The 144,179-nt window shown below is 34.0% G+C and overlaps 3 protein-coding genes and 1 non-coding gene across 8 annotated transcripts in view; 1 reads left to right on the top strand and 3 right to left on the bottom strand.

Annotated features, from left to right (window-relative positions):
* Positions 1–3,768, bottom strand: part of LOC118205361 (uncharacterized) — an 11,427-nt gene extending 7,659 nt beyond the window's left edge. Inside the window, exon 1 of the mRNA XM_035377650.2 lies at positions 3,350–3,768. Within this exon, the coding sequence (XP_035233541.1) occupies positions 3,350–3,536 (187 nt within the window). The 5' untranslated portion in view covers positions 3,537–3,768. The remainder of the gene's footprint in view (positions 1–3,349) is intronic.
* TRNAT-GGU (transfer RNA threonine (anticodon GGU)) lies at positions 990–1,061 on the top strand. The gene has a single exon. It is a non-coding gene; the product is annotated as a tRNA-Thr (tRNA).
* A 23,611-nt stretch (positions 3,769–27,379) lies between the features above and the next one.
* On the bottom strand, positions 27,380–53,775 carry LOC118185048 (uncharacterized). Of its 2 annotated transcripts, XM_085826376.1 has the most exons (5): positions 53,621–53,775; positions 53,078–53,310; positions 46,714–46,857; positions 36,155–37,732; positions 27,448–30,618 (listed from the first exon to the last, which is right to left on the bottom strand). In XM_085826376.1, the coding sequence occupies exons 2-5, from the start codon at positions 53,262–53,264 to the stop codon at positions 30,473–30,475; spliced, it is 2,055 nt and encodes a 684-aa protein (XP_085682502.1). In that variant the 5' UTR covers positions 53,265–53,310; positions 53,621–53,775; the 3' UTR covers positions 27,448–30,472. The 2 variants fall into 2 exon arrangements, with proteins under 2 accessions (XP_085682508.1, XP_085682502.1); XM_085826382.1 differs by lacking the exon at positions 53,621–53,775 and having other exon boundaries at positions 27,380–30,618; positions 53,089–53,225.
* Positions 53,776–72,053: 18,278 nt separating this feature from the next.
* LOC118185046 (monocarboxylate transporter 1-like) lies at positions 72,054–142,267 on the bottom strand. Of its 4 annotated transcripts, none has more exons than XM_035354832.2 (5): positions 142,026–142,267; positions 102,672–102,904; positions 82,722–82,865; positions 77,607–79,169; positions 72,054–73,464 (listed from the first exon to the last, which is right to left on the bottom strand). In XM_035354832.2, the coding sequence occupies exons 1-5, from the start codon at positions 142,061–142,063 to the stop codon at positions 73,310–73,312; spliced, it is 2,133 nt and encodes a 710-aa protein (XP_035210723.1). In that variant the 5' UTR covers positions 142,064–142,267; the 3' UTR covers positions 72,054–73,309. The 4 variants fall into 4 exon arrangements, with proteins under 4 accessions (XP_035210723.1, XP_035210726.1, XP_035210724.1 ...); XM_035354835.2 differs by having other exon boundaries at positions 78,435–79,169; XM_035354833.2 differs by lacking the exon at positions 142,026–142,267 and adding an exon at positions 103,084–103,213.
* Positions 142,268–144,179: the final 1,912 nt, after the last annotated feature.

The raw sequence follows: 144,179 nt of genomic DNA, 5'->3' as shown, positions 1-144,179 counted from the left end.
CCGTATCACTTTTGTGTGCGATTCGCTTTTCAAACTATAGGCACCAAATGCTATCGCCATGTATTATTAAAAGAAAGCTAAATAATGAAGAATATGTTTGTATATATATATATATATATATATATATATGTATATATATATATGTGTGTGTTCCTTCTATTGCGAAAACAATGGCCCACCAACAATGGAGCCACCAAATTTTTAATGCACGCAGTATTCCAACCGAACATGTGCACCTCTAAATCCGAGTTTTGAATTTCGAATTTGTTTTTTTTTTTATTTATTTCATATTTTGTACAAATTTAATGAATTTTCAATTTCGCAAACTCAGCGATTTGAAAACGAGAAGTGGCAACACTATTCGAAACACGATATTTTGATCAGCAATGTGTCAGACTGCTGTAATTCGCCAAAGTGTAAGATATAAATATCGTCGCGTTTTTCTTTTCTGACACCAGTTGTTACGTTATTTTCTTCCTTCACTTCACGTTCGTACGGGGTTCGTGCAGATTTGGAGTGAATAATGACAGTACTCCTTGATGAAGTATCGAAACACACTTTATTTACCAATATTTATCAGGACAGCTCCAAAACACTTTACAGTCGTCGAAAATCTACTATAAACTCGCTGGAACAATCAGCGACACAGCCTTCAGGTTATCAGGCTATAACGGTGGAGACAGCTTAACTGCAAAGCACCAGAGTACAGCTCCCGACTCTGCTCGGTCGCTCTTGGAACTCCACGTACTCTCGAGATTCTCCACGCTACAACTCGCGATGCACTCGACGACACACAGAGCACAGCTCCCGACTCTTCTGTTCAGTCATTCCCGGAGGCATATTTCACAAGTGCACATAAGCGCAGCCACTGAGGGAGGGGTTCAAAATTGGACCAATTCAAAAATGGACCAATGAGCTGCTATTGCTCTTGTGACGCTAAATCTTCGTGCATGTGAACGTATAAGGCATTTCTCCCAATTCCCTAGCGTGCCTTCGTGGTGTAACGGTAGCACGCTGGGCTGGTATTCCAGAGGTCCGTGGTTCGATTCCCGGCGAAGGCGGTTGCTAATTTTTCATCTTGCCTGCTTCCAAAAAATCCTGATGTCTCTACAAACGTATGTTGTTTATGTTTTAATTTGCGTTTGTTTCGAAGTTATAAATATATGGCGTAATAGTAGAAATCTTGTAGTGCTTTCGTTTTCTGAGTTTAATTAATCGCTGACATTTCACTTTCAAAATTTTTATCACGCATTAATATTTGATGTTCACGGCATATTATGTGGATTAAGATAATTCAAGTGTATATTTTTTTAAATTGAGATGAGAATGACTGAAAGTGTTACAATGAATCTAGTGTTTTCTTATTTCAGTGCTTGCATTCTTTTGATTTTTAAAGTGTAAGATTCAGAATACATATGATCTGAATATATTCATTGTAAAAATTAAAAGTTATGTGAATAAGTTGAATATATTCGTTGTGAATAAGATAAATTCATTCTGTTTGATGAGTATTTCTTGTGTAAACAGAATATTTAAGAGTGATCAGTTATTAAATGTGAAATTTAACACACTAAATGAATACGAATGCAAATTAGTGAAGTTCACTTCGAATAAAATTCTGCATTGGCTATTATTATGGATCATCTTTTTCATACAGACTGCAAAAAAAGTGCTGACTTCTATTTACATATATAATTGGTGTAAATATTTTTCTGATACGCATAGTTTTATGTAAAGATTGCATTTGCGATCATATGTTTATCACATATTTCTTTCTTTATCTTATTTACCACTTATTAAGTAATATTTCACATCGATATTTTTGCAAAGTATCCAACATGTGTTCGTATTTATTTCAACCAAGTAGTGAAATCTTCATACTTGCCTATATTTGATCTAACTTCGCAATGAAAAGTTTCAGAAACAATCGACGATGCTTTAATCATTTTTTACAGAAAATTGCGTGGCAGAGTATTTTCAACCATCTTGCTTAAATCTTAAAGCACGGGAAAGGTCAGGTGACATGAAGAAATATTACTGGATGCTCATTGATCCATCCTAGAAGCCACTCCCTCGGTGGCTACACAGATGTGCACTTGTGAAATATGCTTCCCGGAGCTTAACACACTCTCTCGACGATGCGCTAACCGCGATACACTAAGAGAATCCTTCGATGGACTCGACGACGCACTCGGCACTCACTGCCCGGCTGTCAATTCGATCGACTCCGCACGGACTGACTAGATGAGACACACTCACTCTATACTAACCAACTCGCAGTCCAGACGAGGCACTCTGACTCTTCCTCTCGATGAAGCACACTCTGACTGCGGACCAGCAGGGTTTATATAGCTTTCGGCTTGTGTTCGAGAACATTCTGGGCTAAACCGGTAAGAATTCGTTCCAGAAGGTTCCAGAAGGTTTTGGCGCCAAATATCGCCAAATGGGCGATTTTTCGTCAAATGTGGCAACCATGCCTTCTTTTGTCATTTTATGGCAACCCTAAAACTGCTTTGCGGGGAAGCCATCTTACCGCGCCTGTACATTTTGTAACAATATATTTCAGGTTTAATCAACAAACTTGGTTATTTGAAAGCAATGTGTTGACCACTGCCGTAAATAAAATACTTTTATTTTCCGCTCCCCAGCGTGTTGTTATTCAGTAGAGCCTAAAATATTTATTTAACTTTCAGATTTATTCTGGAAGGTTACTTAGTAACAAAGGAAGTGATTTCAAAGCAATAAACACAGTCCTTAAGAATACTTTTCTGCTTTATAATATGACTTATTCAGATAAAAGACATTAAAATCATGAGATATTTAATCAGAAATATTAAATAGTTTTATGAAATGATACTAGCTGGAATAATTATAATCATTATACACTTTTTTTCTTTATGAAAATTATTTTAAGCGACTAATTGTGGCTAGTTATTAAAGAAATAATGTAGCTATATTAAGAAAAGGCATGATAACTCCTAACAATCTATCGGGAATTCTAAAGATAATCTGTTTTTAAATATTTCGTGATTTTACTGTTAAATATTATGTGACATACACGCGAAGAAGGCGACGTTAAATACAAAAAATTAATAATAAAAAGCCAAAAAACAGTTTTGTAGGTCATCTTGCTAAGAAAACTGAACACTGATATGACGAAATGAGAAAAGATAAAACACAGAACAAAATAGAAAAATTGTGTGCTAAAATTTAATGCTGTGTCCGCATTGTACACACCGCATTAACTGCTCATCATGATGTCGCCAAATCCCGTGTGTGGAGCGCATACTAGGATTAAGCACAACTTTCTGCCGTTTATAAATATCATAATGAAATAAAATTTACTCACCTAATAAATACCTGGTCCCAGCCCGAATGCTGAAGGGAGCGGAAGCTGTTTTCCTGTCCACATGGAAAGTGTCGATGAAAGCGACATACAGAATGCCACCCATTCTTCCTAGTCCTGCCATGATTAAATTGATGAGACAGGCAGCAAAAACTACTAACCATGCCCAGCTTCTGTTTGACTTCTTCATGCCGTTTCTGTTTAGTGACGCTACTCAGTTTATGAACAAAATTATTACGGATTAAATTCCAGTGCTAACAGCCGCTGGGAATATTCAAATAGATAGCTGCTGTTTGTATTTATTCATGACAACAGGCATACCCAGTCGAAAACCGATTAGGCGCATTTTAACTACACTTTCTGTTTCAGAAGGAGGCAACGCACTCATAGCATTATCAATGAATGAGCGTTATGTTTCACTGTAAAAAGAACATATGAAACTGAAGGAGTAACAAGAAAAAAATATAATTTTTATCGGTTGATGTTCTTATTCAACTTCGTATTTTGATAACGAACTACATTTCGAAGAAATAGGAGCTGACAGTTAAAGGTCACGAAAGACGCGGAAGAGAGGACGAAGGTCTCAGTATTTCCCCATCATTAGCATAGCTCTCTGATCAAGCACATTGAAACAGACTGCATCAAATATAACCTTAATATTATTTGAATGTATTGGATTTCGTTAGAGAAAAATAAATCTTTGAGGATGACTTTTAGAAGAATCTCGATTCTTTTTCTCAATGATCGAAGAAGGATCAGACATTATGAGGATTTCGAAATTTTCTAAATTACAGATATTAACGCAAATTACAATTGCACAGAATTCTCATATATTTCTATTTACATTTCAATAGTATGTTTAAATTGGCAGTTTCGAAAGAGAGCATTTCGAAAATGGGGAGATGCATGATTTGGATTTTTAAATGGTGGCAAAGTGTTCTTGGTTATGAATTTTACTGCTGAGGGAAAAGCACTGAGTAATTACGCCAAAGCTTACTGAGTAATAAATGTAAATATTTACGAACTAAATATCTATAACGAGCTCAAACATATTTAGCAAACCGAAGGTGTCAACACGCAAAAAAATTTAATATATGAAAGACTCTTTTACGAAGCCCATTTTCAGAGAATTTTTCCGTCACACATGGTCAATTTTTTATGTGTGTGAATGTTAAATTTAAATTGGGTGATTTAAAGCTGAAATAATTGCCTGATGACATTGCATAGACAAAAAGAAATTCGGAAACTGTCCGGTCATGAATAAGAACAATTTTAGGGTATTTACTTCTAATTAATGACAAACCAGCGATATGCATTTCTGAAAACTGAAACTATGATAAATATTACCTTGCTCATGTAGTTATTAAAACTTTCAAACATAATGGCAAAGATATGGGTGATCTTTGATGCGTCTCTCAACGCTCACTCTGTGATTTGGAACCAATTTTAAGGAACGAATCTGATATCCTTAAATTCGTTTTTAGAATTAGATCCTACATTGTAAAGAAGAATTAAAAAGTGTTAATTAATTTTTTGATTCCCTGATATAGCTTTACATTTGATGTAGAAGAAAAAGTAGTTCCTAAAGGTCAGAGTTATCTGCTGATATTGCCGAGATAAACTCAAGTGATGAATTAGGAGAATTGGGAAGGCAATTTGCAGACAACTAAGAGTGCTACACGTTTACCAAAGGCGCATCATTTTATCATTCTCATTTAAAATTCGCAGTGCCATCTTTTCTCACAAGAAACTATCCTCGCTTGTTTACAATTTTTAAAACTTCCTTTAAACTATTAAATTATAATTATTAAATATTTTCAGATAGAGGGTTAATAATTACTGCAAGAACTACCAAACCCATTTATTGAATCACTGTATGCACAAAATTTAAAATACTTGCACTGAAAGAGAAATAATAAGTATGAAACATTAATATCGAACTACGTTAACGAGCTTTGTTTGATACATTGAATAAATGCTTTCTATGCTTGAATATTGAATAAATTTTGAAGTTCGTTTCTAATTTACTGGGGCCGACGTTCTCGGTTAGCGCAAAATTGTTGTTAATCTGAGAGCAATCAAAATACTGGAAAAGGAGAAAATCCGTATTACGATTAACAGAAAAGTACTAATAACAGTTTAACTATGCTTAACGTATTTTAGGCCCTTGATAGCTTCGCCGTTTTGTTAGCATTTAAGTGGCCAAATCTTGTAGAATTTCCATAGCTTCGGTTATATCTTTTTAGTTAAGCATTAGTTAAGTTCTATATCTTAGTATTCTTGAGTTCAAGCCCAAGTAGAGGCTTTCTGTACCTCCTGAGGAAGGACCATCTGTAAAACCTTATTTTGAGCTATAAAGGGTAATTAACCCTTCGTGAGTTTACGTTTCTATTTTCTAAACTAACAGTTCTCAAGGTTACACACACAATGCTGTAGATTCTAGGTTGGAACCTTATAAGGTCTTCAAAACTGCATCGCGGCCGAGACAGAAAGGTGACCAAAATGTCGCCTTTTAGACGACAATACGAGTTTGCTCAGCTGGGTACTTGATACCAGAATCTGTTTCTTTACCTTAAAACTTCTCAAATATATTTTCAGTTGGTTAGTAATACATTGTTCAGTCTATGCTTCAAAAATTAATATATGCTTGCAAACATCGATGCCTTCTGCGAGAATCTAATCCGGGCCGAAAAATTTGGCGGTGCTACTTTGGTAGATGGTTGCACGAATTTTGCTGATTTTTTTGGCGAGCGATACGACTTACGGTAAACCCATTGCTTGACAAGTTATTTATGGTAACCGATACTTTGTTGTCATTTTATTTAAAAAATAATGCGTTTTATTTATTGCATAAATTGAGTGTTTTAAATATGATTTATGTCTTCTAAATATTAAAAATATATTTAATTTTGCATTTTTATTTGAAATAAAAATTTTGTTGTTTATGATATTTTATATAAATTTATGTTGTGGATGATGTGATCAATGACGATATCTTACTTAATATTATGAATGATTATTTAAATAATTTTAACTCCATGCGTGATGTCATTAACTCTCTGATTGGTTACTGAATATTTATGCATTACCGCGCCATTTTAAAATTTTATTATTCATCTCTTCGAATTCCTCAGATTTCAAATGGAATGGATATGTCCGTTTCGAAGATGAATGTTGTTATTGGTAATTACCAAGAATTATTGGTATCGAAATTTTAAAAAAACAAAATTGAACTTTGAGACCTTGTTTCGGCCAACCTGGCTTTTCTAATCAAAGATTTATTTATAAATTGTTACCAGCGTCAGAAAAAATTTATTTTAAATTTTTGGAGGAAATGTCGCTAATTGCTTCTTCAATGAAGTGCGAGAGGTGTGGATCACAGATAAAGATCGTTAGAAGATCGTTTTTTTTTTTTTTTTTGTTTTTTTTGTGTGTGTGTGTGTGTGTGTTATTTATAAATATGCGACAGGAAAATACTTAAAAAAATGTAAGTACATTATTTTCTTTTACTTTATAATTGGATACTTAAATTTTTATTAAAACATTAATACAATGTTTTCAAAAATTCCTGAGATATTTATTGCCACGTATGTTTTAATGTTAAATAATTAAATCCTATAAAACTTATTTTAAAGTATTTGAATTTAAATAATATTTTAATTCTTTTAAACGTTGGTATGATGTTTTTAATTCGATATTCAATTTAAGTAATATTTTAATCCAATTAAATGTTGGCGCAATGTTTTTATAGAAGTGTTTTTATTCTATTATATGAAAGTAATAATTTAACCTTACTTTAGCATTTTATCCTCTTAGTAAATGTATTTATTTACATTTGCCAGCCATCTTAATAAACAACGTTTTCAACAAAAAATTAATCCATTATTTTTAACGGTATTTATTTTTTTAAAGTTTCGAATACTTTACTATATGCGTAAAATACGTAAAAACAGCATTTTTCAAGATGGCTGCCGACTGTAAAAACCCCGCCAACAATTGCGCCAATGTAAATCGCCAAACATCCGTGCAACCATGTACCAAAGTAGCACCAATTTGGCAGCGGCTATCGTTAGGCACCATTCTGAACAGTACACCACAAGAATAGCTAGTTTAAACATTAAGCATCTTTACTCTAAATTGAGGACTTCTGCGTATAAAAATGACTTGGTTAACAAATTTGCTTGTAATCTCGTTTTATATAAAATTAGGAAGAAAATTAGAAGGAAGCTGACCATTGCCCGTCGCTGGCATACATGTCTTATGCCATTTGCCATGCATGTGATCTAATAAATGTTGCTTCTGCATATAAACAATATACTATTGTTGCGTGCGTACGGGTTCGTTATGAATTAAATGCACAAGTCCGATGAAAAGTGAATAAAATTTATTATTATCACAACAAATAAAACAAAAATGCCAGCGACGGGCATTTTTGTTTTATTTGTCACAGTAGTTATCTTTTGAACTACTAAAAACATTCAACAGAACTAATTCAAAATAGAGGAACGTAGAGAAAGCTAATCCGATTTCACCGCGAATTCGCTACAGTAAACAACAGCAGTCTTCTAAACAAACCTTATAAAAACTGAGCTGAGGTGCTTTTATCTCTTTATAAATCTGCCGCGCGAGATTGTTCCAGCAATTTCTCGAAATCAAAAAGAGTTATTTATTTATTAAATATTAAATGCACGTGCTCTTGTATTCTTAATTTTGCGGCTTAGCTTTCTCTTAATATTCGTCACTGCATTGCACGGGGAATAAAACAATTTAATTTATAATTCTAATAACATTAGCTAATTCAGTACAAAAACCGTAACACTATTTAATTTTCATGCATTTTAAAGAGCGATTTTGCAGGATATTTGTCATTCTATAGGCCATTAAGATCATTAATTTATTATAACTTTAAATTATAAATTATAATTATAAATTATAATTTAAATTATAACTTTTTCAAAATTTAAGCAATTTGAAAGCTGCAAACTCACTTGTACTGAATTATTTATATTTCAAATTTTATTTTTCAGTAACTTTAAAATTTAGTAATTTTTAAATTTTAATAATTAAAATTCAGTAATTTTTAAATTTTATTTTTCAGTATTTAGCTTGTAAGGATCTTAAGTTTTACTAACGTTTATTTTATTTTAAATCTTTACTATCACTTTGTAAGGATCTTAAGTTTTACTAACGTTTATTTTATTTTAAATCTTTACTATCACTTCTTATTTTCTACTTCCGGCCAGAATTATAAGCGTGAAGGAGTTTATGCAAAGTTGTCTGGCGAACGCCAAGTATTTAAGTGTGGCCTTTTTGCCAAGCAGAAGAGAGGAAGCCGTGAGTTCGAAGCAGGCCGCTTACCTTAGAAGTTACGCAGTTGCTACTTTGCCTTCCAGGCCAGAGGTTTTAATCCTCTTGATAAATTAAACGTATTGTAGTGTTCACAGTCTCTGTGCTACATACGCTTCCTGTTATTATAAGGCCAATCTTATTCTAAAGTTAAATTAGAGTTTAGTTTTATTTTGATATCTTGTAAGTTAGACCCCGAGTGGAGGGTCATTGTATTCCGAAGTACGGAAGTCATTGTATATAAAGAAAAAAAAATAAAGGGTTTTGTATACCCTTCGTCTGTATCCTGTCTACTTACTACAATTAGTGAACATAGCTTTAGTAAGCTCTCTGTTCTAGTCAGGTCATTGTATGTTTCCGAAGAAGGTAAGAAGAAACATTGAACCTGATAGTGGCGCCCGACGAAGAATAACCATGGCCGAGTTTCAAGAAGAACCTGTGCTGCCTGCAGAAACAGCTCAGAATCCAGAAATGCCAGCTGCCGCCCTGGAAGGATTTGGGTATATTGTCCAGACCATGCGCGCTTCGATGAAACCAGAAGCAACGTTTAATGGAAACTCACAGGTAACCAGTTTTTTGGAAAAATTGGATGACCACTTCATGCTCTACCCCGTGCACGAGTTTCAAAAAGTTACCTTAGCTACCAGCGCTTTGAGGGGCCAAGCGCTTAACTGGTTCAAATGTATCGGCAGAAGTCTCTTGGGTCAAGCAGGAAGTCCCACCTATACCTACGAAAATTTCAAGACTGCCCTACTAAAAGCCTTCCCTGTTGTAAGGGATCGTGCGAAATTAGAAACAGAACTTTTCAGTATATATCAACAAAGAATCGAAAACCTCTCGAGCTTTATTTTAAGAAAAATTCACGTTTTCAAGCTCTTGTATGGAAACCGTCCGGATCCTGAAATAATTCAAGTGATTTTGCCGAGGTTACTACCCCAAGTGCAAGACTTTATTGAATTGAGAAATCCGACTACACTGGAAAAATTATTTGAGCTAGCAATCCAGTTTGAAAGTAGAAGAACGGCGGACGTCGAAAGAAGACGCCAATATCAACAGCGAAACCAATTTGGTACGCCAAGACTACAGCAAACTCAAGCACATGGCTACGGAGAAAAAGCGAATCAGTGGGCAAGGAAACCCGAGCATTCAAAAACAGCCGGCGAACGTCGACAGTTCAATAGCAACCCAGAAAAAAAGTCTCAAGGCCAGTGGAGAAAGAAGGAAAGCACCGAAAGAAAAAATAATTTAAACTAAAACGGATTTCTGCTGACGAGAGGGTGCGGAAATCCGAAGGCCACGAAAACCCCTCTTCCTACAAGTTAAATACAGTAATGGTGAAAAATTTAACTCTTCCGAAGATTGAAGTCTTGGTAAATAATATCCCGGCCACCGCACTCCTGGATACCGGCGCGCAGTGTTCCTGTGTGGCAGAAGTCTTTTTTAGAAAGTATTTTCGCAAATACCGCATATATAATGCGGATAATACAACAGTATTAGCGGCGCAAGGAGAACAATGTAAGTGCGTAGGTAAAGTACCTTTGTACATCCGTATCATGGACGAACAAGTAAAGGTGATGTTTTTTATAGTAAAGAATTTGCAAGCACACTTAATACTAGGAATAGACTTTCTTTCAGACGCACAAGCTACACTGGATTTTAATGAAGCGTCTCTTAAGCTGACGATGAAACCAGTGTGTGTAGAAAAGGTTGAACCGCCAAGGGTAAATCTCGACCACCTGCCTCATGACGAGCAAGATAGAATCCGACAAGTGGTAAGTGAATTTGCTTCCTTATTTAGTGATATTCCAGGATTTACCCAGGTTACTAACCATAGTATTGACACCGGAGATGCATTGCCGGTTCGTCAAAAACCATACCGGTATGATAAGAATAAGGAAAAAATTATAGAATGGCATATTACCGATATGCTACGTAAAAAGATCGTAACGCCTATCTCAAGTAGTTATGCTAGTCCGGTGGTTTTATGTAAGAAAAATAATGATTATTCTTTGGAGCATCCAAAAAGGTGGAGATTCGCTATTGATTACCGTAAATTAAATTCCATAACGAAATATCCGGTATATCCGTTACCGATTATAGAAGAAATTTTAAGGAACATAAAATCAACCAAATTTATGACAACTTTAGACTTAACGAATGGTTATTTTCAAATAGGGATCAGGCCTGAGGACGTGCCTAAGACTGCTTTTATAACCAAGTCTGGCACTTATGCATTTTTGCGAATGCCGTTTGGCCTTTCAGGCGCCCCAGCAACATTTCAGCGATGCATGGACATTGTGTTAAGACCTGCTCTCGGAAAGTCCACATTTATCTATTTAGACGATATCATTATTACTAGTGATAATCTAGACCAACATGTACAGGATTTAAGACAGGTGTTTTCTTTATTAAATGAGGCCGGTCTAAAAGTTAATGTCGAAAAATGCAAATTTGCAGCCCCTGAATTAAAATATTTAGGTTACAAAATATCGCAAAAAGGGATCGAGACAGATGAATCAAAAATAATCGCTGTACAAAAGTATCCGACTCCAAACACGGCAAAGAAGCTCTCTTCTTTTCTAGGACTTTGTTCATATTATAGGTCCTTTATAAAAGATTTTGCGGCTATTGCTGAGCCATTGTTAAAATTAAAAAGGAAAAAGGCAAGATTCTCGTGGACGGCCGAAGCCAATAGTGCTTTCGAAAAATTAAAACAAGCATTAACGCAAGCCCCTGTGTTGAAATTTCCTGAAAAGGATGAAAATTTAGAAATTTCAGCGGATGCTTCGGATTATGCGGTAGGAGCGGTACTTTCGCAAAATCAGCAGCCAGTAGCATTTTTTAGCCGAACTTTAAATCAAACACAAAGAAACTATTCCGCGACCGAGAGAGAGGCACTTGCAGTTCTGTTAGCAGTGCAAAAGTTCCGAGTCTATTTTGGAAAGGCGCCGATAACAGTATATTCTGATCATGCGGCGGTAACTAGATTGTACTCTGGAAAAAATTTATCCCCAAGGTTAATAAGATGGGCACTCAAGCTGCAAGAATATAATCTGGTAATCAAGCATACCCCCGGAAAGGAAAATATCGTAGCAGATGCCCTGTCACGAATTAAATTAGACGAACAGGGTAATACCGTAAAAGTTGCAATGCTGACAGCGTGTACAATAAATTCCCGAGAAACTGTAATAACCGAACTGGGTAAGGATCCTGAGTTTGGAAGTATTTATGAGTATTTGAAGGATCCTGAAAATTTTAGCCACCAAGATATTGTGGCGATAAGAAATAGGGCGGCCCATTACGAACTAATAGATGGTCTATTATTTTATACAAAAACTACGAATTCCAACAACGAATTTCGACCTGTTATCCCAGCTAGTCTTAGATTAAATATCCTGCAAGAGCTCCATGACAGCCCTTTAGCTTCTCATGCTGGTATTCGAAAAACTACTCAACGCGTACGCGAGGCAGTCTACTTTCCTGAACTGCAAAAGTTAACAAGGGCGTATGTCCAGTCCTGCCCAACATGTCAAGCCGTTAATTATATTAATTTCCGCCCGGCCGGGTTTCTAAATAGTATTAAATCCGAATTTCCAAATGAAATAATCGGTATCGATTTATTGGGCCCTTTCCCAAAAAGTCAGTTAAACAAAAGTCGCTATCTCCTTGTTATAGTTGATCATTTTAGTAAATGGACCGAAATTGTTCCCTTAAAACGAGCCTCCGCGAAATTAGTTACCGATTCTATTTTAAATAAATATATTTTAAAATACGGGGCGCCCCTAAAAGTTATATCGGATAATGGTCCTCAATTTGTAAGTAATATATTTGAAGACATGTGCCAAAAACTGGGCATACGTCATTTAAAAATGGTCCCGTATCGGCCGCAATCAAACATAGCGGAACGGGTCAACAGAAATATAGTGAAAATTATCCGTAGTTATGTTAAAAATTTTCATAAAAGCTGGGATAACTATGTCAATGAATTTGCTTTCGCCCTTAGGACCGCAAAACATGATACAACGGGAAAAACTCCTGCTGAGTTATTTCTAGGCAGAAAGATTATAACACCGTTAGATAAACTATTTTATGTGCAACAAAGAGCCCCAGAATTTAAAATGGGTGATATAGAAAAACTAATAAAAGAAGCAAAAAAGAATACAGAAGTAGCACAAAGAAAACAAAAATTGTATTATGACTTGAAACGACGGGGAGTAACTTATAAAGTAGGGGATGAAGTACTAAAAATTAAGCATTCACTTTCTTCAGCACCAGAAGATAAAACTGCCAAATTTTTCCCACGCTTTGAAGGACCATATGTTATAGAAAAAATAACTCACGCTGTTGTAGTATTAAAGGCAAGAAATGGTGAAACCTGTTCCGCAAACATTGACCAGATAAAACCATTCTATGACCGTAATAAAATGCAAATCTTTTCAGATCTTTTGCAGGATCCGGTACAGCAGACACCGCAGGTACAAGTTCCAGAGGTGGGAAAACGACAAGTACAAGGGCAAGCCAATGAGAGACAGAAGCAAGTGAAAAGAAAATTGCCCCGCGGAAAAATTGAAGGTACAAAGAAAAAGAAGCCGTTCTACCGTCCAAAAAACAGAGTTCACGAACACCCCCAGAATGAAGAAGGGAGAAGGACGACGTATGTGGAAAAGACCGGGAGAAAGGACGGCAACTATAACCCGGCTGTGAAACGGAAGATTGACTCATCCGACAGAACTCTCCGCAGCAAAAGTCGCCGAACTGCGGAAGGGCCATCAGCGGCGGAGGAAAAAGTACAAGAAAAATTTGAACGGCCAACAACGAGGTCCAAGCAGGATCACGACAGAAGTTTCCCGGTTCCACCAAGACCAGCTGCCTTCAAACGGCCAAGACCACAAGCAGAGGACAGAAGGAAGATGTTCAAGGGTGGCCGTAGTGGTGAAAAACGGAAGCTTCCAGAGGAAAGCACTGAAGGGCGAGCCCGTACAAGAAGGAGGATCAACCAAGCTACGGTCTGCAGCACCTTTAAAGACTGGGCCCAGAAAAGGATGTCTGAATATTACAAAGATAAGTAAAATTTTGTGTTACTTTACAAACTTAAGTTAATCTTTCATTCTTACTGCAAGTGGCAGATTTGAAGAAGTTTTACCTCATGCGAGGTCTACCTTTATCGCCAAAAGGGCGAGAAATGAGTTGTGACCGATTTTCTTATTATGTTTTTCAATTACTCGCGCGTAAAACTAAAGTTGATGTATAATAGCGTTGTATAAAGACTTAAATATTGTAAAAAGTTATTGTATAAATTTTATTTAAAACATTCTAACAAGAAAGAAGTTTTAGTCTGAAAGACTTTTTGAAATGTAGTATTATTTCAATGTAGAAAGAATTGGCACTTGCTTTGAAAAGAATAGAAGTTAACAATGTAATACTAATGTATGTTTTCAAATGTGTAAAATTAACGGCATCTTGATATGTTCTTGTATACATGTGAACTGTTATTTTGAATGTTTAGAAATAACGTGATATGGTAAAAGTGAAAGTAATGTTAAAAAATTTGTTATTCGTGTGACTGTAAAGATTAAATCATGGTGAATATGTGTTAAAGGTTGAATGATGTAGTTAGGCTCTCTGACGCTACACTTTAGAGTTAGCCACTTTCAGAATAGTACCTCAGGGTCTAGAGTTGAAATTAGGGTGTGTTAAGAGGTCTCGTATGTTGAATTTTAACACGTTAGTGTTTTGATTGTAGGAGGAAGTGTTGAACACATAGACAGAAACACATTCGTGTTTGGTGTTTTTACAACACATGTCAGAGAGCACGGGGAGAGATAATTAAAATAGTCATGAATGAAATAAGAATGTTAAGAAAAGTATATTCTATATGTTATTTGCAATGTCATTCTGTAACATTTCATTAAACTAGTTTTCCTTCCAGATCTCTGGAAGGAACCAGAATTGAATAAAGCTCCTGTTTTGATGCAGTACAGATGAAAAAGAAAAAAGATTGTTGTATATTCCGGGAGCTGCTATTGTAACAAATTTCTTTCTTTTAAAATTTTCTAGTTTCTAGCTAAGTTATGTTTGTAAAAGTTTGGCCTCGCGTTAGTTTCTAGAGCTAAAAGTTTTCAGCAAGGTCGTTTTAGACCTCAGTTTCAAACTAATTAACTCTGGCGGGAAGTATGTAAGGATCTTAAGTTTTACTAACGTTTATTTTATTTTAAATCTTTACTATCACTTCTTATTTTCTACTTCCGGCCAGAATTATAAGCGTGAAGGAGTTTATGCAAAGTTGTCTGGCGAACGCCAAGTATTTAAGTGTGGCCTTTTTGCCAAGCAGAAGAGAGGAAGCCGTGAGTTCGAAGCAGGCCGCTTACCTTAGAAGTTACGCAGTTGCTACTTTGCCTTCCAGGCCAGAGGTTTTAATCCTCTTGATAAATTAAACGTATTGTAGTGTTCACAGTCTCTGTGCTACATACGCTTCCTGTTATTATAAGGCCAATCTTATTCTAAAGTTAAATTAGAGTTTAGTTTTATTTTGATATCTTGTAAGTTAGACCCCGAGTGGAGGGTCATTGTATTCCGAAGTACGGAAGTCATTGTATATAAAGAAAAAAAAAATAAAGGGTTTTGTATACCCTTCGTCTGTATCCTGTCTACTTACTACAATTAGTGAACATAGCTTTAGTAAGCTCTCTGTTCTAGTCAGGTCATTGTATGTTTCCGAAGAAGGTAAGAAGAAACATTGAACCTGATAACTTCTTATTTTGTACTTCCGGCCAGAATTATAAGCGTGAAGGAGTTTATGCAAAGTTGTCTGGCGAACGCCAAGTATTTAAGTGTGGCCTTTTTGCCAAGCAGAAGAGAGGAAGCCGTGAGTTCGAAGCAGGCCGCTTACCTTAGAAGTTACGCAGTTGCTACTTTGCCTTCCAGGCCAGAGGTTTTAATCCTCTTGATAAATTAAACGTATTGTAGTGTTCACAGTCTCTGTGCTACATACGCTTTCTGTTATTATAAGGCCAATCTTATTCTAAAGTTTAATTAGAGTTTAGTTTTATTTTGATATCTTTTAAGTTAGACCCCGAGTGGAGGGTCATTGTATTCCGAAGTACGGAAGTCATTGTATATAAAGAAAAAAATAAAGGGTTTTGTATACCCTTCGTCTGTATCCTGTCTACTTACTACAATTAGTGAACATAGCTTTAGTAAGCTCTCTGTTCTAGTCAGGTCATTGTATGTTTCCGAAGAAGGTTAGAAGAAACATTGAACCTGATAGTGGCGCCCGACGAAGAATAACCATGGCCGAGTTTCAAGAAGAACCTGTGCTGCCTGCAGAAACAGCTCAGAATCCAGAAATGCCAGCTGCCGCCCTGGAAGGATTTGGGTATATTGTCCAGACCATGCGCGCTTCGATGAAACCAGAAGCAACGTTTAATGGAAACTCACAGGTAACCAGTTTTTTGGAAAAATTGGATGACCACTTCATGCTCTACCCCGTGCACGAGTTTCAAAAAGTTACCTTAGCTACCAGCGCTTTGAGGGGCCAAGCGCTTAACTGGTTCAAATGTATCGGCAGAAGTCTCTTGGGTCAAGCAGGAAGTCCCACCTATACCTACGAAAATTTCAAGACTGCCCTACTAAAAGCCTTCCCTGTTGTAAGGGATCGTGCGAAATTAGAAACAGAACTTTTCAGTATATATCAACAAAGAATGGAAAACCTCTCCTGTTTTATTTTAAGAAAAATTCACGTTTTCAAGCTCTTGTATGGAAACCGTCCGGATCCTGAAATAATTCAAGTGATTTTGCCGAGGTTACTACCCCAAGTGCAAGACTTTATTGAATTGAGAAATCCGACTACACTGGAAAAATTATTTGAGCTAGCAATCCAGTTTGAAAGTAGAAGAACGGCGGACGTCGAAAGAAGACGCCAATATCAACAGCGAAACCAATTTGGTACGCCAAGACTACAGCAAACTCAAGCACATGGCTACGGAGAAAAAGCGAATCAGTGGGCAAGGAAACCCGAGCATTCAAAAACAGCCGGCGAACGTCGACAGTTCAATAGCAACCCAGGAAAAAAGTCTCAAGGCCAGTGGAGAAAGAAGGAAAGCACCGAAAGAAAAAATAATTTAAACTAAAACGGATTTCTGCTGACGAGAGGGTGCGGAAATCCGAAGGCCACGAAAACCCCTCTTCCTACAAGTTAAATACAGTAATGGTGAAAAATTTAACTCTTCCGAAGATTGAAGTCTTGGTAAATAATATCCCGGCCACCGCACTCCTGGATACCGGCGCGCAGTGTTCCTGTGTGGCAGAAGTCTTTTTTAGAAAGTATTTTCGCAAATACCGCATATATAATGCGGATAATACAACAGTATTAGCGGCGCAAGGAGAACAATGTAAGTGCGTAGGTAAAGTACCTTTGTACATCCGTATCAAGGACGAACAAGTAAAGGTGATGTTTTTTATAGTAAAGAATTTGCAAGCACACTTAATACTAGGAATAGACTTTCTTTCAGACGCACAAGCTACACTGGATTTTAATGAAGCGTCTCTTAAGCTGACGATGAAACCAGTGCGTGTAGAAAAGGTTGATCCGCCAAGGTTAGATCTCGACCACCTGCCTGATGACGAGCAAGATAGAATCCGACAAGTGGTAAGTGAATTTGCTTCCTTATTTAGTGATATTCCAGGATTTACCCAGGTTACTAACCATAGTATTGACACCGGAGATGCATTGCCGGTTCGTCAAAAACCATACCGGTATGATAAGAATAAGGAAAAAATTATAGAATGGCATATTACCGATATGCTACGTAAAAAGATCGTAACGCCTATCTCAAGTAGTTATGCTAGTCCGGTGGTTTTATGTAAGAAAAATAATGATTATCCTTTGGAGCATCCAAAAAGGTGGAGATTCGCTATTGATTACCGTAAATTAAATTCCATAACGAAATATCCGGTATATCCGTTACCGATTATAGAAGAAATTTTAAGGAACATAAAATCAACCAAATTTATGACAACTTTAGACTTAACGAATGGTTATTTTCAAATAGGGATCAGGCCTGAGGACGTGCCTAAGACTGCTTTTATAACCAAGTCTGGCACTTATGCATTTTTGCGAATGCCGTTTGGCCTTTCAGGCGCCCCAGCAACATTTCAGCGATGCATGGACATTGTGTTAAGACCTGTTCTCGGAAAGTCCACATTTATCTTAAATAGATAAATGTGGACTTTCTCTTAAAATTTATCTTAAATAGATAAATGTGGTCTAGATTATCACTAGTAATAATGATATCGTCTAAATGACGATATCATTATTACTAGTGATAATCTAGACCAACATGTACAGGATTTAAGACAGGTGTTTTCTTTATTAAATGAGGCCGGTCTAAAAGTTAATGTCGAAAAATGCAAATTTGCAGCCCCTGAATTAAAATATTTAGGTTACAAAATATCGCAAAAAGGGATCGAGGCAGATGAATCAAAAATAATCGCTGTACAAAAGTATCCGACTCCAAACACGGCAAAGAAGCTCTCTTCTTTTCTAGGACTTTGTTCATATTATAGGTCCTTTATAAAAGATTTTGCGGCTATCGCTGAGCCGTTGTTAAAATTAAAAAGGAAAAAGGCAAGATTCTCGTGGACGGCCGAAGCCAATAGTGCTTTCGAAAAATTAAAACAAGCATTAACGCAAGCTCCTGTGTTGAAATTTCCTGAAAAGGATGAAAATTTAGAAATTTCAGCGGATGCTTCGGATTATGCGGTAGGAGCGGTACTTTCGCAAAATCAGCAGCCTGTGGCATTTTTTAGCCGAACTTTAAATCAAACACAAAGAAACTATTCCGCGACCGAGAGAGAGGCACTTGCAGTTCTGTTAGCAGTGCAAAAGTTCCGAGTCTATTTTGGAAAGGCGCCGATAACAGTATATTCTGATCATGCGGCGGTAACTAGATTGTACTCTGGAAAAAATTTATCCCCAAGGTTAATAAGATGGGCACTCAAGCTGCAAGAATATAATCTGGTAATCAAGCATACCCCCGGAAAGGAAAATATCGTAGCAGATGCCCTGTCACGAATTAAATTAGACGAACAGGGTAATACCGTAAAAGTTGCAATGCTGACAGCGTGTACAATAAATTCCCGAGAAACTGTAATAACCGAACTGGGTAAGGATCCTGAGTTTGGAAGTATTTATGAGTATTTGAAGGATCCTGAAAATTTTAGCCACCAAGATATTGTGGCGATAAGAAATAGGGCGGCCCATTACGAACTAATAGATGGTCTATTATTTTATACAAAAACTACGATTTCCAACAACGAATTTCGACCTGTTATCCCAGCTAGTCTTAGATTAAATATCCTGCAAGAGCTCCATGACAGCCCTTTAGCTTCTCATGCTGGTATTCGAAAAACTACTCAACGCGTACGCGAGGCAGTCTACTTTCCTGAACTGCAAAAGTTAACAAGGGCGTATGTCCAGTCCTGCCCAACATGTCAAGCCGTTAATTATATTAATTTCCGCCCGGCCGGGTTTCTAAATAGTATTAAATCCGAATTTCCAAATGAAATAATCGGCATCGATTTATTGGGCCCTTTCCCAAAAAGTCAGTTAAACAAAAGTCGCTATCTCCTTGTTATAGTTGATCATTTTAGTAAATGGACCGAAATTGTTCCCTTAAAACGAGCCTCCGCGAAATTAGTTACCGATTCTATTTTAAATAAATATATTTTAAAATACGGGGCGCCCCTAAAAGTTATATCGGATAATGGTCCTCAATTTGTAAGTAATATATTTGAAGACATGTGCCAAATACTGGGCATACGTCATTTAAAAATGGTCCCGTATCGGCCGCAATCAAATATAGCGGAACGGGTCAACAGAAATATAGTGAAAATTATCCGTAGTTATGTTAAAAATTTTCATAAAAGCTGGGATAACTATGTCAATGAATTTGCTTTCGGCCTTAGGACCGCAAAACATGATACAACGGGCAAAACTCCTGCTGAGTTATTTCTAGGCAGAAAGGTTATAACACCGTTAGATAAACTATTTTATGTGCAACAAAGAGCCCCAGAATTTAAAATGGGTGATATAGAAAAACTAATAAAAGAAGCAAAAAAGAATACGGAAGTAGCTCAAAGAAAACAAAAATTGTATTATGACTTGAAACGACGGGGAGTAACTTATAAAGTAGGGGATGAAGTACTAAAAATTAAGCATTCACTTTCTTCAGCACCAGAAGATAAAACTGCCAAATTTTTTCCACGCTTTGAAGGACCATATGTTATAGAAAAAATAACTCACGCTGTTGTAGTGTTAAAGGCAAGAAATGGTGAAACCTGTTCCGCAAACATTGACCAGATAAAACCATTCTATGACCGTAATAAAATGCAAATCTTTTCAGATCTTTTGCAGGATCCGGTACGGCAGACACCGCAGGTACAAGTTCCAGAGGTGGGAAAACGACAAGCACAAGGGCAAGCTAATGAGAGACAGAAGCAAGTGAAAAGAAAATTGCCCCGCGGAAAAATTGAAGGTACAAAGAAAAAGAAGCCGTTCCACCGTCCAAAAAACAGAGTTCACGAACACCCCCAGAATGAAGAAGGGAGAAGGACGACGTATGTGGAAAAGACCGGGAGAAAGGACGGCAACTATAACCCGGCTGTGAAACGGAAGATTGACTCATCCGACAGAACTCTCCGCAGCAAAAGTCGCCGAACTGCGGAAGGGCCATCAGCGGCGGAGGAAACAGTACAAGAAAAATTTGAACGGCCAACAACGAGGTCCAAGCAGGATCACGACAGAAGTTTCCCGGTTCCACCAAGACCAGCTGCCTTCAAACGGCCAAGACCACAAGCAGAGGACAGAAGGAAGATGTTCAAGGGTGGCCGTAGTGGTGAAAAACGGAAGCTTCCAGAGGAAAGCACTGAAGGGCGAGCCCGTACAAGAAGGAGGATCAACCAAGCTACGGTCTGCAGCACCTTTAAAGACTGGGCCCAGAAAAGGATGTCTGAATATTACAAAGATAAGTAAAATTTTATGTTACTTTACAAACTTCAGTTAATCTTTCATTCTTACTGCAAGTGGCAGATTTCAAGAAGTTTTACCTCATGCGAGGTCTACCTTTATCGCCAAAAGGGCGAGAAATGAGTTGTGACCGATTTTCTTATTATGTTTTTCAATTACTCGCGCGTAAAACTAAAGTTGATGTATAATAGCGTTGTATAAAGACTTAAATATTGTAAAAAGTTATTGTATAAATTTTATTTAAAACATTCTAACAAGAAAGAAGTTTTAGTCTGAAAGACTTTTTGAGATGTAGTATTATTTCAATGTAGAAAGAATTGGCACTTGCTTTGAAAAGAATAGAAGTTAACAATGTACTACTAATGTATGTTTTCAAATGTGTAAAATTAACGGCATCTTGATATGTTCTTGTATACATGTGAACTGTTATTTTGAATGTTTAGAAATAACGTGATATGGTAAAAGTGAAAGTAATGTTAAAAAATTTGTTATTCGTGTGACTGTAAAGATTAAATCATGGTGAATATGTGTTAAAGGTTGAATGATGTAGTTAGGCTCTCTGACGCTACACTTTAGAGTTAGCCACTTTCAGAATAGTACCTCAGGGTCTAGAGTTGAAATTAGGGTGTGTTAAGAGGTCTCGTATGTTGAATTTTAACACGTTAGTGTTTTGATTGTAGGAGGAAGTGTTGAACACATAGACAGAAACACATTCGTGTTTGGTGTTTTTACAACACATGTCAGAGAGCACGGGGAGAGATAATTAAAATAGTCATGAATGAAATAAGAATGTTAAGAAAAGTATATTCTATATGTTATTTGCAATGTCATTCTGTAACATTTCATTAAACTAGTTTTCCTTCCAGATCTCTGGAAGGAACCAGAATTGAATAAAGCTCCTGTTTTGATGCAGTACAGATGAAAAAGAAAAAAGATCGTTGTATATTCCGGGAGCTGCTATTGTAACAAATTTCTTTCTTTTAAAATTTTCTAGTTTCTAGCTAAGTTATGTTTGTAAAAGTTTGGCCTCGCGTTAGTTTCTAGAGCTAAAAGTTTTCAGCAAGGTCGTTTTAGACCTCAGTTTCAAACTAATTAACTCTGGCGGGAAGTATGTAAGGATCTTAAGTTTTACTAACGTTTATTTTATTTTAAATCTTTACTATCACTTCTTATTTTCTACTTCCGGCCAGAATTATAAGCTCTTGTCCGATCGCTGACAGTAAATACGCTAGCTAGTGTATTCTATTTGGCCTGCGAGCCGTTCTTCTCTTTAGAACGCTATTTTCTTTATCTGTCAACTTCTGTAGATACTTTATTCACTGGAGCAATCGGCATAGGTTTAAAATCCTGGCGGCTCCAAGAATATGATAATTTAGATGGTACGATGAGAGATGACCCCCCAATTAATAATTAAGCAGTCGCGAGTGGAATGATGATGGAGTTACAATGCACTTGTATAACGACGCAGATGTAATCAAATGCAACCATCCCTGAAGATTGGATTTCATTTTTATTTCTGAACGGGAACAATACTTTAGAAACTCATTTTTTAATGATTTAATGACACTAGGGATGTTAAACGCTTCATACAATTTTGTATAGGCAATTACATTTTAGAATAATGGATGTAAACTGCAGAAGGGCGAAACGATGCCAGGTAGACGATAGCAAAAGAAAAGTGACGCATATTAAGCATCAGGGAACTATAAATAAGCTCAGGTCCTTTATTTCAATCTTGTACAGTGATTGGGCAATGGCTTACGCAATGCATAATACTGCAGGGAAAGAATGATAGAGGCATCTGAATTGAAATTTCTAAATTGAAGTTAGGAATTTAACGAGCTATTACCAATTAAGTTAGTAATTTGTTCCAATTTAAATTAGCAACATCCCTTTAATTCTTTGTTTTAATATATGTATGTTCCTTTTCTGTTCTAAAAATGAAATTATTTGTAATAACTTTTACTCGACTATGTATTTTCAAAATTAATAAGCATCACGCCATTTTATGTAACGCGTAGCACTGAAGGCATCTTATCCTTAGTCAGATTAAAGAAACTTTTGACTCTCCCACACTTATTCTGAATGCGTACTTTACTTCCCTGCTTTGCTCGCTGCTGTTAAAACTTGCTGCTTTTTTCTCTGTGTTGTCTACTGTCTAAAGATGTGCTAAGGTATATAAAGTTGTGGGGTGCATATGGCACCCATAATGATGCGTGATTGAGAACATGTATCTCAAGAATATCCAGCAATAAATTATGCTTTGTCTTCCGCATCTTCTATAAATGTATAATATATCTATCTAATATAAAATATAAATCTATTTAATATATCTTCTTCTTCTTTCTTCTATAAATATCATCTTTGTATTTCTGCAGAAATGCCTTCGCCAATTTGTTATTCCGCAATCATCTCCAATCTATTGCAGCTATCGCACAACCATACATAGTTTGAAAGTAGGATGTAGTTTTTTTATTACTTCAGGTGTATTGAATATTTCCATATACTGCCGCTAGGTGGTGTCAGAAGCAAGATGCCGCTTTCTGGAGCTCAGAAAGTCTTTTATATGCAAGAATTTGACAAAATTTAGGATGAAGCACCGGAAATTAGCTCCAATCAGGAAGGCAGCCTACGATTGGTATGGAAAGTTCATTGAAACTGGGTGTTTGTGTGTAAAGCAGAAAAGTGGTTGTAAATTAAGTGAATCACTTAAGTGAAAGGAACATTGTATGAGTGATTCCATATTTCCACTGTTTTGTTAGGGCATATAAACGCAGAGCTCCCTTATCGTTGGTTTGGTTGAGAGGGCCACCGATCAATGGGCGCTAAAACGGCCTCCCGGGCCCCCTGATATCACCCCTTGTGACATTTTTATGTGGGATCCTGTAAAGAACCTTGTATACATCCTTCTTCTTCCACGGAACGGAGAATTACAGAAATAACAGCCACAGTCTCGGAGAACACGTTGCAAGGGCAAGGGTTTGGCAAGGGTCCGTGACACTTAGCTGACAACCACTTAGCCGACGGGACACTTAACCGACACCAGTTAGCCGACAGGACACTTAGCCGACACGGACAGTTAGCCGATAAGACATTTATCCGACAAGGACACTTAGCCGGGTTAGTAGGCAGGGTTTATTTAGCTTTTGGCCTGCCTTCGAGAACATTCTTGGGAGAACCGGTAACCTATAGCATATCGCCAGCTTGGTCACCAAAAGGGCGATTTCACGCAAAATCTGGCAACCCTGCCTTTCTTTGCCCATTTTCTGGCAGCCCTAAAACCCGCCTTACGAAGAAGTTAACTTACCGTAGCTGGGAATTTCGTAGCAATACATATATACAATACATAAGATAAAAAAATGTGAATGAAAATTATAATTTCAACTAACGGTAAACTCCTTAATTCTCCCTCTCGGTTCTAAAAATCGTAAATAACTTCTCTCGATTGCCTCATTTCTAGATCATTCTTTTTTGCATGGCCTGCGCAGCGGTGATGACGTAATAATTGAAAACTGAAACTTTTTAACTCGAATCAAAACTTTTCTCTTCGTCTGCTTCCATCTTGTATAACTACGCACTTCAGCTTCGCTCTCCGCCCTGCTAGGATGTAATTTCGCTGTCTTAATTGTTATCGCAATAATATGAAAGATGTAAATCTGTGAATGCACAACTAGAATGCCAAGTAAACTGTGACCACAAACGTTAACTGGAAAATAAAAATGGAATTAAAACCGCCTCGACTGCCAAGTTTCTTAGATATTACGAATTATATAGAACTCAACATATTACCTTACTACGCAATCAGAATTCCTTCCTCTTCAATATGGATCTAATAGCTATTGCACATCAACACTGCTCCGTCTTTCCTTGTGCTTTTATTTCATATATATTTTTCGCTCAAAAAATTGAAGTCATTTTTTTGAAAAAATGCATATTTTGCAATCGTCTTGTTGAGAAAAAGTGTAATGAATGAAGTAATGTAATCTTACAAACATCTGATAGTAGAAAAAGTGACCTAAAACTATTTTATTCAATTTAGGAAAAAACATACTATCTCAAAAGTGTGTCGATTTTCTTAATGTTTCAGTAATCAAAACTGAAAATCGTAAAAAATTGGTTTCTGAGGATTTCATGCAGTATTGATAAGCCATGTGTTCTTCGCCAACTGATAAAACGCCTGAACATCTGAGTGGCATCGAATTTAAAAAGGCGATCCAACAAACACTGAGGCAGTTTTTTTTACTCTTCTTATTAAAAGGGTAGTTAGTCTGTAGCTCTTGCAGTGTCCATGAAGACCGAGCAGCAAACCCACCATGAAAGCAGCAAAAGACCCCGAGCCCTTGAAAGACGTGTAAACTATGCTTTACTGTAATAAATAAAAGCAGAATGCAGTATATTCTTTGCTGAACTGGTGGGGCCCACCAGCGGCCGAGCGGTAAAGGCGACGCTGAACACTGGTAGTTCGGTCCGAGGTTCGAATCCCGGGAACGGGCCGGCTGCATGGGCGTTTTCGTGGTTTTCCCCATGTGTAACGTGTATACGAGCCAGTTTCCCTTAGAACGTCCTCCACGAAGGTATGCCTTCCCTTAGGCAGATAGCCCTTGTGTGCTTTGCCATAGTTAAATAATCCAATCCAATCTTTGCTGAACTGGAAGGAATACAGTGTAAATTATTTTTCTTTCTTATATTAATGTACACTTTCTGCGATGTAATTAAAAGTGTGCAGTTATATTTCTCAAGCCCAAATCTGTTCAAGTTTTCCAATACATGTCTGTTTCAAAATGGAGATTACACAGTTGCGATGTATTAAATATTTGACATTTTCAGTATTCAGGTTGGAAGAAAGCAAACTAAGCTATTAGAAATTGCAGTTTACTTTATCTACGGGATGATTTAAAAATATCTGGCAAAAGCAAAGGGACAGAAATAAACAGATTTTGTAATCAGTGCGCGGAAATGGTGTGTTAATGTTGTGGAGGGTGCCGCTGAGACTGGCAGATGATAGCGATCTGCTAGCGTAAGTCGTTATTCCCATTGCAAATTTCGAGCGGTATGCATTGCCACACGCAACATGAAGCTCATCGACATGCATTTTATCTATAAGGCTGCAAACGGAAACGGAAAACCTGTCCAGAGGATGTACAGAAAATGATTACAAAATAGAAACTGCTGAATTGCCATACATTCGAGAGTAATCACTATTAGTGCATAATTATTATCAATTATTGTATAGCAGTTAGTAGTAACACATTCAAGCACCTATTGCAAAACGTCGAATAATTGAAATGTTTGTTTATTTACTAACAAGTCCCATTTTAAAATAAATATTCCATTAGAATATCTGCTGATTTCATTCTTCTCTATCTCCCTTGAAATTTTTTCTAAGTATTTTAGAACCACCTTGTGTATGTTGAAATTCACCGTGAAAGAATTCCCAGTATTTCACTGACGTATCTTTATAGTTTCCTTGTTTTTAAATCTGAAAAAAAAAAAAAAAAAAAAAATCAGACGAATACAGACAGCGAACCGAAATTATGGGCTGTATTTGAATATTGCAGGAATCTTCGAATGATGGCCATGATTTCGTTTTGTTTTATTGAATAATTTATGAAAAGCAAAGTCATTATGCAGCAGCGCTTATCATATGGTCGAATAGATGAGATTTATTTGATTTTTACTGCCTTTTATCTCGGAAATTATATTTTCAACTAAGCATGCTCTCCATAAGGTATTTTATCAGAATATTATTAACGTGTAGTGGTGGATGCACATATTTTCAGGAAGCAGAAATACAAAGTTTTTGAGGTTTATTTAGTTTACATAACAGTTAGTTTATGTTTGGAATCTTTACTATCACTTCTATCTTTTCTTTTTCCCTCTAGAATGCAAATTAGTTCGCGTATATTAAAGTGACAGTCTGACATTGTCAAGTAAGAGCGCGTTCTGCTGTTTGATGGCCATGTTACTAAGTTTTGCTGTTCTAGATAAAGAGTTCCTGTCTTCGGTGTTGCTTCTTTTCACGTTGGTGTAGTCCATGCCAACTTCTCGACTAAATTGCTTTGCGTGATTTTGTCTATTAGATATTCTAATTTAGCTTTACATTTGAATTTCTACTTTGAGTTTGTCACCGTAAGTGCTGGCGGATATGTTACAAGGTATTTCTCCCGCCTTCCTAGCGTGCCTTCGTGTTGTAGTGGGTCCTGCACGCTGAGACGGTATTCCAGAGGTACGTGGTTCGATTCCCGGCGAAGGCGTTGCTAATTTTTCATCTTGCCTGCTTCCAATATATATATATATACATATATATATATACCTAATGTCTCTACAATGCAAGCTACAGGAGAGCCTTCAGTTCATTTTAGTAAGTTTAAACTAAAGACGCCTTTTACACCCTTCTCAAGTTACTATACTTTAATTTTAGGTTAAGAGATAAGTCGCGTTTACTTCTAAAAAAAGGTTAAGTAACATTTACAAATAGTAAAAGACGTTAAACCTGTTAAGTTTACTACGGTATGAAAGTTTGAGGTGAGTAAACTTCTTGCCTTCCAATTTATTAATAAGTATTTAATAGTAATTTTAATCCTTAGAAAGATCTTTCTATAATCGGGACCTTTTGTACAATAACATGAATTTATTGCACCCTCAGTTTATTTAGTAATATTTAGTATGATAATGGACTGAAATTCTGTGAGCCTTAGCTAAAATAATTTTTAAAAAGTAGGCGCAGGTATTGATAAGTTTCATTTAATATTTTACAGTATTTTATTCCTGTTTTTTACATACTGAATTAAATTATTATAAAATATTTTGCATATGTAACAAGTCTTGGTCAGAATTATAATGAAATTAGCTACATTACTATAAATTGTACAGTGCATTGAGTACTTTTATTTTGGATTGTTTCAACAAAATATAAACAATGAAGACGTGGCCATACAAATGAAACGTACTTTTGTATATATTTGCAAGATAATCATATCATAAAGATATTGCAATGTAGCTTGTTATTACTGTGCCTTATTCTAATTTCAGGCATATCATGAAGTTCAGTTTCTTTTCAAGAGTATTTTATCCGTTCAGTGAAATGAAACAATAAGAAGATCTGTTGAAAATCAAACTAAATTTAGTTAAAATTAAAGTCAACCAAAATATTTAATTCTACGTTTTAACTGTCGAAATGCTATTATGGTTGGGAAGTTTTCTAAAGCTTACCTACCAAACTATAAAGAAGTATATTTTAAAAGATTTAAAATACTAATTTATAATATCATTCTTTTTCTAGATTCTTTTTCTTATCAGTGCGGTAATATATAGCCCATCTATATCAGTACGGTAATATATAGCCCATAAATTACTTATTATTTGAAATTCTTTTATTCTTAAAACAGAAAAAGATGTAATAGTTCTGATCATTTTCAAAAAGAAGTTATTGTTATCTGAAAAAACAAGATAAAATTCACCTAATTTTGAAAATTCTCTACTACGTTGACATGATACAAGAAAATAAAAATATAAAAATTGATAATTTCAAAGATAATCTTGATAAGGATGTAATTATTGACTATTCTACACAATTACTCTTTGATTTTATTATTTTTTTAATTCTAGTGCTAAAATAAGAAAATCAGTCATTTATAAATTCACATTTATTTTAAATATTCTTCAAATTGTCAGCTTAAGTTTTCTCAGTATTTACTTTTGTTGTCGGAAAACTGAAAAAATTTCTCGAGGTACACTAAAGTTGTGTTCTAAAATAAAAAATTTCCCTTTTTATGTTATTCTCAAAGTGTCTACACCCTTTAACGTAACCTTAAATATGAAAAATATATACTGAAGTTTATTGTAATATTGTGGTGAATGTGGTGAATACAGTGATGAATGTGGTATTGTCAAATAAGGTGCATTCACCGCTGACATAGTAACTGACATTCTGACATTTACCACTGACATATCTGATAATGTATAATGTCAGATGTTTTGTTTATTATTTTAACTCTACGCCACAAATAATGCGAAAGTGCCAAGTATCGTAAAAATCTCCCGGGTAGTTTTAAAAAAAAAAATAGGTTTAAAAATTTTAGCTCCCCAGTCTTGATTGAATTTAGTATATATTTATTAATGTCACTTTTTGTATTAAACTGACTTAATTTCTTCTTTCAGAATTTGAAATTTAGATTCAGTCCAAATAAAATTCGCACTATTTTATGATTAATTTTACAATAAGTTTTGTAAAATTTTCGAAAAACGATTAAATTATATCCTATAAAATTTTGCTATGACCTTAAAGTAGATGTATTTCTAGGCATACCTGCAAATAATTTTTGCTTTTTATTCAAAATATTCCAAGATATACGTGAATTTATATATTGACGCGTTTTGAAATTTGGCATATTTGTTATAAGCTGATTTTGCATTTGTAATAAGCTAATTTGGCATATTGTTATAAGCTTTATAATAAGCTGGTTAAAAATATTAATAGCAAGACGCGATTGTCAGAAGCTCTCTCAACTAAAGATTCAAAACTCTCAGCTTAAATACACACAAAGCTAAGAATGTCACAGAAAACAAGCTGTTTTAAAATTGAGTATGGTATGCATCGGATAAAAAGGGAAGTATGTCACTTTGATGTCACTGCCACTTTGATATATCGGCAAATTGCCTCAAGAAAATCATTAAGGTATTAAGGTTTTCTTAAGCCATTAAGAAAAAAGGTTTGAGGCATTAAGAAGATATTTATTTATTTATTTTTATTCAATTATTTGTATTTATTTATTTGCATAAAATTTAGTCTTTATGTTAAGCTACTTGATTTTTGAGATGTAAAAAATTAAAAATTTGAACTTATTTTTAAATATGGATAATATTTTAACAAACATGATGTAGGATAATAAAATTATGTAAAGCAATCATGATAAAACCGGGGAAAATTGTTTGTATGCATATTAAAAGCAAAATTCTAAATTAAAATGTAGATAATACAGCTTTTTTATTTTTTTGAATGACATATTAATTGGGCTTTACGCTATTTTCTCTTTTAATGGCAATGCAGTTTTCAAAGACATCGTCAGGAATACTGGGCGAAAAAGTATTCTTTTGAAAGAAATGCTATTCAGATAATTAAAAATTAAATTAAAAAAAAAACACTTACATGAATATACATGTTTAAAGTACTCAGTGCGAATAAAGGAATATAAATTTTGAAAATAACTCTTAAAAGACCCGTAATTGTAACATGCAACTCAAATAATAAAATGAAATTCTAAAAGGGAAAAAGTCTAAAAATAACAACTATAATTAAAAACTGTAATATGAAGTAAAAATATTTAAGAAAGATAAAAGATTCTTTTTCCCCCCGCTCGAGCAGAATGAAAGGGAAATTGAAATATGTTGCCGTAAACTGAGAAGTTCACTCAGCGAATTATTCTTGACTCTAAGAAAATAAAAGTGCGCCAAGGTAAATTTCTGAATTACTGATTAAATTTCACGCCATATTTTACAAAGATACAGTTTGAGCAGTAGAATCGAAATGAGGGGAAAAAATTGGCATACCACGTCAGAAAAGTCCGATTTTGTGTCCAAATACGTGCGTTAGAATAATGCTATATATAAATCTAATATATATCCTAAATATCGTTTTCGAAACATGAAAAATGGAAGTTTAATTTCATCAATCGGCCCAGTAGAGCAGGAGATATAGAACTGTCCCATTTTATTTTGACTGAGTGTACATCGCTCTCAAGATATTCACGTTATTCTCAGCATTCATTACTATTAAAAGCTTTCGAAGAATAGCACCGTGTAATGAAAGGCACAAAAATCCAAAGAAATCCTACTGCACCTTCTAGAACGCCATTTATGTAGAAAATACCGTTATAGGATCCAATCGTATCTCTGAAGTAACCTGTACAATAAAGCAAAAGATTAATTAAAAATGCATAGAGAACAAATACAATAAATTATTCACTTATTTAAAACTAAAAATTTTCTCTAAACGTTAGAATAATTTTTCATTTATTTTGAGAACTGTCAAAATGGTATAAACTTTTATACTTGTAGAGTTCTCATTGCTGACGTGATAGATAAAATGCTTAATATTATTGTCGCGTTCTACGGGTTTGGGGATTTGGAGTGATTGATGACAACACTTGATGAAGAATCAATACACAATTTATTCGTTAGTATTTCACAGGGCAGTTCCAAAGACGCGTTACAGTCGCCGAAAAAACTACGATAAACACGCTGAAACAATCAACAACATAGCCTTCAGGCTAGCAGGCTTTATAACGGCGAAGACAGCTTCACAGCAAAGCACTAAATTACGGCTTCCGGCTCGGTCGGTTGCTCTCAAGTTAATCTCTAAACTCAACATACTCAAGCTATCCTTCACGATAAACTTTCTGATACACCGCCACTCCTGACTGACTGACTGATAACTTATAGCCAGAATACCACTGAGATCAGTAGTTTATCTGGCTCAATCAAATTTATGCCGGATGGGCACAATAACATAGAACTATCTTCACATAATGTCCGCAGTAAGGAGGAGAAAGACGGATAAAGAATAGGAAGACCAGCAACGCAAGAGCTCACAAGCAAGTAACCGGCCCGGTAAAGGCGTGACTAAGTGGGAGTCATAAAACACCGCCACTCCACGTACAGGCAAGGTATTTATAGCTTCGGGAACATTCTCGGGAAAGCCGGTAAGAATTAGTTCTAGAATGTTGTCACTTCGTATATAGCACATCGTCAATTTTGTCGCGAAATATCGCCAAATCGGCGATTTCGCTCCCAATTTGGCAACCCGGTCTGTCCTTGACATTTTCTGGCAACCCTAAAGCCGCTTTACTGAGAAACTGTCTTACCACAGCTGGGCATTTCATGACATTATTTCGCTTCAGAAGATTAAAAACTTTAAGGGTGTTGAATGCGAAAATTTTAACTTTTCTGACTATAACTTAGCTTTTGAAAATATTTCTAAATTTCCTTTTCGTAATTAAAAATCAAATTTCATTAATTCATAAATACACCATTCACATGAAATGCATATTTTAAAATAAAAGAGCCATAAACAGAAAGTAAAAGTAAATAAAGGGATAATATTTACGGGTTTAAAAAGAAAAGGTGTAAAATTAGTTTACCCAGGGAATGCGCAGATGAAGAGCCAATGAAAGCGATGACTGAATCGACATTATGTGTAAAATAATAAGCCATTAACATGCATTCCAAATTAGCAAATAATAAATTATATGATGGAATTACATTTAAAATTCGAATGCCATGTAAACGTAATAAAATGAATTTAAAAGATGTATTTTACACAGTCTAAAATTTGTAAGATACAACTAAACAGTAAAGCAGCATTGAATCTCTGATAAAGTAATAGGGGAACCGGAAAGTAATGTCGCTTTCTTACATTAAATTCAAACGAATAAATTTGTAACAAGTTTTTATTTTTAATCAATAATATAATCACCCTCGTTATCGGCAACCTTTTGCCATCTAGTATGCCGATTTCAATCCCAGACCGATAAAAATAAATTGGTTTTTGAGTAAAATATCTCGAGATGGCATTTTGGACATCATCTAAATTTTCAAATTTTTTGTCACTAAGAAAATGTTGTAGGGATCGGAATAAATGGAAATCCGAGGGTGCGATATCGGGTGAATATGGTGGGTGAGGCAGTACCTCCCTCCTCAGTTCATTATATTTCTCCAGTGTTCGTCTTGCACAGGGCGGTCTTGCATTGTCATGTTGCAGAATGACGCCTTTTCCGTTGACAATCGCCAGATATTTTTCGATTAAAGATTGGTTCACTCGATCCACTTGTTCACAATAAAGGTCTACGTTAGCAGTTTTTCCAGGTTTCAGCAATTCAAAATGAACAATTCCGCGAATACTCCATCAAACACCCAGAAGCGCCTTTTCGGGATGTAAATCCTTTGTAACCCCTATTAAAACTGTCTTTTGAGTTTTGGATTATCATATAGGACTTATTTTTTTGTCACCACTAATCAAAAGATCAAAAAACGGTTCTGTATAGTGCCATTGAAGCAATACGTTGCACATGATGGATAGGTTGGCTTTGTTCTTTTCGGACAGATTATGGGGGACTCAAACAAATGCTTTGCTTATTTTTCCATTCTGCTTTAAATGTTCTTGGATGGTCGACCAAGGTTGGTTAAGAGTGTTTGACATGGATTTCTTTCCACTTCTGCCCTTAGCATGTTGTTGTCGACATGCACAGAAACGACATTACTTTCCGGTCCCCCTATTACTTCGGGGATCATTTGCACTGTGCGATATATACATGGCATAATTAAAGAAGACCATCTGTTTTGTAAAAATATCACTGCAGGAGCAAAGGCTCAGGACTTGTTTAAGTTTTTTGATGCATTCATAACTAAAAATAATTTGAATTGTGTCTCTACTAATGAAGCTCGCTCCATGTCTGCCTGCTATTGAGGATTACAAACATTTATTCAAAGCAAATCACCAAATGGCACTGTGAACCCATTGCATTATTCACAGAGAAGTGCTAAAGATTGTTTTTTAATATTTCAGCAATTTGAATGTTAAATGGACTTGATCTTTCTTAAGATATAAAAGCCATATTTGTAAGGCATTTTTCACAACTAATTTATCAGGTTTGAGAAATGCTTGCAGTTGAAATTATTTTCAGTTGATAGGTGTAAATGGATTCAAGACCCATTTAATTCTAGTGCTCCGTCTATACTTATTTCTGTGGTAGAAGAGAATCTTATGGTGTTATCACGCGACAGCAGTTTGAAAGCAAAATTTAATAGCGTAGAATTGACGGAATTTTGGATTTCAATAAAAGATGAATACCCCCTTCTAAGTGATAAGGCTCAAGAGATTATAATCCCATTTTCGACGTCGTATTTGTTTGTAGCTGAGTTTTCGGCGGTCGTAGTATAGAGCAAAAATCAACGTGGAAAAGGAAATTAGGTAGCCATGTCCAGTATAATTCCACGATTTGAGAAAATGTGCGGTGATTTCCAAGCCCATCCATCACATTGATTATTCATTTAAAGTCAATAAAGTAAAAAATGTTAAATAATGAAGGTACACGAATTTATTTTCAGCTCTCACTTACGATTGGTCATATTTTTACTTAGGGTATCGCTCCATGGAAAAATTTCATTTGAAGAAAGGCGCCGGGACACATTAAAGTTTGGGAACCACTTACTAGATGGAGAAAAACATGACACGCTTGCAATAAACCAATATATTTGAAGTATCCCATGGACACCTACCTCTTTAGCATTATTATAACAATTCATTTAACATTGTGTTGCCAGTACTAATTATAATTATCTCATTATGTTTATCTCCTATTTTTGTTGCACCAAATCAGATGTTCAATTTATCTTGTGAATCTGTAATTGTGTTCCTACTATTTTGTAATCTACTTATGCCCTACACCATTATTTTTAATAAATACTGGATGCGGGGCGTACTGTGGAATTGCACGATACTATAATAGGCATAGATGTACTATAATAGGCAAACCTTAGACATTTTGAAAAGCTTCAGTCTATGCAAATTCTTATAAAACTTGCAATTACCCCCCCTTTTTTTTCTCTCAAAGAGTTAGTATGGGAAAGCATTACCAGTTGACCTATGGTACATCGCTGGTGTCCCCCATACTTTTACCTTTACCTTTACCTTATAGCAATTTGGAAGCGATTCAGCATAAGCCACTGTATAGAAATGATTTAACTCACATGGAAACAAGCGAATACATCAACATTGAATGCTTGCTAGCACCACCTCTGATTAGAAGTCAAATATTTTAAAGTATTTCTATAGAATGAAAACAAAGACATTGCATAACTTGCAAAAGCAATGATGGCGAAGGATTTTCAGACATGGAAGTACAAAAAATCAAGGAATTAATAGAAAATGACGATCGAGAAATGATTAATTAAGAATTGGATGATTTTATAACACCAGCCGAGAGTGACAGCAGTAATAGAAAAGAAAAACTAAAATGCCTTTTACTTACAAGAAGTTAAACAATTACAACAATATTTTGGTTTGTTTAAATTACACGTGCTCTTTTAATCTGAACTATACTCAACATATATCTTCTATAGAAAGTTAACATTGCGGAACGCGGTTTTACCGATCACGCAGTGTATTAATGGTGTATTCCACGGGTACTGTAGATTATATGGAGGAATTATCCTCCCGTAATTATATAATGTGCACTGCTTAATCTTCCGTCTGTCAAACTGACTGCTTTGTGAAACTGATGTATGCATATTCTGCGCATATCAGTGAGATAGTTGCATTTATGTTAAGCCACACACGGGCACTACACGGACTGCAGTTGGATCTCTAGTCTGCGTAGTGCCCAATTAGAGGCGGAACACGTATATAGTCTTATTATTATGTTAAGCCATTGACTACAAGAGATTGTGTGCTAAATGTATTCCCGAGATTTTCGGAAAGGTTAAATTCGTTTTTTAATATGATAAAATAGGATGACTGCAGTCAACATCTAAGAGCAGTTTCAGATATGCAGAAGCTTATATTTTACCAGTTGCTCTTACTGTTTGACTGCAATAAATTAGATGAAATAAAATTCGTAGAATTACAAAATGACTATATCTATACTTTACGTTTAAAATTGAAGGTTACAATATTACGATTTATAAAGAATCATCGCCTTCCTCTATGCGTGCTGTCATGCTGTAACTGGTAGCACATACAGCTGGCAAACGCAAGATTCGTGGTCCGAATTCTGGCGATAGTCTGGTTAATATTTCGTGTTTCCTGTTCCGAGGAAACTTAACAGACTTTACAGATTCATCGCATGTATGGCTATGAATAAAGAGTATCTGATCAGTTTGCAATGCTGTAGAGACATTAGAATTTAGACATTAGAATGCCCTCCCCAGGACTCGAACCTCGGACCTCTCAATACGGGCTGAGTGTGCTGGTCATTATCCCACGGAGGTATGCTAGGAAAGTGGGAAAAATACCTTATAATACAACGAAGAAGTAAACGATGATTTTCTAAAAAAAAGTTCGTCATCGAGAGTAATTTACATACCTGTCATTAAATATTGATGTTCTATCTTTCGTTGCTATAATATCAAACATGTATTGCTTTCTAAGGTTGTCAAAATGGTTGTTTTGGTTCTACATCTGTAAATGGATAAACACAACTACTAACAAATATATATGAGTTTAGTCTTATGTAATTTTAAGCTATTCTTACTCTGTGTTCTGTAGAAGACGCAAACTCAACAAGGCTAGGGTAAGACAATCTGAGAGATAGCCTAATATGCTGGAATTAAGCCTGCGTACTAAAACATAATGAAATGAGTAGCACTGATAGCAAGCAAACAATTGGTCTAATAAACAGCAGATTTTTCAAGGATAAGATTTAGTGAATTTTAATACTTACCGATATAGCTGGGAAGTACGAATCCTAATAATCCAGAGAAAAGGTTGATACAACCCATAGCGATGGATTGTACATCGCTGCTCATGTATTTTGAAACTATAATAGGATGTTGCACAAATTCAGATCCTACAAACACTCCATATATAGCTACCACTGGTAATAATGTGTATCTAGTATGCATCAGGGGAAAGCAAATTATGCAGGTTCCCTCCATAACCATTACTAGAAACATATACTTATTTAAACTGATATAACCTTTATCAGTTATCCATCCAAAGCACAATCTTCCTATTAAATCACCAACAGAGAGAGCGATAAGGAGATATTTCCCATCTTCTTTCAATAAACCTTGATCTATTCCAAAATCCACAATTAGTGTAGTAGCACAAATCGAAATGATAAAATGCGAAGCTCTGGATAAACAAATTAACAGAAAACATGAGTCCGAATGCAGCCAAAAAGCAGACTTTATGTGAACCCAAAAAGTATTTGATTGTTTTCTAATATTTTTTCTTTCCATATTAGCCTCCTTCCCATCAATGCTTTCTTTCGTCTTGTTTGTTAGAAAAGAATTTACAGAATTTTGAATCGGTGGAAAATACTTTCTTTTATGACCCAAAATATATATCTTTCGAAGTTCTTTCATTAGTTTAAGTACAATAGAATGATTCCGTTCTGAGAAGAGTGATATAATGTGATTATCATTGCAATGCAGAAGTTGATGAAGTCTAATGAAAATATAATCCCCAGGAAATGTTTCGCACTTTTCTGAAATATTCCACACAGAATTGTCATCACAAATGCACAGTTTAGCTGAACTATTTGTTGATATCTTTTCGGTCAACTTAAACTTTTGCTCTGTCTTGTTGATACAGGACCTTTTAAATTCATTTTCTGCTATATGCTTGGTCAACGCCAACTCATTTACAAGTTCTGCCAAATATAGCAAAATTTTACTTTGTGATATGTCATGAATAGGTTTCAGAATCAAAGAATCTTTCAGCGAAGGCGTTTTTTTAGTTTGTTTTAATATAATCTGACGTTTATCTGGAGAATCATTTGATAATACACAGTCCAGTGTGACAGCTTCTGTAAGCAACTGAAATACAATTTCTTTATGTTTCCTTAAATAATCAAAATCGATGCTATCTTCTAAACAACTTACTTCTTCAGTTGTACCAATGGGACACTGATTTAGAAATTTGCAAGTTACATCTTCATTTGTTAGACTTTTCTCATCAATTAAAAAAATTAGGTTTTCTTCACGTTTCCTTTCATCATAACAAAGTGGCAAAGCGTTTTGTTCAGAGTCTAATCGTTCCACTGAGTTTTTTCCCGGCCACGGAGGTGCTCTAAGAATCATCGCTGCTGGGATGATGTGCATAGTGATTGCAGCAATGATTAAGAAGGTGCCCTCAAGCCCATACTGCGAAAGAAGCCATTCAAAAAGTACAGGGAAGAAAAATGTTGTTAGACAGTCGCTTGAAAATACAATTCCAGCAGCTGTAGTTGTATATTTTTTGAAATATTGTCCTATCACAACCTGAAGTAAGGTGATTGTAAAAGCAACTCCAGCACCTATTAGGAAGGAGAAATGTTTAATATTAGGTAAAATCTGAAGAAAGATACGTACAGGGGAGATTTTTCTTCCCTGTACGTATATTTCAGTAAAACTGTTTAGGAACGAATAATTTGCAGACTCTATTGAATTATACAGAACAAATTCTGACGTTTAACCTAAATATATTTATTTAAATAACGGATCCAAAATAAGCTAAGATTATCATTGAAACTGGGGCTATTTTTAAGCAAGAGAAATTCTGCTGTGAGAATGACTTATCAAATGCGCAATTCAAGACATATTTAGCCTTGTTTGGTCGTAATTAAATTCCATAAAACAGTACAATACATTGCTGGTCATCGCTTTTAGCGAATGAATCAGAGCTATTTGAATTAATTTCCATATGTTTTGGAGGGTTACAGCCGAAAACATCGTGGACGAAAACCTAGCTGGAAAAACAACGAAAGGCGAAAACGTCGTGCTCATCGTGGGAGAAAACATCTCAGTTCTAAAACATCGTGGTACAAATTATCGTCGTCGAAAATAAAGCGGTTCAAAAACTTCGCCGTTTAAAAACATCGTCGTCGAAAATATCGTGGTAAAAAATAAAGTTCTACAAATCATCGCATGACGATAACATCGCAGACATGCTTTTTTCAGGCTTTAATAAACGTAAATGGATATTCCCATAATGACTTGTGAGCGTAAGATGAAAATAAGGATAATTTTTAGTTTCATATTTTTAATTAACTAATAAGTGTTTGCTGAAAAAGTAAGAAGGAAACTTAAGCATAGAATATTAATGCAACTTATAGCACACTTAATAGAATTTTAAACCGACATAGTTAACTAACAAAGGTCAATAATAAGTTACTTTTTATAAAGTTTTTATTGGTAATTTTCCATGAGAAGCATAATCTAAAAAAGATTAGAAAAAGGAAGGTTAAGTAACTGCATGACCTTATCTATACAAAAATTACTAAGGTAATTATGAGATTATTTTCTTCGCTTTTGTTAATTTAATACTCTTATAGTGAAAATTATTTCTTGTTTTGTTTCAGTTAATTATTAAAGTGTCATTAAAATTTTATTTCAATAGGGTTTGGATTTATTAGATTATGCCAAAGCACATTACGGCTATCAACTTAAGGGGTGGGATACCTTTGCGGAGTACATTCTCAGGAACTTGTTCATATGCACATTATACTTTTGGAAAATTACGAAAATCTTCCCGCAGCTTTATGTTTTTTTTTTTTGGGAGGGGGGTTGTTTTTTAGAAATAATGTATGCTTGCATTGAACCTTCTTGGTGACTATCTCCCTAAGCAGGACAGTGTTTTTGAGAACAATAAACATCGGTTTTAATCATTACGAAAGCTCATCACATACACGCAAGGTTAAAAAGATATAGAATTTTGAGTGATCGCTTTAAACTGGATTGCTTGCATTTACTTTTAGATTTAGACATTTCTTATTAGCACTTTAAAAGTATTATTTAATTTTTCATATACATTTTATTCGAAAATTTTGTAGTTACTTATTGAACTTACAGTGACCAACATCCTAAAACAACTTTTGATGTTTTTCTTCGGTGTTTCTTAATTTTCAGAATATCTTAATTTATGCGCGCCAGAAATCTGTAGCGAATTAAAATTAATAATTCTGAGTGAGATTCTATTTTGTGGCGATTCTTTGTCCTCGGAATTCTTTGCCTAGCAACTTTGAAAAGACTAATTTTTCTTGTAAATTGTTAATTAAAGATAAAAGTTGATGAAATAAAAACTTAACCAAATTTTCTTTATATAGTTTTCAGGTATAAAAAACGCACATATTTTACATTGACTTTCATTTTCAGTGACTGAAACGTTTCAAAAACAATCTTTTATATTTAAATGACAATTTTTTTTTGGAATAAGATAATGTAACTTTTTTATATATTACTTTAAATGTTTTATAAAAATATGATTTTGAATATCAATCAGAACTAAATTTCGGTTCGCTTCGTGCATGATTATTTTTTAATTAAAGTTGTCAGGACTAAGTGTTCTATGCATACTCTTGGCAAACATAATGGTGACAGTATCAAGGTCCTGATCTCGAACAGTGAGCTGAATGCAGCTATGTTCTTGTGAGTGCTAGATGAACTACAACGTAAGAAGGGTGTAAAAGAACCCTTCTTACGTTGATTAAGTTAAGAAAGGTTTAAATCACTATTTACAGCAACTCCCAGCTCAGGAGTGATAACAGAAAAATAATGACCCCACTAAGGTCTAAACTGAACAATCAAACAATTTAAAGTAAAGCTTAAGTAGAAATTCAAATAGTAGCAGTTCTCAGAGCTTAAACTCGAGATTGGCCTATCTATGGTGCTGTAAAGAACGCTCCTGAACACTCTACTAGAAAGATCTATGATGCTCTCGACTAGAGATCACACTAGGAGGACTATAATTCATTTTTAATTCATATTTTAAAGAACTGTGAATGGAAACGACTTAACTGAGAATTACGCATGCGTAAAGAGATGAGATTTCTGTGAGACGCCGGTCAGAAGAGTTTGGGAAGCTCCGCCATCGAGCTGAGGTGTGGAGACTAAATTTGTCCAGTGATGACGAGTGCTATCTTCGTTAATCTGATCGTGTATCTTCTGATCGTGTCACCAACTCGGATATGTACTCAGGTTTTTCTAAATGTATTAATTAAATGTTGTATCTGTGTTATGTTGTGTAATTAAAGTGATTCATCACCAATACCAGTGTTGATTCCGTTCCCACTGAAGCATCCACGACGTCACAGACGAAAAGAAAATAAAAATTTGGGGGTTCCACCGAGATTTGTGCGACAAGAGACCAGGTATGTGTTCTCCACAATATTCATTTCCAGGCCTGAAGTGTATAATGTAGTTATTTATTACTTATTCGGGAAATCAATTCCCAAAGCAGAAGTAGCACATCAGTGCATAAGAGTTTTAAACACTCAATGTGTTTGGTTTATAGTATATCTAACAAGATATTTTCCTTTTGTGGTATATTCGGGAAAACATTTTCCCATTAACACGTAGCACATCAGTGCATTTTATAGCACGTCAGTGCATAAGAGTTTTTAAAACAATCAAAGTGTTGCATTTATATATCTAACGAGATATTTTTCTTTTGTATGATAATGGGAAAAATCCATTCCCGTAAATAAACAGCACATCAGTGTATTTATGTTTAACGTTTCGTTTTAAATTGGTGTGATAGAATCTGAAGTGTTTATTTTGTGTATATGTGAAAGCACATCAGTGCAATATTGAAATTTTCATTTCTAAGTCATTAGAAGAAAATTTATGTTAAATTCTTGTGAAAGAAATAAGTTGTTGAAAATATTAAAAACTTGTTACTTTTGTTTTCTCATGAAAGCACACCAGTGCTGTATTTTAATAGGATGTGTATTTTCTTAGAAGTAGAATGTTAAATTTTATCATTTCATTTTACATTTTAAAGCTTTGAGCAGTAAAGAAATGTTCTAATAGTGTTCTGATTTAAACCTGCGCCTATCGAATTTACGTAGTAATTGCGTTGGCCATGTGGTTGCTAACGGAAGTATCTTGTCATGAAAACGATAGTTAATTAAAGGTGTTTGTATTTATTGGCGCCACTCTGGGTTTGTTCTGTCTGGCTGTACTAAATGAAAAGAATTTGTTATTTTTTATACGAAGTATTCAGTAAGGTTGTTTATTCGTTTTATGTTTGAATGGAAATAAATACACAGTGATTAATGCTTTTATTAACCTTTTATTTTTATTTGCCTAATTTTGTAAGTAAGAAGAAAGTGAAGAAAGTGTTTTTTATTTCTCTGATATATTTTTATGTGTATTATTTGTGAATAACTATTTGAGTTCTTATTTGTTTTGAAAAATTACTTTTGTGAAAATGGCATTTTTGGGAAAAGCTAAGAAAAGGAATCTATTCCTTGTCACTTCAGAACTTGGGGAAATAGCTTTAGAAGATATGAAAGTAATAGATTTAAAACATTTAATAACCAATAGTAAAAATTATGAGGAAGAATTTGTTAAAAATTTGTTAGAAAGTATTATGACTGATAGGATAGAAAAGGAAAACTTAGAGAAGCAAACAAGAGCGAAAGAATTACAGTTAGAACAGGAAGCTAGGGAGAGGGAATTTCAGATACTACACAAAATAAAGAAATTGAAAAGCAACAGTTAGAACTAGAATGCCTTAAAGCAAAACAGAACACTGAATCTGCTAAACCTGGAGGTGAAACGGTATTTAATCAGAATTTTCAGAAACTAATGCCCAAGTGTAATTTAAAAACTGATGATATCAGTTTATTCTTAGAACTTTTTGAGAGGCAAGCTAAAGTTCTAAAATTGCCCACGGATCAATGGGTGTCATATCTCATTGGTGTCCTTCCGGTTGAGGTAAATAATATAATTGCTAGGGAACCTGAAGAACAGGCTAGAGATTACCAACATATTAAAGAATTACTACTTAAAAGATTTAAATTAAGTGCGGAGAAGTTTCGGCAACTTCTTGTTAAGACTCAGAAAAATCCGGATTCTACGTGGTACGATTTTTATCACGAAATTAAGACATTTTTAGATGGGTGGCTTAAGGGATTAAAAATCGAAACATTTGAGCAACTCAAGGATTTAATGTTGTTAGATCAGATTAAAAGGCGCACGCCTAATGAGTTTAAGGATGTGTATTTTCTATTTTATAGATGAATTTTTTTTATATAGATGAATGGTCCACGATCACTTCACCAAAACTGTTGGTGAGTAAAATAGAGGAATTTGAAGATGCGAAAAAGATGATGGTTGGGAAAACGAAATTGGGTGAAATGAAAACGAAAATATCAGGTAGACAAATGGGTGTTTTTCAGTCCACTGGTAACGTTTTCAAAAATAGAAAAAACCCTCAGGGCACACAATTTAAAAAAGATGATGATGCACGCAATGTTGGGAAAAAATCGGACTCGAATTTTGATAGGAGAAAAAGACTCCAGTGCTATGAATGTGGATCTTTTGACCATTTACGTCCTCAGTGCCCTAATTTTAAAACTAAAAAGGCAGATTTGTATCGGATAAGCGGGAGATCAGAAAAGAATCTGTTAGATCCCTATACGTTAAATGGAAGAGTGAATGGTTTTGAAGTACCTATTCTAAGAGATACAGGAGCAACGGTAGATATTATTTGTCAGAAATATGTAGACATAGATCGAATGAAGGGAGAACACGTGTGGGTTCGACATTTGTTGGATGATCATATGACTTGTTTACCTGTTGCTGAAGTAGATATTGAATGCGATTTGGGTACAGTAACCACCAAAGCAGCTGTTATAGGAGACCACTTAGACCAAGGACGATATATATTAGGAAACCAGACAGCGGCTCTTCTCAGAGGAACTGAGAAAACTTATTCGTCGTATGTCGGTAATGTTAATGGGGTCGTTACTCGATCTCAAGCACGACAATTTAAGGAAGCGGAAAATTTATGTGAGACGAATCAAAATTCTGAGCAGAATGAGTTAGAATTGGAAGAGGAGGACGATGCTCATGAGAGGTCAGAAAACGGAGAGATATTGCCTCCTGTCGACCTTTGTGTCCCCACAAGTCCTGCAATTCAAATTGACTCAAGTACTTTTATTGATGAACAACAAAAAAGTAAAGAACTTGCCCCTTTATTCGAACTAGTAAAAAGCGGAAGTAAAACAAGTTATAGGATTAAAAATGGGATTTTAGTAAAAAAGAAGGTAAATAAGTTAGGAGGAGAAGAACATTTAATTGTTGTTCCAGAAAACCTCAGAGAGCAAATTAAAGCAATTTGTCATGAAGGAACTTCAGGTCACTTAGGAGTTCTGAAAACAAAAGACCGGTTACTAAGACATTTTTTCTGGCCAAATTGTTATAAAGACATTGAGGAATTCGTTAAAACATGCGACTCCTGTCAACGTGTAGGAAAAGCAAGTGACAAAAAGAAAGCACCGTTGGTAATGGTACCTGTGATATCTGAAGTCTTTAGTAAGGTTAATGTAGATGCTTGCGGGCCTATGCCTACATCTACTGAAGGTAATAAATATCTTATTACAGTTATGTGCTTAGCATCTAAATATCCTGATGCCGTCCCGGTACCGGATATAACGTCGAAATCTGTTGTAAGTGCACTCTTGCAGGTATTTAGTCGGATGGGTTTTCTAAGGGAGGTTCAAACTGATCAAGGAAAATCTTTCATGAGTCGCTTAACCGTTGAATTTTTGAAGAGGTTTGGTATAAAAATTTCCAGAAGTTCTGTTTACCACCCCCAGAGCAATCCTGTGGAACGGTTCCATAGGTCAATAAAAAGGGTCTTAAAGGTATTATGTATTGAAGCTGCCCCAAATTGGGAAGTACAATTACCTGCCGCTCTCTTTCCCATGCGGACAGTAAAGCATGATAGTACAGGATTTAGTCCAGCTGAATTAGTGTACGGGACCAACCTCAGAACACCTGTCGCATTATTGTATGAGAAATGGTTAGATCCTCAGGAAAAAGAAGATAACGTAATAGAATATGTTTTCGAATTAATCAATAGGTTAAAGAAATGGAGAGAATTAGCTACAGAGAAAATGGAAGAGGTGACAGACAAAAGGAAGAAATGGTATGACAAAAATGCCGTGAAAAGGGAATTCCAGCCAGGAGATTCTGTATTAGTATTAGCATTGAACCAACCCCATAAACTCGCTCCTCAACGGAAAGGGCCGGGGAAAATATAGAAAAGATTATCAGAAACAAACTATGTGGTTAGTTTTGAAGGGAATCAAGAAGGGAATAAAGTGTATCACATCAATATGTTAAAACCTTATCATAATAGACCTGAACTTTTGAATATGGTGCTCCTTGACAATGAGGAGATAGTTGAACCCTCGGAATTAGAGGAGGATTTTCCTTATATGTTAACCGACCCCAATGTGTTTGATTTTAATGAAATAATAGCAAAAGATAATCTTAAAGAAAGACTTAGTAATGAACAAATCCTGCAGTTGGGAAAGTTGTTGGTAAAGTTTTCTGCTATATTTTCGAATATTCCAGGGAAAACAAATTTAGTCGAACATGATATCGAACTAATCAGTGACAAACGCGTCGAGATTGAAAAAATGTTAAAATACAAGATTATTGAACCAGGACCCTCTGAGTATACTTCACCCATGATCCTAGGCCTTGTATTGATTATAGAAAGTTAAACGAAATAACGCGTACTGAGTTCTATCCGATCCCCAATATAGAGCAACGTGTTGAAACTGTTGCAGTAGCCAAATTTATCACCTTGATAGACTTAACTAAAGGTTATTGGCAAATTCCGCTGACCCCTAGAGCGCAGAAAATTGCTGCATTTGCTACAAATTTTGGTGTATATAGGCCTTTGCGCATGCCATTTGGGCTTAAAAATGTTCCTTATTATTTCAGTAAAATGATGAGCGAAATATTGTGCGGATGTGAGAAATATGCTACCCCTTATTTAGATGATATTGCTATTTTTTCTGAAACGTGGGAGGAACATTTACAACATTTACATGAAATTTTAGAAAGAATAAGAAAAGCCAATTTAACTATTAAACCTTCTAAGTGCAAGTTTGCACAAGAAGAAGTGCAATATCTGGGTCACATAGTAGGTCGAGGAAAACGTTCTCCAGCAGAACTAAAAATCGAGGCGGTTCAAAATTTTCCTGTTCCCACAACTAAAACTGAGATTAGAGCTTTTTTAGGGTTAGCTGGATACTACAGACAATATATACCTATGTTTTCTGCTATAGCCGCACCTTTGACAGATTTGTTAAAAGGGAATAACAAAAAGGGTAAAATTGTTTGGAATGATGAATGTAATGAATCATTCAAATCCTTAAAAGAAAAGCTATCTAGTAGACCTGTGCTACATGCACCCGATTTTTCTAAACCATTTATACTACAGACAGACGCATCAGATCAAGGATATGGTGTTGTTTTAGCCCAAAAAGATGATAAAGGAGAACATCCCATATTGTATCTCAGTAAAAAATTTACTGATAGTGAGCGAAAGTATTCCACCACTGAAAAAGAGTGTGCCGCAATTCTGTATGGAATAAAAAAATTGAAAGGGTATATAGATGGGCAGACTAAATTTTCCATTCAAACGGACCATAATCCCCTAGTATGGCTAAAAAAAAATGCAGGTAGAAATGGTCGATTATTACGCTGGGCCTTAGCCTTGCAATCTTATAATTTTACCATACATCATAAAAAGGGAAGTGACAACTTAAATGTAGACTGCTTAAGTAGAAACTCTGTACATGCCAGTTAAATAGACTAGTTATCATTTCTTTTAAATTGTCTTGTTATTTGATTATGTATATTGTATTTTTTTTTTAAATTCATACTATATAGTAAATTGTTAGCTTTATTCTTAAAGACAAAATTTCTGTGTTGGTTTTTAATATATTGTATATGTATTGTTATATGTGTTTTTTTTTATCATGGCCTGGTTATGAGAGTGGAGAGCCTTTGTAACAGTGTGGTTTAAAATTAACTGGTAAAATGTTGAACAATCTGTATTGAAACCATAAACTGCGAAGGTTTACTTCTCCTGTGTCCGGAGAAACAAAAGATGGAGGCGGAAGGTGTTTGTTTAACGGTTTAAAACGCAACCATGCGTTCCATGATGAAATTATTCGTTTTGGTGTATTTTACTACTCCTTAACGTTTTTCCGTTAATTTTGTATGTATGACTGAGGTATGCACATCATTCAGTGAGATTTCTTTCCTTACATTCCTTCAACGTGATTTTCTACATATCAATAAAAGCTCTGAGGATATACAAATAAGTTTTAAAAAAGCGCTTTTCATTAATAATTACACTCACATATAGCATAAAAGTTAACACTTTCCTTTCCAGATTCGAGCATAGATGCATTTCACAATAATCGTTTGCGTAAAAGTATATAATATCTTATATAGTTAAAAAATGAATTGAGAAGCTTACACTGACCATTTAAACCGCCCCAAAAAACTGTTATCCAGGTAATATCTTTCGCAAAAAAGCACCCGACGCAGCTGACAATGCCAAGGAGTGCACCGACAAAGGTAACTACCGATACGCCGTATTTTTGACCCAAAATGCCAGCAATAGGACCTGTAATTAAAAGAGTTATTTATAAACGGGGCGAGATTTATTCTTAGACAAGGAAATATAAATTTTAATAACTAAAATAATTTTCTTTAACATGACATTATTAATCACACAAATGAGCTGCGAGAACAGTAATATATAAGAAATATTCACTTAGTTATAAAAATCTCGTGTTATGAATTAAAAAAAGTTTTGAAGAACTAACTACCAGATACCACATAGGATTTTATTTGGGGGGAGAAAAGGTGATATATTGCAACGCAAGTGTGATAGCAGATATAGTCCCAGCATATAATTTCTGCTGACACAATGAACTAAAATTGCAGGATAAGAGAAATACAGACCTCGCAATACCTGAAGGTATTATTTAGATTAGACCTCGGCAACCTCTGATCCGCAGGTCATCGAGTGATACGTTTCATATTTCAAATGATCCACAAAATTAGAATATAATGTATAAAAATAAATTAGAAAACGTAAATATAAAATGAATATTTTATAGGGTATTTTTATTTCAGTTAATCAGTTATTATAATTTAGACCTTTATTATAACTTCTCCTTTTCGTTTCCTCACCAGAAATGTAAATAAGTTAGAGAGTATTTAAGCTGAGGTGTTTGGATTGTAAGAAAGCGAGTTTCTGGCTCTCAAGTGCAGGTTGTTTAGTTTTGCTAGCTCTGATAAAATTGTAATTATTTGGCTTTGCGTTGTAGTTGCCGTCATTTAAATTGTTACGGCGGTTGAAATTCTGAGCAAACTTAGAGTAGTTTACATTTTAATTTTGAATTTGACTGTTACCTTAAGTTGCATCCATCTGGATGGTGGTTAATTATGTAAGCACAAGAAAAGTACTTTTTCTTAAAAAATACTTACATATTTTCTTAATAATCTTATGGAAAATTTTTACGCTTAATAATAAAATCTAGATGAGGAAACTATTCTCCAATGGAAAAAAAATTAATGAGTTCTATTTACAAAAATGCAATTTTCACTAAATTTACAAAAACTGTTGCTCATATGGAAAACGATACAGCATCATTAAATAACATATCGTGTTAAACAGGCATTTCAAAGATTAAAAACATAAAAACATCCATATAAATATAGATATAGATTTATTTGAATTTTTTTAATTACTAATTACCAGGAAGAATACAAGATTTATTACGACGCTAATATTGAATGTTTAGAAGCTGCAGTTCGCCATTTTCATACAAAATATGGTAGGAATGCTTAGCTGCCGTTCAACAAGTCGTTCAACACAAAATATTGAAGCAGTTCGTGAGAATTTGCTGAGAGTCCAGGAACACCAATTCAGCATTGTGGTCAAGAATTGGATATTTCGAGAAGTTCTGTTCAGTGTATTCTCACAAAAGATTCACATCTTCATGCTTATAAACGAACAACGAAGAGACTTCTTGAATGACTTCGGGAACAACAACAAGTGGAGGCTGATTTTTCAGCAAAATCATCTTCAGCGATGAGGCTCATTTTCATTTTGATGGCTCGGTTAAATTGACAAAACCGTCGCATTTCGGGTTCAAAAAATTCCACGAGTGATTGCTGAGAAACAAATGCATCCACAATATGGCATTGTTTGGGGCGGAATTTAGGCTGGAGACATCACGGAAACATTATTCTTCAAAAATGTGGCTCGTCAGACAATAACAATTAATACAATGGCTCAATATTGTGGAATCTCATTGCGAATACTGCACTAGATATAGATTTTGAATGAAACGCAGAAGTCCAGGCCTACTCCGACGACTTTATCCTAATCATTCAAGGAAGTAATCTCACCGAAAAAGAAAACAAAGCGAAAAAGGCAGTAGATCTTATCACTGACTGGAGCCTCAAACTCAAGCTTAATTTCAGCATCGAGGAGACAAAAATGATCACCTTTCCAAAGGGTTATGAACTTATAAATAGCCCTCTTTGTATAAAATGTCAGGGCCAAGCACTAAAAAATGAAGATATTACCTAGATACTAGCATTCTTAGAAGATATACCTAGCATTCCTATAAGAAATACCTAGCATTCTTACTTAGTAGAAAACTCACCTGGATAACACTTAACGTTGATGCGAGATAAAACCTGCAATCTTATCAATAGCTTAAATCGCATCGTCACAAATAAATGGATCCTAAAAGGGAAACTTTTGAAAGAACTCTATCTGCGGGGCATTGAAATGATAATCCTTTACGGCTCTCCTATCTGGATAACTGGCATGGTAAAGGTTCGTCAGAAGATACTCCAAATTCAACACATCACCCTTCTCAAGATCACTAAGTGTTTCACTACCATATCCCCAGCAGCTCTTCAAATCCTTGCAGGGGTTCTCCCCTTAGATCTCAAAGCAGAGATTGAATGTGGCACTTACAGGTTAGTTCATTTTTAAGGAACTCTTTCCAGCTTGATGTCTCCTCGTACATAGACCAGCGCTGCTTAGAAGCACAATGCCACTATACTTCCGTCCATCCAGCTTTCACGAAAGATCTAAAATGGCTTAAGCATTTACTAAAAGGACAGGACTTAGAAATCTTTTCTGATGGCTCCAAAGTGTCAGAGCAAGTAGGTGCAGTCTGTCGCGTTCCACAACAGTACATAAATTCACTCAGCATGTTTCAGACTTAGCGACCACACACAGGTTTTCCAGGCTAAGTCCTTCGCTTTAAAGAAGGCAGTTCTTTGGGCGGGCAACACCAATTTTCCATCCATCAGATTCTACACGGACAGCATGATCGTTTTACAGGCCCTGAACAAAACGGGCACTCAAGCCTTCCACACCTCCTCATTAAAAGAAGTGCTTATTACCCGGTCCTATTCCAGACAAGTGTCTCTATGCTGGGTACGTAGGAATCAAAGTACCCAAGGTACTGTACTATACCCCTAATATAAACAGAAACTATTGCAGTGTAACTAGGACTAGATCTTATTGTACTGCAATAGTTTCTGTTTATATTAGGGGTATAGTTATTGTCTTGTTTAAAATTTAAATTTTCTCTGAACTGGATGAAAGTATTTTTTGCATAGCTACAATGTCTTAATGTATTATACTTACAATGTGAGTAGTTCCAATGTAGGTAGCACAGTAATGTGTTAGTGTTCCTGCACATCATGTTTCTCAGCCTAAAGGGTGCAGTTTTATTATTGGCCGGCAGTTAATGTATTGTTAAGATAACTGCTTCGATCCTAGGATTCCTGGAATTGGATTTATGTAGTATTTCCGTTTCTTTTGTAAGCTGCACATAATGTCTAGAGCTTGATTGTATTGTATTGTATTAATATGTGCTAATGTTAAGGGCACAGTTATTGTTCTGTATACTATGTAACCTAACTCTAATTTGCATGAAAGGTTAAGGTGCATAGGTTTTTTTTTTTAATGTTCTTACGTATTGTGCTAACAATGTGAATAGCTATAATGTCGTTCGAATAATAAATTTTTTAGTGTTTCTGCACACCTTGAACTTTGTTTAAACGGTGAAGATTAATTATTGGTTTGTGGACAAGGTATGGTTATGCTTTGACTACTGCCTCAATCATAGGCCTTCTTAAGATGTGACTAACGCAATCTTTCAATACCTTTACCGAGACTTTCTTAGGCTTAATTACACATTAATTATGCCCGAACTGATGTAATGTATTATCATTTTAACTACTGCGAGATAAATTTCGACTAGGGTATGCATTAACAGCCTAAGTACGGGGCATAGTTTTATCCTGCATGTACTGTAGAATTGTTCGTAGGTACTGTTTAATTGAATTGTATTAGAAAGTTGCAATGTACATAAGTTTAGATCGGCAATGGCTTTACGTCCATATCGTGACTAGTCCTTTGACAATTGATAACAGAACTGAGTTAGGGGGCATATGAGCTATTGGATAGTTTACAGTATTATGATTAAGCCTGAAGATTTTAAGTCACTGATATTCTGAAGACTAAGTTTATTAAGTATCGGGTACCGTTAGTAATTATGTAAATTTTTTGTTCTAGGTTTACCAAACATAGTTGATTATATTAGACTCAGATTTTCTTAAGAGAATTAGGCTGTGACCTGTCAATATTGTTTTTTTTGCTGTAGAGTAATTTAAGGTCATTATGTCTTTGGTTTGTTTAACTCGAGCAACACTTAAGCAGTACTTTCCATTAATATTTGTACGGTTTTACATCTATGATTCAGTATATGTAAAGATTTTCTTGTGTATGTTACTAAGCGAAGTCGAAAATTGGCTAAATAGCTTTCTTAACTTAGATGACACGGATTCAGATAGCATCTTCAGTAGACTTGCACTCAACTTACTCATCTCCTTTGCTTATCAAAAATACTTTGCCGCATCATTTGGCAGGACTTCCTTAAATTAGTCGAATAAGTACCAGACAGAGAATGATGATTGAAACTAGAAACTAAGTGAATAATTCGTTTTAGGCAGTCTACTCTGCCTGGCCCCCAGAAGTGGCTGTGAATCAGCAGAGAGTAGACAGCTTCTGCGGAGAGAATATTATGCTGCAAGGCTGTTAAAATAGCTTGAGGGTCAGCAGTCCTCTTCTGCAGTGTAACGGTAACGAAAGGGCTGACGTTTTAGCTACAGAGTGATACCACGTTCCATAATCACTGCCACACACTAGATCTTCTGCGCCTTTATGTCCATCTGGCAAGCTCTTTGGGACGACTCAGACACCAGTGGACGCACCTACTGCATCTTTTTTGCGGTCTACACCAATTTCTATTTACAACAAGCTTTCACAAATCACAGAAGATTTCTCACCTACCTCAGCAGGTTCTGCCATCAATACGTCAAATGCGCCTATGGTGCCTCAGCTTCCTCAGCAAATGTCTCACGTTACATTCACGATTGTCCACTTACTTCTCCCATCAGAGCCGCCCTTCCTCAGCTCCAGGAATCACAAAGCCTCAAAAATTCAGGATTCTTCAGGATTACTACGGACAGCGGGGCGTCAGAACCATCATAGAGTACGTCTATTCTAAGAGAAATATAATCATAGCAGATAACCAGGTCTAGGCACCTGACGAAATGTAAAAGCAGCAAGCTTCCATTCTTGTATACATGTAAATATCTCTAAACTAACTGACCCTTTTTGCTAATTTTGTACTAACATACCCAAAACATTGTAAGAAGAGGTGAAGCAGGCGGAATAATAATAAATAAATAAATGACAGTTAATGGAGCTTGCTATCGGGACATGATAATCCAATTTTCTGCTTAAATTGCAAGATATGTATACGGACGATATATGGTTTCAACAAGACTGTGTCACATACAATACAGAGCGGAAAACAATTCAATTACTTGCATGAGTCGTTTTACGGTTGTGTAGATTCCCTTTCTCCTTTCGGTTTGCAATTTCCCGAACTGGCCGCCCAGATCATGCGATTTAACGCCGTTGGACGTTTTTCTTTGGGGTGTTTTGAAGTCTAAGGTTTATGCCAACAAGCCCACGGTCACTCATGCCTTGAGCAAGGAATCTGAGAGCTGTATTAACGACAATCAGCCACATTTATGCAAAACGATCATGGGGAATTTCAACAAAAGTGTGTGCATGTGTCAGCAAAGCCGTGAAGGCCGATATGCTATTCCAAATGTAATCCTGTACCGTATACTTTATGAATCAATAAAAAATTGCAAATTTTAGTTATGAACCTGTGTTTTCTATATAAATTATTTTTTGCGAGAATTTTGGGGCAACCTTTACATTAATACAGCAATGGTTAACAGTTGTTTCCATCCATATAAGCATAGATGCGCAAATTATTTAAATTTGATTTAACAAGACATCGGACACAACACATACATACAGTATAATGCGCAGGTACGACGATACAAAGTTACAGATCAAATGTGTGATATTTATAGGGTAACTTCAGGTATATGGCGCATTTAAAACATTTTTTATAATATCTAATGCCTGTTGAGGTTAAAAGTCCTGGCTGACACCATAAACGATGGTTTAAAGAAATAAAGAATGTAGAACTGATAGAAATTCAATTAAAGTTAACACTTTTAAATGAAAACTGAGAAATATATTCTTAATATGGGATTTAATGGAGTTTGCAGGAAACTTTAATAAGTATGTATAAAATAATTAGTGCCAAAATTTTGGGAATTGAATTTGTAATTCAGAAGTGGAAATACATCAGTTTTAGAAATAGAAGTTATTAAATTGAGATTGCGTATTTCTAAAAATAAAATAAAAGTAGACTGACCTAGTAAGTACCTGAATGTAGCACGCAAGCTGGAAGGAGCAGAAGCAGTTTTTCTGTCCACATGATAGACGTCGATGAAAGAGACATACAAGATGCCAGCCATACGACCAAGTCCGACCATGATCATAGAGGTAACACTCGCAGCGATTACTACAAACCATGCCCGACTTCTAGTTAGTTCCCCCATTGTTTTATTCTTCCAGTTTTTGATATACTGTCTGCGATATGTAACTCTAAAATAAATTCCATATTTCTTATAAAATACCAGATATCGAAATTAAAATGAATGCATGGAAAATTGCCACGTGGAAACAGATAAAAGTAATCATTATATTACATTTAATCAATTTTAACAAGAGAGGTAAAAACATCAATTTTAAAACATTTTAATATGCCTTTCATTTAATTACTAAATTTGTCTTTAAAAGTAAAATAAAATAATTTATCATTAAAAATCGTAATTATATTTAAATAATAAACTAATTAATTTAGAAAAACCGAAGAAATAAATCCTACAACATTATAATATATTCAGTTACTTACTTAATTTATCATTAGATATAAATCGAGCGAAATATTTAATCACATTTGAAATTATACTTGACGCTCAAAATTTTGTTTTAAAGAGCAACTGTACATCCATGGCATTTCAGTTGTGTCTGAGGTTATATTACAGTGAGCGAGATTAATCTGGAAGATAAAAGTTTATTACCAAGTGATATACGCCTTTGAAATTTGAAATGATTCTAAATTTCGATAAGAAGTTAAGGCAAAAATAGAAAGATGGATAAATTCAACGAAATTATCTCTCCTTCTACTTAAACACTTCCTTATCTATTCAGCACCTACCTAGGAGCAATCACAAACTGTCTTGAACATAGGAACGTAGCGTCTTTCAACACAGTTTACAGGATGACCATTATTGAGCTATATGAAATACAAAATCAGATTTCAAAAAATTACTCAGTTCAAAATTTTTATTCAAATTTGAAAAGTAACTAGAGATATTCAGATTTAGTTTATGACAATTTCGATATGCTTGCCATCAATGGCTATGACGCGACGCTGAAGTGTCGAGAGATCTTCCCGAATGGCTGTTTTGAGCTGAGGGACGGTTTCGGGGGGTTTATTTGCGTAAACTTTGTCTTTAATATTGCCTTACAAAAATAAATCACAAATGTTAAGATCAGAAGAATATGGCGGCCAAGCGATTCCCATTCCAGTGGCCTCTGGGTACCACAAAGCCAGAATGCGTTCTTTAAAATGCTCTTCCACTGCATGAACCACATCTTTTCGAAATCTGGACAAGAGAAATAACATCGGTCACTTTATTTAACCTGTTCCGCCAAACTAAGTCATTTTAGTCGTTGCTAGCAATCTGACGGTCAGGCCGCCTTTCTACATTTTACATTAATCTTCAGTTTATTGGATATAATTCTTTTCATTCCCTTGCTTCATTATCTCTAATATGCCCTTGTTTCAGTAATAGTCCGTGAACAGTCCATTCACAGGATATGTGAAGTAGTCCTTCCGAATCAGAACTGATACTATAAAAGCCCTATTTCCTAAAGAAGTATTTTTCAGCATAGTATTTAATTCATCGCTTCAGCAAGCTATTAAATTCCACGCGAGGAGATCTTCTGGTCAAAACAGCATATCTAACACAGTAATCAAAACCTTTCACCAAACGTGTCTGTGTTAGAACTGAAAACTCCCTAGTCAAATTCAAATTTAAAACTAAAGGCAGTAGTCAAAGACTGAAAATGTAACGTAATATATTGCCTCGAAGTGCACGCCTCTTGGTCAACTGGATATTTGGAATGGGAAATTTCTCCACACGATCTCTAACATTACGCAGAATTTTATCTGTAACATGTGATATCCTCACATTCTTTGGATGCTCTGCATTTCGTAAGACAAAGAGAACTCATAGGCTTTACGATACTGAACGTGTCTTATAGGAAAGCGGTCAGGCAGTCATTGGATTTTCTTCACATTCCGCCTACATCTCTGTTCATAAAATACATGTCCACCTTCTGTTGATTAATATATCAAATCAACCCTCCTAACATCCATAGTAAAACCCAAAGTTACTGTATCACAAGGTTTGCTATTGTATGACGACACTGTCTGTTCAAACGTATAACGCCAATGACTGTTTCTTAGTCTGCTCGAAAGGAACTTTTTCCCTTTTTCCTTTGATTTTTCTTTTCTCTCTATTCTGTAAGTAAATGACTTAAACATTGGGAAGATCCTAACCTTGTTTGTCTCTTGACCTTGGTTTCGACAAGGCCAGTAAAGTTTATGATCATCTTAATGCTGGAGCTCAGTGATATCATTTGTTGTATACAAGTGAGACATACGAAAACACAAAGAGCGGACTATGAGTAAATGATGTAACAACCTCAAAAATTTCTGGTTAGGATGAGCAATTCTTGCAATATAGTAACATTGAGAGTAAAAACGACGAATGTGGAAACAAAAGCTTAAATGTTTTAACTGGAAAGCGCATTCTTTCTCTCATCGTTTGAGTTATGCCTTTGTGTAACGAATGCGCTTGTTTAATAGTGTTCTACATCTTTAGAAACTTTTCCAATCATTTTTGAATCACCCAACAACTGAAAACCCAACAACTGAAACTTGTAGAATACGAAAAGTAAAAAAGGGGTATATAGCTTATGGCACTTCGCATCCCTCTTAATTCTTTGTGTTTTCACACAAAAGCTCACAACAGAAGTTTACTACTGATGTTAAACTTACAATCGTGGATTCTTGAACTCCTTTTTTCGAAATTTTGATTCTTCCAGAATCTCAGACTGTGGCAAAATTAATGCAGCATCTTACGAATTATCAGGTTAACATGCAGACACAATCTTCACTACCGGAATGGCGTTGGAGATGATTGAGTGGAACACGAATCAAACACTAGCTAGGGTATCAAATAAAAGAATACCCTTCGTTCTGATCTCTCTCGTTTTAGTAGTAAAACTTCATGACATCGGTTTCAAAGACGTGGCAAACAGAAAATGCAGTTTTCCAGTATATCTAGGTTTGTGTTATATTAAATAATAAGGACAATTTTTATTCACTCTTATTAACTTCAAAATAATTGGACATGAAATGATAGAAAGCTATTTGTGGCAACTTACATGTATCGTCTTTGAAAACAAATGTTTTATCCGATAAACATGAAAGTGAACACAAAAACAAAATATTATTGTTCGCAGTTACAAGGAATATTTAAAAAAATTTTTTTTTTCTTTTTCCTCCTATTCATTAGTAGACGAATCTTCCTCGCTTATTCAGCTAGCTTAATGAAAGTTATATTGCATTTAAAATTTCTTCAAACACCCATGTGATCTTTCGAAATCTTCGAAACCTATCTTTGAGGAGAATAAAAGTCGGCATGCACTCTTTCATCTTTGGGGGGGGGGGGAAATCGCATCAGGGTTTGTGTATTTTAGAGATAAGTTTTGAGGCCTATCTAACTGGCTGGCTCTATTGACGTTTTCATGGCTTTTCTCATGTGTAAGATGGATACGAGGCAGTTTCGCTTAGAATGTACTCCATGAACGCGTTTAGGCGAAGGGCAGTGTTGGTAATCGTGTGCTTTGCCGTATTCAAATAACCTAACTATCCATAGGAATACAATTATTTTCAGTTTTCGCAGCCAAGCAAATCTTTATTCCTCTATCTCCAGAAATTTATTTTCCAGCAAGTGTTTAGGGAAAAGGAACGGTCTCGTTACCAGTATATCGCTTACAGGAACAACCTTTTATTGCTCTTTGTTAATTATACTCAATATATTTTTTGAAATTCTTGACTTTGTGCTATTCGAATCTTAGTGAAGATGTAACATCCATTTTATTGCCCTTTTTTTCTTATTATTCACGGAAAACTTATTTTCTTAACATTGACAAGATGGAGCGTTTTATTACTAAGAGAGAAACGTTATGCTTCTAATAATGGCAAATTTTATGACACATATACTGCATTAGGCATAGCATAGCTCGACTTCAAAGCTTGAGTGGTCTCACTCCTTCTTTTTTCAGCTGATTTATGTTTTTAAAAACTGAAACGTTTGTCTTTAATATCAGTAAAATGAAGATAATTTAGTGCTTATACCTATGAATCTTTTTAATTATAACCTAAATTTATAGATCATGAGTAAGTAAATTTTCTAAAAACTCCGTCTTATCCTTTGTTTTTGAGATTTCAGACTTCCTGTGACCTCTAATTTTTAAAAACTCATGTTTCCTGAGAAAGGATATTATATTAGTTTACTTGCATTAATTTTTTTTTGTTTCCGTTTTTCATATCATTCTTCTGTATATTTAAAGAAAGGCTGTTATTTTTTCTGATATAATTATCTGTAAAGAAGTGACTTCTTTTATAGGTGCCAATGAAATGTTTTATATTTGTCACAAACAGCTACAAAATATATTGTTGGCTACTGAATTGCTACACTATGCAGAAAACAGTTAGGTGAACCATACGTATTTTAAAAACAATATTACGGTGTAAGAATAAAATGATTAAAATTTTAAGCAGTTCTGACAAACGAAGTCCTCAAATCCTGATCTCCCAATTTAGAAAAAATATACCTTATCCGGCTTATAAACACGAGCTTGTAATGCAGAAAACAAGATCGAAATTTACGCGTGCGCCTTATACGCCGGATATGGAATAATATATTTAAAGAGAAGGAAAAGATGAGTACAAAAGAATTAGATTTCTAGATTTACTTAATGCTGCTTACTTAAAAGAAATACCTTATGAACTTTAAAAATTTTCATTATTGGATAACATGAAAAGTGCATCATGTTCGTCTTCCGTTATATCTTTAGGCACATCATCGAATTCTGTTTCATCTTCACCATCATTGTTACTCTGATCAGTAAGTAAATAATCATCTTCTGTTCCAGCTGTTTTGTTAGATATATCATATTTTATAATTGACTTTTGAATTATGTTAGGTTTAATTTTATTGCATGTTTTTGTTGTCCATTCGCATACTATTTCTAGACTCGAATGATACATCCTCCTTTTCTAAATGTTTTTTCACTTTCTAACATCCACATATTCCACTGTCCTTTTAAAATTTTTTGAATGTGATACACATATCTAAAGGCTGAACTAATGGTGTTAATATGCCTGGAACAACTGCCGTGTCTGTATTACACTCTTTCAACAATTTCTTAGTATTATCCTTTAAATGGGATCTGAACATGCCCGAAAGTAAGACTTTGTAGATTCTTCCATCCATCCATTCTTTGTCGTGAACATGAATGTGAACACGATTTTGGTTAAAAATAACTATGGGTTTTAATTTTGTACCGTCCGCTGAGCATGAAACCACTGCAGTGAGGAGAGATTTCTCGTGACGTGTCGTTTTTATGTGAACAGTTTTGTTCCTTTCACATCAATTGTATTATTTCCTATCATACCAGATATTACTAGAGTTTCATCTATATTTCCAGTATGTGATAATAAATAAATTTTTTGCCTTCGTAGGTCAAAAACATACTTCTCGAAACTTACCAATTTGTTGTCCAAATCTTTCAGAATTCTTTGCAAAACTTTTGTCTTTTATCATAGAACTAAATTATTCCGTGCCATAAATCAACTGCATCAATTCAAAGGTGCTTTAAAGTTTTCACTTTCATTTGCATTCTTTTTTTGCCCACTTTAATGGAAATAATGTTACGCTTTTAATTGTTAAAACTAATCCATTCTGGCGATTTTTAGCACCCAGTCCGCAACACTTTCTTCTCGTAGGCTATTTCGTTATGGCTTTACGCAAAGCACATTTATTCTTTGGGAGCATATTATATATTAGGATTTAATTTTCCTTCTACTCACATATGGAGCTTTCAGAAAAGCCAAACATCATTGCTGCAGCATGATTTTTTTTCGCAAAATGAATGACTTTGCATTTGAAACCAGCACAGTGCTGTTTGTTTCATTTGGAAGAAGCCATACTTGTAATAAAAAAGACACTAAATCAACAGTATTTCAACTGACGAAAGTGTGATTTATTTCCTTCGATGTCCGCTTAAAATTACGGCTTCAACTGAATACAGAAAGAGAAAACCTCTGACTCTTAACTTCTTTTGGGTTGGAACTGCATTCTTATCCCAATTATGTCCGCTTTTTCTGGAAACACTAGAATAATATGCTTGTGCACACCTGCATTGAATACAACCCACCTTCTCTGCAGAATTATTTATTTCTTCAAGGAATTACCACCCCCCGTACGTATTGTTGTTCTTATCATTTGTCAATTCAGTATACTACTGTTCGAAAGCCTGGGAAAAATCTTCGAAAGAATGACTTCAAAAGATAAGCGCACGGCACATGTATCTTTCAGGTTTCTTCGTAAAGAAAAAGATGCGCGTTCAATAGCGAATGCACCCCAAAATTAAAAAAAAAGAGTTAGAAGTTGTAGGTGCACGTTATACATCGGTGCGCTTTATACGTCGAAATACGCTGTTTATATATGAATCTACTCATCTAGAAATACATAACATTAAAAATTTTGGATGCTAATATTCGACAGATGATCTCCAAAAATTGCTGATTGGATCGGCAATCACGAAAAGTTTTGACATCGGAACTATTGCAATATTTGAATTATTATAATTGAACAAGACATTTGCATTCAGAAATATATTGAAAATAAATACAAGAAAGGAAAACTAAATCCTTAGTCATTATTGACATCAAGAAACTGCATTCAAGAAATTGTGTCTAACACTGATTAGAAGTTTGCGAAACGTTTGTATTTTAAAAGCACAATAAACTAATCTTGAATCGAAGACACATATCGATCTATATAATTAATATCGATCGATTTAATTACAGTGATTTATGTAACGAACAATTAACGAATCAGTTGCACAAGTAACGAATCAACGGCTAATCTTTTTATTTAAGCATCATCCGTTAAATAATTGAATTATTTTCATGGTTTAATTCCACAAAATTCATTAAACAATACATATATTTTTTGTGGTTTAGTTTAAAAATTTAAGGCTGGTTTGATTTTTATCATGTCCACAGTGAAAATTTAATGCAAACTACTTAGGACCAATTACCTGCAAGAATTCCATCCTCCTCTCTCTTTCGCTTTTTTTTTTCACATTATAATGCACTACAGTTTCAATAACTCATTCTAAAATGCAGTGTTATGATCATTCTTGCACGTTATGTACATTCCAGGTAATTATAAAATTTTAAAGTAATTTTTCTGTAAGCATTTTTCTATAACATTTAAGAGTTATTACACATTAAAAATTACAAAAGTAAAGAATATTTGAATCTTTGATGTTTTCTATCATTAGTCACCTCTTGAGAAAAATAAAATGATATAATCGTCACGAGAATTCAATTCACAGTTGTACTAACTAAATTTAGACTCGGATTAATGTTTTTATAAAATTGTCTGTTTTTTCTGTGAATATTTTATTCTAAAATTTAAAGTAATGGAGATATAAAATTACAAGAGCTAAGAAATTTTCGATCATAGATGCTTCCTATTTTTTGTCATCCCATGAAAAATGTGAAATGATCTAATCACGATAACAATCCAATTTCTTACTGAACTGTGAGTTTATATAACGGATTAATAATTTACATTAGCGTTTTTCTTATGAATATTATGTTTATGAAAATGGTACTAAAATTATACAAATATTATTTCAAAAATTGTAATTTTGAAAACGGGGCTAAATGTTATTTAATTGACTACATTACTTAAAGTAGATTACCGAAGACTCATCGTTCTGCTTTGCTGTTAGAAAAAGCTAATAATTTATTGATTTGTATACATAGTTATGATTAAGAATAAGGCAAAGAAGTTAATTCTGTTCTACAACTGGCACCCATTTATTGAGCATTCGGCATCCTTTTTGCGTTCTTAGAACAAGATAATAACCTTAGGCCGAGCTTCTCTGACTGAGAAAAGGTCACGATCGATAACTTAATGAATTTTTTACTCTGAAGGATGTATGGTTGTTCATTTGTGCAAAATATCTATATATTAGTTCTGTCTTATTTTTAAAGATAAGTTATATTTCATAATTATGAACATTACTACTATGATTGGAAAACTGTAATTCATAACAACTTTATCGCGTTCTTTTAAGAATTTTAATGACTGTGCCATAGCAGATTTTGTCTACCAAAATAAGCTATTATTCTGACTTTTGTTTTGTAAATAGAACAATATTTTGCTAAGACTGAAAAAAAATCACATGTTCACGTTTCAAACACAAAGCAACGTGTAATACTATATAAAGAGATTTAAAATTGTTAAAAATGGTTAACATTCTATTTGTAATGAAATTAAATAGAAAATTAAAATCTATTAAACTTGAAAGAATTAAAAAAGTAAAATATTAGATAGTAAATAAAGAAAAGTCTGAGTTTTATAGAGGATATTTTATATGATTCTACTTTCCTTTAAAGACTAACTCCTACAGACTTAAAAGATAGATAAAATACTTATTGTCCCTCTTCTCAAATATGGTAACCGCAAACTCGGTTGGACAATTACTCAGAGATAAAAAGACATAACTGATCATAATTTCCGCAGCTTGCAGGAAATGAATGTTCAAGTCATATTGAAATAATATTAAGGTAGATTTCAAACTAATGGTCAGTATTAACGTCACCCCTTTCATTTAAAGCCTCAACTACTTTGATGCACTTAACGCTGACTTTTTCTAGTCTTAAATAAATTTTGAATTCGAAACGGATTTTCTTTCACTCATTTAGTAGACTCAAGACATTGAACATGAAGTGGTAATTTTAACCTTGGAAATACGACAATGTCATACAGTGCAATATCACGCGAATTTAGAGCTTGTTCAAATTTTGCCAAATCTTCATGGACAGCGAAAGCATTATGAGCTGGTGCATTACTATACTGCGTTATTCATGGAATTATTTCACCATAATTCAAATGTTGTTTTATAAACTGCTTCACACAAATGCCGTAAAAAGCTTAAACAGTATTCTTTATTAACTGTTTGGCCAGTTGGTAGAAATTCATGAGGCTAGGACTAGGACGAGGCTAGGACTTCATTCACTAGGACAATCAAAGAAAAAAGTTAACATTACCTTGATTTCTGACCGACCTGACATGCATTTTTCGGACTTGTTTCATTTTTCGAGTGTCATTAACTTGGTTATTCCACTGTTTCTGAATAAAAATTAAGATTCATGTTTCATCACCGATAACGAGAATTAAGGCAGACTCACTTTGAAAAACATCTCCTAGATTACTCGAACGCAATAATGCTTTGGGAAACAAATTCAGCGTTTTTGTAAAACTCAATAAAAGATGCTGAGCAAATCAAACGACCTTTTCAAATTGCTGTGCAAAATTAAATTAAAATATGAATTTGTTCAATAATATCCCCAGTTGGTAATCACTAGCGACCAGTGTTTGATTTGTTCCATGTGTTTTAGTGATTAATCCTCCTAATCTCAACAGTCTAGGTCAGGGCTTTCCAAACCTTTTCACTTGGCGGAGAGGATTAGTGTTTTGTCACGGCACTTTAGTCGTGTTTAGCGAAGTGTTATACAAGTTTTATGCTTTGCAACCTACTTACTATATAGTGTCATAGCAAAACACAACACTTTATTGAATACGACTCTATATTGATAATAATGAGCAGGCACAGAAACGAAGACAACCACAATCTGAGGCTCATATAGGTATGTAATTGAACTGATACACAACAATATTGTATAATCATTGTTAAAGAAAAATAGGAAAAAAATTAATTGAACGAGGGAGCTTTCTGATCTCCACAACGTTTTCCAAAGCGAAGGATAAGACTTGACACTGCCACATTCATTTCTTGCTCCCCGTTGATCTTAAAAGATATTTGTTGTTTATTAGAGCTACAGCGGAAAATCCGGTTTCGCATAAATATGATGTGGCAATAGAAATGAGAATCCTTAAAGCTTTGGAACTTAAGAGTTGAGTATTCATTTTTGATGATTATCCAAAACTCCACCAAATCGGAACAAGCGAATTTTGTTTTAAGGCTGTTGTCGCAAGAGAGTTCAATGAGACTCTCTTCTTCTTGTGAAGTGAATTCTGGTGGAGCTCGATCATGGAAAGGAATTTGAATCCACGAATAGTTCTCGATATTGTTTTCCTCAAAGTATTTTGCGAAGCATTCAGTGAGCTTCGAAAGGTGTTCCTTGAAGAGAAACAGCACTTTTTGAGAGACAACGAGCTTATTAGAGGACGCGTATTTATGCAGTTCGGGGAAACAATCTTGCCCGCTATCTTGATTAATTTTTCTAATCAACAACTGATGTTTTTTTTTACGCCACACTATTCTCTAATAGTTTCAAGATGTGTATATTATTGCCTTGTAAACACATATTTATGGCATTCAGTTTGTCAAATATGCCAGTTTTAGTAAAATGTCCGAGTCGGAAAGTATCTAAAGTTTGCATATCTTTCCTCTTGCAGAAAAGTGTGAAATTCTTGATGTAGCTCGAATGCACGGGATAATACCATTTCCATGTGAAAGCCATCTTGAACTGCAATAATATAGCGGTGTTCAGCTCCCATGTTCACTCAAAGTTTTTTGAATAGTTTAGCTTTCAGCGGCCTAATTTTTACGTAGTTTACTACTCTGTGATACGTCTCAATACCAAATTCAACTCACAGCTCATCCACTTCGATGCAAGTGTTTCCCTATGGGTGATGCAATGGGTCCACATAGAATGCGGTGCTCGCGATGAGCGCTCGGGACAACTCCTGTCGATGCGACGCGACGGTCGAATGCGGGCTTCCGAAAATCTCTCGCATCGGATGGCAAATAGAAGCGTCTCACTCTTTACGGTGCTCCAGGGCGCCGCGGCGCTTAGGAACCCCTGGTCTAGATCAAATCCAGGAACTCATCGTGGTTAATAGGGAAATAGTTGGCCTAGGCCTTGGGTTCCTTATAGGTAAAAGTACGATTTGTCTAGCTTTCTTCCACTTGTGATAAAGATCTCCCTGGAGACGGATCTTCTGCCTCTTTTACCCAAACACTAACCTACAGAGAGTACATGTGATTCTATAGTATCACAAGGCCTTTCTCGCCGTAAATGCACTATTGATGTATTTTTAATTAGCTGAAGTGTATTATCTATTAGAGAATGTTTAATTTTAAACGCATTCTCTGACTTAAACATCTTATATCACTCGAAAAAAAATTTTTTTCGATAACGTTCTGACCTCAAAAGCTTTTTTTCAACATTTCTAAATATTTTTTTTAGCAGACATTCCATTGCGGAAATAAAATTTAATTCTGGGTTCTTCGCTTAGCTGCATTCGGCTTTTTAGGAAAACACAAAAGTAAAATTCTTTGTGCCTGCATCAAATATCGAGAGAATGCATGGTCAAGAGAGGTCGTTACTCGCTTTATGTAATATCAGTAAATCCATCAAATAATGATCTTGTAGGTAAACTTCCGCTAACAAGAAATTTGAACGAAGGAGAACGTTGTCTCACAGAATTGAACTCCTAAAAAACTGATGTTTCCAGGATGACAAGTGGACAGCCCAGGATCATAGAACAGCTAATGAGAATGTACCAACACCAGATGACAAATGTGTGCACCAGCGGTCGAGGTGTTAAGTCGCTGAACACTGGTGGTTCCGACATGAGTTTGATTCCAGGCGAACGGACCGACTCCGTGGCCTTGCAGGACTCCTTAGGCAGATAGCCCTAGTGTACTTTTCCGTAATCAAATAAGCCAAAGTAAGCCAGATGACAGACATAGACTTCCACCTAGTCTGGCGGGAGTTCCCGAAATGCGGCAAAAGTTGACGTTATCCTACGAGATAAATTTCTAGAACTTGTCAAATTTGGTCTTCAACTTATATACGTTTCAAATAACCATGGTGACGGAGGTACTTTTATTCCTGTTGAGGATGGGTAGTAATGATTGTATTCCTCAGAAACGTACTTTGCTCTTGGTTGAAGCTCCTAGCTATGTCTCTCAATAAAGCTAACGAACGAGTGGAGGTCTTGAAAAAAACAGTCCTTGCGTTCTTTTACACACGAGCACTGATACTTTGCAGTATTTTGCAAGACAGCAGTAGCATATGATTTGTTTTTCATGATTGTATTTTGACAGACGCCAAATACGACATATACAAATGTCGATAAAAATCTTAAAAATTTCAGAAACAAATTCCCAAGGGATCTCCTGAACATGCGCAATTTAAATGAAGCAACCTCTGTGCTCTTTTATAATAGCAGTACTTTTAAATATTAACCAAAATTCTGCAGTTTGTAAAATGCAATAATGTTTCTAAAAGTTTATTCAAATATTGCCGAAAACTTTATTAGAAGCACAATTTTGAATAAATGCAGTCCTTTTTTAATATATAATTTCTTTTGTATTTCAAATTAAAACAGTTTAGTTTTAAAATAAATATTTCTTGTTTCCCAAAGCAGCACTTATTATTACTTAAAAATAAGAAAACTATGACAAATTCCGCTTATGCTTTTAGTAAAAATTGAGTTAAAAGTAATTTCAAACCTGGAAAGAAAAGTTCAATTACAAACATATTTGCTGGAAATGTCCTTCATTGAACAACATGTACCAGCGCTTCAGAAGATATTCGCAAAGACATGTCACTGATTCAAGGAGGAAATGTTTTTTAGAAATACAAGTCTCTGCAGATTTTTTGGCACAGAAGAAAAATTTCTCAATAGAAATATTAAAAAATGTACATATTTTGCCATTTGCACAATCTATTGGCTTTTTGTATTAAATATGCACGCATGAAAAATATTAGATTAAAAATTGCTTACCATTTTAATTATCAAAATTTAAATTATAACACGTTAATTCTAGAATTTAGTGTGAAATCTGGTTTGTTTAAGACAGATTAATTTCATTATGTCTGGTCTTATTTAGTGTTAACCGTAAATTAGGATATACTTTTAATTTTTTTCTGTATTTATTTTTCAAATATAACATGGAAGAAAATCTTTTTTCGAACAAACAGATTGCGCAAAAAAGCAATAAAAATTTAATAGCTTTATTTGAATTGTCTTTAATTTTTTTTCCAGTTCAGCCGAAAGTTAACGAGTGTGTCACTTTTGAAATGTTCAGAGTTCGCCTACAGGAAATTTCTATCAATTGTTCTTTTCCTTCATGAGATAAAATATCAAGTATATTTGAACAAAATGAATTTCTAATCCAATTTTCTTTTTCATAATCATCGGGAAAATGCATGTTGAAATTAATTACCAATGAAAATCAATTATTTTTAATGTCGGGTGCTAATTCTTTATTTATTTTCAAATTGTATTTGGTTAGAAATCTTTCTAAAAGTCGTAAAAAGGTTAAAATATTAATATTCAGTTCTTTTATAATCAGTTTCAGTTTTTTATCATTTTATTTATTTTCTCTCTAATGGTAAACAAATTTTAACATTTTGTCCTTGTAATCCTAACTTTAATTCATTTATCTTTCCAAAAATATCTGCTAAGTATGCTAAATCTGCCAACCATAATTCACTTAAATATTGAATAACGGAGGAAAATTTGAATTTCTGATCAAAGTTCAAAAACGCGATTTAAAACTTGCGTCTCTTGAGAGCCACCCTACATCGGAATGTAATAAAAGCGTTTCATGTTCAACTGCCCATCTCTTGTCATAAAATCTTAAATATTCTTGAGTTTAAAGCTCAGCTTTCAATATAATTTACAACTTTCACTACTTGATTCAAAACGGTTTTCCGGTTTTCGTAGATTGTTTTGGCTACTGAAGCTTCACGATGAATGGAGCAGTTAGTAAATTTAGTTTCAGGTGCGGTTATCTTTATTTGAGAAATAACACTGGAATTTTCTGTTTAAACCTCAGCTCCGTCACTGCATACGGCAACGCACTTATTCCAAAGAATATCATTCTGAGATAAAATTGTCGATTACTTTGAAAATTTCATTTGCAGTTGCTCTATCCTGAAGAGATTCACAAAATAAATACTCTTCGGCACTTAGTTTATCTTCTTCGAAACGTAACAATAACTGAGCACAAAGTTCGTTATATAAGTACTTTCATCCAACTCCGATGCAGAATAAACACTGTGTTTTATTTTTCTGTATAAGTGTCTCTTTTATGGAATTTACCATTTCATGAATTCATTAATATACTGTATCATTTGATAACGGAATATTATCAAGTTCATTAACCGTTTTTTCGTTGAATAATGTTAAACAATAGCTTTAGTTGCTGGTGATATAAGGTTTTCTCCAATAGTGTGAGTCTGTCCACTCTTGGCAATTTTTAGGTTTACTAGATAACTATCTCCAAAGCTTTTTCACTTAAAGTAACAAAACTTTCATTACTTTTTTATCATTTTTGAACTCCGATAATTTCCTCTTAATATATTCTTCAGATTTGTCCTTTAAAGTGGCATGCTTAGATTCAAGATGTCTTTTAAGAAACGATGGTTTCATATTTTGTTTGGATAATAGTTCACCGCAAACATATTGAGGTTGAGGGTTTTATTTCACCTCCATTCTAAGTAAACTCAAATGATAAATAAACAATTTTTTCTTTTCAACGTTCTTAGTACTAGTAATCGCTGAACACTGGTAGTTCGGTCTGAGGTTCGAATCCCGCGAACGGGCTGGCTGCATGGGCGTTTTCGTGGTTTTCCAAATGTGTAACGTGTATACGAGCCAGTTTCCCTTAGAAAGTCCTCCACGAAAGGCATCCCTCCCCTTAGGCAGATAGCCCTAGTGTGCTTTACCATAATTAAATACACCACCACCTTAGTACTAGTAAATTATCCTGGATCCATCACCTGTGAATCGTCACTTTACGTCTTACTAATCCTAGCCATTTTCGTTTTGAAAATCTAGGTTTGTTTTATTATTTTTTCACAAATATTTAAATGCACAATATATTACGATTCTTCAAAAACAAACAACGATATTATCAAACGCGTAGAAAAGTAAGGAAAAAGTAAGGAATACAAAGCAACAAGAAGACAAAATACATGCTATTAGAGATAGCAAATCGATATAGAATTGATTCTAATTCAAAATTCAGTAATATGAGCCCGGAAATGGTGGTGAATAAGTGTACCCATACTAATAAATCGTTCAACTCAAAGTGATGTGGTGCATTTAATTATGGCAAAGCACACTAGGGTTATCTGGGAGGGATGCCTTCGTGGAGGACTTATTATTATTCTAAAGGAAACAAGCTCGTATACATGTTACACATGGGGAAACCACGAAAACACCCATGCAGCCAGCCCGTTCGCGGGATTCAAACCTCGGACCGAACTACCAGTGTTCAGCGACTTTACCGCTCGGCCGCAACTCTAAAAGAATTACTGACATACTATCATATGAAATTATTTCTATTACTCCTTTTAGAAACACTATTTATGACGAACTGTGTTATGTCAATGACTAAAAGAATATTTGTGAAAATAAAAACGGATTATTTTTTTTAAGTCTATGAGCGTCTATTGACCTTGAACAAAGCTCAGATCTACTAGTGTTAGAGAAAAAACGTAAGCAGGATGTTGGGGTACTTAATTTTTGAATTTAATACTTAAAAATATTTTTTTGTTGCGTACCGCATACTTTTCTCTTGCTTACCATCAGTGGTACGCTTACCACCGACTGAGAATCGCTGATCTAGAGGCATCAGGTCAGAGGAATAGGTATGTACGATTGTATGAACGTATTAGCAACCTATAAGCAATAACAGCGAAATAGAGCCAGTGAAATAGTGGCTTATCAAGCATCATAAGATTGTGCTGAAACTAAGTTTGGTCAACATTTGAATTTTTATTATTTAATTTAGCAGTCATCTGAATTTAAATTTTTGGTGTTATTTTTCACTTTTCTTTGTCATGTCTGGCTGATAAGCCGCAGCTTGACTATGCCCGGTCTGTACGTTTGCTGTACAAAAGCATTGAGAACGTACCTTCCACAATGAAAGATTCCTCTTGAGAGGTGAACCGTTGGCTCTGAAGTTAATTGTAGAAGATGCGACTTAGTAGTAGTCACATGAGTCAGTAGTCCACGTGACGCATGACGTCAGCTCCCAAGAAGCGCCAAAAATATCTGAAAATTTTTTTGACCAAACTACACTGTGTTTACATGTTTTTGGAGCACCTTTGCTTTTGTTCTGAAGTGGAAAATAACACAATTTATTAGCCAAAATTACTCAGGTCAGCTTCAAACCCGCGTTTACAGTCGTCGAAAAACTCCGACAAACACGCTGAAATAATCAGCAACACGCGACTGGACATTTCGTAACAATATGTAATACAAAATAGTACTGCTGAACTGTATTATTGTGTATTTGTATTATTGTAACAAAACATCATTTATTTCCCCAAACACCTTAAAATGTTAACGAGGGAAAGGTGAAGGGAAAAAAGGTAATTTTTCTTGGTATTGTTGAATTATAACTTTCGTGCGAAGGCCAAGAGACTAAGAAACATTGCGGGCTTCTATTTGTTTATCTTGAATTCCAATTGAAATTGGATATTTAAAATTTTAGTCTGAAAAACAACTTTATTATACTGACTACTTAACAAACAGGTTTTATTAATTAGTTTTAACTTTTAGACTTTGTAAAACTTTAATTAGCTTCTTACATAAACGTGACAAAAAGATAAGTAAGCAAATAAAATTTTTTGATTAAGATTCAGCTGAAAATTGTTTTTTTTTTCGTACTTAATATAGTACTTATTGTGGGTAACATTCATTTTTATTTTACAAGATTAAAAAGGCTAACTTTGCTGATGTTAAGCATGTTTAGGACTTTGAATTTATTTGCACTATTACTTGGCAGTGGCAAGTCTCTTATTACGATTTAAGTTTCATCTGTGCATATTATCTAGCCCAACTTATTAAAGGTCAAGCCGAGTCTCTTAATTAAGTCAGTGAAACTTGCGATAGTCAAGTCGCTGGCTAAAGTCGGTGAAACGTAAGTTTTGTCATAACATTCATTTCCTTTTAGCGTTTTGATTTAGTTGTAGGGCTTTTGTTAGTGTTTCTAAAACGCCCGATTCGATAGATTTTAGAAAACTTTATGCGAGCTGATAATGGTTTTCTTCTCCATTACCACTGTAGATTGTAGCCGAATTAGTATCATTAGTTCCTTCAGGTGGTTATATGATTTCAAAGAATGACCTCCAAAGAAAAGTTTATTGTTACGACTAATTTATTAGTTACCTGTTTAAGTTATGAAGAATTCGGATGTATTCCTGGATTTATTATTATAATACAGAAACTTCTTTGATTACGGGAATGAATAAAAGTATATTTTAAATTTTAGCTCGGGGTTTGAATTACGTAGAATTAAACTTATTTGTAAATACTTTTACGTATATCATATTTAGTCGCCAGCTATACAGTGTTATACTACATACAGTGTAACAATTATTGAGCTACATGGACGGGGTAAACCATTAATTGGATTCAATTAAAACCTAGCGGTTGAATACAGGGCATGCCGGGAATTTGAACATTCTTCTAGTCAATTTCCGTTCAAAGTGTCGAAATACAGCCTTTCTGAGCTCATATTCATCGTCAAGGCCTGCCATTGCAGCAATAATAGCAGCCCAATTATCGTTCAACGGAAATTTGGAAACGCGTGCAAACTGAAGACAACCGGTCCGAGTGTTATCACAACAAAATTTTGATTACTACGCTATATGTAGTAAGTTACGAGAAAAATGGTAGTGTTAATGATGACAGTGTTGGCAAAGTTGGTCTTCGAGCAAATTTAAAAACATCGAAAAACATGAACTGTGTTTCAAAACAGCTGAAGGACATCGATCAAACGAGCTTTATAATAAGTCTGAATCAACCGGGATATTTTGCGACGAATTGTTGCGCAAGATCAGCTCTTTCCGTACAGAATTCAAGCTCATCAGCCATAGAATGCCATCGCCATTGAATATTGTGTTTCGGTAACACTATTGTCGATATAATCGACAAACAAAACTTTGATGTGAATATGGTTTGGTTTAGCGACGAAGCCTACTTTCATTAGGATGGGTACGTCAAATAAGCAGAATTGCCGCATTTGGGGATTGAAAATCCTCGTTTCGCGTTCGAGACATCTCTACACTCCAAACGGGTAACTGTTTGGTGTGCGATGTCAAGTCAGGGAATAATCGGTGCCATATTCATCGCACAGGCATGACTATTGCTGCACGTTATATCAAAATTTTAAAAGATGATGCTATCCTTCTTATTCAAGGAGATCTAGATTTCAAATGTGCTACGGAGCACGTACCCATCGACAGAAATCCTAGAACGGCACTTTGCAGAACGCATTCTGGGTTTGGGGTACCCAAAGGCCATGTGAGTGGAAATAGCTTAGGCGCCATATTTTCCTGATCTCAACCTTTATGACTGATTTTAGTGAGCCAATATTAAAGACAAAGTTTACGGAAATATCCCCGAAACCCTTCCTGGAAATGTCAAGAAGTCGAAAGCATCTATGTCTTAACACTTCCAGCGAAATTTGCAAAATTTTTTTCCTCGTCTGCGACACATCGTAGCCATTGATAGCAAGCAAATCGAATGTTTCATATCTGCAGTTACTTTTCAGATTACAATAAAACTTTTGAACTCTGTAGTTATGGAACACCTGATTTTGTAGTTCATATACCTCAATAATTGTCACCCTGAAATTACTACACCAGACATATTACACACATAAATTGTCAATGACATCATAGTTAATTATATATAAAAATGTTACTCATGGTAGCCGATGGTATAATGTGTACGACAAAATTACAATGAAAATTTGGGGTATACACAGATCTAGCGCTATGAAGTTGTAGTAAAACTTTGTTGAAAGCAATTTTTCTTATGTTATTTTTTATGTATTCAAACGACTTTTTGGGAATATTAAAGAGTGTTAGTTACACCAGAAAAATAAAAATTTTCGTAAAAGCGTCTAGGAAGAAATATTCAAATTTATTTCAACCTTGAGATAAAAAATAATACTATCTTGACATATATGTACATAAATAACTACAAAATAGTGGCACATCTTCTAACAGAACAATATTCACAATAATAAGTTACACATAGTATCACATAACAAGCCCCACTATATAAAATTCCATGATGCATTTCAGATTCCTTGCACACAATGAAAAAATCCGAACTTTCCTTAAGATACTTAAAATTTATATCACCCTATTACAGTTTTAAGAAAAATAACCAATTTAAAAACCCTTCTATACTTATTTGATATCTGCTTAATAATACATTCGAAACAGTTCTTCTTGCAAACATGTGCGCATAAAATACAATTTCAACTCAAAACAATTTCAGTTGAAAGAGACTTGTTTCCTGGACGAACATAAGTCTAAGTAAGGAACCATATTGTTCGTCTTCTAAATGAAACAGTCTTTACTGTTACAATTTTAGATTACTGAAAAATATTACACATTGTTTAATGTCCGATTCATAAATGTTTGAATTTATAAGATTGTTCATATAAACGTTTCATCACAGCAACATTGAAAGCTCTTTTCATTTACGATTTTGATTTAATAAGATATGGCTAATAAGAGACCATCATATAAAGCAAAAACATACTTCAGTTGGTATAGTAACATTTCAAGTGACAGACGAGTGGAATGACATGATTAGAATCATCTTAAATGATTAGCATAATACATTCATTTGCTGACACAATTGCTCTTAAACTTTTCTGTACTTAAAATTTCATACTTTTTAAAATAAAATTTCTAGGTTAAAAATTCAGCACAATATATTTATAGTAAGATAATACTTTGTGATACTTCATTAAAAGTAAATGATAATTCATAAAACAATCGAATATAAGGAAAACTTAATAAAAATTGTATAATTTCTAAAACAAAAGCACCATTAAAGTTAAGTCTAAAGTTTTAAATAAATGCACTTCATAACACTTTGCTAACTTATTCGCTCTCTCTTCGCATTTAACTAATATGCTGCACTATTCAATGATATTTTATGATTGCATTAAGTTAAAGTGAATAAAATGTTTGCAAATTAATACATAACTTCATATACAATGATTGATTAGATGCACACAGATCCATTGCGTTTGCTCTGACATAAATTACTGAAAAAATGTCCTCAAAAATACCAAAATCAATTCCATGTATAAAAGAATATGAAGCTTGCATTTGAATCATACTATGCAGTTGGTGTATTCATACAGATTCTATGGAGTTATTTTTCTCGGCGTTTTGAGGGCAATAACGTCTGAAATAAGGTTCGAAGCCCCAAAGTAACCCTATAAAAGTTCCAATAGCACCATTGATATAGAATATGTTGTCATAAGATCCAATGGTATCTCTGAAATAACCTGTAAAAATAAAAATTTAATATCATTTATTTGTTGGATACATTATCACAATTTATAATTTCAAGATACATCACAAAATACTGTATGGTATCCAGAATGACACCTCCAAATATCAAACATCAGGATGTTTTAAGTTTTACAAGATAAAATTCGATCTCATGAAAAGAAATCCATAAGTATTTGAAATATATGGTTGTTAAAACTGTAGCTTAAAGCGTAGGCTTTCTTGAGTACTGGGAGATCTTTACAAATTAAACTGCATACATATATACGTTGGAGGAAAACCCAGTTACAAATGAAAACTGTGTATTAAATGTAATGTAAACATAAAAACTTCAAATACTTCTCCTTGTTATGAGCCTGTACCTTGCTCTGCAAAGAATTTTATTAATATTCTTAAAAATATAAAAATTTTCGACTTGCATATGTTCCAATATAATAGCGAATGTCCTATTGTATATAAGCTATATAAAACTGCTCTTGAATTTTTATGAAAAGCAATTTTTTTATACATGAAAGGAGGGTTTTCTAGAACATTTTTGGTCTTTAGAAGATTTAAATATGCAGCATACCGACAACATAACTATGATGAAATTATTTTGCCAAACATAAGGATTGTGATGAATAATATAATACCAAGAGAATCAAACAGCTAATTTAAAAATTATCTAAAATATAATGAGAGTTTTTAGAAGTAAAGGCCAAGAATAAGGAAACCAATTACATTCAAATGAGCATTTGTTTTAAAAAAATACAGTTCAGGAATTATAAAAGCACATTTTTACAATATCGGGAAGAATAGTTTCACACTAAACCTGATTTTCCCATGTGAGCATTTGGATATACAAAAGACCACGTGATATTCTAGTGCGAATTACTAGCGGATAGCGTCTTTTACAGAGTCAAATTAGTTTGTGTACTTTATTTTGGAGCAAACTCATACACCCATCCTGAAAGGATGTATGTATTTAAAACCATGACACTCTTCGAAACAAAAAGAACATATATTTCAATAATATTCTTTCAAGAATATATCTAATTATACTAAAAACTTTGCAGCCATAAATAAAATCTGAATCTTGAAATAAATTCTATACTGGTAAAAAATATGGAAACGAGCTTGATGAACGTTTCTTATCTGCCGCAATTGCATAACCTTTTATTGAGGAAATAACTTTGAGCCATATATATGTTACAAAAGATAAAATATCTTCCACAACAGAATAAAGTTCAAACAGATTTCTAGACATGCAAATGATATCTATTTAATTGCTATATATATATATATATATATATATATATATATATATATATATCATTCTCCTCCAGTCTTATTTTGAAATATAACAATAGAATGCTTATGTACATAGAAGATTATTTTTTACCAACCATGCTAAGTAATAAGACCATAATAAACACGAATTATATAAATAACTTGGTTTAATTATTTCAGTATATTATTTAGGAAACGACTTCCATCTTCGAATTTATCCTGTACATATTTTTCAAGTATTTTAAAATAAAATACTTTTCAATTTCGTTCCATAATTCGTTTAAATATTAGAATTTTAACATTCGCCATGGAATTATCTCGAATGTAAAAACAAAGTTTAGGTGTTAAGTATTAATCATTTGTAATGGTTATTAATGCTTTTAGTAGGAAATAATTTTAACTTCGGTTAATGCATGTCCCCCATCGTTTTCCTGTTCTTGCACCTCTAAAGCAGTTTCAAACAAAAGCGAAATTTGAAATAATAAAATTAATTCAACATTTGCATAAATCAAAAAATAATTAACTTTTTTCTCCTGTTTATTGGATAAGAATTTTCCAAATCTCGGTACATTGTTGCCAATAACAGTTCACATATCTGCTTGTGCATCCAAGCGATTTCTGAATTTCGTTTTGACTGATTAAAATGCAATAATTCCCGAGTTGCACAAGTATATGATCGCAAATGGGACGAGCACAGTTAAGGTATTTTTACCAAGTTCCGGGAACAAAACATTCCAAAAGTATTGCTTTCACATTGCATTTCAAGATTACGACTTGCGTACAGTTCTAAACGATCTCTTAGTTCTTCATTACATTTTAAAAACTTCTTCCCATTACATTTTTCAAATCTATACCTACAATATTAGCTTAGATCAAGCATCGGCAAACATTTTTGATTGCGAGTCAAAATTAACCAAAATATGTATATTAAGAAGACGTTTCGGGTCTGTGGTATTTGCATTTTAGAACAGTATTCCTTAAAGATAAATTTTATTGAGAAAATAATTACAACCGGATTTAAAAATTATAATTATAATTAATACAGAAAAAACACAACGGAATAAACTTTATTTTTCTCTTTGATATCAATGGCTCATCAGATGCTGGCCCTAATGAAGTCAATTTACTCGAGCCTGGCTAATAGTTAATCGTTTTAAGACGAATTCAAGCATCTAAATTTTCGGTAGCTGCTCCTGTTCCTAGTTAAAACAAATTTTTTGTGAGAAAATATTTGCTAGCATTTATAAGAGGAACTAAATGTGGACAAAATGGCAAAGCCTTTTCTTGTATTTATAGATAGATTATGGATCTGCGTTGCTAAACTTATCGATTTCTCCTTCAAATTTATATTTGAAAAATAAAAATTCATGTTCGTTACACTAACTCAAACAAAAATACTATTTATTTTCGGTTTATTTTTTTCTGCATTCTCCGAGTTTTCGTTTCACATTTAGGTTTTATAATTTAATTTTTGATTGAAATTGGTCACTCTGTGAACCATGGGTCATAGGTTGCCGAGGCCTGGCTTAAATCACAGTTACATATTTTTTTAACCTTGTGGCCTCTGATGGATTATATATGTACCATAGCAAAATAAAAAGTTCGGAAGCACGTCTAGTACAAACGCGCGAGTCTGTGTTCCAATAGAGTATTGGACTTTGACTACAGGTTTCTGAATTTCACCATGCTCTCTGTCAGTCTACATCCAACGACAAAGCCAACGTGTCCTAACCTATTACTGCGAGTTTGTTTATTGTTTTCTGGTGCTAATAAAATAATGTAATGTTTAACAAAAGTGAGTTTAGTTCAGTATTTTTTAACTTTTACCAATTTTTTAGTCCAGAATTTTATTGTTGTTCTATGTAGAAATGTGCTTTTAAGGAATCTCAAAAGGGTGACCGGAAAAATGCTCGCAAGACAAAAGGCCCACAAGGAAATATGCCCACACAAGAAAAAGCCAGAAAAATTCTCACACGGAAAACAGCTCACACGAAATATGTTCACATGTACAAATGCTCAAATTAACCTTTTCAGCATGAAAAACTGTGTAGAGACATTAAGCATTTTTGGAAGCAGGCAAGATGAAAAATTAGCAACGCTTTCGACGGAAATCGAACTGCGGACCTCTGGAATACCGGCCCTGCGTGCAAACCACACCACAAAGGGACGCTAGGAAGGCAGGAGAAATACCTTATATACTCCCCTTTTTAAAGGGCGACTGGGGTCTTTTTAGGGGACCCAATCGCCAAATCCTGGGTGTGGAGAATCCTCATCCAACACCCTTTTAGTTCGGGCGCTACTGCAGAGACATTAGGTATTTTTTGGAAGCAGGCAAGATAAAAAATGAGCAGTCGCCTGCGACGGGAATCGAACCGCGGACCAATGAAATACCGGCCCAGCGTGCAAACCACTACACCACGAAGACACGCTAGGAAGGCGGGAGAAGTGCCTTATAACTGTAGTAAAATTTTGCATGTACTTTAATATGTTTATACTATTGCCCCTGTACAACATTTTTTTCCTGTAATTGCCAATAATTATTTTTTTCTTTTTTACTCTATGTTTGCATACTTTTAATCTTTAAATTTAAGCTTAGAGCCAGAAAAGTTGTAAAATTTCTGCAGAAATTTAAAATTTTAGAAATGAAATTAACATTTTAGGCACTTTCATGATGCCGCTCAGTTGAACATTATGAAGAATCCTTCGAAAAATCTAAAACCACAAATTGTTGCGAAGGCTTTCATAACGCACTATTGGAAATATAGCGGTCAACTTAGTAGCGTTCATTTATTTTAAACTGCTAAAGGCTTAAAAAAGAGATTTCTTGCAAAAGTGGATTCAGAACAAAAACTCAAATTTAATTACTTACCAATATAACTTGGAATTGCAAATCCTAGGAAGCCAGAAAAAAAATTAATGCAGCCCATGGCGATGGATTGTTCATGCTTCCCCATGTAGCTAGAAATCAAAATTGGATGACGCACAAACACAGACCCTTGAAGCATTGCAAATATGGCAATCGCTGGTAGAAATGTAGATTTAGCATACATCAGCGGCAAGGAAGCTGTACTGGCACCTTGGATAATCATAACAAAGAACATATATTTGATTAAACTGATGTAGCCTCGGTCAGTAAGCCATCCTAGACCCAAACGGCCTACTAAATCACCTAAAGATAATGCCGCAATAACATACTTTCCATCCGCTTCTTGTAAGCCTTTATCCATCGCAAAATCAACAACAGTGGTAACAACAGTAACAAAAGTAATGAAATGAACTGCTCTGCAAAGACAGATTAACAAAAAAATTGGATTCGAATGCAATTTGAAGGCAGTTTTAATATGAATCCAGAAACTATTTGACTGCTGATTAGCACTTTTAATCGTGGTATCTATTATATCAGAATTCTCATTACTTAAAATCGAATTTGTGGAATTTTCACAATTTGGATTTAAATGCCCTATATTTTCCACTTGATTTAACAAAATATACACCTTTCTAAGCTCCGTTGCTAACTTCAATACTTCGGAATGATTTTCGTTTAAGAAAAAAGACAAAATTTGATCATCATTACAACTTTGTAGTTTTAACAGTCTCATAAAAATATTATGAGACGATCCTTTGGGTATGGTAAACTGCGGGACAGACTGAACTTTATATATGGATGATGTGCCTGAATTATTGGAAATTTTTTTACCTGAGGTAAAACTTTGACTTTTTCTATACAAGGAAGAATCCTCAAAATCACATTCATATTTTATAGTTCCATTCTTATAATGCTTCAAATCAAGTATTCTATTTTTATCTTTAGTTACTTCAAGTTTTCGGTACAATCTTTCCATGTCTTCCAAAATACATTCTTCTTCCAATGATTTACAATAGTTTTTGCTATCCTCAGAAACTTCAGCTAACATAGTTTCTGGCAACATTGTCATTTGAAGTAACTTCAGCACCAAATCTTTATGTCTTCGCAAATAGGAATAATCAATATCAACTTCAAAATGTTTTGAATCGTCTTTTGTTAGTTCAAGAGGTTTCTCTTCATGAGGAGATATTATCCCACCATTCGTTAGATTAGTTTTGCCATTGATTTGAATTTGATCATCATATGCTTTATTTGAGTTGCATTTAGATGGTCCAGCCTCTTCAAGAATAACATGTTCCATAGGTTTTTCAGCTGTTTTGTCCTTTAACCATGGAGCAGTCTTAAGAACCATTGCCGCTGGAATGACATGCATGATGATGGCACCAATGATTAAAAAAGTACCCTGCATTCCGTATTCGAAGAGTAGCCATTCTAACAGTGCGGGGAAAAGGAAAGATCCAACGCAACCGCCAGAAAATGCCATTCCAGAAGCAGTAGTTCTATGCTTTACGAAATACTGTCCAATGACAACTTGAGGAAGAGTGGTTGTAAGAGCTGTTCCAATACCTGTAAAAAAAGTATAAGTTTACAAACATTTTTAGCTGAATTTAAAATGTAAATCACTATACTAAAACCAGAAGCAAACTAATAATATATAGTAAAATATAGTGGAATCTTGGGAATGACAGAAGATTTTAAAATGAATGACCAAAGCACATTCAGTCATACATACTATGGCCAAAACTCATTACATATATTCAAACCTGGCTCCAGCATTCCACCTTTCTAAGATAAACTGGCTAGTATTTACGTCGCATATGGAAACAAAATCGACAAAAATCTCAAGTGACCAGCACTTTCAAGCCCGTTTTGCAGCTTAACTCTCTTTGGCCTATATAAAGTATCGCAGTAGTTACCGACATATTGACTAACAACTTTACTATGAACAAAATTAGGCACTGAATATTTTCAGTACCATTTCCAACAATTATAATAGAGATCCACTGCATAAATACCACAAAATTCATATTAATTTAACGTTTAAATTATTAAAATTAATACACTGAATACTCTTTAAAAGAGTTTCCAAAATATAAATGTATTAAGAGGGGTAATTTATTCAAGTCTCATTTTGTTTATGAATTTTGGATGCCATTTTAATTAGCTACTTCAGACATCTCATCTCTCAATTTTCAAATGCTATATTAAAACATACTAATATGCTTTTAGCAATTTTTATAATATATGAATTTATAAAGAAAACAAGAAATTTCATATACAACTTCATATTTGACTTGAAATAGTTTTTTAAATAAAATTTAGTAAAAATACCTATTCTTACTTAATTCTTATCTTAAATTATTATTTTCTCCTTCTAAATTTCTTGAAACCAAAATATTTAGGATATGCACACATTTCTTGATTTTATACAGGACACAATAGAATATATACTGTAGTATGAAAATTATTTGGAGCAAAACTCTCGCTTATTTATGTACATACCTTCATGTACAGTGATAATAAAATTAATGGGTAATATGCCAACAGGAATAAGATTTCCAGTGCTATCAGCAGTGAAGAAACACAAAACATCTATTTTTTTTTGGGGGGGGGAGTATTTTACGGTTTGCTGCATAGGTTGGTGTTTTATTGACTCATCCTTGCTCCTTCTGATTTGCTAGATTTGAAACCTGCGCAAAACGAGTCCCATCTTTGAAAATTGTCTTTTTCCAGTCATTTATCGTTGAATATTTGCACTCGCTTGGCTACAATGATTGTTTTTACTTCCTATTATGTTTCAATTTTTTTAAATGGCTTTCTCGCTTTCCGACCAACAGTGAGAAATCTATGCCTCACATTCGAAGGATGAATATCAATGCCGATAGATAATAGGTTTCTTTTAAGGTCTTTGCTAGTTTCTGATGGATCCATAATGCTGTTTCGGAGCAAGAATCTATCACAGTTGCATAACAAAATTAATAAGTGTTTTCCTTTCACATTTGCTCCTTCTTTCTAGGAAATTGATTGTTTTATTGTGGTAATTCGAGTAACTCGCCATTTTCCAGCACCAACCGTGAAAGATATTTCTTATAGTCAGGTACGATAATCTTCACTCTCTTTCTAGAAATTATATGTATTTTTAGTGCACTAAAATGAACAAACGCGAAACGTATGCAAAAGCAATTTCTCTTTTCACCGAAACAAGTTTAAAAATTATGTAATTATCCTAATTGTTTCTCTAAACTAGCTCTAAGTAGTCGAAAGGAGACATCCAGACGACATTAAGGCAGATAAAAACTGTTATGAGGGACCTGCTAGCGCGATCTGGCAAACAATGTGTAAAATCGCTTTGTCCCTACTAATTTGCACACTATAGTAGTCAAGTTAATTTTCATTTGTTTAAGCAAAGATTAGAATACAAAGGCAAAATCAAAGTGAGACAAATTAAATACCCCAAACCCAAAATAGATACCCAATTTACTCAACTTCCTACAATTTAAGAAATATTACTCAAAAATAAATCTCCAAAACAAACCCTATTTTCAGTTTATACAAAATTAATAAGTTTTGATACTATCCATTAGTCGGGTACAAATGATGTGATGAGTAAGAGCAAGAAATATAATAAATCGCCAAACTGATGCCCTCAATAGACTTAGGATACTAAGCTGCCATATTTGTTCAGCATACGGCACTTCAGTACGTATAATTACCGAGTTCAGCGATCGATTTCTGGATCTCAGAAACCGCATTTAGAATTACATTCCTCTTCTTTGTGTAGACTTTTAACAGCAGATTATATTTATGAATTCTTCGTTTCAATGAGTAGGTTCTTCAAGGAAAAAGCGATCTCAGTATTCATAGCTGATGATGAAATAGACAGCTTAATTTCTACGTTTAGTGAACAAGCTATCGTTCATTTCGATAGTCAAATTTCGTCCATTACTACGTGGCATCTCTCTAACGACGCAACACAGACTTCATACATATAATTATTGCATTAAGTCTACTACGATGCAATTTAATATAAAGTTATATTTCGCATTTTTATGTTTTCTTTGAGGTTACTAATTTGGCGACATTATCACTAAGCTTAAGCACAAAATCATCTGCTACTGGCTAATGGGTACGTATTTATTTTTTCAATTGCAAAGCCTTTGGACTAGAAATAGAAAATACTTGTATCACCTAGTTATAATGAAATTAAAATAATACGTACTGTACGAAAGGAAGAACTGAAAAGCTAAATTAATTCAATATTTTTTAACTCGGTATCCCATAATTAACGCGTTGACTGCTACAACAAAATCGAGTAAAATACACTATCGGGACATTTTATAATTATAGTGCTTTCTTGTCCCATTTATTCTAAAAGTCAGTTCAGTACCTAGTTTTCATCTGAACTCGCTATTATTTTGTTTATTTTCATCTCTCATTTTCAGTTGCATAATTCTAAACTTCTATTTATAAATACAAAAAGTACAGATTGCAACTTAATTTATCGTAAAATAACACAAGAGTTCATTGCTTTAATAGTAAAAAAATTAGACAAATCGTATATTGCAATAGAAATAGTATATCAGCATACATAAACAAAAATGCATAACTTAGTGAATGTATAAACATATCAAAATGTACTACTAAGTCTTACTCTTTCAATAAACAATACAATCCGCTTTAAATGGAACTTCATTATTTTACTTACACATAAATAATATTTACTTGCAAGTTACTGAAGCAAAATATGTATAAACAATTTATGAATTTTCTTGGACAAAAAATAATTTTAACCCCATAAATCCCTATGTTCGTGAAGCATCATCGGTGACTCTCAAACAATATAAATAAAAAAAATATAAAAATCTGTGAATTGCATTCGATGAACACGGCTCCGAGAAATAAGGCCGCCCTGAATCATCGGTGATACACATGGCAATCAAGGTGTAACGGAATTAATTCAGTATTTCAGAAAGCTCTAAATTTCCAATGTTTGCTTGCTAACTGCAAAACACCCAGGAATGTCATTGTTCAAATGCAGTACTAAATTCAAGTCAAACAAAGGCAACTGTTCTTAGATTTAGGGAGAAGACATTTATGAAATTCAATAACAATACTAACCATTTATACCTCCCCATATGATGGTTATCCAGACAATGTCTTTGGCATAGAAGCAAGATGCTGCACTGAGAGTGCCTATGACGCCACCGGTGATTGTCACGGCCCGCACACCGTATTTTTGACCCAGAATGCCAACAACCGGACCTGCATGTAGATATAGATTACACATTAATGAAAATAAAACCCTTTCGATCGGTATATGAATTAATTTATTTTAATTCTTTGTATCATAAAACTTTGAACTACCAACAATATAATATATACTGGTAACATGGCACAGGCAAAACATTTAATGAAGATTCAACAGGGATGCCGTAGTACAGCTGTGATGGCGAATCTTTTCAGCTCGGTGTACTCGAATTTGGAAAACCCCTAGCTTAACTCTGGTGACGTACACATAAAATCATCTCTCGGCCAAGAATGCACCCGAGGTAAGGACACCACATGTGACAATAAAGACTCCGCTGCAACAGACAAATATATTTTGTATTATGCAATTTTTTTATTTCCACCGACAGCTCTGGAAATGTGTGATGCATGCCGCGCAAAATGAGTTCGCGTGCCATATACGACACATGTGCCCTAGGTTCGTCCCATACTATTAACTTCAGAATTTAATATTTTATATCGGTAAAATATAGTTAACTTCATACAATTAAAAATCACTAATTGTAACAAATCTTTCGATATGTTCCACACTTATTATAAGTACTAATTAACAGAACTAACTCAGTAATCTCACATTTACTTTCCTTATTCCGAAGGCCAATGAATCTTCAAACTGAAGATAAGCCATACCATAGCAGAAATAATGAAAATATTTATGGGATGTTAATGATGAAAGAATGCTATTTTTAATAATCACCAATTTAACAGAAGTCCATTTTTCTCGAACAGTAATAATTACTTGAAATATTCTCGTTCGCCAAAAAAAATTTTAAATTAAGGATTAAAATTAACTACATAAGAAAATATTCTTTCAGTTCGTGAATAAAAATCCTATCGCAAAGGAAAGTTGGATATTATGATGAACAAATGAACAAATGATATTCAATGATGAACAAATATACATGGGCTATTTGTCCAAATCTGTGTTCCACCAAAAGTGTCCCAGGAGATGTTATAGTCTAAAAGACTGAGTTTGATGCCGCTTAGCACGCATTCTATATAATACTCAACAATGAAATGTGTAATGCCGCTTAGCACGCATTCTATAATACTCAACAATGAAAAGAAAATGAAGCATTTTGTGAAAAGTCAATACTGCTGCGTGCGTACGGGTTCGTAATAGAGTGAATGCGCCCATAACCGATGATAGCTTGATAAAATTTATTTTCCCAAAATAAACTCTTAACAGTTCTGGAACTTTCGACAAAAGCACTCGTGCAGCTCTTCTCACTGTGACAGAGCCCATTCAGTAGTTACCACTTCAAACTACTAAAAATATTAAAACAATATGAAAAGCCTCAATGCGTAAGTTCGCACAGGGATCTCTCCATACAGTGAGCTAAATTCAACTCTGAACTGAACCGAAAGCTGATGCTCTTTCCAATTTTATATAGTTTTCACCCGGCTGCTGAGAAATTTCCAGTACCTTTCATTTCTCGAAACTGCCGAAAGGCGCACACAGGTGCAGCTATATAGTTACATACAAATTGGACCAGTTACAGTTACACAGGAAACGGACCAAAACATGGCCAACGGTCTTCAAGTTAGGCGACTTTTGGCATTGGACTTTTGGCAACAGCCTTGAGCACCTAAGGCTGTTGCCAAAAACAGGCGTAATCTTGCGCTCCTTGCCACGAGGCATTTCGTGGGCTTGGTCTGACTAAGACAGACAAGTGAGCATAAGCAACATCACCACCATATAGGCTTCGGGTTAGAGGTCTCTAAACGGAAAACTGGGAGCTACCGGTACATAATTTTCGATAGCTCACATGATAAATTCTCATACATATTAATACAGGCAATTTAAAAAATATATTATGTAAAAAAATTCAAATTACAAATCATGTGTAGGAGTTGTAATTTTATTGCATACAAAAAATCGTACGAGGTGGTTACGAGGTAAATTGCGAAATTTCGCAATTAATGACTTAAATTTCTAATTTAACAAACATTTACAATCAGATTCTCCTCCAAAACGTGTGGAGTTTTGATACATTACATAACAGCTATACAGATTTTGTTTTATGAAATATTTGTAGTGAAGGTGGAAATCGAAGGATCATATGTGCATTCTTCAGTTGAATGCTCTGTATTTGGATAAGTTGGATTATTTGAACATGGCAAAGCACAGAGGGCTATCTGTTACTAAAGGTAGGGTGCCTTTATGAAGGATTTCCTAAAGAAAACTAGCTTGTATTCACGTTATAAACGAGGTTCGCCTGGTATGGAATCCGAATCAAGCTTCTTGAATTCAGTGATCCTAGTCACTCGGCCATTAATGGAACCGGTAATACTTGGTATCTCTACGGCTCGAATTTCGGACTTAAAATTGAGTGCGATTACCTTATAATGTACATCTGACATAAATTCTAATGATTATTATATTCATTGATTTAAGAAACTTTTATAATTGTAATAAAAAATGGGAAAAATCTGAAATAAAATGTTCGCATAGCTATAAAAAACCCGAGCATTAAACAAATGTAAAATTTCTGCGTAAACAAATCAGAAATTTGTGCCAAGATAAAATTATTAAGACTTGTATCACGCGACACACGAGGAAAGCCACGAGTATTCTAAGCATCACATTTAATTAAATATAAGTATTTTACATTAGCATTTAGAATTTTACGTGATAGTTTTTGTTACACACGAGTTTTCGTTTGACAGTCCTTTATGGCCCAGAATGAAATCTGTTGCTATCTTTCATCTTGTTACGTGCCATGATTGCTTGTTAAAACATCTGCATCCCAAACCCAATCTGTATTTGGTTAGTTAAGTTATTAAATTACTGTTGAAATAAAAAAACAACATAGGTTTCTTTAACTCAAAATTCAAATATTTTGAGGCGTAATGTAGATCTACCTCCTAGCGGCGCATCCTGGTAATGCAGAAATACAGCTAAGTGATCTACAAATTCGGCATATGTCGCCACATTTTTGACATTCCTTTAAGGCCCAGAAGGAAATCTGTTCTTATCTTGTGTCTTATTACTGGCCACGATTGGTTTTTAAAACATTTTCATAGAATGAACGTTGTCCAAACTCAGTTTGTAAATTGAATCCTTCATGAGGAATGGATGCTTCACTGAGTCGTTGCACTGCGCTTAACGCTGGATCAATCCAAGAGAGAGACTGGGAAGAGAGATACAGATATTATAGTTTATACTGTGGAATAAGTTTTTTTTTAGTTTTGCTGCTTTCTTTCATTTCTGCATGTTCTGTCTACAGTTGTCTTTGCAATCTGCCATTAGAAATTTTAAAAAGTTATGTAAAAACATAAGCGACCATTGCTAAAACATCTAAAAATACTATTTTATCTCTTTCTTGAAATAAATGTTTACAAAGGAAGGGAAGAATACACAGCAACATTACAGTGAGAATAAACGAGGTTATAAACGAGTTATAAACGAGGTTCGCCTGGTATGGAATCCGAATCAAGCTTCTTGAATTCAGTGATCCTAGTCACTCGGCCATTAATGGAACCGGTAATACTTGGTATCTCTACGGCTCGAATTTCGGACTTAAAATTGAGTGCGATTACCTTATAATGTACATCTGACATAAATTCTAATGATTATTATATTCATTGATTTAAGAAACTTTTATAATTGTAATAAAAAATGGGAAAAATCTGAAATAAAATGTTCGCATAGCTATAAAAAACCCGAGCATTAAACAAATGTAAAATTTCTGCGTAAACAAATCAGAAATTTGTGCCAAGATAAAATTATTAAGACTTGTATCACGCGACACACAAGTCTTGGTGATTTAATTTCAAGAACTGGAAACCTTACTGATGCTGAAATTTAAACAGTTGCTCAAAACGTGCGGGGGGGGGGTCGGTGTTTGCTTTTAAAATATGTCTGCTCTATGTCGATATTAATAAAAAAATCTGATACAGACACCAAGACTTCCTTGTACGATCTATTGAATTGTACACATTTTTTTGCTGCATCTCATTTAAATTTATTTTCTCCAATTAACTTATCTCTCAAAGAAAGTTGAAAATGACATCAAAAATTGCAAATTTTGAAATTAAATATCTCAGTCAATTTTTTGTTGTACGGGAGTCATATTTCTTATATTACAATTTTTCCATTACGAGTATAAAACTTTCCCAAATATAAGTACTAGGACCCGACTTAGCCTAACTGGAGCCCGAGGCAAATACTTTTTTGGGCCCCCCTCTGCTTCAATATTTCAGTAATGAACAAGCGAACTTTTGGCGATATTTAAATTTTTATACTAAACTTTATACCAGATTTGGGGGCTTTTTTATGATGTGGGGGCAACGGGGCAACTGCCCCGTATGCCCCTGCCTTAGTAAGGTTCTGATAAGTACAGGAACCAGGAGACCACATTAAAAATTAAGACTTATGTTGTGTAGAAAATTGTATATGACATTGCCAAAATATGAATATTTTCGTAATTTAAAACACTACTGTAATGGAAAGGGCGGGGAATATATGCATATACATATCCACACGCATATATACAAATTTGGTACTGCCGACTGCAATAAAAAAGGGGAGGTGTACAAGTAGATATAATAGCAGTCTCATATACGAAATTTTAAGGATCTATGGCTAATCGTTTAGTATTTATGCGAGATACGTACGTATAAAAGTCACGAAAAAAATCCCTTATGAATCAATTTTCAATCTATATTACGATCGAAAAACAAGTTCTTTATTCTGTTAACACGTACAGGCGTCACGCAGAAAACCGTCCAAACGGACTCGGGAACACTCAAATGGATATTTCGGTTGAAATACGATGCCGGACATATTTCACAGTTTTAATACTTCCTTTCCTTTACTTTTCTTTAAAGGAAGTAAAAGGGAAAAATCACATATCAGACTGCTGCATGTTGTCTAATTTTTTTCCATAGTATTTGAAAATGTATTTGGATAGAAAGAGAGAAAACATTAAAAACGAAGAGTTAAGGATTCAGTCATCAGAGATTCATTAATAGTTAAGGATATTTTGTAAAATTCAGCATTAAACTGGAATACGCTTTACTGATTTATCTTGAACAACAACACTAACAGCTGCTTTTGTTATCAACCAGCATTTGTGATGCAAGCAAAGATCCAACTTAATGGCACTGCAATACCCTTTCAAATATTCTTAATGAAGTATTTCTGATGGTATCGCATGTCTCCTGTTTTTGCTTTAAGTTCTCTCATTTCGTGTACTATAGCTTATTAATGTTTATTTGACAACGGTTGAACCACGCATTCCAGAATCCTAGTCTTAACATCTGCTATCGCAGTTATCTACACAAATGTTTGGTCTTGGAGCTATCTCTTATCGCACAGCCAATGGTCAGGAAGAAGCAGACACAATATGAGAGACAGTTGCCATATATTTAGCAACCATTCTGGATACAACCGAGCAAGTACACTGCATAACGGCCAAGTTCCCTTTAGTGAAGTGCATACGCAAGATTTCAGCTATTATCTTCTAAGAATTCGCTATTCAGTTTCTTAAGAACTATCTTCGATGCAAACTTTAAACACTTTTCCCAAAGACATAAGGTATTCTGAGAAAAATTTCCGGATGAATCATTTTCCATAAATGGAGATTAACTATACGATTATATTTTTCAAGCTGTTTTTACATAAAAATATATAAACCCTATGCACAAAAGTCCTTACGCAGCCTTTATTTTCACAATCGTTTGTTATAAGCATTTACTTCAAATTACAAATGTATTTTAAATGACGCAAATATTCATGTTTTAGCATTTTCATATTTAAAGAAGTCAGGTAGGTAAAATACGGGAAAACTGATGTTCCTCCATTCTTTATACTTATATTCAGCAGAGTGATGAACTCGTTATAAAAGGTCACACACAAAAAGTACGATTCACATACGACAAAAATCGATCCATATATCCGACATTTAAATCCAAGATCACACTCACGGTGATACACAAAATAAAAGGGAAATGTTTGTACGTAACTAAAAGTAAAATATCGTTTCGAATAACACTTCTTGTTACAGAGATTTAAGTCACGCGCAGTTTTATGCAGGTCACTGCATAAAACTGCGCGTGTCAAATAACATGTACATATATAAGAAAAATAAATAGTATATAAAAGCTATTTTATAATTTAAATTAGCAGCATAAATTAATTTTCCACTTCTGTTCTAAGAGTAGCAATCTCTTTTTGCATTGCGTCATTTCGATACTTTTACATAATTCTGATGAGGTAAATGGAACTAAAACAGCCAATAATAATTTTACAGCAGTATTAATTATCCAATCAAAATACATTGAGAACCAAAACTAACTCACTGTGAACCAAGATTTCACCCAGAGCATAACTGAGGACTTGCCTTTCGGCCTAGCTGGACTGCTGCCTGCTACTCCCTTCTTACTGCAAATCTGTCAAAAATCATTTTGAAATAATGTGCCAAATTATTTGTGGCCGTAACAGGTTTACTTAAATAAAATGAAGATTTAATCTACCTCGGCTACCAGATTTTTTATTTAAATAAAATGAAGATTTAATCTACCTCGGCTACACGATTGCTGTTCATTGTGGAACGGCATTTCAGCATTCGACACCATCAAAATTCTTTCTCTTCATTGCGGATTCAAGCTTCTACACCATCAATATTGCAAAGTCTCTTTTTTATTATATACGAGTATATACTATAAATACGTTTAAAAATAATAAAATACGTTTAAAATTCATCCCATATTCAACTCGTAATAAATCGCCCGCAAGAAAAAAAAAAAAAAAAAAAAAAGGGAGGGAAGGACCATAATGGCTAACTGCAAGAAACGAGGGGATAAAATATACAAAAACTAAAAATGAAATAAATATGAAATTTACATCATCGTCATCAGGGGTAAATGAAAACAAAATAGCTTATTTCTGAACCTATCAAGACTTATATTAAAGTTTAAAATTTAAAAAAAACTTAGGAAAATCAATAAAAGAAATCTCTTATCGGTTCATCCCTTATAATATAAATAAGCAGGGCAAAAAAACTGCAAAATTATAGTATCAAAGACAGACAGTTTCAAAAAATTAAAAATTTTATAGATTCAAAAAGATTACGTAATAAACAAATTAAAAATTTTATAGATTAAATAGAGTCCAAAAAAGCAAACTTGTAAAAATAATCCAGTACTTGAAAACAAAATTATACGCAAATTTCTTAATCCAATAGCCGAGTTAAAAAAATTGCATAAATGAAACACGCAATAAAGCTTTTAAATTAATAAAATTCCATGAGAATTTTTGAAAACTTATAAGTTATTTGTGTGAAAATTCTTTCGGCATCCAAATTTCACAAAATTATAGACACTAGTAGATCTCAAAAGAATATCATTTTAATGGTCTTTAACGAGTAAAAAAAAATCAAACACGAATTATTATAATTTAATAACAGATCTTAATGGAAAATTAAAATGACAAATATTGCAGATTTTGAAATTAAATACCTTAATAAATTTTTTTGCATGTGAGTGACACTTTGAGTTTAATTTTTTATAACCAGTCAAAATTTTAATTGTAAGTATAGGGACTGGAGGAATACATTAAAAGTTAGATTTCTTAATTTTTAGAAAATTGATTTCTTTAAATTAAAAAACAAAAAATGAAATGATAAATTTTAAAACAAATTTATCATCTTTCACTGCATCGTTACCAGGGGTCTGGTACAACGAAAGAAGTAAATAAAGCAGCCTGTATCTGGACCAATAAAGACACAAATTAAAGTTTAATAATTAAAATAATCTCAGAAAAACAAAGCAATCTGTCTTTATTAGTCCAACCCCTGCAAGGCCGAAGTAAGCAGCGTAAAAAATTGCAAAATTATAGCATCAAAAACAAAAAAAGTATATGTTATGTGTATATATATATATATATATATATATATATATAAACTATATATATATATATATATGTGTGTGTGTGTGTGTGTATGTGTAAGATAAAATGCGATGGCCATGTCAAGAAATAATTGACAACCTTAAAATTGACTATTCTACATTTGATGTTCTCACCCCTATATGCTTATCCTTTTCCCAAATTTCCCAAGTTACATAACGTTGCTTGAAAAAGGAATGAAAACCTAAAATTAACCAATCACAGTTAGCTTAGCTATACTTATGCACCTACTTAGATAAATACCGCGTTGGAATAGTAATTACGCCTTCCTTTTTTCCGGACCTCTGCCATGCAATCAACTCTGCGCCATTTATACTTTCCTGTCTAAGAAGATGGCATCTTGCTTTTAAACATGTGTACATAAAAAAGTATTATATATAACTATGACTGGATATAAATACCTTATCTACCAAAAATGATGTAATGTGAATTATCACGGAATAAAATTTTGTTTCGAAACGGCCACGTCTGGAAGTTGGTTTTTCCATCCATCTGTTTAACTATTCAGTAAATTTCCCTAGACTACCGGAATTAAAAGTGTCGGGTTCTTCTATGCATTAAAATAGCATATATATATATATATATAATTTGAGGAAAATATGTAATGATTTCAAAATGCGTAGATGAAAGCGGTGGAACTCTCAACAGCTTACGATACTGCGTAGATGACCGAGAAGACCGTAATGACTTGAATGGGAATTCAGATGAATAGTTACTGTTTTTATTTTATCCATTTGTTAAACGATGTGAGATTAGTTGAAATAAACTGCACTGAAGTTCCACGCCTGTAGGGTCGAAAATCGACTGCGCCATATTATTGTAATGAAACTGTGGTTTGAAGGTGGCAGAGTGGAAAGCATGATGACGCAATTTAGCACAAGCACAACATATCTTGAAAAATCACAATCTTTTTTTTTCCCATACATATTAAATCATACTTTTTCAGATAAGATACTTCCTAATTATATTTGAATACATAAATTGCATTTTTAATTAGAACGTCATCTTAAGTAAGCAGCAGCACGGTGTAAAAGCGTCTTGTCAGCAGGAAAGCTATGCAGGGAAAAGGGAAAGGTTATAGTACTTTCATAGCAAGAAGGCTGAAGTTTCAGTTCACAGTTTTGGTTTAGAATTAATTTGATTGGACAAGAGGTATCTGCATTAAAACGTTACATAAGATAGAAAAGTCTGGAACCTGTGAGAAGAAATGAATTTAGGGGCAGATTGCCAAATTTAGAATGTTAATTTTGAGGTCGTCCATTATTTTTTTGAAACAGCTATCATATTTTGCTATATCTTACATATCCCCCCTTCAAAAGAAAAGTTGGGTGAGCAGGGTGGAAGAACAAGCATTAGAGCAGCAAAATGTGAAAGATATAATTTTGAAATACAAAGATATTAACTTTTAAACAAAAAATTACTGTCAAAATTTTGACCGATATTTTGAATCAATTTTGACATTTCACTGAATGTCATAAAATTTTGAATTCAATAATAATTTTAGACACTGTACTCTTTTAAAACAATTGTATGAATCAGAATTATAATATAACTATAAACATTCATTCTTCCTCTCTATTCTAAAATCTATTAAAATAAATTGTATGAATCAGAATTATAATATAACTATAAACATTAATTCTTCCTCTCTATTCTAAAATCTTAATAACTTATCTGCATTGCGTCATTCAAATTAATCATGCGATCTTACGTAACCATTTATTCCAGATGCCTCTTGACGACCAATCACCGAATTATAAACCAAAACTTTTCTCTTCGCGTGCTTTCATCTTTCATAACGACGCACTTCAGCTTTAGCTCTCTCCTGTGCTTAGATGTAATTTCGCTGGCTTGCTTTTTATCTCAACAATATTAAAAATGTAAATCTTCTGTGTAAAGGCACGATTAGAGTGCCAAGTGATTGTGGCCACAAATATCAATTGGAAATAAAAATGGAATTAAAACTGCTTCGACTGCCAAGTTCTTTAGATATTACCAAGTTAGCATTACTAGCATACTACGCAATCAAATTCTTCTTCAGTATGGGTCTAATCACGCATCTACAGTGTTCCGTCTTTTCCTTGTGCTTTTATTATGACATATATATAATTTGAGGAAAGAGAGGGAATGGAATGCAATGCTATATTATATGGAAAATAATATAGCAATGCATGGTCGGAAACGCTTTCTTGGCGCGGGTAATGAGAAAACAATACAAAAAAAGGAAAGAGACGAACAGTATAGCAAAACATGTTTTATTATGTTTCGTACAGCAGAAACCTACAAATAAAAGCTAACAGACAACGATCGTCATTAAAGAAGGTGTTCAAAATTACTCTCCCGGACCGTGAAGCAGGCATCACACCTCCGGCGCATGGAAGATGCATGACGAAGGGTTCCTGCATCACGATCCGGGTCGCAATTTCGAACACTTTCTTTGATGGCGATAGTCTGTTTTTGTTCTTATTTCTTGCTTTCCGCTGCGTTTAGCATAATAAACATTACTCCCACCCTGTTCGTGCTCTTCCTTTCTTGTATTTTGTGTCGTCACAACAGCGACAAGAAAGCGTTTCCGACCATGAAATTGCTGTGTGTTATTCCATCGTCTAGGTGTATGTTCTCTCCCCTAAAAGTTTGTAAGCGATTTGCTGAAAAACCCTTTATATAAGATAAAATAATATGATAATAATAATAATAAGATAATAAGATAAAAAATGAAAGAAAACTAATTTTAATTTGGCAACAGTTCACTTTATTCTTTATTTTAATTTGGCTACTTCCCCTTCCTGTCGTAAAACTACCAACTGTTTATAATGCATGAATTTGAAAATTAATCCGCATCATGCCATGTTATGCAACGCGTAACAATCCGATATTTTTATCCAATCACAGATGAAAATTTCAAGAAAGAACAGATTCTACATCTATCCTACTGTTGAATGCATACTTATTCTTTCCCTTTTAACACTTTGTGACTAACTGCCGTCCGTTTCTCCCTCTCTGAAAATATAAGCCTCTAAAAATTGTAGGGTGCCTATTGCACACATTATAATAAGTGAACCTGATTATACGTATAAAAGCTGCTTTATAAAAAAATAAAATTATGTGATGTATCTATAGGAGATACTTCTATCAAAAAGTATCTCCTTTATTATGCAACATTCAAACTAATCAGTAAAGTTTCTGAAATCCGTTCCAGCTACCGGCCAGTCATCAAGATGTTCCACTTATATTACACACAGACACATACACTCTTTCGCTATATATGTATATATATACCGGTCATGAAATTTAAACGATAATGAGAAAAAATATGCTCACCAAATGTTAATGTTGCAACCAATGCCCAATGCTGTAATTATTTATGTTAATGAAACACAACTGAACACAAAATTGCACTTCCGCGCATACGTTAAAATTAATGTGAGGAAAAAATTAATATACCCCAAAGTTAAAAGCAGTAGCGCAAGAAATTAATTGCTCCAATAAAACAAGTTTTAGGATGCCCAAACTTCACAACAAATCAATAAAGGTGAATATTTTTCCCAGATTAGACGTAATGAGAAAGTACCTGATATTTTTGTATTTTTGAATCAACAATTCTGTTTATAAACCTGCAGAGCGCTGAAGAGAAAATATTGCTTCTTTTACATAAGTGTTCATTTAACTGCCCTTCACCAATGAACGAATGTTTTCAACCAATAACAGCAGGAAAACTTAATTTTGGAATACGTATTACGGCAAAGCCTTGAGGACTATCTGCCTAAGGGGACGGATGCCTTCGTGGATGATGTTCTAAGGAAACCTGGCTCGTACACACGTTACACATGCAGAAAATCACTAAAACACTCATGCAGCCAGCTCGTTCGCGGGATTCGAACCTCGGACGGAACTACCAGTGTTCAGCGACTTTGCCGCTAGTGGGCGTAGGAATACTTGATGTAAAGTATGAAAACAAAGGTAATTTAAAATACTGGGAAGCCTAAGAACCCAGCTTGGGTGAATTAAAGCAATGTGGGTGTGAAATATATACTTTTGCTGTAGCTCTGAATAATAATGATATTGCGGTGATTGCATTGGAATGTTGCGTTCATGCTCAATGAAATTATTTTTCATAAAAAGTCGCATGTTTTCATTTATACAAATGTACTTACAGCTCAGATAATTAAGAAGTTTCTTCAAAAATGAAATCTTCCATTTTTAGCATCTCATAATTTTGCATTTCGTCGAGTTATTTTCTAAAGCTGTTAAATTCCCAAAACAGACATCCCGAAATGCGAGTGCGTTAAAAACATTCTTTACTATTAATAATATCCCTGTTAAGTTTACTAAAGTTAGTTCAGCAACGCTATTTATTGTATATAGTAGATTCAATATCGCAAGGTTAGGTTATTTGGATACGGCAATGCGCACAAGGGCTACATGCCTTACAAATCCCTTAAAAAGTAACACACTATGGATTTTCTAAGAGAAACTACCAACATCCAAAGGAATCGTTCATAATTTATAAATTTGTGTTTTAGTTAGGGAAAATTTGAATTAAAAAAAACTTTTATATTTAAGATATGTTAAAACAAGAGTTTCATTTAGGAGTACTTTTCATTTGTGAACACAAAATCCAAGTAACGTATTCCAGTTTCTATTTTGCTTTGGAAAGATACTAGAAGCGCTACAAAATTTCAGAAACTATAGTTTACAAATATTGAGAAGAATTCACCCTACAATGTTTACCAAAAGTTCAACGAGAAGTAAAATTAGCACCAAGGTCTTTTTACCCAACAGAAAGAACTGCAGTCTTTTTTGTACTCTCCTACTTTAAAGAAGATAAGTGAACTTCACGTGAACGTCGAATGGGTTCCACTTGAAGATTTTGTTAAACGTCCTTTTTACTTCCTTGCACGAAGTTAAAAGGAAATATTGTATTTGCGAAAAGTTTCAGGCAGCATATTACAATGAAAATATCCATTTTGACCTCTATCGAATGCAATTTAACAATGTTTTTGCGTGATATCTGTACGTAACGACAGAATAAAATACACTTTTCCTCCAAAAAATTATAAAACTGCTTTAAAATGAATTCTGAAGAGAATTTTTCGTTGCGTCTGTACGAACGTATGTACGTACGTATCTCGCATAACTCAAAAACGAGTAGCCTCAGAATGTTGAAATTTTGTATATAAGACTGCTATAACATGAAGATGTACACCTCGTATTTTAGTTGCAATCGGCCGCACCAAACGTATATAAATATATTTATACATATATCCACTCTGTTACCCGGCTCAGTGATCTCAGTTTCTTTACTCTTATATGTTTGTAAATTGTACATTTTTTGTTTTAAAAATGATTGAATTATGTTGTTCTTATCTTCCGGTTAAAGGTTTTATGCCTTTAGTAAATCTGTATGCAATATGTTTAGAATTATCAACAATTTTAAAGTTGTTTAAGTGCCGCTAAGCCTATTACTTTTCTTGATGGCGGCCATTGCTTGTTTACATTTGAAACAGCAGGATAGTGGATTTGTTGCCAATCTAGAGAAACTTAGTTTCGCAACAAGAAAGATAACGCCTTCATTTATTATTGTGAATTAAATCATGCTGAAACCTTTTTGGAATTTTTTCGAGGAAATAAGTGTTTAAGATTTACTTCGTAATTTGTAATACAGATATTTTGAGTTTTTATGTATTTTAGCTTTGTCGCGAAGAGAGAACTGAGTTAATTGAATGAGAAATACTCAATCGTCTGTGAAAAACTGTTTCTTTTTTGTTTTCTTTGTTTAATTTCTTTTATACATCATTCTAGCTTTATTATAATATTTGAATAGTGGCAACGATTAGATAATTCTTTAATCGATGTAAATTTTGTGCATTCTGAGTTATAATATGAACGAAATATAATACTGTTAAGTGAACCTAGCTCCATATTGTCGCTATGATAAACAAATAGAATGAATTTTAAAGAATATATTTATTCTACTGTGGTTTATGCGCTGTCGACGAAGTAGATTTAATTCAATCCAATACGTTTAAATGAAATGCAAGAAAAAAGTGCATATAATTTAATATTCCGTACAAGGATGTGGTGTACACATCAGATTTTTTATACTTCCGTTTCATTTTGCCACATTAAAAGAAAATCTGAGGATGGTATACGAAGGTTTATAATTATGTAAATAGCTTTATTTCTCTAAAATACGACGTAGCGTTCAAATTCTCTAAGCACACTGCATTCAAGTATGCATTTGATATCTTATAACTGACATATAAAGGATAACATTTAAGTTATATTCATTACATAAATTTATAATCAACTTAAATAAGTTTAAATAAACTAAAAATACGTTTCTCTAATCAAACAAAAAGCAAATTTAAACTTCCTTTGGTTATTTGGGCCCACCAGCGGCCGAGCGGTAAAGTCGCTGAACACTGGTAGTTCGGTCCGAGGTTCGAATCCCGCGAACGGGCTGGCTGCATGGGTGTTTTCGTGGTTTTCCCCATGTGTAACGTGTATACGAGCCAGTTTCCCTTAGAAAGTCCTCCACGAAGGCACCCCTCCCCTTAGGCAGATAGCCCTCGAGGCTTTGCCGTAATTAAATAACCTAACCTTTGGTTATTTGAACAAGGTAAACACACAATGATATCCTCCTAATGCTTTCTTGGATGACTTTTCCCCATTTCAACCCGTTCGCCGAGGGTGAACTATCAGTGTTCAATGGTCTTATCCGCACGGGTACCTATCAACTAAAACAGTGACGGCTGAACCGATATCGTTTTATATAGCCAATTATTTAAACAGTTCTAAGGTTTGTTAACTAAATAAGTTTGGTAGATTTTGATTAAAACAAATTTGTGATGCTGTCTACCAAGGCATGGATGCGTTCATGCAGGGTACATTAGGAAATTGGCTTATATTTACGTTACACGCTAAGAAAAACAATGTTAATGTAGTCAGCCCGTTAATCGGAATTTCAACCCGGTTATAATTATGAATGCTCAATGGTTACTGGTGAGTCAAATTAAAATTTGTAATTATAATGTTAAATAACAAAAACTGATTTACATTCTAATTACATACAAATTTAGAAATGGGAACTAAATTTAATGAAAAACTTGTTTGGTTTGGTTTAATAGGTTATGGGGCAAAGCAAATTAGGGCCATGTGCCCAAAGGGAGGGAGGGATGCGTCCGTGGACGATTTCATCCACGAACGGGTTGGCTGCATGGTCATTTTCATAGCTTTCCCATGTGTAACATGTATAGGAGCCATTTTGCCTCAGTATGAAATGCGATTACGAACTAGTTACTGTTAGAAAAGTTTTCCACGAAGGTATCTACCCTGTTAAACATCTCTCGCGTGCTTTGTCATAATTGATTAAATACCAACACAATTTAAAGTAGGAAACTGAGATTTTTAATAACCGATTCGTGAATGCTACTTCTTAATTTAGCTTGCTTTATTTTTTACGTTCATGTTTTTCCTCAAGCTTTAATTTAGCTTGCTTTATTTTTTACGTTCATGTTTTTCCTCAAGCTAAGTACGTGTGTTTAATGAAATTAACTATAGTAGATTATTTCTGTAACTTTTAATTTGTACTTTAAACAGTCCTAAAATTTGTTAATATTCATTCCTCTGACAGTTGACAAAATGTTAATAAGCTCTGGATGATTTTCTTATTTTCAAACTTTGTAAGCAATTTGCATTTTGTGATTATTAAATTTTTCAGCACAAAACTTAAGTCCAAAAATGTTTTTGGGAAGATAAGTTCTAAAGAAATTTAACGAGTATAATAATAAAAAATAATAAATTTTAATTAGTGTTACAATCATTTAGATAATTACCGACATTTTGACAGATGTAAAATATATTAATTCCATGTATATGCAATATTCTTTGAAAGTGAGACAACATGCAACCAACCCGCACTTTAAATTGTGTTGGTATTTAATCAATTATGACAAAGCACGCGAGAGATGTTTAACAGGAGAGATATCTTCGTGGAGGATTTTTCTAACAGTAATCATAGTTCGTAATCACATTGCATACTAAGGGAAACTGGCTCGTGTACACACGTTGCACATGGATAGCTGGGAAAATTATCATGCAGCCAACCCGTTCGCCTAAAATCGAGCTCTACATTGGGAACTGCCAATGTTCAGCGATTTTACCACTCGGTCGCTGGTTGCTCGTTTATTACTTCTGCTTAAATTGAAATTCACCAGCCCCACATGAATTTAAAAATTAATCGCATACAATACAGCGATATTGTCAATATTTAAATCAATTACTCTATAAGAAATTCATAAAACATATTAGAACTAAAGGATACAGAGGATTATATTTCACTTTCAAAGAATATCGCATAGCATAGAATTAACGTATTTTATATGTGTCAAAATATCCGTAGTTATCTAAATGATTTTAAGCAACTTCAGTAACACTAATTAAAATTTATTATTTCTTATTAAATATTTTGTTATACTCGTTAAATTTCTTTAGAACATATCTGCCGATAAAAAAACATTTATGGACTTGAGTTTTCTGCTGAAAAATTTAATAATAGCAAAATGCAAATCGCTTACAAAGTTTGAAAATAAGGAAATCATCCGAAACTTATTAACATTTTGTCAACTGTCAGAGAAATTAATATTAACAAATTTTAGAACTCTCTAAAATACAACTTAAAAGTGCCAGAAATAATCCACTATAGATAATTTCATTAAACACACGTACTTAGCATGGGAAAAACTATAAGATGTTTCTCCTGACTTCCTAGCGTACCTTCGTGGTGTAGTGGTTCTGCACGCTGAGCCGGTATTCCAGAAGTCTGTGGTTCCATTCCCGACGAAGGCGTTAATTTTTCATCTTGCCTGCCCCCCAAAATACCTAATGTCTCTACAGTGGGGGCCCGAACTAAAAGGATGTTGGATGATGATTCTTCTCACCCACGATTTATCATCCAATCATTGAATCCCCTAAATACCTTAGTCGCCCTTTAAAAGGAGGAGTATATAAAGCATCACTCCCGTCTTCCTAGCGTGCCTTCGTGGTGTAGTGGTTCTGCACGCTAGACCGGTATCCCAGAGGTCCGTGGTTCGTTTCCCGGCGAAGGCGTTGCTAATTTTTCATCTTGCCTGTTCCCAAAAATACCTATTGTCTCTACAAAACGATAACCGTATGAAATAAAACAAACTAAATTAAAAAGTAGTAACCACGAATGGGTTATTAGAAAACTCAATTTCCTACTTTAAATCGTGTTGGCATTTAATTAGGACAAAGCACGCGAGAGATGTTTGTTTATCAGGAGAGATACCTTCGTGGAGGACTTTTCTAACAATAACTAGTTCGTAATCACATTGCATATGGGGAAACAGCTCCAAGCAGTAAGATCGTTCGTTGATAGGGATATGAAGCCTGGCTGAATTATCAGCGTTCTTTAACACTCAACTAATGATCAACTTCAAATTAAAAGAGACTTCATTTATGCCGTTTTAAACAGACACTTGTTTAAACAATTCTGAGTTTCCTCAAGTTACCTAATCTACATTAGTTGATTTTGAAGCACATGACGAGCATCTGCCAATGAAGAGATGCCTTTTCCAGGACGTTCTACGGAGAAACGATTCGTATTCATAATAACAAATTACCACTGTTAGATGTGTTACCCATTGCATCCCTGGTCGACCAACTGATTAAGGCAAAGCAAGCTAGCAGCTATCTGAGTAAAAGCAGTTTCTCAGATTAGAAGGAAGGGTGCTCTTTTCCTTGAAAGACTATTTTTGAAAACAATAATTTTAAGTTTATCTGTGAAGTTTAGAGTTGATTAGATCTAAACAGAAGTCCATTTCTCAGCTTAACTCACAAAATTACTTTATATAACAAAGGTATAAATTATCTGATGAGCCGGTGGTGCTCCCAATTTACCTCTCTAGCATATTACTTATCTCTTACTTTTTTATTATTGCTTATTTTTTGCTTTTTTGAAAACTTTAAAATAAATACTTTGCTAATATAAACCTTCTTCTGTAGCATAATCGGAGGAAGCTTTCAATACAGTTTGCAGAAAGAGAAACATTGACACTGTCTCACAAATAATTTACAAATCATTTTGCCTCACGAAAAACGTAACCAATAAAGATTTTTTTATAATTTTCAGTAAGATTCATTAATTACTTCCTTGTACGAAGTAAAAAGGAAGTATTGTAATCGCGAAAATTTTCAGGCATCATATTTCAACGAAAATATCCATTTTGACCGCTATCCAATGCAATTTAACGATGTTTTTGCGTGACATCTGTACGTAAGGACAGAATAAAAGACTTTTCCACCCAAAAATTATAAAATTGATTTAAAATGAAATCTGAAGGAGAATTTTTCGTGGCGTCTGTACGTACGTATCTCGCATAACTCAAAAACGAGTAGCCTCAGAACGTTCAAATTTTGTATATAGGACTGCTATAACATGTAGATGTGCACCTCGTATTTTGGTTGCAATCAGCCGCACCAAACGTACATATATATATATAACCTTAAATTCACTAGTTCGAAAACAAAATTTTCTAATACTTGCGCAATAGCTGCAAAGTAAGATAATATATTTAGTAAAGAAATATTAATTATATTATCTCATATATATACACTCTGTTAACCGGCTGAGTGAACTCAGTTTCTTTAATGTTATATGTTTGTAAGTTGTGCATTTTTTGCTTTAAAAATGATTGAATTATGTTGCTCTTATCTTCCGGTTAAGAGTTTTATGCCTTTAGTAAATCTGCATGCAATATTTGTGGAGTTAACAATTTAAAAGTTGTTTAAGTGCAGCTAAACAACTATCACCTAATGACTTTTGCTTTGGCGGACATGTTTGTTTGCATTTTATACTTGGAAAAATAGCGGATTTCTTGACACTCTAGAGAAACTAACCTTCGCAACAACAAAGATAACACCTTTTATTATTGCGAATTAAATCATGTTTAATACATTCTGTAATTTATTCGAGGAAATAAGTGTTTCAGATTTACTTCGTAATTTTTAATATAGATATTTTGAATTTTTATGTATTTTTGCTTTGTCGGGAAGTGAGAACTGAATTAATTGAATGAGAAATACTGAATCGTCTGTGAAAAACTTTTTTTTTTTGTTTTCTTTGGTTAATTTCTTTTATACATCGTTTTAGATTTATTATAGTATTTGAATAGATTATATGGCACCGATTAGATAATTCTTCAAATGATATAAATTTATATGCATTATGAGTTATAATATGGACGAAATGTAACGCTGTTAAGTGAACCTAGCGCCAGAGTATCGCTATGGTAAACAAATAGAGTGAATTTTAAACAGTGCATTTATTCTATTGTGTTTTATGAGCTATCGACGAAGTAGATTTAATTCAATACAATAACTTTTAATGAAATGCAAGAAAAAAATGCGTATAATTTAATATTCCGTGCAAGTAGTCATGTGGTGCACACATCAGATTTTTTAAATAAAGAAACAGCAATTATATAATACCTTTACTAACTGCAGCTGGATGAAATGTGCCCCTCCCCGTTTACATATACCGAGAGATTTATGAAAAGATTAATATTTATTTTGGAAATACGAAATATTTATCCTTTTTATACTGCATATTTTAATTTATTAACGTTAAAAATTATTTTGTCACTAAACAAAGAAACAAGAATTATACAAAAATACTTCTGGGTCTGGGAATCATTTTGCCTTCTACGAGTAAATTTCATTTGCATGATATTCAGATTTGAAAAGTTATGCTTATAGATTAATACTAAAAGTCTAATAATTCGGAAGCATGCATTTGTCACTAAATCTGACTACAAATACGCAAACGAAATATAATAAAAGAAACTAACCAAGTAAATTCCTTGTCGCTGAACGCACGCTGAAGGGTAAGGAAGCTCTTTCTCTGTCGACGTGAAATAGATCGATGAAAGCAACATACAAAATGCCGGACATCCTGCCCAAACCGGCCATAATGAAATTGATGAGACAAGCAGCAAGGGCTACCAACCAAGCCCATCCTCCATCGGGTCCTTCCATGCGGATGGTTTTCGATCTTTTTCCGTAATCTTTGGATACAGTGACCCTGAAAGCAATTCCAGCATTCGTATCGATTGATATTACATTTTTTCAGAAAAGTAATTGAATATCTGGAGACTATAAAAACCGAAATCACACATGAATAAACTGAAGATTAAAATACAGACAAATGTATGATGTTCCATTAGGAATAAAAAGAACTGATCCGTAATTAAATACACTTACTTTTGCAACAAATACACATCTGATAAAATCCACCAGAAACCTACAACTAGATGTTCATAAGCCGGAAAAATGTTTTAATAGCAAACAGCTGTCCCTTTACAATGGAAAAGCAACAGTGCTTCGTGATAAACAGGATTAGTCATATGATAGATTAACGACGGACTTACTTTCTCTTAAGTCTTTTAACAGATAACAAAGTATCAAGGAAATGTTTAAACTGAGCAAACGCAACTAAGAAAATAGACAATTTTCTTACATTTCAAATATTATTTATACCGACAATACGCCGAAAATCTCAGTTCCATTTGTATTATATTCATTTTATGCACAAAAGTATCATGAGACCTAAAATCTTAAATCAAGTTCTCACTGCTACGCGTAGTTTGAATATTATGTCTGCGTCTCGAAAAGTCAAGTTTTTGGTATGACCGCTAAATATTGGTAGAATTCCAAAATCGTGAAGATCTTCCAAATAGTCTGGCCAATGTGCATAATGAAAATAATTATATAAATAATCCATGATAAAATTAACACTTTTAGAGCGGTGTCGATACTTAAAATTATGTTGTTCGTGGTTCGATATACAAACCTTATTTAGCTAGACAACAAGTCTGGTCTACATAGTACACAAACTCGGAATTTTGATAAAGGAAAAATAGTACAGAGATTTATCACAAGGGGTATGGTTCAGTAGATTATGGCAAAGCACACTATGGCTATCTGCCTAAGAAAAGGATTGCCTTCGTTTCTAAGGGAATCTGGTTCATATACATGTTAGACTCGTATACACAAAACCACGAAAACGCCCATGCAGCCAGCCCGTTCGCCTGAAATTGAACTCAGGATGAAACTACCAGTGTTCAGCGATTTTAGCGCTCGGCCGCTGCTGGGCATCGTCACAAAGGGAGAAATACATGAAATAGATGAAGTAAAGGTCACAATTGGCGATTTTTATTCTGAATAAATTCCAGCTTGGTTTAGTTTATCTGATCATGGCATAGAACACCAGGCCTGTCTGCCTAGGGAGAGGGTGCTTTCGTGGAAGACTAAGGGAACTGGTTCGAATCAATGTTACAAATGGGGAAAGCCAACACTCATGCAGCTAGCCCATTCGGAGAGATTAAACCGCGATTGAACTACCAGTATTCGGAGACTTTACCCCTTGGCTATTTGCGTGACGAATCAATTGTCCATATAGTAGCCCAGCATGTTTTCCGAAAACAGGATTTTGTGAGCAATATTTCACTTTGCAGAATGCAAGAGACCTCAACAGACTTATTTCACGTGAAGCTTTGTTATATCACTTGAAACATCTAAGCTATCTACGTATAGTATATAAGCTAAGCTTTTAAATATTTCTACAACCAATATCAGATGAATCAGATCAGGCAGAAACCACTTCATAAAGAATGTTAGACCAATTATTCGATTTTTGAAAAAATGACGTAATAGGCAATAGGGTATTGTTATTCCTATGCGAGGGTGCTCTACCTGAATAAACGTGGTCGTACATCAAAGTTGCTGGAGTTAAAAAAAAAAAAAAAAAAAAAAAAACGCAGGGGGGTGGCAATGAAACCAAAAAGTATTTGTCGTTATTTTCACTGCAGTAACAGAACAAGTTCCTTGTCCTCCCCCTTTTTTTTTTTTTTTTTTGTTTTTGGAAGCATAGGGAAAAATAATGATTGGTTTGGGTTGATTTAATTGATTCTGGCAAAGCAATCGATAAGACTATCTGCCTATGTGGAAGAACGACTTCATAGAGAATGTGGAAGAACGACTTTCTGAGAGATACTGACTCGTATACACGTTACACATGGCGAAAACCACGAAAACGCCCATGCAACCAGACCGTACGACGGGATTCTAACCCCGGACGCGTAATGGCAAACCGCACATTGAGTTGATCAATGTTAACGAATTTCGCATCTTGTGCATGCTCAGTGGCTTACCGTTGGCATAATAGGAAATACTGGCGACTAAGGGGGGCATAGCAACCCTACAAAGCCTGCGCGTCTTGTAGGTCTTATCAACTGTTTACAATTGCAATACTACCGAAAATTGTTTGTGCTTAATGCATTTGCTTCCGTTTCATTTTGGTTTATTTTGTTTATAAACGTTATGTTTAATATCGGTTATTTATAATAATTTCCTTGACATTAATTCAGTTATTTAAACTGGATTTATTCTTTTATTTGTTAAAGTATATACGAATGCAACGAATGGTAAATACGCAATTGCTTTTATTCCTCGGAAGTACAATCAATAAAGATTCATCTAATATATCTTGTAATGTTCCCTGTTTTGTAAACATTCTTAAACGAAAATTTGCGTAATTTACAATCGATATTTACACTCTAAGTAATGAAGCAACTTACAACATAATAAGTTTCAAAATCTCGAACTGTTTATGTCCAGATAACAGAATATCAACCACACACCGTATTTATCTTCTTTTAAAATTGTACCAAGTCGTAATTGCGCCAATTCTTCTTCTGGGCATGCGCAGTATGCGAAATTCATTTAACATTGATCAACTGAATGTGCAGTTTGCCATTACGCACCCCGGACAGTGTTTAGCGACCTTACCGCTTGCCCACCCGTGAGCCGGATAAGTAATGAATAGGATAGTATAGCCACATCACACCGATTTTAAGCTTTCGAATGGGATTGTGCTCTCAAGCATGACTTTTCTCAGTATGCAACAACTGTGTATTGCCACTGGCATTCAGATAAACTATTTCAACGTTCGTTCGTTCGTATTAAGTTTTTTCAACGTTCGTAGCTTCCAATTAAAATTCCATCCCAGCAAGGCAACAGCTGAGAAACATGCAACCGCGTTTCTGCATCTACTGAAATATTTGTCGGAGTTGACTATTTCGCAAGAAAAGATTGCAGCACTCTTGCACATAGTTTTCACACAACTGAATAGGGTGCATCTAGTTGCCTGACATTCACCAAGCTTAATCTGCAGAATTACCTTCTACTACGACAGTTGTAATAAGTTTATTCAAAATCGAGCTGCATCTTCACACTGGTTATAAAGTTTCGGTAATTTCGAAGTGACGTAATAATAACAGCTATGGACTTTCCGTAAGCCCTTCGTTACTGGGAATACTGAAGTGAAACAGAGGCATTACTAATTTAATAATAAATTTTTACCAGCTAAGCACGATTACGTCAGCAAGCACTTGAAATACAGTAACAATTCCAGTAGTATCAAGCAAATCATCGAGCGACGTCAACTCCCAAGTGAATCTGATCACGGCAGGTGAATGAAATTTGCGTAAATGAGCATTTTGAGGGAATACGCATATTAGTCACAACTGCAGCCCTATTTTTCTGGTGACCCTCTGACCCACAGGTACGAAATTCGTGCCTTTTCTTTCGTTTCTTGCCGAAACTGATTAGCAGTTGAATCTCAGCTTCTGCCGATGCGAGAACAACATTTTCCGCATATATTCGAGATAAAAGGCGAAAGCGTATTCACGATTCCGCGGTCAGCGAGTTAATAATAGTGCTAGTCAATGTATCTATAGAAATATATTTCAGTCCCTAGCACTGGAATATCTAAAAAAGGAAACTAATTGATTTTCGCATCTAATATTCTTCATTTCCAGAAGGCTCTAAAGACTACTCATTTAAAAGAACTTTCAATTTAACACACATTTTGCAACTAATTTTAGAATACGAACTTGGAAAACTAATTAAATCGATACATTTTAGGCTAAGAACTAAAAATGGAAAACAAATTCTCTTTTATGAAGAACTGAATAACATGTTTTATGATTGAGAATAATTAGTAACTTTACGTGCTGGTTTGGGTTATTGAGATAACGGCAAAGCGCATTGAGCTGTCTGCCTAAGGGAAGGGATGCCTTCGTGGAAAACTTTCTAAGGGAAACTGCCGACAGGCTTAGTTAAATTTAGTTTAATTAGTTTAATTCATTTAAATTAGTAACTAACCAAATTTTCATCAGTTTAATTCTTTATACCAATTAAAATGCTTTAAAGCAGATATGGTTTCAAACGGAGAAATAAAGACGTTAAAACTTCAGATGTTTGTTTTATTTAGACCAACGGTATTTCATCTTTATCACCTCATTCCCACTTCATCATGTGCCGAAGTTTCCGGACCGAAAACCTCTTTATTTAAGCTGCGTATTTCAAGTATGTATAGGACTGTTAGAAATGAAATAGCAATTTCTGCATTAGCTTGATGGGAATGAAAGACGTCAGGTTTCTATTCGTAGTGGAAGAGAGGAAACGTTAAGATTTATACAAATGGTTTTGTATTCTACGAAATGTGGATGGGAAAGTAGTATTTGTTTTGTTCTATAAGCATTAATCATTAATTACCTCCCGACATTATGCCAATTATGTAAATCAATCAAGGCTGCTATAAACGTACGATTTCAATTTGGAAAAACGATGGAGGAAACCTCAGTGAGATATCCACTCGCGTTTGTTTGCAAAATTCTGTTCAACAGGTTTGTGGATGCAAAGCAAATCCTGTAGCCATCGTCCATTCCCCATTGATACGAATGAATTAAGAGATTTAATCAAATCAGATTCATGACAAACTGTGCAACAGATCATCCAGACACTAAATGACACACTGTTTCACATCTATAAAAAGTAAAAAAAAAACAAAACTCGACAATTGGATGCCTCACGAATTCACAGATGAAGTGACGCATCATTGAGACTTAAAACATCTCTTAAGACGCATCAAAGAAAAGTTCCTGCAACAATATATAACATACGAGAGGTCTATATTCCACGACATTCTTATACGGTGTTCGCTGTCAATGGGAGTAAAATGCGCTAAGTAAAGATTTTAAAGGCAACTTTGCACCCAAAGGAAGATGCTGTTTACTGTATAGGGTTAGTTTACTGGTGTTACTCAGGATAACGTCCGTTCATATGCGGTAGTGTCAACCCTACCGCAAATCAACAATCTGAGATACGATATTGTGCCTTATCTTTTCACAGTCATTTGATATTTCTCCAACAGAGTACCTTTGTTTTGGTATTTGAAACATTTATTGTCCAAGAAATGTTTTGCTATCGATACCTTCATTAATCGGACTGAGGAGGACTTTAATCACTTCCGAAGACACTGATATTTACATAAGTGGTATTAAATGACCTAAACACGTATTCTGTTTATTCTCTTCTTTAATTGTCCTTACTAATGCCATTTCACTTGCAGCAACCCTATAAAATCGAAAACCCTTAATTTTAGTGTAAAGATACACTCTTCAAAAAAGAAATGTGACAGTTATATGGCTCCCGTTCTACTGAGCCGATTGACAAACTTTCCGTCTTGAAAGAGCGACATGGTATATATATTAGATTTATGCACAGCATTGTTCCAACATACGTATTCTGACAACTTTTTGTGGAATAACGTACCGATTTTTTTTATATTTCGATTCTACGATTCAAGTTGTACCAAAACTTGCGGCGCTTTCTGTGAAAAACCGCACCAAAAGAGGTTTTGAAAATTAGCTCCAACAATTTAACTCCTTAATATTAATTGAATTTGATACATTTTTGTTAATATGTCGTTTTTTATTAAACAAGATGATTCCTTCTTTCACAATTCGAAATTTATGTTCCGTCCAAATAACGCAGATAATGTTTTTGTTTTGTATTTTATATTTTTATATTATTTTTCATTTTGTATTTAAAATTTGTATTTTTTTTTATTTTTTCGAAAGGTAATGTTTATCACTACCTTAAAGTAGATGTATTTATAACATACCTGCAAAAGATTAGATTTTATTCAAAATTTCCGAAGATATACGTGAATGTATACTTAGGCACGTTTCAAAATTTGACATATTCGTTATAAGCGATCATTTTATATCAAATTTGGTTTACGCACTTCGTTAAAATTACTTGAAAGAATGAACGAAGCACCTTTTTCCATCTCGTTCACAACGAAAGGGAAAGGAAAGTAGGTTATCATAAATTAGAATAATTTACTTGGTGAAATTCTTAGTTATTATTATTGTAGACTGGAAGATAAATTTTTAAATTTCTCGGTAACTTTCCCGCATTTTACAACATTTAATATTTAAGCATAATTTGAATCATAGAATCGAAATATAGAAAAAATTCATTTCATTTCCGAAAATTCCGATTTTGCGTCAAAATACCTATGTTAGAGCAATATCATATATAAATCTAACATATGGTAAGTCGCGCTTTCGAGACATGAAAAAATGCAAATTAAATTTTGTCAATCGGCCTGGTAGAATGGGAGATATAGACCTGTCCTCCTCCTTTTTTTTGCAGAGTATACATATAATACTTAGGTTTATTTAATAAAGTTATATCATTTTCTCATTTGTTAAACTTTAATATTTTATTTAATGAACATACATCCGAATATGTCTGCGTCGATTTTACCAAGTTTATACGAGACCTATGTTTAGTTTCGTAAGCCTCTTTAATTCATGCTATTTCAACGATGAAGTTAATAAATCTTTGCCGGAGAGCTTTTGGTTAAATCTACCAAGCTGAGATCGATCAGATTCTCCTTCCTCAACGGGAATTCTTCACTAGTTCCGGTAACTTGGGCTTAGATCGACACACGATTTCTATTACATAGATTTTTATAGTCACTTTAAATATTATTTCACAGTTAGAAGTATAGGTTTCGATAAAAACTACAGAAATTTTTATAGAATTGCAAAACACGCTTACTATACATTTCCATTTTTTTTTTTTTTTTTTTTTTTTTTTTTTTTTACGAAAGCGAAAATTTTTTAGGGATTTCTTTCGGTTAAGCAAGTCCGAAAAAGGAAGACAACGGTCTTTCGTAAAATCGAGTTTCTAGAAAGCTAGCATAAGATTATTTTATCATCCAGAGTCCTTAGAATTATTAAGAATAAAATAATTTGCCAGACGGAAGTATTTGAGAGTTGTTGCTGCAGAGGAATACCATAATCCTTCCTTTTAGTTCCTTTTAGGTATTGCATATTTCTGTTTACGTGGTGTTTAGAAATACCGGACGTATACATACGAGATAGTAAAAAATGTTTTTCCCTTAAATAATGTTTTCTTTTTTATATAAAAAAATTACGTATAGAAAGGTACTGAATTTTTTTATATAAAAAAATTACGTATAGAAAGGTACTGAATTTGTTCTCTCCTCTTTTCTGCTAAAGTCTTAAAACTATAAGTTGCCTCTAATTTTGACAAGGAACTAAAATTCTATATCACTTCTTGGATGAGTATAAAAGTCTGGCACGCAAAGTTATCATTCAAAAGATGATCAACTTTCCTTTCTTTCGATCTTTTCTACCAAAAACAAAAATACAAAAAAAAAAAAAAAAAAAAAAAAAAAAAAAAAAAAAAAAATCGGCTATAACATTCGTTTTTATACATGTCTGCATTGTGTCTATTGATCGATGTAAGTGCAACTGAACTGTATTCCAAGAACACTATCCATATGCCTTTTAACTTGGATAGTGTTCTTGGAAAAGAAGAATAGCTTCCCGATGGCTTTCCAATAACGTGAATGGAAATGAGTCACACAGCTATACAATCATTCCTTTTCTTTCTTCTTTAGCGTTGAACTGGTAACATTTATTTACGATTTCAAATATCTACACTTCACCAAACTCATGGCATTGGGAAGTTCATCGTAATTCGATAGATTATTTTTGAAAAATTAAAAAATTAATCTAACATGTTATTAAGAGCTTAGACATCTGAAAACGAAATACACCATATGAATATCAATTTTTTTGTCGAAGGTTTGCTTTGCTCCTTTTTTCGTTGTAAAATTTGACGGTAAACGAGACGTACAGATCTAGTTTTTCTTTTTTTTTTTCGTTATAGTTTGTTTTAGTAATTTCCCTTAGAATTGATATTTGTTCTAAGGGAGGAGTTCTAAGAGAGGCGTCATGGAGCAGCCATAATTATTGCTAGATGGATTATTCGAATTGGTACTTCAGTTCTATTTCCTGTTAAAACAGAAATGTACTAAAATATTTCTCTTTTTTTAAATTATTATTGAATTGTTTAGTAACTTAAAAATGCCTTAAAAATTTGAAATTTGCTGTGGAAGAATTAATACAAACGTTCCGGCCAAGTCTAAGATAACTGATATAAGAAACTTAAAAAAACACCGGCTTTTGCCAATACCGGTAATACAGCTTGCAGCCTTCAGAAAATACCATATTTACTCTTATATTACTTCGAGTATCTCATAGGTTTTAAGAACAACGTTTAGAAAACGTTTTAAGCATTCACATAATTTTCCCCTTTAAGACGCTCAAGAAGCAAGCCCCCCTAAATTTTAAAATGCTTCTCCCACGTAGCGATTGTTTCTGTCTTAGTAATTCAGTTATTCGTGAAATTTGGGTCCATGGACTGATAAAGCAAAGATAGTGAAGAGCTTCAAGGAAACGGTGATATCTAACGGTTCTTGATGGCGCTTTGCAAGTAGGACTGATGCGATTTCGGCAAAGCCTTGTGGGCCGTCTGCCTAAGGTGTTGGTGTATTTAATTATGGCAAAGAACACGAGGACTATCTGTCTAAGGGAAGAAATGCCTTCGTGGAGGAACTTTCTAAGGGAAACTGGTTCGTATATACGTTACACATGGGGAAAACCACGAAAACGCACATGCAGTCAGCCCATTCGAACCTCGGACAGAACTAACAGTGTTCAGCCAAAATTCTTTGGTTCAGCGACTTTACCGCTCGGTCGCTAGTGGGCAATGCAAATAGGACAGGCTGAACACTGACGAAGACAGCGGTGACAAAAGTGGCAATTCGCAAGCTATAGTAGATTACAAAAGTAGCACTTACGGCAGTAATAATTTAGCAGTGGGGAATAGTAGGACACGGTGAAATTTGAGATACAAAGAAGTAGAAATGAAGATATGAGACAATGTTATGTTAATATTACTATGCATTCTTATCAGAATTTACTTTAAGTAAATAATATTGTGATAGTTAGAATAGCTTATTCATGAATATGTTTCATTTGTTTTGTAGTTAAACACTGACCGATCAATATATATTCAAAACCCCGCGAATAGTCAGATGGAATGGGCACTTTCAAATAACAAAGGCAAACTTTTCTTAATTAACCACATTAAATATTTAATTATTAAAGATTTAAAATTATTTAATATTTCAAGTGAGACAAAATTCCGTATCAGGCAATTCATGTAATTTTTAGCTTGTCATTACACGTATAAATGTAGCAAATTTAAAGAAGCCGTCAAATGAGACATTGATGCAATGGGTTCAGTTTCTTTATTTTATGCATGCTATCTTTATGGAATATAGTATTGCAAAAACAGAAAATGCAAATAAAGCCTTACAATTAAAAACTAGTAGTACATGAAACGGGACTCTTCACAGAGGCGTTAACATAAATTCAAATCTGGCAAATGGTTCGGTTGATGGGTGTTTTCACGATTGTGTGCTCATGTGTAATGCAAATATGATCCATATTCCCTCAGAATATCCTCCACGAAAACAACCGACCTCTTAGAGTTTTATCTCTTCGTTTAGAGAAAAATGTAAAAATTTAGTTTTGAAGATGAATATATCAACAGAATTTGAAGAGAATGTTCTGTGGATATCTTATTCTTGTCCCCTTCGAAAGCAATTTTTAAACATATGTTACTACCACTCATATTTTTCAAAAACAATTAAAATTCATTTAATTTTACATAGATTTTAAATTATTAAGTTAATAAAAGAATATTCACATTCTTTTTGTGCAATTCCAAGAATAGTGGAGTTTGGATAACCTACCCCCCCCCCCCGATGGCAAAGTATGACATGAACATGATCGTTTCTCCTTAATAGCCTATCGCTGATTGCTTCTGGGGATGTGCTCGCTCAACTCTAAGTAATACTTATAAAGCTTTTATCCTATCGGTCCTTACACATTTTTAAGGAGTCCTTAAGAAAACTAGAAACATTACAAAACCAGGCACTTCTTCTAATTACAGGCGCCGTTAAGACCACACCGAAGCCGTGCTGCTTTTGACAGAATAAACCTCTTCAGATCCTGATTAACGATAAAGTATCTATTTTATACGGAAAGGTAACAAGAATTATTGATTATTTTTTTGAAGGCAATACCAATCTAGACTCAGGAATTTATATACCCAACTTGGCTTTGTCCTGAGAGTTCTGGAATAGCATCTTATCTTCAAACTAGATGGTGAGTTGAAGCCATAAATACTTGTTCGGAACTTTATCGCCCAGCTATAAAAAATATCTTCCCGACTTAAAATGTACACCGATAGATCACGTTGAATCTATTCACGAAATATCAGTTCGGGAGTATTTTGTGAATTGTTCGTATTTTATATTCCTATCGGCCACTTAAGAACTGCTTTTGTTGGTGTGATGGCTGCTGTTAAGGTAAGCTCTATACCAACCTCTGATTAGAAATTTGACTTCTGATACTGTCTATCTCGAAGGCAGGCTATTGCTTTTTGATGTCGCAACTACGTCTCTGGATGTATTACAATGTAGAATTTATTTGCAACAGCTCAAGAAGAAGGAAATCCACCTTACCCTCCGTATCCTCGTAATACAGTGGGATAGCGGCCCACTGTTGCGTGGATAGTAATGAACAAGTTGATCTATTGGCTAAAAAATTATCCATAGTTCCACAGACGATTCAAAATACGATTTCTTTTTCAACTGCGAAAAACATTATTAAACACTCACTAACCTAGACATCGAACCTCTAACTGTCATCAAGATTTAGTGTGCAGAAATTCTACAAAGAGTTGATCGAAGACTATGGATTAAGATTAGGACAATATCTCTGACTGGCCTTGTCCTACAGCTGTAGCAACTTTCTAACTACTAGATATGACTGCTTGGCTGCGCACCTGTTTCGCATTGGTATCCTGCTAAGCCCAACCTGCCCACTATGTAGCAATGTATTATGAATAGAGATCTTACATGATGCACTGTAATTCGAGGAAAATCTGAGACAAATATCGGTTTGTAAGACTGCGCATGAGACAGTGACTTATTTCTGGATCATTTGTCAATCAACTAAAAATTTCGGCACTCGCTATAATGAAATGTGGAGCCTGTCGATTTTTGCATACCTGTTCTGAATTTGGATGTATCCTGGTAAGTCTTAGATCGGAACATAAATCAAGTTCATTTTATTTGAGTTACTAATAAAAACACTCTCACAAATCCCCCCCCCAGTGGGTTATTTCTGGCCTTCTTAGAATTTCATTTTAAGTCCGATGTCATTCGAGAGTTCAGTTAACTGTTTCTCTTTCATTCAATGATCTCTTTATTTTCCATATCGTAATGGAAAAGATCATCTCGTGAAAATTCGTAACATTTACCACTTTGGAAAATAAGTCTCAAATTAGACCTCAGTTTCTATCTGCGAACATGTTATCATTGCATATTTCTTTTCCAATAATGATATTGCCGAGAATTGCACAAAGCCTAGTATCCGAAATTCTCTGATTTTTTTAAACGAAAACAGATCGCTGTGTACTTCGGGAGAAGAATAGCACAAAAAGTTACAGAAAGATTTGAAGAAGAATGTAAGCGTTTTATTTTTCAATGTATTACGTAATCCTTATAATTCAATTTTTATTTTAAATTGATAAAGTATGTTTTCTTTTCATTATGTTGATAATGTTTACCAACTTATAATAAATATCGATAGTTTATCAATCATTCTTAAATTAGGCACGAAATCCTCCAACTTGCACCCGGAAAGTAACGTTTATCTTTTCATGTATAAAAAATCGCCAAATTGCGTAAATACGTAAGTACCTAATATTCTGTTTTTCGAAGGTTTTGAATTAATAAAGTTGATTATCTTAACGCTCTCATCTAAAACAGTTTGAATTTAAATGACATATTTTTTACCTTCCTATGAATGAAGCAATGTGTCGAAGTAATATCAGGCACCACAGCTCTAACTTCTACTTCTAACTTCTATTCTATTTTTACCAGCAAGCGCATGAACCCTATTCCAACAAACACACTTTCCCCAATAAATTTCATACTTTTTCTTCCATGCAGGCATTCAGAACTTTAAAAAATTGTTTTCTCTTGTACGAATTGGCAGAGTCTTCGGAAATAACATATTCATGAATGGGTATTTACGTATTATCGCAACCCCATTGGTAGAAATCGCCAACGCTTCCGAATACGCCAAACTCTGGTAAACATGAGCATAACAATCACTGAGGTTTAACCATGCCCATGACAAATATTCTGTTTTCAACGTCGTTATTTTCGTATGCATTGTTTTCGTTGCATTCCAAGTTCCAACGGCTTTTATAGAAAAAATTATTATTTTTTTCTTAAACTAGATTATAAAACTTTTGCTTATAGGACTGCACTATAATAGAAGAAAGAGATGAAATATCTGCAGGAATACATTATTTTGGCGCAAAATCGCTAAAGGAACAGTGCTTCGATTTCTTTCTCAAAGCGATCGTTACAAAATGTCTACCACAGCTAAAACCTGTTCGTAACTAGGTTTACTGATTATCTTTTGGAATAAATATATGATTGAAATGTAGAATATATATGAAATAATATGTAATGTTTTTAAATAAAAGTAGCTGTTCTGTTTTTTCCAGTAAAATTCGCCCAGCTGCGCCAAGGTGGTTGCGATAATACAAAGTATCCAAGGATATCACAGTTAAACTCTTGCTTTGCATAAAAAATCCACCGTACATCATGTAGCGCTATATGTTCACTAAAAGGATGGCGAGAAGCACAGTCAGTGCTTGAAATCCCTCTCTGGTCGCTAAGATTAGAGCGGGAAGTCTGTAGGTAGGGAACTGATAACAAATTTCGTAAAATGTTAATCTTCGGAGGGGGAAACAATAGAGGATTTCCAATGTCGAATTTCAAGTATGACATATTCAGATATTTTTAGCATTCGCAGTTAGTTCGAATTTTTGTCTTTTTTGGAAATCAGAAGAACCACAAAGGCAGGCTTGGAAAAATACTTGTGGTCATTGGATGTGGTCACAAGATAGATTTAGGCATTTTAAAAGGAGTAGCTTATACCTTAATACTTAAGAATTCAAATTGATATAAGTTCTCCAGAAATTTCAATATACATTTTCAGTAGTATAAAACCACGTTATTTCAATAATTCTGGTCGTTGAAACGAGAATGCATCTTTTGAAGATAATGCACGAAATAGTTTTGCTCAATCATACCTGAATTCAGAAGTTACGTTAAGAATATTTTTGACTTTGCCAAGTTGCTATGTACAGAGAGGAAGGAACTTCATGCATGCAAATGTTTTCCCATGGACAACGGAAACTTCCATATATAATCCACAATCAAATACCTTTGGGGGGGGAGGTAATGGTTATTAATTTACTTCATCAAAGCAAAACAAATCACAAAAGAAAAAGCTTGAAACATTTATGCAATACTTTTATATAAATTGCTTCAGTTTTATTTTATTTATCAAAAGCTATTCTTTTTACATTTAAAAACTGTAAATCATGATACACATTATTTTTCTGAACACTGCTGCATTAAAAATATCATAAGAGTTATGGTATTACGATTTAATAGAGATCTTTGTTGAACAAAGGCCCGCGAGCGACAACATTCTATAGAAGCCAGTTTCCCTTAAGAAGTCATCCACTTAGGCAAATACCCTTACGTGCTTTACAGTAATCAAATAAAAATATACAGTTGACTATATATAGGAGGCGAACACTTACTTCGAGTGAAAATATTACGGATTTTATATATATTTAAATAACTATAGTGAAATTACATGTAAAATGGCAGTATTTTTGTCGTCTGTAATGTAACATGAAATACTTGAAAAAGACAATTCTCTGCCGGAAAAATAAGATTACAGTTGCAAATCTATTTAACACTGAGGTTAATGGCTGTCTCGCTAAATCTGCGAGATATTCCCAAGCTGGCGGAGGTTTTGGCGACTACTTTTCGTCACTAAATTCGGTGAGAAATCGGCAAAAGTCACCATAATTGCTGACATTTGATCCAGTCCCTCTATAGCTGTAACTGGTACTGTAATTGATCCCCATGTGTAACTGTAATCGTATCCGTCCCCAATGTGTAACTTTACCCGGATAGACTTTTCAGTAATTTCGATAAATAAAAGAAAGATTTCTCGGCGGTCGGGAGTAAACGATATCACATCAGAGAGAGCATCAGTCTCTGGGCTGTTTAGTTCAGAGTGAGTTCGGAGTATTGAGAGATTTCCGTAGGAGTTTCCCCCTTTTGGTTGCGCTTTGCACTGCGTTGTGTTTAATGTTCTCAGTAGTTTGAAGGGTAACTACTGAATGTGCTCTGTGATGCTGAGCAGAGCTGTACGGATGGGATGAGATGTATGGAAAATTCCGAAACTGTAAAGAGAAATTCTTTTGGGACTGTTTTGAGAAAATAAATCTTATCAAGTTGTCATCGGTTCTATGCGCATTCAATCAATTACGAACCCGTACAATATCTAGATGTAACACTGGTGAAATGCGTTAACGCATTACACCGAATTCTTCTACTATAAGGTATGTGAAATATTTGGATGAAATAATCATTTTCGTGATACTAAAATATCCGTAAAGAATTATGAAACTTTGAAATTCTAATTTATGTTATTCTCAAAACCTTTCTATTCAAACGTCTTCAAGAAAAAGTTACGAGAAAAAAAATTTGAAGGTCATTTATTCAGAAAAAGGAAATACTCGTATGCCACTACAAAAAGTATTCGAGAATGACAACAAAAAAACATCACGTTACTCTAGCAACTGAACGGAACTTTCCTCATTGGTGTAGTGATAAATGTGACAATAGTAATTGCAAAAATGACAAAGCATTAATTGAAAACAAAGTAAACTGATCGCCAGATCTTCAGATAAAACTCATTTTTCTTAATAAATACATACTAAATGTGATTTCTAGAACTACAAAATTTGGAAGGTATTTCGAATGTGTATTTGCATAACGCCAGTTATCTTCTTAAATTCTACCGAGAGTCCATGAAAATTTAAAAAAAAAAACATTTTATTTTTCCATATACTCATTACCATCTTCTGGATAAATCGAATAAAATAAAGAACAATAATACGGTACAGTTTTCATTCGAAACAACGAAAAATTACTTTTCAGAATCCATTGGAAATTAGCTTTCGTCAGAAAAAGCTCACACACCATAAATCAAGTGTTTATCTTGATATATGATACATTTATTTATCACGAAAATTTAACACACTTTTCTTTAAAGGTTTTTGCAATCTGTTTAAATTCAGAGATAAAATTCTCTAGTGTTAGAACGACAGAGCTAATTTCTGGCTTTATTTCGTCAGGTTAAAATACGTTTTTGTCAAATATGTGAAGCGACTTCAAATCCTGAATTACCAACCGAGTGATTTAAAGTCCGAAATTCACATATATTACCACAATCAAACATGGAAGTGGTTTACTCCCCTTTTATAAATCTGATTAATAATTATGATTCATTTACGTATTTTCAACGTTTCATAATTTACTTACAAGTAATACCTACTCACCGCATACTGGCGTCCAAAGAACTGCCTGCTACGCACAGGCGGTTCACTATAATGTTATATTAAAACAAACACTTCGATGTCATACAGACCATTTACACATTTACGATCGTCATGTAATCACCGCACAGAGGTTACGATCGTGCTGTCATCACAGCACAGACGGAGTTAGGCGATTTTAGCAAATTAAAGAATTCGACTTTTTCCCTTAGCAGTCGTTGCCGTAGTTATGAGTCACGGTTTGAAGAGATGCAATGGCCTTGTAGTGTCTATTTTAAAGTAAGGGAATAGTGAATGCGCGTACCTTATTAGTTCGATCCGGTTTAAATCCCGGTAAGCGGTCTGACGGCACATGCTTTCTCCTTTTATAACGTGAATATGAACTAGTTTACCTTAGAAAACCATCCACGAAGGCATTTTCCTTTGAGGTAGATAAACCCTAGCGTGTTTTGCCATAATCAAAATAATCTACTCTAACATATGCGAAACAAAACATTTGAAAATTATATAAGGTATAGCATATCTCCCAACTTTCACTTTTAAAGGAAGCATACGAGACCATTTAATTTTCTTCGCTATACAACATATACAAAATACTTTTTTCGCTGTAGAACACATGCATGCAAACGACATCGTTACACAAGCATTTCTTCCTTCCTTCAAGAATACCTATAAAATATTGGATCGTATTATAAGTAAGACTGCTCAATAACCGACTGAAACGCAATACTATAATATCAAGCCAAATCATTAAATCCATTTCCCAAAATATTTCATGGAAATTTAATTTTTAATATCAAACCTTTGATATCACAAATTATGAAACGACGTATTCCATTCTTTAATAAATTTTCACAACTTTTTAACAAAGACTTTCTAGAATTATTTTAGGAAGGATACTGAGCTAATTATGTCATTTTGATATTAACACAAAAAGAACTATGTAGCCCCCCAACCGGTATAGTAGTTAGCGTCGCTGACTGCCGTGCCAAAGGGTCCAGGTTTGAATCTCGGAGAAGGCATGGATGTTTGTAAATGTAATAGTGTCAGTGTGGCATGGCGGCACTCTAAATATGCGGCGAGCCGAAAGTCCTCTCGCGTGGTTTGGTGGAAAGGGGTGGGAGACCCTCGGATAAGTACGCGGAACAATTTCAATGATTTACACAGGCACTGGTTCGAATCGGTTACAAAAGCTTGAATGTACACTTTACAAATGTGATGTAGTGTATTTAATAATGGAAAAGCACACTAGGGCTATCTTCCTAAAGGGAGGGATGCCTTCGTGGAGGACTTTCTAAGGGAACTGACTCGTATACACGTTACACATGGGGAAAACCACGAAAACGGCCATGCAGGCAGTCCGTTCGCGGGATTCGAACCTCGGTCCGAACTACCAGTGTTCAGCGACTTTACCGCTCGGCCGCTTGTGAGCCCTTTACAAATGTGATATTTGTGAAATTTTATCTTGTGTAAAAAACAATTTCATAATTCATCTATTATTGGGCAATCTGTAAACGCTGGATCAGACTTGATTACGGTAAAGCCCACCAAGGTTACCTAAGAATGGTTTGGCTTATTTGATTATAGCAAAGCCTGCCCAAGTGAAGGCATGCCTATGTGGAGGACTTTTCTAAAGGAAACTGACACCTATACACGTTACACATGGGGAAAATACACGAAAACGTCCATGCAGCCAGCCCATTCGTGAGATTTGAACCTGGGACCGAACTATCAGTTTTCAGCGACTTTACCAATCGGGCCATCTCCCTAAGATGAGAGAATAATGCAAAATTCGCAAAATATTTCTTCTGATATACTAGACAACAATATCAACTACACCCATCTTCGTTTTCTTTAAATAAATTTTCAAAATGCTAAACTACCAATGATCAGTCATGTCAACGTTCAATAAACAATCCTGTGGACATTAATTCGAAAACCTTACTGTATATTAAATAAAGTTTGAAGAGTCCCCGATTCTTGGTTAATAATTCAATCTATATCCTCAAATGCTGATAAAACTACGTACTGCAATTATTATACCAAACAAAAATTGAAATTCAACAGTAATCTCTTCATACCGTGACTTAGCTACTATTCCTAACAACTCACATAATTCTCAAATACTAACTACAAATATTCATCTCTCCCCGTCACAATATGCAAATCCCAATTTATATGAATAAGTCTATCTTACTATACTTTATATGAATGATTCATAAACTATTTTACATTGAATTATGTAGATTTCTTACTATGTGGAACAATTTTACATGAAATTTTCATGGAACATTTACTACATTGAACTATTTAACTAGATTAATGAATTATTTTACCTGTATATAAAAATGAGTCGTGAAATTCTGACCGAGTCATGAACACTTTTTACTTATTATGAACTCTTCTGTTTTTTCTTTATCATTATACTACGACTTTTTAGTTATCTTCGTACTCTATATTTCACAAAATTGAAATGCCATATTTTTATCTAAGTATTTTATTAAGGTTATCATTCTGAATGTATTACCAGTCATATTTATACTGCACTATATTTATAATTATATCTTCATCTTGTTAATTTCAATAAATGCTAGATAGTGGTGAGGATCTTTACCAGTGCGTTTCATTTTGAAGTTCCTGGGCTATTCCCACTCCTGCCTAAGAAGAGAGATACTTTGGAGGAGAACTTTCTAAGATAAACTAAGTTCATATTCACATTACGTATCAGAAAAACTTTGAAGATGACCGTGTAGTGAACTCAAAATCCATCATATTTGTAGGGTATTTACTTTTTTTGTAGTAACGCATGTAGTGACACTTACACCCCCCTGTACTATAAATACTGTACTATATACGATCAATTTGATTATATAGTTAAATACGATTTGTATTTAACTATATAACATAACTTGTGTTACTGAATCAGTGTATTAAAACAAAGAGTACTTATTATGAACAGTTAAAAAATACTCTACAATGCTTAAAAGTCCCTTAACCTGTTAACTGAGGAATAAGCTTTCAGTAAAATCGTTTCACAATGGAACCTTTTTCCTTTGCAGTAATTTCAGCACATCGCAAGGAATAAATAAAAGAAAATCGTTTTAAAATATTTAATGATATTAAAATTAAACATTTTTAATCCGAAAAAACAAATTAATTGAACGAATTTAAACAATTATTTCGTATGATATTCCTTAAAGCAATGTGGCATACACAAAGCAACACTGTAGTCGGGACCCCAAAATCTCGATTCTTTCCCAAGACCTTCGGAATAGCATAATTTGCATCTCCTCGTTACATTTACTCTTGAAGAGTCGGATGGTAGGTACATAGTCTGCAAAATGTCTTTCAAAGAGCTGAGTTGGTTTTGGTGTCAAAGATGATCGTCCTGTACTAGTAGATGGCAAATGCGATCCGTCTCTATATTTTCAACACCCTTTTCTACAGTTTCGATAAGGAAATGAAGCCTATCTAGGTGACCGCCATCTTTCTTGTATAAAATATATGCATTCAACACACCATGTCTAGTGCATGTAAAAATATCTTATAGTAATACTTTTTTACTTGGTTTCTAGCGATTTCATAAGTTTTCATTTGTCCGTCAGCAAGATCAACTCCTCCCATATTTTTGTTGTAGTCAGCGATAACTTCCGGTTTTGATATCGGTTTCCTTCGTTTTTCTATTTCTACAAACTTATTGTCGTGGATAGTACTCAATATAATTAAATCCTTTTTGTCTTTCCACTTCATAATCATTATTTTGTCTCTGTACCTAGCAATGTATTAATCTTTTTTCAAAACACAATTTTTTATTTCAGATGGTATTCCCTTTCTATTTTTTCGCACTGTTCCTACAACATCGGTTTTTCTTCTGCACATCTTCTCAGCTAGATCAGTACCAGTATACCAATTATCGAGATATAGCGTATATCCCTTATCCAACAAATCGTGTCACAGTTCAAGAACAATACGATTTGGTCCCTGTTCTTCTGGATAGTTCGAACCATACTGCGTGTCTTTACCTGTATATATAATGAAATCACTTATGTATCCGGATTTACTTTCACATATCTTATACAATTTAACACCAAATCGACTTCTTTTCGATGGAATGTACTGTTTCCAAGACAGTCTTCCTTTCCATAGCAAAAGAGACTCATCTACAGATATTTCCTTATCTGGTAGGTATAACACCTTGAATTTGTTTCTCAAATAGTTCAAAATGGAATCGATTTTGTAGGTTTTTTTGTTGCTCACTTTTAGATCGAAAGCATTGTTATCATTAAAATGTAAAAATTTTACTAACAGTTGGAATTTTTTTCTGACATAATTTTATAAAAAATGGAATCTCCAGACTTTCTCGCTTTGTGAAATAAAGCTGATAAGAAGGTTTTCCTATTATTCCTTGCAAAATTAGGAAAACAATAAATACTCTCATCTCTCGGTCATCTGTGTCAACCCACGAGAGACATCTTGAACGCGGTTTCATGGAAGTATTTTTTTCAAAAAACTGTCCGGCGTATTTGTTTGATTGTTCCACAATAAGTTCTACAAAATTCTTATCGATAAATTTCTCGAAATAAAAAAGGCAATCCTTTTCTTCAGGTCCTTCAAATGTAAGTCTAGATTGAGATAAAAACGTGAAAGGCGATCGCAATATTCTTTCACATTTCCATTCAGCTGATGTCGGTTGAGTATTTTGGTCTATAACATCATCATCCTTTGATTCAATGTCCGGACCATCAGTAAAGAAGTCGTTATCGCTTTCTTCCGAACTGGTACTTATTCTTAGAATTCGACGTCTTTTACCAAACCTCCCGGGCAATATTTCATCATCACTTTCAGACAATTCAAAAATATTTTCTGCTTCACAATAACTTTTAGACATATTTTTATAAAAAACTAACAATTACTCAAATCAACAAGTTATTACTAATATGTAAAATACTGAAACGCAGACTAAAATGAAATTAAGTTGTGCAAATTAGGAGTGTTATCACAATTTATGAGCGAACAAGTGTTTCCATTGATCGATTTTTCTTGAACAACGGTCAAGCGACAGTTGGAAAAAAATGTAAGAAAAATTTCGTCATGCCCATTGAAATAGTCTTCCCAGCATGACGAAACATTTTGTCATACCCATTGAAATAGTCTTTCCAGCATGACGAAAAATTTCGTCATACCCAGTTAACAGATTAAAAGGCAAGGGACAATTTTTCATTAAGCAACAAGATTATGGAAGTAATGAGAATTCAGTCAGTTATAAGCAGATTACTTCGGTTTCGTCGCGGAATAAATTTTAGCAGATATATTTTAGCACATATATTTTTTTATTATTAAAAATTAATTTATTTCAGTTGCTTAAAAATTCAGAATTCCAACTTATAATGAATTCCTATTCAGAAACTCCCTTATATTTATCCCTGCTAATTTTTCGTAATAAGATCGCTCAAATATATTCTACGTTTGATAACCAATGAAAAATATTTTTCTTGCTCTACTTTTAATGATTTTAATTTCAGATCGTGATAGATTCTTTGCAGAGCGAATGAAACCAAAGTCGCAACATAATGGTGTATCTTATTTTATTCTTCGTTAATTGTTAACTTTTGATTTCAAAATATCAATGCACTATATCACAAATAAGTTTATCATACGCAGCACATGTATTTACAATGTACTGCATATACTGTACATTGTAGCATACTAGCGGCAGAACGGTAAAGTCACCGAACGCTGATACTTTGACCTGCGTTCGACTTCTTACAATCGGGCCAGCTGCATGGGCGTTTTTATAAGTTTTCCCCAATGTGCAAAAGTGGATACGAGTCAATTTCGTTAGAAAATCGTCCACGAGGGCATCCCTTCCCTAGGCAGAAAGCCCTCCCGTGCTTTGTCATATCAAATAAACCAAGACATAGCGTACCTTATTGTGCGTTAGGTGTATTTTAAAATACAAAATATGTACAGCATCATATTTTTTTCAAGTATAGCATAGTGGTATTTACACTGCACTATAAATGTTGTACTGTGTACTATTCATTCGCTTTTCATTTTTACAGAGTCGTATTATGATATCCCGGTAGTGTTCAGTTATCAGGATCTGGTCTAGAAATGTATGTATATATGCATGTATGGATGGATGGATGTGTTCATATAATGTATGTAGTGGGGGAGTTGAAGATGCTAAATAACAATTCCAACGTGGTTTTCCACACCACAGAACATTTAATAAAGATAATCAGAAAAGGTACAAATTAGATTAAATACAAGTGCCGTTTGATACAAACAGGATTCTGTATAGTTTTACCAGTCTTACCACATAACCGATTAGTGCCTACTCGCACTTGCTGATGTATTAAACAGTTCAATTTACCACCTTCGCGTGGAAAACTACAGTTCCTTATTCTACACCTTCACGTGCAGACAGACATCTCACCACCTTCGCGTGGGATAGCAGAAGAGTCTCTGTCATACTCCTCTTTCACCTCGCTGCTGGCGCATCGGTGAGGCCCTCTGGTGGTTGTGTCGCACTTACGGATACTACATGTATATATTATGTACACTGCTCAAAAAAAAAAAAATGGGACAGTGCTATATCTCCCGTTCTACTGGGCCGATTGACAAAATTCAAACTGCGTTTTTCATGTCTCGAAAGCGCGACTTAGGATATATATTAGATTTATATATAGCACTATTCTAACATAGGTATTTTGACACAAAATTGGACTTTTTCTGAAATAACATACCAATTTTTTTCCATATTTCGATTCTACGACTCAAATTATGCCAGAATACCAAGTTTTGTAAAAATCGCACGACTAGTTTTTAAAATATTAGCTCTCAAAATTTTAGCTCCTCAATGTTAATTGAATTTGGCAAATATTTATTAATATCTCTTTTTTTATTAAACGTTTTTGATTTTTTCTCTCACATTTCGAAATTTAGGTTCATTCCAAATAAAATTTACCTATTTTTTGTGTTTTATTTTTTAAATTTCTATTTTTAAATAATTTTTATAAATTTTTCGAAAAAAATTTTGAATTATAACCTATAAAATTTTTACCATCATCATAAGGTAGGTGTATTTTTAAGCATATCTGCAAAAAATTAGACTTTTTTATTCAAAATTTTCTAAGATATACACGAATTTACATATTTTCGCGTTTTGAAATTTGGCATGTTTTTTTTGAGCGATAATAGCGCCAAATGTGGTCTATGGATTTTTGTTACACTGAATTGCCACAGCTATTTTTAACCTTTAATTTCAAGTAAAATTTTACGGAGAATTAATTATATGATTTTTTCCTCTCAATAAGGCGTAATAAATATTTATTAATACTATATGAAAATCTATTTTTTAAATTATAGATGATATTATTCAAATTTTTAACAATTTTTTAAAATTTCTCTCTTTCTTCCTTTTTAAAAAAAATAAGAGTACATTTTTCTAAGAGTAAATTTTTACCTTCGGCGTTTTATCGTCTGCTACTTTACTTCGTTTAAATCCAATTGTCTAAAACTGAGAATTTTCGTTTAATGTTTATTTGAATTTTATGACATTAACTGCATAATTTATTTCTAAACAAACTGTTGCTTTTGAAGTGGCTGAAAGAGCGGCAGATACTACCATCCATATTTTTAAAGCACAGTATATTTTTATAGAAACATAAGATTTAGAATAATCATTTATATAAGTCAAATTATGATATAAACATACAACCCTCTAGAGACTGAATTAGTGGAAGTTCAATGGTTATGTAGAAATGATCTGCAGCTACTTAATGGCTGGATAAGTCAGCAGCTTCTGTGGACAAGTAAGAACAATTATATAAATGACACACAACATTCTGGATTCAATTAACAACGAGGATGCGATGTTTATTAAATGAATTTAAGAAGTTTTAACACATAAAAAAAACCAACTCATTTTTTATCCTAAAATGTATTTTTGTTCGCAGCGTATTTTCATTATATCCTTAAAATTCAAATTTTGAATGTAATTGTCAAGAACTGAATCCTAATCATCAGTAATATAATAAGTAATCATTACGGTTATTAATAATCCTTCTTATAAAGTAATTGCAAATATTTCAAAAAACTTTGTCTGAATGCAAATATTTTTCTATGCAAAATTTTTAATTTTATATTAATCAAGATTGCACACGATATTATTTATTTGCACTTCAATTTTTACCGTCAGCTCTAGTAGAAGTTACAAATCAATTATATTTAATTAAGGATTGGATTGGATTATTTAATTATGGCAAAGCACACGAGGGCTATAAGCCTAAATCGAAGGAAGACTTCGTGGAAGACTTTCTAAGGTAAACAGGCTCGTAGACACGTTACACATGGGGAAAACCACGAAAACGCCCAAGCAGCCAGCCCGTTCGCGGGATTCGAACTTCAGACCGAACTACCGGTGCTCAGCGTCTTAACCGCTCGGCCGCTGGTGGGCTATTTAATTAAGGAATGACCATCTAAATTTAGAAACAGCGTACCGTAACAGCAATTCAAGTATTGGCGCCGTATCTTTCATGTTACTCCCGATTCGCAAGCTACATGATTTTTAATGTAGTGCTGTGTATTTAATTATGGCAAAGCAAACTAGGGCTATCTGCCTAAGGGGAGGGATGCCTTTCGTGGAGGACTTTCTAAGGGAAACTGGCTCGTATACACGTTACACATGGGGAAAACCACGAAAACACCCATGCAGCCAGCCCGTTCGCGGGATTCGAACCTCGGACAGAACTACCAGTGTTCAGCGACTTTACCGCTCGGCCGCTGGTGGGCCCCATGTTTTTTAATGAGTATTCGGGTTTTGCTAGTAACTTCATTTGGAAATCGCGCTTAAACTAGGTTAGTTGGTTATTTGAACATAGAAAGAACATGAGAGCTATTTGGTTAAGATGCTTTCATAGAGAACCTTTGTAAAGAGAACCTAGAAAACTACGAAAACCAACCATGCAGCCTGGGTTAGACTTCGCAACAAACAATTAGTATTTAACAATCTTCAAATGCTAGGCAACTGGTGAGGCTCCAATTAAATCTCCAATTTAATATTTTATTTGTAAATATTTAAAATATTGTTATATACTTAGACACAAAAAGCAGAATTTAAGTTTTGTTAACTCGTTAATAAACTACCAAGCCGTAGTGCAAATGAATATTCAATTTCTTTTGCAATAATTGTATTCACTTAATATTCTTGGAATATGAGCTAAAGAAGGAACGTTCTCAGAAGATTAAAGAAGTGTTTAAATCCAGTGATATAAGGTTTGTTTTAGATGCTCAGGATCAAAACGATTCTGCAATTGCCCCAATAGTTGACTTGTAAATGGCTGTGAATTAAGCAGATGACTTTTGATCTTACGTTTTCAGTCAGACAACGTATTCCAAATGTTTTGTATTGCATGATAATGCATCTTTTCATTATTCAATAACCAGTCGGAGAACCGCTTGTGTTCCGAAAATAAGTATGTGTACTCAATCTTCCTGCATGTTTTTCAAATTTGTCTTCTTGCGATTTTTTTCTTTCCCCCAAACTAAAGTTGCCTCTCAAAGGAAAGTTTTTTGATATTGAAGAGACAAAAGGAGTATGACATCTACTTTTAGAGGCATGTCAAAAACAAATCTCTATTTTTATTACACTCTGATTACTTTACTAACATACAGTGAATATATACTAAATCTTTTACTTCACCTTAAGTAATTCGGAATTTTTGACGGAATTCTTGTCGGAACTAGGACTTAGAAGATAAGTCAAATTAAATATTTCGATAACCCAATAAATTCAAGGTCGAATTTCAAAATTTTATTTTCGAAGGAAGGGGAAATTTTTTCAGTTTTGGTCCATTATCCTAAGTATATTTGCTTCGATTCTTTATTTTTCCATAAAAGCGAAAAATTTACGTATGGTATACATATAACGCATAGCTTCAAATAAAAATTTAATAATATACGGAGTGGTTATAATTAAAGTTCCACATTGAAACGGTCATAAAACGAAAACTACTGGATCAAATGTTATCAAGCTTGGTAATCGTGTAAAGGAGGTCATAGGAATTTATTTTCCGGGAAAAAAAGGAAGTTCGAAACCTCACCACCAGGGCAAAAATGGCGCTGTATACAATATTGTTAAACGAAATATGGGTCGGAATCTAACTTAACCTTTTGTTACACGGGTTTAATATGTTGTATATATACCCTTAAGAAACTTTGAAGTAAGCAAATTACCATTTAAAGGCGTTAAATTCGATAAACGTTGAGTGCGCCATCCGTGTAAGTGAGAAATTCGTCCGTGAAAACCACGAATTAGCGATTAGAAAATGTGAGATCGCAAATCACTCGCACAAGTCCGTACAATCTGGAAATCATTTTCTTGCAGATCGCTAATTTGTAATTTTTGAAGCCTGAATTCGGCCCTAAAACATAAAGATACTGATTCAAAACGCTTTTAATCGATTTGGGCCGAAGAAATCCCTCATGTTATCTATCTAGCTCCATTGCATTCTCCTACTGCATTCGATTGCATAGCAGTCATTCCACACCGTTTAGTGTTGAATGACAGCTACTTTTATAACTGAACCATTTTTCTCTGAAGAGCAGTCGACAGCTGGACCACTGTGTTTGCAGCCCACTTAGAGTCAATGTTAAAATGTTTCGTGATACATGAACTGCAGTAACATGGCATTTTAGATACTACGATTTTTATGCAGAGCTGGGTCCCACCTGACGTGTGTCGCACAGTTACTTAGGCAACATTTCACGAATGAACGTCTTATAGGCCAAAACTTCCCCTCTTCCCACCAGTCCTCAACCTCTGTGACTTTTAGCTATGGGGTTTTCTCGAAAGCACTGTTTATGGTGATAATCTAAACAATTTGGCAGAAATGAAAAATGTGATACACTGACATGTCCGTAACATTCCTCCTGATATGCTAAGAGCTGCTGTTGAGAATGCAGTAACGGGATTTAACTTGCTTTCGGAAAATGCTGGACGCTACATTGAACATGCTTTGTAACACGTTTCGGAAAATATTAAACATATTTTAAACAGATGTTTTCGTGTCTTATTTCATTTATCAATCTTGTATACAGCGCCATTTTCCCCCTGATGGTGAGTTTTTGAACTCTTTTTTTTTATTTTCCGCGGAAAATAAATTCCCGTAACCTCCTTTACACGATTCCCAAGTTTGATAATATTTGGTACGGTAATTTTCCTTTTATGACCATTTCAAATTTGAACTTTACTTATAACCACCATGTAAATTAACTTTAAAAATTTGACAGTTTGGTTCAGGTCCCAGCTTTAAATATATATATATATAAATATAATCTTTTATATTAATTCTCTTAGAAAGAATGTTTTAAGAAGCTAATTTTTCTCTCGCGTTATAGATTGTATAAAAAAACATGATCTTTAATATGATTTAGATTGTTTCAGCCGATATAAGAATCGGGTCACTCGGTGGTACAGAATAAACCCTGCTGGACTGTTATATTTCTTTGTCATTTAGCAAAAATCTTTTAATTAAAATATTTATCCTTTGGACTTCGCTTTAAACTTTATTTATAGTTAAAATGACTAGAAAATGAAAAGCTGTCTTCAGCTGAAACGCAATTCATGTAATTGATATTTTTAAAAATTTACAAGAATGCAAAATTTATGGAAGTCTAGCAATCGAAAAATCTTAATTTTCTTGTGTGTGCACTGAAAATAACTGTAGAAGGAAAGAAGAAAATTAGGGAGAAAAGTAAGCAAAAATTTGCAGGGAAATTTGGCTGTCAGACGTACCAAGATGTTTCGAAAAGTTGGACGCTTTTGAATATACTTTCAGGATATTTCAAAGAATTTAGGTGTTTAAAGAAAAAACACTTGGACGTGTACACCAGCAAATACCATCAATTGAGCTTGTGGTTAACAGAAAAGACAAAAACGATATCATTGCAGATTAAAGTGAAGAGCGACTGGTTTTAGACTATATGGTTGCATAAATTTAAATTACGTTATAGAACATCATATCGTATCATAAATTGAGAATCCTATGATTTTCTCATTCGAATTATTTGAATATTCAGGAGTTTATCCAGTGATGTATGTGGATGTCACCTAAAGACGTTTTTTTTTTTTTTTCCTCCTGATGAAACAGCGGCCGAGCGGTAAAGTCGCTGAACGCTGGTAGTTTTGTCCGAGGTCCGAATCCCACGAACGGGCTGGCTGCATGGGCATTTTCGTGGTTTTCCCCATCTGTAACGTGTATGCGAGCCAGTTTCCCTTAGAAAGTCCTCCACGAAGGCATCCCTCCCCTTAGGCAGATAGCCCTAGTGTGCTTTGTCATAATTAAATAAACCAAAACCTCTTTATGAAACCAGTCTTTCCTTTCATCTCATACCTTCAAAATGTTTAGCCTCTAAAGACTGATAAAGGCTCTGACCAAATATTGATGAAATGGATTGAATTGGATTATTAAGTTACGTCAAAGCAGGGCTATCTGCCTAAAAGGAAGGATGCCTTTGTGAAGAACTTTCTAAGGGAAACCAGCTGGCATACACGGTACACATGAGAAAATACACGAAAACGCCCATGCAACCAGCCCGTTTACCGGGATTCGAACCCCTAAGTGAACTACCAGTGTTCAGCGACTTTACCGCTCGGCCGTTTGTGGGCCTTTATGAAATGGAAGGCGATAACTTTATTTAAAATGATTGTCAAAAATATCAAGATATTTCGAAAATTTGGATGCTTTTTAATATAGTTGCGGAATGCCTGAAGAAAAAGAGCAAGAATAAAGTAGAATGCCTGAACAAAGAAGAAAAAATAAATTTTTGGGTAAAATTTAGTATTTGTATTTTTTTTTTAAATTTAAAACTTTTTAATCTTATGATAGTTGATTCTTACGATTTCAAAAATAAAATATTTGACTAAAATATGAATAATATTTAAGAAGCCAAATGTAGGATAAAATTGTGTAAAGCAATGGGCACAATGACAAAACTGTTTAAAGCAGTGTATGCAATTCATCGTAAGGTAAAATGTCGGTTATACATCTCTCTTATTTATATATATCTTTTCTGAACGGAACATTGAAATGCGTGTCAATTGTGCTTTACTGTATTTTCTCTTTTAATATATGCAGTTTTCAAACGCATCGTAGTCCGGGTTACAAAGTATTCCTCCGAAAGAAACGCAATTCAAATAAATAAAATCAAATTCTGGAAAATTTATAATAATAAATATATTAAAAATGCTCAATTCGAAGGAATTAATAGAAAATTTTAAAACAATTATCTGAAGAGACAATGCAACACAAACAATTAAAAGTATAAAAATTTAAAAATTACCTAAAATAATAACTATGACAAAAAATATATATAAAGAAAACTATTTGAAAAAAATAAACGCTGAACCTTTATTTACGCAGTTCGAATAGGTAAATAGAAAATTTTAAAACAGTTATTCGAAAAAAACCATGCAACTTAAACAATTAAAATGGAATTCGAAAAAGAAAAAATTACTTAAAATAATAAGTTATAATTAAAAATATAATATAAAGAATATTATTTGGAAAAAAGGAACGATGGTGACATTTTTTCCTCTCACGGAAGGAAACTAGGTTGCCATATATTAAGAAGTTCGCCAAGTGAACTATTCTTGGCGCAAACTGACAAAAAAGTGCCAACATAAATTTGTGAATTTCTCCGTAAATTTCGCTCCAAAATTTACAAAATTTCATATTTAGGCGTAATTTGAGTCGTAGAATCCAAATATGTAAAAAAATTGGTATGTTATTTCAGAAAAAGTCCGATTTTGTGTCAAAATACCTATGTTAGAATAGTGCTATATATAAATCTAATATATATCCTAAGTCGCGCTTTCGAGACATAAAGAACGCAATTTGAATTTTGTCAATCGGCCCAGTAGATCGGGAGATATAGGACTGTCCCATTTTTTTTTTTTGAGCAGTGTACATACATGCGTGTGTGTGAACGCACATATATATATACGCACATACATACATTTCTGAATCCTGACACGTTAAAAAGAAGAGTACCGATATCGCTTAGGTTGTATTGTATATCCGTTACTTTATATTGCCCGTTTGCTCTGACCTAGTATCTTACGTTAAAGTATCGCAGATCCTCCTTTATTTAGATCCCAATTAATTCACACTGGTTCTCAGTTTGTAAATACATTTCCTCTCGCCCTTTAATTTTCTTTAGACAAGCTAATGCTGACACCTTCAGCGCAAACGCGCCTTACCTGGCGTATATAAAAGCCAGGGAAAACATAACTGTCAGTGGAACTCTTCCGCACTTGTAGTATCGCAGCTTTAATTAAATATCATAAAAATAAATAAAAGTTGCTCCTCGTACAGTACCACACACGTTTCCCATGTTTTAAGAAAATCCAGATTGCTGAAAGCATGACCTCGGTCATTTGGCATTATTGCTGTTAGTCCGGAACCAGCCCTAGGGAAGGCACAGCTGTCTCGGAAATATCGATAGCTACATCGCCGCTGCTTCATGGCCGATATGACACAATGGATAAATAGTAACCCGTTGGCGACACAAAATATGTTAAAATATGATTACAAGGTAACTACGCTCAAAGCGCGGTTTTTGATTAAACGATTTTATTGCAGATTTTTTTCAATTCATGTCCTTGAGATGTTTTAAATATCCATGAAAGAACTGGCTGGACAAGACAGCAAACTGAAGCATAGCTAAATATCACACAAGTATATAATCCAAAATCTAAAGTTTTTCTCAAAAAAATTTTAATTAATGCTCCGAATAAATCAAGTAAATCTTCATTTTTCAAATTAAAATTTCTTTTTTTTATCGGAAATAATGCTTTTTATAAATAATGCTTATTATAAAATACTGCTTCTTTTATCGGAAATAATGGTTTTTATCGATAAATTTTTAAAATACATTTCGGCAACGCATATTCATCTGATGCACATAAAGCACTAAAATTTTATCCATTTTTAATAAGTGAGATGTCTGGCGAGTTTTCTAATTAGAGATAAATTTCCTGAATAGTTAAGGTATCAAGACTTTGATAATAATTGCAGAACATAACCTCGGTTTTATGAGAGTTAAATGCTACAGAAAAAACTTTGTTCAATTTTTATCCTAGCATTTCATAAAATTACGTAGTACACTTTTAAACTGAAATGCCAAAAGATGTGTTTTGAAAAATAAAATACAGTACACTTCAAACTGCAAAGATTGTTGAAACACTCGATGATTATATTAGTTACTTTCATGTTTATATGCTATAATTTTATATATTTATATGCTTTTAAGAGATTTTTAACCATGTGTTAAGATTCATACGTTTGTGTTGCAAAATAATGCTCGTATTAAAGTGTACCTAGTTTAAGGAAAATCACTTTTAAATGAGGATTCTTTCATCTACTTGACAAAAAGTTAACTACAGGTTATACTGTACATAGCGTTCTACTGAACATATTGGAACTTTTAATTCAACATTCCATCTTCAACAACACTGGTATCTTTTGTCATCTCAGTATTCCAGCATTTTGACATTTTACATGTTAAGTGTATACAGTGGCGCGATTGACACCTGTCACCCACACGCTTAAGTTAAAGAGACACTAGGCCACATTTCCGCTACGCTTGGATTGGTACGGCTGGTTAATTTGTAAAAGTACAAACGAGCTACATGCCTAAGGGAAGGGATGCCGTCGTGGAGTACTTTTTAAGGTAAAAATTTACGTAATTACGGGGAAAACTACGAAAACGTCCAATTAGCAAGCACTTTCGCCGAGGCTCCAGCCTTAGTCGAAATACTACTCGATAATCGGCTACAAATGGAAGAAAATTTAATTCACCTCACTGAGAAATAAAACTAACATCAACCGTGTTAATACTAAAAAGTATGTTTCATTTATTTTTTTCTGTTTGAGAAGGCGCATATATATTCTGGTAGTTCATTAATACATTTCATTTACATTGCTGTATCATGTAAAGACTTCGAAAAGCTTGCGTGTAGAATTTTTCATGATTATACAATACTACAGGTAGATTAGTTTTCATACTAATGCATTTAACAATGAATTTTAATTATTTGATACGCAATTGTACTAGTAACATAATGATTGCGCTTGGGCACATTTAGGGAGATGCAACAATTTCTAAAAAAAAAAAAAAAAAAAAGCATAAAATTTCTCTAAAAATGATCAACTGATAAATTTCAAAAATTTCCTTCATTCCCCTATGAAATAAGGTTTCTAATAAAACACAAAAATGAATATAAAAAATTTTAATTATTAATAAACTTCTCATTTACCATCTCAACTTTCAAAAAGTTAAAAATCGAGGGGGGAAAAGAGCGCCTCCCAAACCGGGATGGTCTTCATTTTTAATTAAAAATAAAATACTAAAATATAGAATAATAAAATTAAAAGTAAAAAAATATAGTTTTTAGTGCAAGATTTTGATTATATTTTTGAAAACATTTTATCCAAATAATTTAAAAACTAATTTCTTGGCAATAACATTTACAGCTTCCTCGGATCTTCTTAAACCCCTTTTCAACGAGTCACAATTTTTTATTTTACCATTATGTTTAAGTGTGAAAGATTTTAAAAGTGTACGGTTCTTAAAATACATTTTGCTCATTTTAAAATAAACATTTTTTGGTACTTTTCCGTTTCGCCGGCGCAAATCTCGCCAAGCAGACTGTATTGGCGGCAACACATAGTACACACATAAAAAGTGTAGACAAATGTTAGTTTCAAGAAATTTTATTTTATTTTTTTAATGTCCTTTAAAATTTTGTAAAAAAGCCAATAAATAAAGACAATGAATTTGTAAAAAGACATTAATTTAAGAATTTACTATGCTTTCATGGTGAAACATCCTGATTCGCCGGTTCATATCACGTGACCTCAAGTGATCTCATCTCACGTAAAATACGCTACAAAAATCTAACGCTCTCAGTAATTATCTACATTTATTTCAAGTTAGTTAAATCATAATTTGGAATACAAGTTTAAATGCAAAAATTATTTCAATTCTTACGAATAGCTTACTCAGAAATTATGTAAAACAGCAGTGCTTTACTTCGCTAGTGCATTCTCATTAGAATTGATGAATTTAACCCTTAACTTTGTCTTTTCTATATTTTCGCCATCGGGTGAGGGGTGTGATTGCATCCTAATTGACTTACTTACTGCTCACGAATGGCCTTAGGGCATAAAATTGAACTATCTGGTAAAAATTCTATGTAACTGTATGCTGGTATTGAAAGAAGAAATCAATCTGATAAGAAATGGCTGCGACTTGTTTTGGAAATAAGACGTAAAAGGTTACCATCGAGGATATTCCGTTCGGCATCGGTTGTACCATTATTGGCGACTTTAATCGCCTGTGCCGGCAAAACGGAAAAGTACACATTTTTTCTGTAGCGGAATATTCTCACAATATCCTCTCGTGCATAAGCCGTACTTTTTTCCACACACAGACATACACACCATAAAAAAATAGTAATTAATAATAATAATTAAAGAGGAAAAATGATTAAAGGCAGGGGTGCAGCTTATACTCGCAAATTATTATAGCATACCACAAGTTTAGATACTTGCGTATTATCGCAAGCACTTGAGTAGAAATCGCGAAAACTTCAGAATACACCCAACTGTGGTAACCACGAGTATAACAATTATTCAGGCAACCATGCGCATACCAAATACTCAGTTTCCCATGCCGCCATTTTTATATGCGCTTTTTTGGGGAGTGGTGTGTGTTGTTTTATTTCAGGTTCCAACGGCGTTTTACAATTTTTTTTTAAACTTTAAACTCAATTTTAATATTTGAGCTTGCAGGATTTTCCTATAATAGAAGAAAGAGGTGACATTTTTGCAGGAATACTTTATAATTTCAAAACGATCGCTACGAAATTTCCACCACGTCAAAAACGTGTTTGCAAACCAAGTTTACCGATTGCCTTTTGGAATAAATATACAGGATAGAACACCACGAAATAAGCAGTTGCACCATCATGAAGACTTATCAGTTTAGCTGCTCATTACGTGATGCCATCCACTATCTGCTATTTATTATAAATGATGCAATATTTACATAATAAGGACAATATTGAATAGTTTAGTTGCATAATAATATCAATAACTTAATAATATCAGTAATATATCAATAACATAGCAATTGCACATAACATAATAGTTGTTTTTGGTAATATTATCATAATATAGCAGTTAAGTTTGATTAAGTAAATACATAGCAATATTTTATTACATAATTATATGATAAAGTGGTAGTATTTATGTTGCTTTCAGATTGTCGCAGTTTATTAGATTTTGCAGCTTTAGTCTAACTTTAAGTTTTTTGAACCATAGTTTGTCATTTTCTGATGTATATGGTTGAAAATGTAAATCACATTCAAACATAATTGATCGATAGTTCCGCATATGGATTTATCTGTGTGATGTAAATTAAAGCGATGTAGATATGATACAAAAGGACCATGGGCTGTTAGAAAGAATGTTATGGCACGGCTAGTTAAGATAAGGTGTCTTAATGGAGTGGATATGAACTTGAAGGTTCTTCTACTCGTTTCTTCTTGTGACCATTTTGCATTCCAGAGTGATAAAAGATCTTTTTCTAAACTCTATTTTAAATAAGAAATTGGGTAAGGTATGTTTATTAGTTGCATTATGGAACTGGAATAAATATGCAGTTGAAACGTAGAATATGTGTGTAATAAATAATTTGCACAATAAAAGTAATTGTTCTTTTTCTTCCGTAAAATCCGTCAAACTGCGCCAAGGTGGTTGCGATAATATTGTACTTCAGTACACCTAAATTTATTACATTAAAATTTACCGTTTTCTGAAAAGGAGAATTTAAAAAAAAAATCATGGTAAAAATTAAGGCTGCGGCTTATGCACGTGAGAATATAGTATTCTTTTTTCTGAATTTATGATTAAATGCAGGTCACCAGGAAGTCACTCTCAGTTGGCAGTATTATATCTGTGCTGCAATCACACAAAATTTGAAATTCTATTTAATGGTGGATTTTGAATAACCGTGACAATCCCTTACTATAATTCGAACGTTTTACTTGGATTACTCGAAAAGTCATTATATGACGAAGACATGCGAGAACATGAAATCTCCCATTCTGCAAAAGTAATCAACCAATAGAAAAAGTTAACCTTTTTTTTTTTTTGTTTGTTAGTGGCATCAACCTGCTTTTTTAAGCAATTTGATCTCATTTTCGTCATCAACGGAGTCATTTTCTGCATTCGAAAGTTCCAGCAGGTGCAGCAAGTCACTTTTGCTAGTACATTTCCTTGATAAATAGATTTGAAAACATAAATAACAGTTAAGGAATTTTCGCAATCTTTACACAAATTGACGCTACTTTTCCACGCTGAATAATCAAGAGTAGTTGTAAAAATTTTCAGCAGTGCTTAAAAAGGAATAGTTAAACATTTAAATCTAACTCAAACTCTGATTTGAACCAAGTAAAAGATTGGTTGCTTAATTTTAGAAATTTTTATTTTTACTCAATTTATTATTTAAATACAAATTAAATATTACTTATGATTCGGTTACTTGAGATATTTTAGTATAATAGAGCTGCAAATACCCAAGCTAACTGGAGCAACAGTTTACTTGAATATTCCCAAAATTTGATGATTGGATTCTGCTTGCTGTAGACCAGATACGTATTTATTTTAATACATATAATTTTCCGACCACTATACCACTAAAATATAATGATCTAAAAAGTAATTTTTTCATTCTTTCAAACAAAATACAAAATGTACATATTTCAATAAAATCAAAAATGAAATTAATTTTTCAATTATCTAATCAAGCAACAAATTTCCACTTCAAATAAGACAAAGAAGTTACATTTTAATATCCCGAAACTAAAAAGTAAATGCTTTCAACTGTGCTTAATTTAAACAAAATAATTGCTTTTTATATGTGTAAGTCATAAAATATAATCATTTCGTACTTATTAAATTAAGAACATATATAGAACGTTATTCTTGATTGGCGCAGTACAATAAAATTAACAATAATTTTTAATTTCGTATAAAATATGCATTGTACTAACACATAAGTAAATACATTTTACTTTATTTAAATCATCAAAAATAAAACGTAAATTAATTTAGCTTAATTTAAAACATAAGATCTGAATAAATGCAGCCTGGGAATTCTACCGTACTTGCGATAACGCCTACTTTGTTTAAAAACATTTTGAAAGTTATTAACCCTCTGGGCGGTTCGGGTTTTTAGATCTGTCACGAAGACCTGTATTTAGAGAGCCTTTAATAGCTAAATATGTATATTCACCTATTTTACTTTCCATTTTCATAAACTTACATTCATAAATATTATATTTATATTATTAATGAAAGTATGAAAGCAAAATATTTTAAATTATAAACTAATATATAACGAGTGACCAAAAATCTCATGACCGGATAAAGCCGGTCATGGCGCTTCAAAATGACGTATTAGTGAATTCAGTTCATTTCGTAAGTTCAGTATTTAATTGTTCTGTCAGTTATTTAATAACTTTGAATTACTTATAAAGTATATAGGTTTTGAAAGAGCATTCCAAGTTTCAGTCCACCCGGTGGCCGAGTGAATACAATTATCAAATACTGTAAATTTGACTACAGTTTATAATTCGGTAGAGATTTCGCTGCATGAGAGATTTTGGGGTTTTCCACATGAGCAACGGGAATATGCGCCAGTTTATTTTAGAAAAGTCCTCCATGACACTATCCCTCGTTGTAGGCAAATAATTCGACAAACATTTTATAAAATCTGCAAAATCTGTATTGAATGTAATTACCAATTTACTGAGTGAATTTTTATTTTCAACCGTTGATAAGACTCGTTTCTAAAGCAAGAACATAATACTGAAAAACTACATCAACTGTTTCTGTGGAAACCGACCAGTCATTCTGGCTTAGTATAACCGACTATTCGGTTTGGTTTAGTTTATGATTATGGGAAAGCACGCAAAGGTTATCTGTCTAAGAAATGTCTTTGTGGATTACTTTTCAAAAGGAAGTTAGCTCGTATCCGCGTTACAAATGGGGGAAAAGCACGAAAACATCCATGAAATCAGCTCTTTCTCTTGGAATCAAAGCCAGGTCGAACTACTAATGCTCATCAACTTAACAACTCGGTCATTGATGAGCCAACCAACTATTCGGAAAATCGTTCTAGTTCTGTATCTCGGGTTTGGTAGTAGCCAATATTATAGGCTATTACGGCAGTAACCTTCTAGCAGCTTATATATGATCTAGAAGAGATTTAGAAGGAATTCAAATTATTGCGAGAATTCAAGTAATAGTTTCATAAGGAAAAATTCGAATTCATTCAGCGTTCTTCATACCATTTTCCCAACAAGTAGCCCAATGGATGAAACCGATGAACACTGATAGTTCGACAGGTTTTCAAATGTAGGTAAATGCCTACTTAACTGCATAGGTGTTTTAGTAAAACCACGCAGCCAGATAAATAACTGCCAGTTTCTCCAATACAGGATCACCACAACGCCCTCCCTCTTCTTAGGCACAGTATTTGGGTGCTTTGCATAATCGATGAAACAAATTTATATTTTGCTATCAACATTTAAAACCACTATGTAGGAAACAAATTTATATTTTGCTATCAACATTTAAAACCACTATGTAGGAAAAAATACGTGTAAAATTTTACAATAACTATAGAAATTGGTACTCTTCTAGATTCAGAAATGTATGTATACATGCATGCTACGTTTTCAAGTATGCATGTGTGTAAGTACATACGTGCATTCATCATACATACATACATACATACATACACACACACACATGTGTATACGTACATTTCTGAATCTGGTTACTTTAACAGAAGAATTTTAAACGGTTTGTAACAGAAGTGAAGTCATAACACTATATTCCATTTCTGAACTAAAGGAGTTCAAATAAAAGCTATCTAAATTCATCTGGGAAGCATTTTGGTTCGTTAACAGAATTATGGAAAGCACTCGAGGGCGATCTAAGGGGAGGAATGCCTTAGAGAAGGACTTTCTAAGAGAAGCTGGCTCCCGTTTCACATGGGGGAAGCCACGAAATCGCCCATGCAACCAGCCCATTCGACAGGATTCGAACCCCAGATTTAACTACCCGTGTTAACGACTTTAACACTTGGCCGCTGATGGGCCCTGGAAGCGTTTAGGATTCTAAGGCTAAATATACTCAAACGTGTATTTATGTACACATATACATGCATACTAATCACTTATAATTTTACTTAATTTCCTTTTTTTAATAAAATTCAGAAATTTAGTGTTTTGAACACATTTTTTATTAAAATTCATAGATACTTTCACACATTTACGGAATAATAACGAATTTAAGGCAAAACAATTGACAGCTACTTATAATCTAAGGCAGGGGTTTCCAATCTTATTCCCGTGGGCACCATGGCGCTCGCCGATGCTTTAACGTATGTTTGCCGCTGTGCGATCACAATTTAAAATTCTATGTGAAAGTTTTCTCACTTTTAATGAAATAGACATTGCGTTCAACATAGATATCAATACAAAACGAAATGCGCCCGATCTCTTTATATATATATATATATATATATATATATATGCATGTATTTCTATCCAACTATAAATTTACCATAAAAAAGTAAATGGTGCCCGCCGTCAGACAGATATTCTAGAATGTGCCGCTTTAGAGACAAAAAAGTTTGGGGAACCCTGATCAAGGGATGCAATTGACTCGTATACATATAAAACATGAAAAAAAAAAAGGTGAAACGCCTATTCTATGTCCTTTTAGCTATCTCATATGCAACCAAAACGAACTACCAGTATTCGGTGCTCTTACCCATTCGGCTACTAATGGGCGTTATAATTACGCAAGTTTCAACCTTAGGCTAGCGCAGGTTCCATAAAAGAATATCCGTCTATCTAACAGATATCCGAATCAGGTTTTTTTTTTCCTTCAAAAAAGCAAAAATATTCTGCTGAATATCTCAAATTCATTTAAAGTGGAAAATATTCCCTGCGTTTACATTTCTCAAATTAAAATAAAATGCTAAATTTTGGTCTTCCTTTAAATTAACAAATTTCGCAATTTTAAAATTTATATTAACGAATTTCGGCATTTCAGTATTTATTTGGGTATTAAAAATTAATGTATTTGTGCCTTCCAAATTAATAAACAGAAACGTAATATGAACAGCATTCTCTTCATTATAATGTTCTTACACCAGCATATGCTATTTCAGATAGGACAAGCTTAAATTTAAAGAAACATTTGAAAAGTTTTAAAAAATTATACTAAATTTTAAAAATGATAGATACTCACTTCATAGGTCTGCCTTCTAAACAGGGTTCCACTTCCATTATGTATCACAGTATACGAAGTTTCTAAACTCTTATCATGTAAATAATTGTAATCAGTCGTTCTCATGCCCTCCGCTGGGTCTTCAGTCGGTTAATTAGGATTTAAATATTTTCACCGACAGCAACATGCGTGATCAGCATTGTCTACAGATCTCTGCCATAGTTCGAAGAACCTGAAACAGTGACCACCACTCTTCGGCGAGTTCGAAACTGCTTCTACGGTATATGGGTAACCACTTTTGGCATAATTTCGCTAAACACATGGTTAACATTTTACCAAAAAATTCACATTTGGCGAGTGTTAGTACCAAAAGCTAGTATGTTTCACATGTGAGTAACTATATAAATTATTATTTGAATTTTAATAATAAATAAAATGATAATAAATTTTAGTATTATTAAAAAAGCATTACAGTACATCAAACTAAAACAAATACTTGACTTTCGTGCTCAATAAAATCTCTAACGCTGTGCATCTTCCCCAGTCATTTTCACATGTCAGAAATATAGCAAAACCAAATTTCTTAGTTATGAAATGGAGTATAAAAAACTGCTAAACACAATAAACTATATCTTTTAACAGTTTCTTTTAATTTCACACGCAGAGAGGATACTAATTTTTAGGATTTTTTTTAGACAAATATAGCTCTCATTACGGTTGCTTATAATCAGCTATACTAAATTCTGAATAAAGAAATATAACGTTTATTAAAATAGGGTTATTTTTAGTTTTGGTTCAAATTATTATATTATGGAGCATTTCCTGAAAGTTTTACAGATAACCCAATAATCAAAATTTCACAGAAAAAAATTGTATCAGTATAATATTTTACCAATCGGTACGGATTTATTTCTCAAGTCCATCTTTCTCTTGTAAAAATTAAAAAGATGAAGAACAATTCATTTACGTGTTTCTATACTTTTCATCACAATTCTGTTTATTTCAGTATTATTAGTGAATAACTTAACCATCAAAACACTTTTATAACATTGCAATTTTATCTGAGAGATATCTTTATGAGAGATCTCTCATTAAAACTACACTATTTTTTAATTGTTCTTCAATCATTTATCAAATTCAATCTTTCGCCAAGTAAGTTCGATTAATGAAATTTCTAAATACTATAAAATAGTTTCTAATATCTGAAATCTATCATGATATATTTTATTTGCAAATAAATTTCATTTTAAGCATCGAAACGTAAGTTTAATTTAATCCAGTATATACTGAAGGCTAAATAATATTATGTGGCAGCAGCTACCTTGTTTACTATTTAGTCAAGGCTTACATCATCAGTGTTTCAACAAAACTGTTGCAAGTTTCAGAATAAAATCTGAAAAATATTAGTACAATTACATGTAATAAAAGAATTGTGTTTCTTTTAAGTGATCATATATCATTTATTGAAAGTGTAGGAATATTATTTTTATTTGCTCATTTCACTCTGTTGTCTTTATATTGCCGTTTTATTCAGAATGTTATCATTAACACCAAGCAAAGTGAATAAATTTTGCAGAATACGATTGAATTTTGCATAATTCATTATTAAAACATCTAATTTTATTATTTTATGTAACGTAAAACTAATTAATTAAGAAAAACCGATATCTGCTAAGCTTGTCTAAAGAATTTTATTTCTGAACATATTGTAATTTTTCGACTTTGTGGTTGACCTATTGGACTTATTCGAAAGCAAAAGAATTTGTTAAAAGTACTTATCTGCCCAGATTTTATCTTAAAAAGGATCAAGAGATCCTATTTAAGATAAAAAAAAGGCATGTTGAAGCTACTTATCAACAAGATAAGAGGTTGCAAAAGTTGAAAGAGAACATGAAGAAGGGAAAGTTTAAAAACGTAAGCACAAGATTGATACGTAGGACTACATATTTTGAACTATTTTATAATTTTAACCTTGTAGCTATACCCTTCATAAATTTATCTTTAATGGAAAGAAAAATCCACTCTGTTAAGAAATTTTGATTGATAGTGTATACAAAATGATCGTCAATAAACTAAATGCCTTTGGTTCCTAACCTTGTTGACGTTTAATTTAAAAGAATTTAAGCAGCTCATTCCTCTTATGAAATACATTTATTCTTGATAAACATCTGAAAC

Source organism: Stegodyphus dumicola, chromosome 1 (genome assembly GCF_044657685.1).
Source record: "Stegodyphus dumicola isolate Sdum_Otavi_A_Nest chromosome 1, ASM4465768v1".
Taxonomy (NCBI): Eukaryota; Metazoa; Arthropoda; class Arachnida; order Araneae; family Eresidae; genus Stegodyphus; species Stegodyphus dumicola.
Note: the sequence above shows the minus strand (reverse complement) of the source record. Positions and strands in the feature narration are given on the sequence as shown.

Excerpts from the sequence above, each read along its gene's own strand:
- LOC118185048 (XM_085826376.1), bottom strand. The coding sequence starts at position 53,264 with ATGGGGGAACTAACTAGAAGTCGGGCATGGTTTGTAGTAATCGCTGCG. Across the intron at positions 46,858-53,077 it reads TACATTCAGGTACTTACTAG|GTCCTATTGCTGGCATTTTG; the intron begins GTCAGTCTACTT and ends TTTTAATTACAG. Across the intron at positions 30,619-36,154 it reads CGTACTTCCCAGCTATATCG|GTTACTTCAGAGATACGATT; the intron begins GTAAGTATTAAA and ends TTTATTGTACAG.
- LOC118185046 (XM_035354832.2), bottom strand. The coding sequence starts at position 142,063 with ATGGAAGTGGAACCCTGTTTAGAAGGCAGACCTATGAA. Across the intron at positions 102,905-142,025 it reads TTAGAAGGCAGACCTATGAA|GGTCACTGTATCCAAAGATT; the intron begins GTGAGTATCTAT and ends AATTGCTTTCAG. Across the intron at positions 79,170-82,721 it reads CATATGGGGAGGTATAAATG|GTATTGGAACAGCTCTTACA; the intron begins GTTAGTATTGTT and ends CTTTTTTTACAG.